Source organism: Dipteris shenzhenensis, chromosome 14, assembly GCF_047967505.1.
Source record: "Dipteris shenzhenensis isolate YYH24624 ecotype China chromosome 14, Dip_SZ_1.0, whole genome shotgun sequence".
Lineage (NCBI taxonomy): Eukaryota > Viridiplantae > Streptophyta > Polypodiopsida > Gleicheniales > Dipteridaceae > Dipteris > Dipteris shenzhenensis.
The window spans coordinates 6,229,995-6,374,173 of NC_141609.1; the positions used below are offsets into that span (position 1 = coordinate 6,229,995).

At 41.9% G+C, this 144,179-nt stretch overlaps 1 protein-coding gene across 1 annotated transcript; it reads right to left on the bottom strand.

Annotated features, from left to right (window-relative positions):
- Nucleotides 1-33,904: 33,904 nt before the first annotated feature.
- Nucleotides 33,905-96,651, bottom strand: LOC147894120 (GTP-binding protein-like protein). Its single transcript, XM_087384557.1, has 11 exons — nucleotides 96,519-96,651; nucleotides 84,456-84,509; nucleotides 83,598-83,771; nucleotides 82,479-82,550; nucleotides 56,029-56,088; nucleotides 46,626-46,735; nucleotides 46,235-46,534; nucleotides 35,097-35,288; nucleotides 34,889-34,940; nucleotides 34,675-34,765; nucleotides 33,905-34,439 (listed from the first exon to the last, which is right to left on the bottom strand). Exons 1-10 carry the CDS (start codon nucleotides 96,558-96,560, stop codon nucleotides 34,715-34,717), a joined length of 1,107 nt encoding a protein of 368 aa, XP_087240683.1. The 5' UTR covers nucleotides 96,561-96,651; the 3' UTR covers nucleotides 33,905-34,439; nucleotides 34,675-34,714.
- Between the last annotated feature and the right edge of the window lie 47,528 nt (nucleotides 96,652-144,179).

Consider the following 144,179-nt stretch of genomic DNA (forward strand, 5'->3'; position numbering starts at 1 on the left):
TTTATTGCTTTTTCCACATTTTAGAAGAGAGATAAAAGAGAAAATAGCAAATTTCTTATAGGGCCCCAAAATCAGCTCCCTTTTTTCCTAATGTGAAGTGTGTAGAGGGGGGTGACGGTGCAGAGGGTCCACAGCCTATGCCACAAAGTGCATCGCAGGATGATCTCACCTTTCCAAGCATCATAGTGCGTGATGTTGTGTCTGAGTATTGACAGGGGATGAGTGAGAATGAGCACCTACTTGTTGCTAAAGTCAATCGGTTGAATGCAATGCTCCAACAAGTCGAATAGAGGCAAGACCTCAAAAATGCCTACAAGGAGCAATGCCGCATCTCCACTGTGTATTCTCAGCAAGTGTGAGATGCACAACCTGCATTCCAACACATTGAAGGCATATTCATAACTTGGATCCTAATTTTATGGGCCTGGCTTCTAGAAAACCCTCCACCCTTCCATCGCGTATCACCTTTGTGAATGATGGGCCTTTATGTCCAATATACCAAGATCAATTTGATATGACAATCGGATACTATGCACTCTCATGTCACCATGGGTTTCATCTGGTATGCCTGGCAAATACGTTAAAGGTCAGGAGTGCATGCCCAACTTGTAATGCTCCAGAATGCTCCTCAGGCCAAGAAATTGTACGATGTTCTTGGCATCAGAGCAACATTTTCTATGGATCCTTAGTTGCGAAGATTATAGGTCCCATATGGGTTCAATTACATATTGTAATTACATACATCAATTTTGATAAAGGATTTTGGAGATGATGCGATGAAGTATACAAGTTAGCATGTAATATTTTGTATTTGACAATGATTATTGTTTTTACATTCAATTTTTTAAAATAGAACTTTTAGAGGTGTATTTTAATTGTTGCAATATACCTAACTAAATGTTGCATGCTTTTAATGCTTGGGTTTTTACAAATAGATTTTCTTCAGATGTACATGCATTGGAGAAGCATGTTGATCATCCTTCTTTCCATCCTGGCTACGCTCGTATTGATGGTGCTCATGTGCAGATAATTTCTCATTCTTTTGAACAATTTCCGATGATGCAATTGTTCATGTGGACCTCTGAATCGACACAAACTCCTAGAAGTGTCAAAAGGGATGTCTTTTTAAGTCTTTATATTTTTAGAAAATGGGGATTACTTGTAATTTTTTGGCCACCTCAAATGTAACTATAAATTTTGCAAACTGAGTAGATGTATAATGTTCTCCTATCATTTGTGGCATAAAATGTATACTTTGCTAAAAAATCTACAAGTGCGCTCGTGTACACTTTGAACTTATATAATATGATGACAAGCCGTTGTCATGTTTGGTGAAATGAAAATTGTCATCTTTGGTGAAATGTAAATTGTGGTGTTTGGTGAAATGTAGATTGTCATGTTTGGTGAAATGTAAATTGTCATAGATTAGCCATTCTTGAAATTATAAATCTTTCACGAACACTTTGATGGGGTTTATCCTCCCTACGGATTGCAAACCAAATTGACTTCATGGCTTCCACTTGTCTTCCACTGCATCAAATACCCTCTTCCAAAATGCCGGATTATTAACCAATGCCTTTGGGTCGATGAATTCATTATGAGAGTTGTTTGAGCGTGCCTCAACTATCCACTCTATGGCTTTTACCTTGAATAGTAGCTCGATTACAAGGGCTTGCCACTTTAACAACCACTCCATTATCATATAGTTTATGCCAAAATGTGTTTCACCTAGCTTCAGAAGCTCTAGTCGGTGATTCGCAGTGTGATGATTCCTAAATGTACCTGGTGATCACTCATGATTAAGAAAGTATAGCACAACCTTTCAAGCCTCATCCACATCAACTTTGAAGAAGTTTGTCTCAAGTGTTTTGTAACAATCCTCCAAGACTAGCTCCAAACACTAGCATGAGCATGGTGATGCCCAAATATGTCAATATCTACAATTTATAATTTTCCCAGCCTTTTGACAATTCTTAGTATTATCAGTAATTAGTTGAATAATATTGTCAGGACTTCCCCTTCCACAAAAATTCCCTTGATTGCTGTTGGATTGACTACCTTGGGCATGCTGCTTCTTATGACAATCTCTTTCATAGTGTCCAAACTTATGATAGTAATTGCACTGCATGTTTGACATGTTGGTGGATGCATTCCCTTGTCCTTAGAATCTTCCTTTGTTGGAATGATTTCCTCTTGCATTTTGATGCTAATGTTGCTGAGGATGATGCTGATGCTGACTTTGATGATGACTTTGTTGTTGATGATGACCACTTTGCTGAAATGGTCTTACCTTTGCCTCTGCCTCTACTTCTATCTAAAGCTAAATGCTTGATCATTGGAATGATCTTTGCATGTGTGAATGGCTTGCATCCTGAGTTCTTCACCAAGTTGTTGGAGTTACAAGAAGGATTGAGCAAGTGAAGCAAAAGAGAGAGAGTTTATTCAAGAGAGACAGGCCCAATATATAGGCTCCAGTTACATCCAACAATGACATCACATGTGAGCTCAGTAGAGCATCTGGATCCAAAAATCTCTCAATCAGTTCCATGATTCTCTCAATCACACACCACACATCTAGATTCACTCAATCACACCTACTGACACCTATCCAAGCACACCATGTGTTCACATACTCATAACCTTAGACCTTAGGACTCTAGATCCCATTACATCAATTTGCCCTTCATTCCCCCCCACAAATTGATGACATCAACCCTAGCAGTAGTCCATGGGAAACTTCAAGGTTTGCCCACCTCTAGTGGCAACACACATGATCCACAATCTGGTACTCACTCTAGTTGCATCAGCAGTAGTCTCATTTGGGCATCCTCATCCCAACATGATCTCACTTTGACTTTGGTTTGTTGGTTTACAATTGGGAGATAGATAATGACTATGCATGGGAATACCCTTATATCCAACAAGGTAACACATAAGACTAATAATCATTTGAGGGGGACATCCCAAGGCAGAGAACCCTTATTGACCACACACACAAAAACATTCTAAGTGCAAGATGTGGGGAAATACCCCCCTTTGATGGCATCTCTTGTCCTCTTCCTTCTCTCTTCCAAGCTACCATAGTGTGAGGTTCATTATCATTGGAGAGGTTCTTGGTGTAGCCAATCTTGTAACTCCTTTGCTCTTTATCCTTCTCTACACTCTTTAATGTATCTTGTTAACAAGATAGTATGACTTGAAATCCACTTCAAAGTATCATAACCTCAACTAGTCAACAAGATAGTATGACTTGAAATCCACTTCAAAGTATCATAACCTCAATATAAAAGATGAAAAATGCATTCAATTGAACTTCAAAGAGCATTCTCACAACTGAAAAAGCAATCTCTGAATCTTTGATCTGTACTTTAACTCCTCAAGCATCACCTTAGCATTTAGTGTAGCATCAACCTTCAAAAATAGTCTAGAAATGCTTGCAGAAAACAAAGGAACCTTGGAGGGTTGCTACCTCACTACACAAATCATCAAGTAGAGGGCATTTTTTGCAATCAAAGGTACTTGAAAGTAGAAGACTCAATGCAAGTCTCAGACCAAATGAAGCTTCACACCTTCAGGGGCAGCAACATCTTTCCACCTCCAAAAACATGTCTTCTTCAAAACCCGACTAGGTTTTCCTCATTTTCTCCTCATTCCCTTGACCATTTGCTCTCAGAGTTCACCAGCAAGTATTGCATAGGGTTGCCTAAGTGCATCTCATACTGTTTTTAAAATGGTGGCGCTAGCAAGCTATATCATCAGAAATGGCACGGGATAGGGCGAGTGTAAGCACAATGGTTGCCTACATTGGGAGAACAAGTTCTTGGAAATTCTACTCAAAAGAGGAGAAAATGGAGAAGACGAGAGTGTGAGGAAGAAGATGATGACATGGCACTTAAGGAGGTCTCAAGGAGAGTGAACCAAGGCTCTGATACCACATGTTGGAGTTGCAAGAAGGATTAAGCAAGTGAAGCAAAAGAGAGAGAGTTTATATGAGAGAGATAGGCCCAATATATAGGCTCTAGTTATATCCAGTAGTGACATCACATGTGAGCTCAGTAGAGCATCTAGATCCACAAATCTCTCAATCAGTTCCATGATTCTCTCAATCACACACCATACACCTAGATTCACTCAATCACACATACTAACACCTATCCAGGCACACCATGTGTTCACACACTCATAACCTTAGACCTTGGGACTCCAGATCCCATTACATCAATTTATCCTTCACAAGTAACACTAATTATAGCTCTTCAAGTGCTTGAATATGCTGTTGAATGGCAATACTTCGGACTAGATTCTCATATCCCTCTCCTAATCCATTCAAGATAACTAGAACCATTTTTGCAAGTTACAATGGTGCTTGTCAGATGTCGGGTAGTGTAGGAGGGCATGAAAGGTTACTTAACAACGGTCCACTACTGGCTTCTTGCCTGCACTGCCTAGTCCACCATAGGGTGTATCTTGATGTTCTACATTGTATTGTATTGGATCATACTTTGTCTCCACATGAGGATGATGATGCCACGATGGCTGCTGGTGGACATGTACTATGATATCACTGACTATGTTTACACAATTTTTTTAGCATGGGTTAGTATGCTCGCTTAGTAGCTCCACCCTTTTGCTCACTTTATCAGGTTTTTCTTCAGTCTCATAGACATATTGGTCTTTAGCAGACTTTAATAGACTTTCTTTCTTTCTTTCTTTCTTTCTTTCTTTCTCTCTCCTACTACTGCGAGTTGATTGTTGTAATCCTTGATCTTGAGTACGTAAGCATGACCGCATTCATTGCTATTGCGAAAACTCTGGTTGATCTGGTTTCTGGGTGTTGGACTCATAAAGAGCTGCAAACATATTCCATGCTTCTTTTGATGTCTTGACTGTATTGAGATGTCCTAGCATGGCATCTTGCACATTCTACTTACTCAAATTATATGCATATTTGTCTTTCTTGTGCCATTCTACTTGCAGGTGTGGACACTGGTGGTGCAACTATAGATCTTTGCTATGGCAACAAGTGGAGTGGAGCTACTACTAGCTGGATCATCCAATGGTCTAGGTGTAGACCCATCGACATACTCTCGTTTGTCTTGCAGTACAAGAATGGTCTCCATTTGGTATTTCCATGTGCTGCAGTTGGATTTGTCTAGCTTAGCAAATGCCTCCAAATTGAGGTTGCTAGTGGTAGACATGGTGCAAGAAAATGTACTCAAAGTGCTATGAAAATCATTGTCTGAATCAACTGCAATCTGAGTTATTGGTGAAGATAGGATTGTAATATATAATCCAATATGTTACAAGGGTTATAGAAAATGATGCCAAGAATAGTCAAGAATCTTTACAAGGCTTAAGTGATGTGCACAATGCTAAAAATTATCCAAATGGGCTTTACAATGGTGGCATGTGTGTGTAAAATTAAATCATGTGCTATCTGCCCTATGATCAATCACTCAATGCCCTCTGATCAATCATTCAATGCCTCTAAACACTCTGAAGTCTTCTCACTGAACTATAAAACGTCGGGTTTCAAGAAATCTGATGATGTGATACCATATGTGAGCAAACGGACTGACTTTGAATAGGAACTATTTAGGAATTTTTGGGCATGGCTTCAATTGGCAGCTTTGGAGCTCTCTTAGCTCTATTGATGATCTAATGTACTTTGAACTAGATCTAGACCAACTGTCAAGCAATGAAAAAGCAGCGAATAATTCATTTTCTTTATTCTTTTTAGGTGATGGGTCAAATGTGTCGATGTAGAGGCTGATGTGCGTGCAAGAAGTAGATTTGTTGTCAAGGCTCAAAAGTGTGTGATACTTGCACCAAAATGTGTGCATGATGTGACAATCATGTAGAGCGCAAAAAAATGAGCATTTTTCTTTTTTGAAGCACCCTCAAATTCTTCCTGGATCAAGAGATACGTCGATCTAGCTGGAGGGGCGAAAGGGTTGCAAATGATGATGTGGTAGTGATGTGGCCACTGTGTTCACATACAAAGTGTGTGCCTGCCAAGGGGTATCCGGTGGATCCCTATGATGATGTGGTAGCTAGGTGCACATGAAGTGCCTTCAAGGGGTATCTGTGCCTAACAGGGGGTTGCCAAGTGCCAGTGGCGAGTTGGCACTATTGAGGTGGCAAATGAGGTTGTGAGTCCACATGGCACTTTGACTGGTCAATGCTGAGTGTACTTGCTGATGTGGTAGGTGATATGGCATGGATGATGTGGTAGTTGGCTAATGTGGCAAGGATGATGTAGCCTAGATGACATGTCTATTGATGTGGTAGTGACTAGAATGCTGATGTGGGATCCAGTGATGTGGCTATTGACGTGATAGCAAGGCGGTCCTACTAACGTGTTGGATAAGGCATCCTATTCATGTGGCACCTAGGCATTGCTACTATTGCTTATGTGTCATTGGGATGAAATTTTCCATGTGGTAGATAAGTTCTGCCACTTGGAGATAAGGTTAGCCCTTCATACAGCCACATGTCAAAACCAAGGTTGTGCCATTTGTCAAATGTCTATTATGCCATGTGTCAAGACCTCCATGGAGATAAGAATTGACAAAATCTTGAAGATTTTGGTGACGAAAACTCGTGGGAGTTGGGTTGTTGCGTGTAAATGTAGATGCTCAATTGTGTGTCTGTTGATGGTAATCTTCAGTGCGTTGAGACATCTATAGATGTAGATGTGGCAATTTGTGGGCTGTGGCCTTCATTGTGGCATTCTGTTTGTAGGTCAAGTATGCTATGGAGCCTATAGGGTGATATGCAATCATTTGGCACTGCATATAAAACACTTATTTCATTAATTTTGGACTTGTCAATGTACAAATTCATTTTTATAGATACTTTTGGCCTAGTTTATGGATAAAATTTAAGGAAAAACTCACTCTTCAAAACACTGATAAAAACATAAAAACAATCAATTTTTAAGAGTGTTTGGAAGGAAATAAAATCAAATTTATAAAAACATGACACAGATAAGCTACACCAAAAGATAAGAAATAGTAGCAAATAAAACTAAAATTATGAAAATAATGTAACTTCTTACATAGACGGGTGCACGGTCCCGATTCATTTTTGTACTTAAATTTCTATTGAAAAAATCTACTTTATGAAAATATCCTTCCAAAACTAGAAGATGACACTACCCTTTTGAAATAAAGAGTTTATTTACTTGCATTATTTTGTACTAATAATGCAAAAACTAAGAAATATAATTCTTACATTACTCTATATTGCAAAAATCCGAGTATACATTTTTATTTTTAGGAATCCTCATTTAAAAGTTTAACTTTTCCTTAACTTATTAATAAATTTAATAAATAAAAATCATTTAAATCCATGGATAAACTCGTGTGTGTGTGTGTACGTACGTATATATATATATATATATATATAGATAAATAGATATATAGAGAGAGAGAGAGAGGTCCATGCATGAGATTAATTTACCATGAGAGTTCTCAAAAATCTCCAAGACTTAATAATGGTGTTAATAAACACCTTTTAGAGTTTTGGAACTCTAAAATCTACAAGAGTTAATGACGATGCAAATAAACACCTTTCAGAGTTTCAAAAAGCAAAAATGGTATAATCTCAAAGAACTTTATAATGGTGCCAATAAACACCTTGCAATAGTTACAAAGATTTTTTAAGCACGCACCATCAAATGACGTATCTTGAGATGGAGGGGGAAAGAGAGAGAGAGAGAGAGAGGGGGGGGGGAGGGGAAGGAGAGGGAGAGGAGAGGGAAGGGATGCACTGTCGTCGCGGTGGTAGTAAGAAATTCAAAAAAAGGTAGGGAGAGAGAGAGAGAGGGGGGGGGCAGGGGGGGAAGAGGAAGAGAGAGAGAGAAGGGGAGATGGAAGGAGAGAGAGAGAGAGAGAGAGAGAGAGAGAGAGAGAGAGGAGGGGGGAGGGAAGGGGAGGAGAGAGGAGAGAGGAGAGAGGAGAGAGGAGAGGGAAGGGAATGGAGGAGAGTCTCTTGCGTTGCCACGGCAATAATAATTTTAACACAAAAAAGGAGGAAGGGGGATGGGAGAGGGAAAGGGAGGGGAGAAGGGAGAGGGAGAGGAAGGGGAGAAATAAATTTTTAGAAAAAAAATTAATTAGATAAGAGGGGAGAGGTGGGTAACGAGGAGGAGGGGAAGAGATCACACTGCCATGGCAGCACAAAAGAAAAAGGTTGTTTTTTTTTGGGTCGCTATCACGGCAATGCAATCCCTTGGGCACACTATGCGATTGATTGACCAAGGTCAAGAGGATACTTGAAAGGGTGGGGAAGAAAGGGAGGGAGAGAGAGAGAGGAGGAGGAGGAGAGAGAGAGAGAGAGAGGGAGAGGGAGAGGGAGAGGGGGAGAAGGGAGGAGAAAGGAGAGGGAGAGGGAGAGGGGGAGGGGGGGGAAAGGGGAAGGGGAGTGCAACATGAGGGAGAGGGAGAGGGGAAAGGAAGTGCAACGCAAGGGAGAGGGAGAGGGAGAGGGGAAGGGGAAGGAGGGGAACATGATGAGAGGGAGGGTGATTGAAAATTAGTTACGAGAGAGGTTAGAGTCAATACACTTCCCTCAGGGAATTCAAACCTCCCGCTCCTTCTCTCCCCCCCATCTCTCTCTCTCTCTCTCTCTCTCTCTCTCTCTCTCTCTCTCCTTCCCCCCCCCTTCCCCTTCTCCTCCCTTTTCCTTTTCTCCTCTTTTCCCTCTCCCTCTCCCCCCTTTCCCACCCCTTTCCCCTCCCACTTTCCCCCATTCCCCATTTCCCCCCTGCCCCCATTCCCTCTTCCTCTCCCCCCCATTCCCCCTTCCTCCCCTTTCCCCCTTTCCCTCCCCCCCATTCTCCATTCCCCCTTCCTCTCCCTCCATTCCCCCTTTTCCCCCTTTTTCCTCCCACCTTTTCTCCTTTTCCCCCCTCCTCCCCCTTTTCACCCCCCCTACCCCTTTACCCCCCCACCCCCCACTTTCCTTCCCCCCTTTCCCTTCCCTCCCTGCCCTCTCCTCACTTTCCCTGCCAATCCGACCGTACTTCCTTCTGTTCCCCTCTCCTCCATCTTCCAAGGTAAATTTTTTAGGGAAAATATTTACCCAAAGGCAAATCTAGGAGCTTCTCCAAACTAGTTTAGTTAATATTTCCAGGTTGAAATTTGATAAATTCGCCCAAAAATTAACATAACTTCCTCATATGAGACCCAAATTTAGCCCTCCAAGTACTCAAATCGAACGGCATAAGCCATCTAGAGTCATCTATATGGTTAGAATTTTCAAATTCTAGATTATAGAAAACGTGTGTAAAGTATCGTGCCCATCAAAGTATGAGTACATTCGAATGACACACCTCCAGATTCTCATAACACTTGGTGAAAAATGGTGTTTGTGGCGAGTTTGACCATCCACAAAGCATATACCATGGGCACGATAATTTACATGCACCTCAACATAGGTTGGATTCACATGTATAAATTGTCATGCCCATCAATTATGAGCGTATTCTTATGACACACCTCAGATAGTTTCTTTTGGCGGTTGTGCATATTACTTTGGTAAAAAAATGGGGTTTGTGGAAACATTGACCATCCAAAGCATATCCGATGAGCATGATAATTTTTACATGCATCAACATATGTAGGATTGATGCCTACACATAGTAGCATGTCCATCAAGTATGTGCACGCTTGAATAACACACCTCAAATTGTGTTTTTGGGCGACAGTTGTGCATGACAGTGAAAAATAGCAAGTTTGACCATCCAAAGCATATCTGATGGGAATGATACTTAGCAGAGGACTCAAAAAAGGTGAAATTTACATGAGTGCAAGGTATCGTGCCCTTCCGGTATGTGCGCACTTGAATAACACACCTCAATGCCATTTTTTGGCGGTTGTGCATCATACTTGATGTAAAACTAGGTTTGTGCCGGCTTTAACCATCCAAAGCATATCCGATGGGCATGGTACTTTTCATGTACCTCAACATAGGTTGTATTGATGTGTGTGAAAATTATTGTGTCCATCAGGTATGAGTGCATTCGAATACACACCTCAGATACTATTCTTTAGCAATTGTGCATAACACTTGATGAAAAATGGGGTTTGTGGTGCGTTTGACCATCCAAAGCATATCCGATGGACATGATATTTTTCTTGTGCCTCTAATTAGATTATATTAACATGTGTTCAAAGCATTGTGCCCATCAGGTATGAGATCATTCGAATAATACACCTCAATTACTATTTTTTGGTGGTTGTGCATGACACTTGGTGAAAAACAGAGTTTGTGGCACGTTTGACCATACAAAGCAAATCTGATGGGCATGATATTTTGCATGAAAATCAACATATATTGTATCAACGTGTGTGCAAATTATCATCCCCATTGGGTTTGAGTGCATTCGAATGACACACCAGAGATACATTTTATGGCGGTTGTGCATCACTTGGTGAAAAATGGGGTTTCTGGGGTGACTTCGACCATCCAGAGCATATCTAATGGGCATGATACTTTTCACATAGATCAACATAGGTTTGATTGACACACGTGAAAATATCATGCCCATATTAGGTGTGTGCACGTTTGAATAACACACCCAGAGCGTGTTTTTTGGCATTTGTGATGAGTTTGACCATCCAAAGCATATCCAATGATGATATTTGGCATAGTACTCAACAAAGACTAAATTGACATGATTGCAAGGTATTGTGCCCATCCAGTATGTGCGCATTTAAATAACACGCCTCAAATACTATTTTTTGACTGTTGTGCATAATACTTAATGAAAAATTGGGTTTGTGCCGACTTTGACTATCCAAAGCATATCCGATGGGCACAATATTTTGCACGCATCTCAAATAGGTTTTATTGACATGTTTGCAAAGTATCGTGCCCATCGGGTATGAGTGCATTTGAATAACACACCTCATATACTATTCTTTGGCAGTTGTGCATAACACTTGGTGAAAAATGGAGTTTGTGGCACATTTTACTATCCAAAGCATATCTAATGGACACGATATTTTTCATGCATCTCTAATTAGGTTATATTAACATGTGTGCAAAGTATCATTCCCATCGGGTATGAGAGCATTCCCATAATACACCTCAGATACTATTTTTTGGTGCTTATGCATAACACTTGGTGAAAAATGGAGTTCTGGCACGTTTGACCATTGAAAGCATATCCGATGGGAATCATATTTTTCAGGTGCCTCAAAATACATTATATTAATGTGTACGCAAAGTATAGCACCCATTGGATATGAGGGCATTCGAATGACACAGTTCAAATACTATTTTTTCACTATTGTGCATAACACTTGGTGAAAAACGGGGTTTGTGGCAACTTTGACCATCCAGAGCATATCTGATGCACACAATACTTTGCATACAGATCAAAATAGGTTGTATTGATGCATGTGCAAAGTATCATGCCCATTGGGTATGTGCACATTTGAATAACAGACCTCAGAGCATGTGTTTTTGGCAATTGTGTATAACACTTGGTGAAAAACAAGGTTTGTGGTGAGTTTGACCATCCAAAGCATATATGATAGTCACAATACATTGCAAAATCCTTAACATCTACTAGATTGACTTGTATCAATAGTATTGTACCGATTGGATATGTGCGTGTTCGAATAACACACCTCAAATACTACTTTTTGGCGGTTGTGCATAATACTTGATGGAAAACGGGATTTGTGGCGACTTTGACTATCCAAAGCATATACGATGGGCATGATAATTTGTACATAGATCAAAATAGGTTTTAGTGACAAACTTGCAAAGTATCATGCCCATCGGGTATGTGCGCATTCAAATAACATACCTCTAAGCGTGTTTTTTGGCAGTTTACTACCATGACACTTAGTAAAAAATGGAGTTTGTGGTGTGTTTGATCATCCAAAGCATATTCGATGGGCACGATACTTTGTAAAGAACTTAAAATAATTTGGATTGACACGAATACAAAGTATCATGTCCATCTAGTATGTGCGCGTTCGAATAACACACCTTGAACTCTATTTTTTTGCAATTGTGCATAACACTTGATCCTAGTGCTTAAAAAACTTTCCAATGCCCTAGAATACAAACAAGGAACCTCACAAAATGATGAACGCTCAAGATGACATAAATCAAAAGTCGATAAGGTAGAATGAGCATCCTTTTGTCTCCAAACGGAAAGGAGATGGAGTACATACAAGCTGAGTTAACAAATGATGAAGATGGCTTAGAAGGAGGACAGAAGCAAGGACCTTGTGCCTTAGCAAAGCAAGGGCTTACACTCTCCCTACAGAAGATAGAGCACAACTGGCTTTGATACAATGTTGGAGAATCGAGGGGAGAGAGACTAAATGGCACAAGAGATGAGTAACTATAAACTATGTTGTATTCCAAAGAAAAAAAAATATAAACATGTTTCCCTCAGGACTAGGGTTTGTCCCTATGCCCTACGCCCTACGATTAGGATTAGGACTAGGGTTTGTTTCCCTTAGGATTAGGATTAGGTTAAGGGTTTGCCCCTATGACCTATCTCTATGGTGCAATTTACACCATTCTCAACACAATGGAAGCACTATCTTTGAGTTTTGAATAATATCTAAAAAGATGGCCTTAATCGATACCAGTAAAGGATGTCAAAGTCATACATATGCTACGGTGTGGGAGCTCTTGAGTGCCACACATTAGCATGCCCACATTACAAAGGATCGAGAGACATAATCAAGCAGGATTCCAAGTTGACCATGAATAAAAATATCCATTTGACATTGGAGGGATTGCTTATTATTGCTATAAGAGGCCAAGGATATACATGGCAATATGTGGATGTTGATGGTCTTTTCCCCTCACCCTTTATGAGCACGTGTACTTGGTTCTTGGAAAAGAAAGTGCTAAGCCTTATGAAGGTGCCCTCTCTTGCACTCTCTAGTGTGCTTGGTACACTCAATTTGAAGGATGAAGTCAATGAACTAACTAGGGGGTTTTATGCTGTGTGGATGAAATCGTATGAAGATGGGTGGAAGAATAGGACTTAAAGGGCGAATAAACAACATTTTTTTGTTCATAATCTAGAACACTATGGTGTATTGCATCAAATAAGGAACCTTGGTCTATTACGTATAGCTATAGTTGAAGAAGGTGGCTCATGCAACAACAGTGTAGGTACTCGGCTCCCCCATGACATAGGACTCTCCCTTTCATTGTGCAACATGACTTCAAGTTTACAACTTGAAGCAAAAACCAAGCACATAACATAGTGTTCCCAAGAAGAAGTCACCTTCCACCATTAGAACTCCCTCTAAATCACCTATAACTCCCTATTTGACTCATTGAGTTGGTGAGATAGCCTCCTACATTCCTTCCAATATCCACTAGCATCATCGATTCTTATTGGACTTCTTGCTATATTCTTGATGTGCCATCTTGTCGATTGGAGCATGTGCGTGGTCCTTGGAGACATGACCTCAGTGCTTGGTTCTAGGTAACCATTGACCCAGGGTCAACATCTCATCTTGACATGTTCTCATCCATATCCAATTGGATGATCATGGGCAAGATGGAACTAGTCGTGATGTTCAAAGCTTTTTGGCTAGATTTGCCGAGGTTGCCGTCTAGACATGGATGCATAGGAGGGTTGATTAGCAGATCGTTTTGGCATTAAGAAGTGGGTCGTAGAAGAGGCATATAACTTACCAAGGGACTAGGCTAAGTTTCGAGGAGGGGTCAGTGGGTCTGTAGTGGCTTGAGTGGATAGAAGACATTGATGCCTACTCGTACCTCATGTGGTAGATCTGCCACTCTTCCTCCCACTATTCAATCACTTAGACTATGTCTGGATCCACAATTTCCAAGTTCACAAACTTGTATTTATACCACTTATGCTACACTTGTGGTTTCATCCATTGGGTTATGGGACTTTTTATAGACTTCTAACAAATTGAGCCACATTTGGGTGGCTTCTTTCAATGATATTTCCATGAGTCGTTTGACCAGTTGAAGCAGCTCTACAAAGTATTCTAGTAGTGTTTGAGCAGTCAGGTGCGATAGTCCATGGACTTGGATCATCAGTGCTTGTCGCTCTGCTTTGTGAGTTGCTCATTGCCGCTCTTCTTTGGTGCTAACCGTCAAATCAAACTCATCTGTAGCACGATCATGAAATGAAACCTTTGCAAGAAGATAGTCAAGAGATATGACTTGTGTTGGGGGCTAATACTTGGGAGCTTGGGAAGTAGATGGAGCATTTGGATTAGCTCCTAGAGCTATCACCATGTGTGATAAGTGACTCTTAAGTCCTATTGGCCTGAAATGGCATGCAAAACATTCTTTGGGAGGAAGATTGCCATGGGCAGGTTTGCAACTAGTATGGACGAGTTTAGCAAAGGGGAAATGTGGCTTTGGAACCTGTTGGAGAAGTCTCAGTGCTTGGCACGCCCCCAATTGGTGGTTCCTTGGTCTCCAATATTAACAAAGCACGGATAGTGGACTTGTAATGTGAACCAGGTGCCAGATTGGTTAGTGATTAGGGTCTTCACTTTCTCAACAAGATTGCGTGAATGGTAACCTTTTACTTTCTTCACAAAAAGTCTTATCTTTATTATCCACAGACCAATGATTGGAAAAATCCACCAATAAGACATTTTATCTTGTGATTACTACATTGGTAAATGAGCATCGCATTGATTAAGATGGGGGATTCACAAGGCGCAACTTATGATATCACCTGAGTGTACAATAGGGGGGTTTTTCTAGATGAGGCTTACGCTTATACATTAGGAGTAGAGGCCCTTTATACTTTTTCCCAATCTTAAATTTAAGCTAGGGGGCCTACATGCCAGTTCCAGGGGGGGCATTTTTACCCTAAACATAAGAGGAACAAGAAATAACATACACATGCACATTGGGCTAGTTACAATCAATTACATACCAAGCGTATGCATGAACTAAGCCCAAACTATCACAAGTTTTAGGCCATGGTGGGGAAAAGAATAATTTGCAAATATTTGATGGTGGTCTAATATATATCGATGAGATGCTATTAGATTTGAGGCAAGGGGGGCCATTGTAGACTTTTGGCAGTATCCTTATAAGCTTAAATAGGGGTGTTTCATCATCCTACATGGACAATATATAGGGGGTTTTCTTGAAGCTCATGCACATAGGTGAAATCCACAGGTGATTCCCCCAGGGATTGGGATGGGAAGTTGCTTGACATACCGCATGTTGAGAAACCATCTCAACATCATGTGTTCAATATTGTGCATAGCATTAACACATAGATTGCTATAAAGGAAAGGGTTAGATGCCCTAACCCTAACCCTAAAGGGATTTGTATATATTCTACATTTTCAACTAAATCTAGTGTACAGTTAGTCAACTGTGGTGTGCTCTCTGGCTGTGCCCTCTCTCCTCATCTCCACTCTTCTCCTCTCCTCTCTCCATATTTGTTCATGGTATCAAAGCATGGTTCTTCCTTCCATTGAGGCACCATCCTTCTTGTGTGAGATTGATTGAGAGATCAAGAGTTGTTGAGTGTTCTCTTCCATGAGAGGCTTTCCATTCATTTTTACTGATAGAGAAAATCTTTGTCCAGTTTTCTGTTCATACATTCTTCTTGAGTATTTGTGAGAGATAACATTCTTCAAGCTTGAAAGATTCATGAGAGGATTCTTTCATTGAAAGAGACAGGGAGAGACTTTGATTATGTGTGAGAGTACTTCTTGAAGTTGACTAGTTTGACTATTCTTGGTTGGACATGCTCTTCATGAGAACCTTCCTGGTGTAGAAGTAGACTATCACCAAGGGCTGCACTTGCATTATCTCTCCAAGCCTCATCTAGCTCGCCTCCAAGAAGGCTCATCAAGGTGGTCTCCAACCGCCTCCAAGAAGGCTCATCAACAGGGACTCCCGCACTTAAGGCATATAAACTTTCGTGGGCGACCTTCTTTAGCACCTAAGACATCTATGATTCTATGGGATTTCAATCTCACATTCAAAGCGAATCAACTCATGCCACACACTCAAGAACAGTGTCACGGGAGTCCCTTCTACAATGACTCACAAGTAGAGGCAACCCTAGCTCACGATAGAAGAGCAACAACATTGTGATATGACTAGCGAGCTACAGCCTACTTTTGAGCATAGCTTCACAAACGGCTACTCTCCAAGCTCTTAAACACTTATTTCATTAATTTTGGACCCATATGTCTACATTTGGACTAATCCTAAAACTCCTTCCCAAATGAAAAGTTTACTTTATGAAAATGTTGTTTGAGAATCAAAAGTTTACTTTTTGGCACTGTCATTTTCACATAATAAATTTCAGAATCTCTCTCTATAATGTTGCACTTAATAACAATTTAATAAAAAATAATAGTTTAACTACATTAAATTAATAAAATCAATTGAAATATATGAAAAAATTATATGTATGCATGCATGCATGTATGTATGTATGCAGGTATGTATGTATGTATGCATGCATGCATGTATGTATGTATGTATGTATGTATGGCCCATGCATGACATTAATTTACCCCATAAGAGTCCTCTAAAATCTTCAAGATATCATAATGATGTTAACAAACACCTTTTGAGAGTTTAAAACCTCTAAAATCAGGTAGATATGGAGTCACACACGATGCTACACATGCATGCATGGAACGTACATGTCCTTGGTTCATCGATGAAAGGCCATTGATACATATGGAACATACATGTCCTTGGTTCATCGATGAAAGCCCATTGATACATATGGTGGGACTAGCACACTGCACTGTCCACATGGGCATGGGCATGCTTGTAAGGCTTTTATATTTATATTTATATAGTTAAGGTCCATGCATGAGAATATTTAACCATTTGAGTCTTCTAAAATCTCCAAGACTTAATAACGGTGTTAATAAACACCTTTTAGAGTTTTGGAACTCTAAAATCGCCAAGACTTAATAATGGTGTCAATAAACACCTTTCAAAGTTTCAGAAAGCAACATCAGTATAATCTCAAAGAACTTTATAAACACCTTGCAATAGTCACAATGGTTTTTTAAGATGTGTTTGCAGCACTGAGTGAAGCATACATCTTCAAATGATGCATCTTGATGGAGGGCAAAAGAGAGGGAAAGAAGGAAAAGGGAAGGGAAGGGGGAGAGACATGGAATGGAGAGGGAAAGAGAGGAAAAGAGAGGGGGAAGCCTCAGGAAAGGGTAGAGCGAGGGAAGGAGAGAAGGAGAGAGAGAGAGAGAGAGAGAGAGAGAGGGGGGGGGGGGGGAGGGGAAGAGAGAGGAGAGGAAAGGAAAAGGGGAGGAGAGGTCCCTTGTGCTACCACGGCAGCAAAAGGAAAGGAGAGAGGAGAAATTATTTTTTTAAAATAAATTTAATTAGATAAGAGGAGGGAAGGGGGGCAGTTGCACTGCCATGGCAGCCTTTTTTTTTTTTGGTCGCCGTGGCCCCTTGCGCTACTGTGGTAGCAAAATGAGGGTGGGGAGGCATGGGAGAAGAGTAGAAAAGGGTGGGGAAGCAAGGGAGGGAGGGAGGAGAGGAGAAGGGGAAGAGAGAGGGAGAGAAGGGAGGAGAATGGAAAGAGAGAGGGAGAGAAGGGAGGAGAAAGGAGAGGAAGAGGGAGAGGGGGAATGGAGCGCGACGAGAAGGAGAGGGAGAGGGAGAGGGAGGGCAACGTGAGGGAGAGGGAGAGAGAAAAGGAGGGGACCACGATGGGGGCGGCGAGAGTAGAAGGAAGGATGTGATTGAAAATGAGTTATGGGAGAGGTGAGAGTCAATATAATGCCCTCACAGAATTCAAAATTCCCGCTCTGCCCTCTCCCCCCCCACTTCTCTCTCTCTCTCTCTCTCTCTGTCTCTCTGTCTCTGTCTCTCTGTCTCTCTCTATCTCTCTCTCTTTCTCTCTCTGTCTCCTTTTCCTTCCCCTCCTCCTTTTTCCCTTCCTCCCACCTCCCCTTCTCCCCCTCCCCCCCCCTTTCTCCCCCCCCTTCCCCCCCCCTCTCCCCCCTTTTCCCCTCTCCCCCCCCTTTCCCCTCCCCTCACCCCCCCTTTTTCCCTTTTTACCTCACCCCCCCCTTCCCCCCCTCCCCCCCGCCCGCCCCCTCTCCCCCCTCTCCCCCCTTTCCCCTTCCCCGCCCCCCCCCCCTTCTCCCCTTCCCCCCCCCCCCTCCCCCTTTCCTCTCCTCCATTCCATTAATTTTCTTATTTTCCTACCCTTCCCAAGATAATTTTTTAAGGGCGAATATTTTCCCAAAGACGAATTTAGGAGCTTCTCCAAACTAGTGTTGCTAATATTTAAATCTTGAAATTTGATAAATTCGCCCAAAATTAACATAACTTTCTCATATGAGGTCCAAATTTAGCCCTCCAAGTACTCAAATCAATCGGCATAAGCCATCTAAAGTCATCGATAGGGTTAGAATTTTCCAATTCTAGCTTATTAAAAACCTTTTAATGAAGTTTAATTATACTTAAAGTAATTGAAACCTTAAAAATGGTAGTAGGGCTAATATTTGTAACTCTACCCCATAGCCTAAATCCTAAACCCTGATCCCTATAGCCTAAACCCAAATTCCTATACTGTAGATACTATTTTCTATAACTTAAACCCTAAAACCTAAACCCTAAATCATATAACCTAAATCCTTAGCCCTATACCCTATACCCTATATCCTAAACCTTAAGCCAAAAAATAGTATTTGAGGTGTATTATTTGATCGTGCACATAACCGATGGACACGATCCTTTGCACATGCATCAATCAAATCTATGTTAAAGCACGTGCAAAGTATCATGTCCATCGGATGTGCTTTCGATGGTCAAAGTCCCCACAAATCCTGTTTTCACCAAGTGTTATGCATAACTGTCAAAAAATTTGAGGTGTGTCATTCAAACGTGCACATAACCGATGGGCATGATACTCTCTACACACGTGAATCCAACCTATCTTAATGAACGTACAAATTATTGTACCCATTGTATATGATTTGGATGGTCAAAGTTGCCAAAACCCCATCATTTTTCATCAAGTGTTATACACAACCTTAAAAAAATAGTATTCGAGGTGTGTTATTCGTACGCACACATACTTGATGGGCATGATAATCTTCACTTATGTCAATACAACTTATGTTGAGGCTTGTACAAAGTATCCTGCCCATCGCGAATATGCTTTGGATGGGTAAACTTGCCACAAATCCCATTTTTAACTGTGTTATGCACAACTGCCAAAAAACATGCTCTGAGGTGTGTTATTCGAAGATGAACATACCTGATGGACATGACACTTTGCACATGTATAAATCTAACCTACTTTGATCTTTCTGCAAAGTATCATGCCCATCAAATATGCTCTGGGTGGTCAAAGTCACCACAAACCCCGTTTTTCACCAAGTGTTATGCACAACTATAAAAAAATAGTATCTAGGGTGTGCCATTCGAATGCGCTCATACCCAATGGTCACGGTACTTTTCACACATGTCAATACAACTTATGTTGAGGTATGTGCAAAATATCATGCCCATCTAATATGCTTTGGATGGTCAAACGTGCCACAAACTTCTTTTTTCACGGTGTTATGCACAACCGCCAATAAATAGTACTTGAGGTGCATTATTCGAATGACATCATACCCCAAAGGGTATGATACTTTGCACAAATGTGAATAAAAACTATTTTGAGGTGTGTGCAAAATATCTTGCCCATTGGATATTCATTGGATGGTCCACATAACACAAACCCTATTTTTCACCAAGTGTTATGCACAACTGCCAAAGAATAGTATTTGAGGTGTGTTATTCAAATGCGCTCATACCTAATGGGCATGATACTTAGCATGTGAATCAATACAATCTGTTTTGAGTTGTGTGCAGAGTATCATGCCCATTGGTGGATAGTGAAAGTCATCACAAACCGCCGTTTTCACATGGGTGGCATATGTGCGTGCAAGATGTGCAACGATCCTGAATCCAAGGAAGATCACTCTACCAAGTGTCACACTGAGGTGCTGAAGTGCCAAATGCCAAGAGAAATGAACTGGTGTCAGTGATACCGATGATAGATCTAATGGGACTGACACCGATGCAAACTAATCGAGTAATGCGGCAATGGCTTACTTGGCTTGGTGGAGTTAGATCTCCTCTATGGCGGTGCTACACTACACATCGAAGCATCAAATGTAGCAAATGAATTTTATCTTAATTCATTTTATGTGTTGGGTGTGCTCCAGTGGATAAGAGGTTGTTCCAATGAGGATTTAATGATGCTGACCTATAGAAATCTCAGATGTGAAATCTGAGGTGACAAAGTGCGTAGAGTGTAAGTTAGCGAGCAATTTTGCTTTTTGGAGCGTTGCAAAATTCTCTCTGGATCAAAAGATACAGCCTTGAAGGATAGGCCAAACTTGATCACAAGAAGGGGTGATGTGGCCTGTGATGAGGAGGCAATGAGAGTCACCTGCTTCTTACAAAGAGTGTTCCTGTGTGGCACTATGTGCTGAGGTGGCACATGGGTGACTGTGCAGATGATGTGGTAGGTGATTGGGCACTACCAGCTGACATGGCAGATGATGCAAAGGTGGCAGATAAGGTGCCAACTGGCAACCTCTGGAAGTAACCCACCTTGCCACATGTCAAGATACTGAACAAGGTCAACCTAACCAACCATGGTCTAACCCATACCATTGATCCATGGTTGAGTTAGTTTCACCTAGGTTAACTTGATAAGAGTGAACTAACCCAAGTAACGACTAATCCAGGGTTAACCGTACTCGATTAGTTTGACCCAACTTGCCATGTGTCACGCACAGGAGAGAGAGCATAAGATAAGTCAGAATCTGTGAGATTCTGACGAAATCTTCGAAAGATTTTGTCTATAGTCCATCTGCGTCGATGACAGTCCGGAGTCGATTGAGGCGATGGTGTCGTTGCATGCATCGACACCGCGCAGGAGTTTCGTGGACAACGCCCGTAGGAGGGTCGTGGAGCCCGTGCTTGTTGGCTGTAGAGGCGCTTGAAGTGCTCTGTTGCAAAGAGGAATCGAGCGCTTGAAGCGCTCTGTTGCAAAGAGAAATCGATCGAGGCGGGAGCTGAGTCGTTGGCTATGGCGACTCGTTGTTGTTGTAGAAGCTCACTGGAGCCTGTGTGCAGTCCAGCTAGCGCAGCGGAGGAGCCTTAGAGGTTGATGACGGTAAAGGCCAATTGGTTACTGTCGTTGTAGTCCATCCCACATTGTAGAGGAGCTCATAGGCAGGTGTCGCATGCGTGTTGTAGAGGCCACTAGACACTCGGTTGGAGGTCGTTGGCGTGTAGAAGGGCCGTTGAAGACTTGAATCATAGTAGCTCGTTGGTTGTCACAGCCCGTCGGCTGGCCGTCGAAGCCGTGGAGGCTCTGGTCACCTTTGGAGCGCTGGCCTTTGAGGTCGTAGGTTCACGTTAAAGGTTGGGAGCTCATTAGGTAGTGCCATGGAGACGGAGTTGGCTGGAGCATTGGAGGTGAGCTGCTCTAGGGAGCCACCTGGAAGCTGGAGGAGCTGTAGAAGGAGACTCCGTCGTCTCGGGTTCTACTTGCCATGCGTTGCACGTGAGGCTTGTTTTTGCTAGTCCATTGTAGGACGTTGCTTTAAATTGTAGGGTTCATTGGAGCTAGAGGCTGAGCGTTCGGCCGATGCTTAGTGCCTCTGCTACTTCAGAGGTCGTAGATGGAGGCGCTTGGTGATAGCAATGGAGGCGACCTGCAGCATGGAGCGTTCGGTGATGTAGAGCATGGCATGTCATTTGGAGCTAAGTTCCAAGAGAGGAAGCGTTGCTATTTGGAGGCTCATTGGCGGGTGCTCAAGAACTATAGGCACGTAGCTCATCACTGAGTCGTCTGGCCGTGTAGAGGCTTGGTGCTGTTTGGTCGTGAGCCGTATGCTGCCGGACCACCTTTGGAGATGCTCGGAGTAGCTGGTTGTAGTTGCTACTGTAGAAGGAGCTGTTGGCCGAATGGCTTGCTAGAAGCCTTGTGCTACCCGAGCTCAGCACCACCCTTGTAGGCTATGCTTGCTTGAGCTGCTCGTTGGAGAGAGGCTGCACCAAGGCGTTGTAGAAGTAGTGGATGCCAGTTGAGAAGTACTTGCATGGAGCCGTTTGAAGCTATGAAGGACGCCTTGGAGCTTCAACTGCATGGAGCGTGGAGTAGCCTATTTGAGGCTAACCGAAACTGTAACAGCAGGACAGAGAGAGAGCATTGAACCGAAACTGTAACAACAGGAGAGAAAGAGAGCATTGAACCTTACTTTCTCAAGACACTCATAAAATGAACAATCTCAAAGAACAGAGTCTATGAGAAACTCCATAAGGAACCTCGATACTAAAATCAACATATCTCAATGTCCATAGCTCGGAATGGAGAGCTTCCTAAACCAAGTCGGAGATGGAGAAGACAATAAGCTTGAGAAATCATGAAGATGCCTCAATGAGAGGGCTTGTGCCTTGATAGAGCAAGGGCTTGCCTACCTTGACGGAACAAGGGCTTTCACTCTCTCTGACGGAAATCCCTCTCAATGGAAGATGCCTCGCAGAAGGAGGGCTTGACACTCATGAAGGGATTGGAATCACCTTGTGCTCTGATACCATGATAGGGGAGGTGAGAGAGCGAGAGAGAGGAGTGCAGATGATCATCATGCCATATCATTATGCCACATCAACATGCCATGTGACCAATGCCACCTAAGCACATAGTACCACACAGTACAATTATATGAGCAACATGTGAATACACACTACCAAATTATCAGGCACTGCCACATCAACCTTTTTTTTATCACTCCTTGGATAAAGTTTGAAAAAAAAATTGCTTATAACTTTTGATCCTGTAGTGTGTAAAAAGTAAAAATGATAAGGAAATCATGATGAGCACATAAAATCTTCATTTCAACTTTTCCAAGTCTTCAAATAGTTCAATTCTCGTTATCGAAACCACCTCCTGATCTATTGCAACCACCCAACTCAACACATGAATGAACATAGTAAAAATCATTTGCTGCATTTTTACGCATTAACTTGTAGTCTAGCTATAGACTAGCATAGTTGTAGAATAGATTAAACTCCACCAATACAAGTGAGGCATTGCCTAAATCACCCAATTATTTCCTATCGATGTCAACTCATTGGGTTCTATCATTGATCTTCAAAATTACAAATTTATGCCACTAGCAGAGAGATCTTCCTTGTAGTCAGGACACTTGCACATTTGGACACATGCCACCCATGTACATTTATTGACTAGGTTTGCCATAAGTTCCTACATACCTACATTAGCCTCTTGTACAACCTCTTGGGTATTCCCATTACATGACTATCATGATTTTATCACAAGCATGATCTTTGGCACACACTTGTTCTTTCACCATGACTTGGTTCACATAGTTCTTGAGTATATTGAGGATGGTGTAAATTGCACCATCTAATAGGGCATTAGGAACAACCCCTAGGGTACTCATGTATGCATTCATGTTCATGTTCTCACCAGTATACAGGTAAGCCTCTTGCATAGAGCACTAGACCGCCTCCAACATGGAGATCTTCACATCACACAGTTGATGATATGCCAGTCATGACTCCGAATAAGATCCGCGAGTGGAAAGAGAACCTACATCAATTATTCATTGCCACAAGGTATAAACTAATTTATGATGCAGTCTCAAGCCTCTAGGTCTTCTTATTGGATAAGCCTATAACAAATGCTACATCCTGTGCCAATGGATGTCTAGCCATGCACACAACGAACCACCTTCAACTCATGAATAATTGAGCATACAAGTTTGCCAAGTTGCCATACCTTATCAATTTTTAAGCCTTCGGCCCTAGCATTTATGCAACCCCGAGATCACTCTGTCTCCATTGAGTATGCAATCCTTAACGACTTGCATCCTATGACAAAAATTACTCTATTGGAGCATACCTCAAACATTGCTATCAATTATTTCGGTTGGGGTAATACCTTGGTATGTCACAACATAATCATTGCATAATCATTATTGCACCAATCAACTTATATATGAATGTGTTAAGGTTAATTATTTCGATTCGGGTAAAACCTTGGTATGTCACAACATAATGCATTGCATATTCATAATTGCACCAATCAACTTATATCTGAATGTATCTTTGACAGAGAGCTTTACAATCCACAAAGACTTTTGACATGGTGAATCTTAGCATGCTCAATGTTTACTCATATGCACAATCATCTTTTGATCGACCAGTCTTTGATCCAAGCAGAATTCATTTTATGCATATTTCCTTCCTCTTCCCTTGATCTTGTTTTCTGATTTTGTTCCCAAAGGAAAAAGATGAGTTACAACCTAAGAGGAGGAAATGTACATTATGTATAGGAACTACGTAGGATGACCTACAACGTTAGAGGAAAAAATGTATGTTATGTACAAGATTCACTAAGATGTGTTCATTGTAAATACTTCCATGCAAAGTCACTATGCTCGCATATGCTCATACTATGATCTTTTCAGTTTTCTTTTTTAATTTTTAGTTGCTATCATATGAACCAAACAAAATCTGAAAAAGATATGCACATGCATCCTCTACTTACATAGTGCAATTTCAGAGGGGCTATCGAGGATGGTGTAAATTGCATCATACTATTTATTACATAGGATCCAACCATAACCCTAAGGGATTCATGGATATATTCATGTTTATGTTCAATATAACATTGTACATAGTGCACAATGTATAGTTACTTAGCTTATGCATTGCACTCTCTCCCCACATGCTACAACTCCCCACCCCCCGAGTCCCCCCTTTCTCGACCCCCGTTGAACCCATGCTTGACTCTTCCCAATTTACTTGCTAGTTACACCTGTCCCAAATCTGCCCCACCTTCATCAATGCCATGGTGGGCCCCTATGGGAACATCTCTACGCTACTCCTACTCAAGTTTTTGCTCTTATGTACCTTCTTCTACTCCTTTGCTCTAGTCCAATAGCTACTCTGCATTTTTTAGTTTGCACCTATAGCAACCTACAACATCTCCTACATTGGCTCTGCTACCCCGCCTCCCTCCAAGTAGCACCCTATGCGTCCACCTCTCTCTCTCTCTCTCTCTCTCTCTCTCTCTCTCTCTCTCTTTGTGGTCCACGGTTCCTTTCGAAGTTCACAACTCGTTTCAATTCAGCTCGATCAATCACATTCTTCTCAGTGCAGTTTAAACCAATATTCTCAATCACGTTCTTCTCATTTTAAACCAATATTGCCCCCCTCTTTCAATTCAGCTCAGTTCACATAACTCTAGGTTGGGCTAAACCTGTGGCCCAACCTAGAGGGTCCAACATTGGAGTAGTCAAATCTATGAAGGCCAACTCAAGCCTCCCAAGCTGTAGTCATTTGCTTTCTCAAGAAAGCCTTCATACTCAACCATTGCAGTGTTATCAACACACACACCTACTCCCTATGCGAAGACTTCTTTGAGACAGGGAATCTTCCAAACTCATAGGAGCAAATTTTTTATTTGTGGCAAAAAATCATAGAGCCTAAGATTTAGCTTGCATCCCTTGAGAGGAAAGTGCACGATATGGAGACTAATGGAAAGCAAAAAATCATTGCAATGGTGTGCATACACAAATGTAATGTGTCCCCACAAGCACCGATAGTTGTCTTCACAATTAAGGGTATGATCACCAAACATGTGAGCTCAATCAAGCAAGAAATGGCTCCTACTGCCAGTAACAAAGTCAATAGAGTGTAGAAGTAAGAGAGCAGGAAACTAGAGCACGCAATAGGATGATCTCACGCATTGGGAGATTGAAACATAGCTTGCCTTCATGATGATGAGCAGAAAGACATAGAAGACATAATCGTATGTCTGAAGAAGGAAATCATAGGTCAACCGTTCCTTTCGCAGATTCACAACTTGTTTCCTTTCAGTTCAGTAAATCATGTCCTTCTCAGTTTAGTCTAAACCATGATTGCTCCCCTCTTTCAATTCAATTTAGTTCACATAGCTCTAGGTTGGGCTGAACCCGTGACCCAACCAAGAGGTTAGGTCCAACATTGGAGTAGTCAAATCTATGGAGGCCAACTCAAGCCTCCCAAGCTAAAGTCATTTGCTTCCTCAAAAGCAAGCCTTTATACTTAACCATTGCAGCATTATTAACACACACACACACACACTCCCTATGCGAAGACTTCTTTGAGACAAGGAATTGTCCAAACCCACAGGAGAAAATTTATTATTTGCAGCAAAAAATCAGAGAGCCTAATCTTTAGCTTCTAGTCCTTGGAAGAAAAGTGCAGGATATGGAAACTAATGGAAAGAGGGAAATCATTGTAGTGGTGGTCATACGCAAATGTAATGCATCCCCACCAGCACTGATCTCCACAATTAACGATATGATCACCAATCACGTGAGCTCAATCAAGCAAGAAATGTGGCTGCTAACGCCAGTAACAAAGTCAATAGAGTGTAGAAGTAAAAGAGCAGGAAACCAGAGCACGCAATAGAATGATCTTACACATTGGGGATTGAAAGACGTCTACCTTCATGATGATGAGCAGAAAGACATAGATGGCATAATCATATGCCTTGAAGAGGGACGAAAATGACATGCAATATCAGTCAAAATGGCACACAATCACATGTCTACTTCAGATGGAAGATAGCAAGAGTTAAGATCCTCCATAAGCTGAAAGGTACAAAGATTTTGGATATCTGAGCAACTCACTCCGATCCAACTCAAACAAAGAAACAGTGAGCCTACCAAAGTAAAGGAAGCATGCAAAGCAAGCAAATGGACAGTTTGTTAGACGGGCAAGCCTTGATTATGGACTTCAAATCCAAACCCAAAGATCCATTCTTAAACTAATGCTATAAAGGCCACCTTATGATAGTACTGGAATGTAGCTATGCCCTATTAAAACCCAGGAGGAGATAGGCTTGTACAGTCCCTCGATAAGAGAGAGAGAGAGAGAGAGAGAGAGAGATTTTTACGACTTTAGAAGGCCTCGCAGGCCTATGAAACAAAGTACAATCAAAGAGTAACTCATACAAGGCACTGCCTGAGGCAAAGGGCTCACTACGGCCCTTGTACAGTGCTACACTATAAGCTCCGAACTGAAAACTCAAAACTAGTACTAGTACTGCAAATACATAATCAGTTGCCATGATGGCTCTTTGGTGCAATGCGAAGATATATTGTATTTATATGTGTTGAGTTGTCTCTTGCAGATGCAGTACTCTTGGTTTTTGTGATCTTTGTATCCGGTGAGCCATATCAAGGAAAAGGTTGTAACCCGGACATACAATGCTCCTTGTAAACCTGAATAGCTCAATTCTGGTCATATCAGCTGAACAATGAAGTTTCTCAGTCAAATACCTCCCTGTAGGCATGCTGATCTGTAAATGGATCATATAATATTCCCAAGAAATCAAGCAACCGGGTGGCAGAGCTATGCTGTCCAATATAACAGATCTAATCATAAAATCCAGTGAGACATGCTGATCTAAGAAAGGATAGTGAATGCTGGCTGCAACATGTCTATATATGCCATATAGCAAGAGAAAATCAGATCTGCTTATAAAGATGCAATTTTGACCATAGAATTCAGCTAAGCAATTGAGGGTACTGCTCCACAATTGTAGATGGCTGCCAAGAAGACTCCTCATCAGGTAGACCTCTCCATTTGATAAGATATTCCATGTAGGACTTGTTCCTCAATACATGATCTCTAAATCCAAGGATCTTCTCAGGTATATACTCAATCTGGCCCTCTTCATCCATAGGAGGTAGCTCTTCCATAACTTTCTCCTTAGGCCCCAAATCCTTCTTGAGAAGTGATACATGGAATACTTTGTGTATTCTAGAGGATGATGGAAGCTCCAACTCATAAGCCACTTTCCCAACTTTCCTCAAAACCTTGTAAGGTCCATAATACCTATGAGCAAGTTTAACATTGGTATTACCTTTCAAAGAAGCATGCGTGCACTTATGTAATCTGAGAAGCACATAATCCCCTTCTTCAAAATGAAGATCTCTCCTATGCTCATCAGCATAATCCTTCATCCTTGCTTGCGCCCTTACCATATTATCGTTACATTGCTGTAATAGAGCAGTCATGTGAGCCAAATCATCCTTGGCTTGTTGGCTGGCCAATGCTTGATCAATAATGGTTGATGGAACATGAGCTTTACAGCCAAACATGGCTTCAAAAGGGCTCATACCAATTGAAGTGTGCTTCGTGGTATTATAACAAAACTCAGCTAGATGCAACCATTGGTCCCATGATGCTTGGGTCTCAAAGCAAAAATGCCTTAGATACTCTTCCAAAGAGCGGTTAACCCTCTCTGTTTGTCCATCAGTTTGAGGGTGATCTACTGTACTTGGGGTAAGAAGTGTACCCATAGAACTGAAAAGCTCTTGCCAAAAATGCCCCATGATCTTAGCATCACGATCACTCACCATTTCCTGAGGGAGTCCATGTAATTTAAACACATTCTCCATGAATTGCTTAGCCACCTTGGAAGCTGTAAATTGTGTCTTAGTAGGAATGAAGTGGGCAGCTTTAGTAAGTCTATCAATAACCACAAAGATGCTGTTCCAACCCTTAGAGGTCACTGGTAGACCTGTAATAAAGTCCATGCTAATATGTGTCCATTTACCTTGAGGTATAGGCAGAGGTTATAGTAGACCAGCTAGTCTCAAATTCAACTCCCAGTTTTGTTGACAAGACTTACAGCTTTGTACATAAGCAAGAACATTCCAAAGCCCCTTCCTGTAAAAACTCTGTTTTACCTTATCATATGTCTTGTTGGGGCCTATATGCCCAGCCATAGGAGGTGAGTGAAATTCCTGCAAGATTAGTAGCTTATAGGAGGAATTTTCAGTTAGAAATATTCTATCATTATACCACAAGAGCCCATTGTGCAGCTTGAAATTGGGATATTACTGACAGTCAGGATCTTGCAAGTCTTGGAACATAGCAGTTACTTGAGGATCATTGAGATACTCTTCTTGAATGCCATGGATCCAATCTTTATAAACCTCAGTAATAGATGATAAAGTAGAAGCCCATATCCTGGGAAGAGAATCTGCCACAATATTTTCTTTGCCCATCTTGTAATCTATGTCAAAGTCATAGTTTTGTACAATGGATAGCCATCTCCTTTGCTTGGGTGATAGAGAAGACTGAGATAGAAAATATCTGAGAGTCTTATGATCAATCTTGACCTTGAAATGGCTACCATAAATGTAGTGGTGCCACTTTTTGATTGCATGAAGTGTTGCCAACATCTCTTGGTCATAAATGTGGAAACTTAACTCCTTGTCATCCAATTTCCGACTTTCAAAGGCAATAACTCCATGACTTTGCTTTAGGATAGCTCCAATGCCCCTTCCACTAGCATCAGCCTCAATTATAAAAGGTTGAAAGAAGTCAGGACATACCAAGATAGGCGCTGAAGTTAATGCCTTCTTTAATGCTTCAAAGCTCTTATTGGTATCAATTTAGGAGATTGGTGACCCATCAAAATGATGTGCTTACCTTCATGCATAGACTTCATATACAGCCTGTTAAGTCCATAGAGAATTCTCCCAAGGTTCTCAACCATTCACAACCAAGGACAATGTCAATAGATCCCATTTCCGAGACAAATAGATCTCCATGAAAAGTATAGTCTTGAGAAAGTTGCACTTGAGCAACCCGACAATATTGCTTATTGTGGGAATGCTGACCATTAGGCACCTCAACTTTGATCCCCTGATCTAACGTGGATGGGCATAACCTCACTGTTTGAAGTGTCTTTGCATTAATGAAGTTATGAGTACTCCCACTATCAACCAAAATGTGGACTGGTCTGTTATTGATTGTTCCTTTTAACCTAAGGGTTTGAGAGCCCTTGCAGCCCATAAAAGCATCAGGAGATACGCTGTACACAACTGATTGTGTATCCCAATACACTTCATCATCATCAACAGCATCATTTCCAATAGAATTTCTGATCTCATCCTCATAACCTTCAACAACTTCAATGTTCCATTGTCTAGATCTATTTGAGCACCTTGGCAAACTGTCATCCATAAGCATGGTGTCAAACATGGATAACCCACCTAGATCAATGGAAAGGTAGTCCCATGTTTGGAACTATGATCCTCATCATCATCAAGGCCTTCATTCACACAATCCTGATATTCATGAAATTCAACTTCTGCTGCAGAAGTATTAGGAGATAAATCCTCATCAATCTCTAGAATCAAGCTCAACTTTGCTCCTGTTTTTGCTTTGCACACATTCCTATGTTCAGGGGTCCACTTCTCACCACAAAGATAGCACAAATTCTTCTTCTTCCTGTCATCAATAATTGCTTGAGATAACTGCTTAACCAACTTTTTTCTTTTATCACCCAGATCATCCTTTGGAGTGGGTTTAAAGTATGGTTATACATCTGTAGCCTTGTAAGCCTTAGGTTGTCCCAAGCATTAAAAGTTAACCCTTCTTGTTGTAGATGCCTCTACCAAGAGTGGACGTAATCTTCCAGATGAAGAACAGCAAATCTGATTTTACCGTGATCACCCTTTGGATATAGAAGGAAGTAGTCATCCATCTTGCTGAGCCATTCCTTCAATTCCTCAGAAGAGGTAGAATCACCTTTGAACTTAGGAAGTATAATCTTGTCTTTCGTATCTTTGTCTTGATGAACAAGTCCTTTTGGTTTAATAGATTTGACTGTTTGTATATATTACTGGAATGTCATTGCTGCCCTAAGGTCTGCTCGTAGCAACTTATATTCATGGAATTTTTTACACAACTCTTCAACTACTGAACTGTTATTATTAGGAGTCTTACCATGTGCTGAATCCTTATCCATATGAGCTGTAACTCCACTAGAGTGATAGGTCCTTCGGCCAGAAGCCATAAAACCAACCGATTTAGTTACATGTATAGGATCATCATCATCATTATCTAAACCTGAGTCTCCATCAATTTGGGGATCCACAGGTCTCTTCCCAACATAAATTTGGCTTCTCTTGAACTGATCAAACCTTTTATTAAAAGTGGCAGACATGTTATGCATCCTTTGGTCAATCCTTTCATTATTGGTCTTAATCTCATTAGTTAACTCCTTGAATATCTATAGCATTGGGTCCATACAACTCTTTATGATCTGCTCTTGGTTAAGGGATGCTTGTACTCCAGGAGTTGCTGCTAAATCCCTTTAAACATTGCCAACACGAGGATCATTGGGCTCAGAAAGTACAACCTGATCATCAATTGGTTCCTTTTCTGAATGGAATCAAAGATACCCATTGGCTGCTTACTAGCTTGGCCAGTAGACCTCTTTACAGGCATCTTTTATGACTTGAATCTAGAGTAAATGCACTGTCTTAAGCCTTGATCAAGAACTAGTACCAAAAGCCCCAAATGCTAGTCTTGCCCTAATTTCACAGGTCAACTTTCAAAGAGAGAACTTGAAATTTCCCACTTGATTACGCGATCCTTATGCCAAGACTAACCAAAGAGCCAATCAAGAGTAGAAATTCCTAACATTACACCTGGATGGCGAGAAATTGCTAGACTTTTGAAAAATGACAATCATGCGCTAGCTGTTACAATTGATTTTTAAAATTCTTAGTAAAAAACCAGATCACTATCACACTTTGTCAGTTGCATTCATGAAGCTAGGCGACCATCTCCACTAAAGCTGACCCGAAATGGAGCTATACATCTGAAGTTCGCAGCAGTTCCTCCATGCTAGCCAGTCAAAATAGCTCATAACTCCTCCAAATAGTCTCGAATCACCACCAGACTTAGGGAGCAGCCTTATGAGATTAGTGCGAACAGATCAAGCCAAGAACGCCTTAGTTTGGTGTAGGAAAACAACACATTGTCGCTTTCTTCAGTCTCTTGTGCCAAAGAGAAAATTCACTTCAATGTTGACTAAATACTCCACCATTTTAGGATTCTTACACATAGAAATTATCAGGGAAGCAAGGGCTTTCCACTAATGCAAGAAGCCCCAAATTCTGAGCACTTTGAAAATCAAGGTTTCTCAAAGCCTACCATGTGGCAACTCACAACAGAGAGCACTTCTGGCACTGAATTTCTGCACACAGGTAGGCCCTAGGCTCAAGAGTAGATGCTCCAAATTTCAAAGTGATTGGACAAAGAATTTCCGACAAATTTCCACGAAAAGTGCTCTGATACCAATGCAACAGGACTGCTCCTAACTAACAGTAAACACTACTAAGTTTAGTAGAATTTGCAGGAAAGTTAAAGTAGTGTAGTACCTTATGTTTAGGAAAAGGGTAGGAGAGGAAGGGCATGGGCTGAATCTTCAACAGAGACTTGTGAGGGGCTACACAAGGACAAGAGGAAGTCAATCCTTTTTAGAATTTAGCTAAGTATAGAACTCTTGCTGTATATTCTATTTCAGTAATGAAGTACAAGTCAAGAATGAATATGCCAAGTACAACTAGAGCCCTTATATAGGTATGACCCAGGGAAGTACAAAGCAGTATTGCTTGTGGGATTACCTCCTAGGATGCCACGTGGCAACTTATGGTATCCCCTAAAGAAAGGGAAAAAACACTTACAAGCCAATAAAGGCCTTTCCACTAACTTTAGCCTAGGTTTAGCCTAAGTAAAAAGTAACCCTCTGTTGCAACTTTGTTGATGTATCATATGCTTCTTTCTCTCCTCCATCAACACATTGCATTCCTGTTAACTTTTTGTGGCTGCCAATTGAGCCTTGATCCACATTGCACAAGCTACATTTTTTAAGTCTATATTCCAAATCTTGCCAAATGTAGATTTGGATGGGCCCTCATAACTACACTATTTTAGTGAAGTGTTGACCTCACGCAAGATGTCTATTTGATTGTATACTTCAAGATTCACTAGTTGTGTCTCTCTAGAACTATCCAACATGGTTCTCCTCTTGTGAGGCATATGCTCTAAGTTATTATCCACAAATTGCTGAATGAGAGCCCTACCTATACCTTGCTCCTCCTCACAATCCCTGAATTTCCATCCACATATCGTTGCACACCATTCTCAAATCTCTCTCTCTCTCTCTCCATTAGCCTCTACTCAGCCTCGCCAAACCTCTCTATTGGTCTCCGCTCAGCCTCGCCAAACCTCTTCGTTGGTCTCCGCTCACCGTCGCGAAACCTCTTCATTAGCCTCCACTCATTCTTTTGCTCAGCCTCGCCAAACCTCTCCATTACCCTCACAATCTCGCCATCATCTTCACTCAACCTCGCCAAACCTCTTTGTATTGCTAATTCATTCCTACATAAGTATGGTGAGGAACATTTCCATAGTACTATGTAATATTGTGGCAACTCCATAGGCACACAAGAGACAACCTAGCAATTAAAAACATCTCAGTCACTGTAAAGAGCAAATCACAAGTAATTCATGTAGTGACAAAATGTAAAGTAGCCTACGAAAGAGCAATAAAAGTTGTGTTGCCAGGCAGCACATCGCACTTTATGAGTCAAGTAGCCATAGTTACCACCATTAGCTTGCACTAAAACCAAGTAGCATGGAACACACCTAAAGCCACACATGAATCAACGAGGACCACCTTGGCATGTTTACAAATATGAAAACATACAAACACGACAATGTACTTACACAGACACAGAGTGTATATGTGTACACACAAGTGTGCCTTCAAACATAGAGCTGCCCCCTCCCAACCCCTGACAACACACGATGCACACACAAACGTCTATTTATTCAAGTACTAGTACTTGATGAAAGGCTAGCATAGAGAAGCCAAATTTTGGTTTAAACTAAAAGAGCACATAAAACTTTTATGACTAGTGAACGCTGTTTCCAATGAATGTTTGCTAACTAAAAGAACATATTGCAATTACAATCTTCTTCAGTAGTAAGAATATGCATGTAACTCGTGCAATGCTTTAGGCATGGGTGGATTAGGGAGCTGCTATGTCTTCCATTGTTACTCCAGAGGGAAAGGTAACAGGACTAACAAAGCTTCAACAATCTGCATGCGCAATACATTTGATCTTGCAGTTCAACATCAAAACTCAAACATTCAGCATGATTATGAATGTACAATAAATATCATCTGGCTGACAGTTAAATTGCGTCATTACTCATTCACACCTCATGCGAATTGCATTTTCAGTCTCTTCATAATAGCAAACGTATACAACACCAGCAATAATTTAGAACCCAGTAGGCTGACCAAATAAGATACCACACCCACTGACATAAGCGGGTTTTCTAAAGCTTAGATGAGTTGAAACAATAGACATCTGCCCAGCACTTCTTTCACAATATTGACAAAATATGTTGTCATTATTACCAAGAAACGCACAGTTTACCTCATATGTACAGCACTACAAACGTATGCTCCTTATGTTACTAAAAGCACAGTAAGATCATGTTCCAACAGCATCGATAATCTCCACACTGACCTGCAAGCAGAGAGGAGCAGCACTTATCCACAGTGTAGAAAACGTGTCTTTACAAAGCAAGACAACCCTTCATAACACTTGGGTGCTATTAAAGTAATATAAGCTACAAAAAGCTGAAGCTATCGAAAGCACTTCATCAGATCACTCTTAACCTTTTCTTATGGAAAGTTTTATGGGAGCCAGAACAATGTCACAGTATAGCCTCTTTCTATCAAGAAAATCACGAAGCCATTACCTATTGTTCAAAATCAGTAGGGCAGACGAACATTGATGCCTCAGACTTTTTTTATTATCTGTACAACATCCTCGTCTTCTAATTCATGCTCCTGTGTATGCAACAAATGAAATCCTATTGGAACATATCCAAAATATTTTTTATATTTGAGTTCTACTGAAGATCGTATAATTTAAAGAAAATGTAACGTAAGAACTTAATGGTGCTAACATACCTTCCCAACCCTCTGTGGTTTATGTTTAGCACTTGATCCCCAAACAAGGGCACTATCCAAACAAACGGTCCATCAATTTAGAAAAATAATGTTATTTGTGTCATACCAAGCAAGATCAGCAACCTTACAACCTCCAAAAAAAAGAACTATGCAAATAAACTGACAGTGAAATAGATGAAACCAAGTCAAAAGCTTAATGACAGCTTACTATTTGAACTGTTTTAGCATGTCTTTATGAATCCTCATGCAAAAATCTTCAACCGTGCGCTTCTTTGCAGACAGAATTACGGGGTCTTCATAGTCAGGGCTCATCGCCTTGGGCTTAGTGTAGATGCGAACAAGATCTAGATACTCCCACACCTTTTCTAGAAGCCCGTCAAGATTCCATTCTAAATGAGCACTGCACCATGGTAGAAGATTTGTAAAACGAAAGCTGAACAGGCTATACAAGCAACTCATATGATATATACTTCTTTTCATTTAGACCTCTACTGCATTCCATTAAATATCACACAACTCTCAATCAATCTGCATCGCAACATAAGCAAAAAGCATTCTTTTCTTCAATTCACCTGAACAAGGAGGAGGTTTACCATAGTTCCATAACATTAAATAATACAAATAAGCTGGTATTGAAACGAGTAATTTTGTTTTCCTGTTTTCAAGAAGCATGCTATGCATGGAAAGAGAGATCCTTTGTTCTGTAAGGTTAATTTTTGCATGGGGTGAGGTGCAAGGTCCACGGGGTGCATCTTAATTGGCTTGGAAAAGTCCTATGGAGAACAAGAGCATCATATCATCCATAACTTAGACAGAAGTAGAGCCAAAGTGCCCACATTCTAATAAATCTCTTTCAATGCAAGACCCAGGAAGAATACGAGTAGAATCTCACTTGTAACCTAATAGTTCTATGGATTCCATCATAACTGGATAGCATAACTTCAATGTGTGATTCAATGAATAGAGTCATAGGCTCAACTTCCATTATCTACATTGTAGCGCACCATACAGCATCCTGCAGTGAGGACGAGCATCATATTATCAATAAACAAGAGGAGAGTCTCTCCAAGTGACACATGCAGCATATTCTGGTAGATTTCCATCAATGGAACACTGTGAATGAATGTAAGAGCAATCTAGATCAAGCCCTAACATGTCAAAGGATTCTTAAAAAAGTAAAATCATGATTACTTGCCATAGTACAATCATAGCTTCAACTTGCATCCCATGTGGTGGTATGGCAATGTGCACAATCACACTGCTATTTCCTGGAGGTACCATGTGTTTCACATATGAAGTGGCTGGCGGCACCAGTGTTGCAAATACTTCCCTTTGGTTACAAAGCTTCCAATGATTCCCCCATTAACAACCATGGCTGTCACAGTCCCGTTATGTAAGTACACATATGTGGCCTAAGTATCAGAATTAGATTAAAGGTTAATATATGCCAAATTATAGTATATTTTATTTGTGTAATGCTATTGAACATCTGTACATTCATGCCAAGAGCCAAGTTCAGATGTCTCTAGAATCACCTCATAAAGAATGAGCAGCTACTTAACACAGAATTAAGACAACATCAGCTTTTTCACTATGGGAGAGCTCTCATGATATCAAGGAAGTGAATGTTCAAATAGTAAATCAAACAAGTCAAATTGATTTTGGACTGGTTCTGAAGAGGCCTCGGTCCTCATGGGGTAACTGGCTTGATATAAGTGGTGGTGCCATTGCATACAATTGCAAGAATCTCCTCATCAAAAGAGTACAACTGTAAATTAGATGCATGGAATGGGAAAGGAGAAAGAACCTATAAAAGAGTACACCTATAAATTAGATGGCATGCACTTCATCTCCTCATCAGAGCATCTCCTTCCACAGGTTGCAACCTCTTTCAACCACTAGCATGGGGCAAGGGGGCTGACCCCCAGTTCTTACATGTTGGAGCATGCTACATCCCTGTTGTTGCAAGTCTAGGGCTGGGGTCTAAAACTAACACCTAAAAGCTACAATATAATATATTTTTCTTGCAGGACATTTGATCCACGTAGGAAAACAGGTCCACATGCTTTGGTGGCTATCTGAACTCAAGAGTACCTTGAGACACTCAGACTTGGAAGCTTTTACAAAGCAACCATTTAGTCACCAAGATTGAAACTTTAACATTTAGTCACCAAGATTGAAACTTTGGATTAAGTCCAACAAGACAGCCCTAGAGAGTTTCTTTGAAGAATTCAATGGCTTCCACATGATAATGTGCTTTGATGATATGCACCACTTGTCACCTCCACAATATACCTGTACCCCTAATCAACCTTTTAGCCAAGACTTGTCGTAAACACATGGCACTATGTGCAACGCTTGAGGGGTTTGATGTCCTCAAACTCTCCTGCATGACTACATTCCTTTAGTTAGAAAAACTGATCCATCCTGCAGAGAACATTCTTTCTCTCCTCTCCTATAGAAAGAGAGATCATGGCAGTCTACAAAAGAAAGCTGCCTCACTCATATATCCTTTCGCATCTGCTCCTGGAGCTTCCTCTTCTCCTCCATGAGCTCCAACATGCTCCATCTTGCTCCCCACAATCCTAGAGCTGCTCATGTGCTTGCTTAGCATTGGCTGCCTGCACTGCTCTTTTCTGGCTGACTGAACTGTGAGATCCACTGTAGCCTTGCTCCTCCCATTGCTCAGTTCTGTGCAGCCTCTCACCTGCCAGACGTAGCTCCATCATGCCTCTCCTACTTCTAAATCTGATCAGCTTCCTGTACAGTAGAGAATAGCTTTTCTACACTAATTTTGGATCAGTTATACCAGCCTTCATGCTCAGCCTTGATCAGCAATATGCTCAGTTTAGCAGTGCTTAGACGCCAGGTTGCTTATGACAGGTTATGGCTTATGACAGGTTCCTTATCATTACGGCTTATGACAGTCTTAAACTACGTGAACATGGACAGCTTCATTATGTAGTCCTTATGCTCCATTTCAAAGCCACGTCACGGCTTGTGACAGTGCATGGTTGCAGTCCAATTCTATTTTGAACTCTACATTCAGCGTGTGCATGCAGGAATCGGTCTTTTTTTCTGAGTTGAATTCTCTGATTTACTCTATAAGAATGATATTGTAGGTATATGGGTTTAGCGTTACCATTTTGGGAAATTTAATGGGCAGGCATCTTCTCAGGATTGGAGAGTCCTTGGGGAGCAACACACTGAGAGAGCACCTCTTTGAATTGTGTTGTACAATAAAGAGTCTACTGCTGTACAGAAGGAGTTTTACTTATCGATTTGTCCCGAGAAAAGTAAATATAAGGATTCTTCAGATGGACAAAGTTTCAATCAGTGGGGACGATAAGAAAAAGAAAGGGTTCTATTGTGATAAGCCTGGACATTTTGCAAAAGACTACAAGAACGTGCTGGTGGATCAAAAGAAGGAAAAGGAAGGTGAGCCCAGAGATGAGTCAAAGTCAGATGAGACTCATCTTTTGGTGAATCGATTGTGATGAGCAAGCAGTCACATATGGACAGGGAAATCTGATTGCAAACAGTGACTACATCAACCACATATGTTCCAACAAGATTGCCTACACATGGTTTAAATTATGATAATAAGGAACAGTAGGAGTTGCAAAGTCAATGTAATTCGTATCAAAATCTTCAGGATCAGGTACATCATTCAGGATTGAGGCATGGTAGGCTTGGGACCTGGGTACACTGGCTTCCGCAATGTCTCTGAGTTACAGGAGATTGATCAAGTGGATGGAATTTTGCCAATAGAGGGAGCTTCTGCTATGTACCTGGCTTGCATTGATGACAGGCAATGACAGAATCTGTTCCTGACAGAGGTTAAGAGACCATGCTCCCAAAGGTACTGAGATCACCAATGAAAATCAGATAGAACACTGACCCCGTGTCACCTCTTCCCCACTGCTGGAGTCTAACTCATCTGGGGCATTGGCTAGCTATGTGAGATGTTCTCAGGTTCTTGGAGAATGGAATGTAAAAGCCTTTAGGATAGACAAAAGGGGAGGCCTAAATGAGAGGCACTCAACGCCTGCTGCAAGAAGATTGTAATGAGATACTCAAGGAAGGCACTGTCAGTGATGACAGTTCAAAGGCCACCCGATGGTTCTCAGGAGCATGAAACTGAAGATTCATATGTTGACCCAGTTACACTGGGGCGCCACATGGATGGCTCTTAGGAGCATGAGACTGAAGATTCATGAAGACTTAGTATCGAACGTGGGGGAGCCACTGGTAGGAGAGGATGCTATGGTGACTCTGGCATCATGTGCCATTTGTCACGTGATGACTTATGCCATGTGTGATGTGCCTTCCATAAGCCAATGTGTCGAGTACCAGGTAACACTTAAGTCATATCTCATGTTCTAGGTGTCATTTTCATGGTGTATCGTTTCAGTCTTCTTTATCTGTCCAAAAAATTTTAACTGTACAAACAACCTTTAAGTTGTCAATCCTTCGGACTTCTTTGATTTCATTTTGATTCATCCATTAGTTTACGATAACTAAATCTACCTGTGATAACAGCCTAGGATTTAATCTAGATCACAAGTTCATCAGTCTTCTCTCATATCCATGGGCCTATAGATTCTCCCATCAAGTCTTGCATCACCTTATCTCTTTTATGTCACAGGCCACCTCCTGGGCACTTCAGACATTCTCTATATGTCGATGTTGATTGTCCCTGATTCAGGCACTTGAGTGGAGTGTGGTCTTTTTTCCTCTTAGAGGTACTACTGAGCTTGTGGGGCACTAATGCCTGTAACCCCTCCCCCCGGTGACTTCACTGCTTTAATTGATGAAGAAAGAGGATGGTACTATGCACCTATGCAGATTACTGGAAACTAAATATAATCACATAAATAATATGTTCGACATCATGGACTAAGGTTTCGCCATTCTTATCTGTCCAAAAATTAAAAGCTAACAACCTTTAATTGATCAATTTATCAGTTCTCTGATTTGATTTCTAATTCTTCCATTGATTTCTGATAACTAAATCTAGCCCATGCTCATCTCGTATTAAATCTATCATCTATTTAGTATTAAATCTACCATCTATTCATTAAGTGTTGGATCCAAGGAAGCTAGAGACAACAACAGGTACAAACAGTATGTAGATTGCAGGACTAAATGAAGTGAAACTACAAGGGGATTGTAGGTTTGGTACCAATGAATTCCCCTTGCAGCACAAATTTCTCATCTTCTCTGATCAGGTGCCATGCTTGTTTTTCTATCTCAACTCTATCAAATGGAAGTGTGTCATAACAAAACTACACCTCGTGAGGATGTGATGTGCTTAGCCAAGAATTATGATGACACCATCATTTCTCCTGCCAAAAGAGTGCACCAAGACTGTCATCCGAAGGAAATTTTAATGGCCACCCAAAGGAACAACAATAACACTGCCAATAGGCCTCGCACCACTTCAACTTCCAGAACCAAGTTTCCAAGAAAACAGTAGCAGAAGGATCCCGTGGACTCATCTACAGACAAGGAGTAGATCCTTTGCTTCAAGTGTCACAAGGCAGGGCACATTGCAAGGAATTGTACCTTCATCGTCAAGAATGATCGAGGAAGGGCAAGGCTGTGCATATGACAGAGGTTACTATGCCAGGCATGTTAGCATTGACCTTTATACCATTGATTCATCTCGCGATAGTTACATTCATAACTGTTTCATTGTGCCTCACATCGGATCCTGCCAAACTGTCACGATCTTGGATGCAGGGATGCACATGTGTGTAGATGATGCATAAGTTGAGGCAGATTGGCCGTCCAAATGGGGTGGAAGGAGTGCCCACATGAGTGTATTTTTGCTAGCCTCTCCTACATGCTCATCCCCATACTCACACACCATGAATGACACGAGAGGGTGCAACCCTCATGCCTCTTGGGATCACATCCCTTGGGCATACCCCATTATTCTACCCTTGGCCTATGACTCTTTATGCTTACCATTGATTAATGCAATACCCATGCACAATGCTACCCTTTCCTAACCATCCTAGGACCTAATGCATACGTGCATATTTTATTATATTAAATTGGCCAATTTACAATGTTACAATCATAGGGTAATCGCCAAATTCCCTAGAATGATCTACTAGGATCTAATACAAATAATCATATCATGACATAGACTGCTAAAGATGCCTGGGATATTTTGAAAAATATGTATCAGGCTCAAAATGAGGCGAAAGTCTTATATTTGCACAAAGAGCTTGATAGCGTGCACATAGATGAGGGTGCGAGCACAACTCCATTCCAGACTCACAGCTTGTTACCATTACTTCAAACTCCTTGCCAGAGTCTTATCTTTCTTTTCATTGTCACACCCAGATGTATTTGATTATGTATGATCAGACTTAGGACTCAGCACGGGTGATGATGCTCGTTTAGTAGCTCCACCCTTACTATGATTTGTATCAGGTTTTCTTTCAGTCTCATAGACCCATCAGTCTTCCAAAGACTCTGAGAAATTTTCTTTCTTTCTTTCTTTCTTTCTCAAACTCTCAATGCGAGGGAATCAGAATCGCTGGGCTACAACAGTGAAAGCAAGGGCTACAAGCTTTACAATCATGTCACAAAGAAGTTCTTTACCAATAGGGATTTTACTTTGGCAGAAAATGCAAATCTGCCCCTTGATGTTTTTGACAGAAATCAGGGTTCATCTAATGTTGTGGCCCATTTCATTTCAAGTTGCATATGAAATGCCTAAAGAAGAATTTGCACCAGGGTCCTTCAGTGGATGATGCCTTGGTTGAACCTAAGGCTGGTCCGGTCACTGAGCAACATATTGAGGATGCGGTGGCATAAGAAAGTATAGTAGGGCAGGCAGGAATCAAGGAGAGTTCCTTATTGGCTGCTCCGTAATCTCAAGAAGAGCAAGCTTTCTGCACCTCTTCCAGGCCACACACGAGAGATGCTGAGGATGCTCATTGTTGTGACTCAGCTTGTGTCAGCAAGATACTTGAGATGGATGAACCAAATTGCTTTGATGATGCATGTGTAATGTGAATCAGATGTAGGCTTTGTAAGCGGAGTTAGAATCCATGGAAAAAAACCACACTTGTGAGTTGTTGGACTTCCCTACATGCAAGAAAGCAATTGGAGTGTACAAGCTGAAATGCAAATCAGATGCTTCCATAGACAGGTACAAGACCCATCTTGTTGCAAAGGCTATGCATAGAAGAAAAGCATAGATTTGATGAGACCTTTGCCCCACTTCTCGTATGACCACTGTCAAGTGTGTGGTTGCATTAGCTACATTTTATGGATGGCATATCCATTAGCTAGACATTAACACTGCATTCTAAAATGGGGACCTTCAGGAAGAGATCTTTGTTTCTCAGCCCATTGGTTTCATGATCCCTGGCCAGCAAACTCATAATTGACTCTCTCTTTTGGCAAGGCGGAAGCCCACGCATTTATATACTTCTCCATCTGTCCAATGATGATTCCCATTTTTAGGAGTTTATTTTGTTCTTGACTCAGCAAACTCAAAGCATGGCTTGAAGCAGGCTCCTAGAGCTTGGTATGCCAAAACTGATGAATTTGTACCAGGCAAAGAATGCAAAATAGTCCACATGAGAGTACTCTCTATATCAAGAAAAAAGGGGGCATTTGCTTATTATTGTCTATAAGTCAATGACATTTTGCTCACCAATTTAGAAGAAGGGGGAAGGATTTGCTTTTTATTGTCCTTTATGTCGATGACATGCTGCTCACTGGTCCAAATGGTGCAAAAGTTGCAGGTTTCAAGGCTGAACTGTAGAGGACATTTGAAATGTCAAATTTGGGGCTGCTTCATTATTATCTGCGCATCATGATAGAAACATAGGTTTATTGCCGGCCAAATATAATGGGAAACTATTGGAAAGAGTCGGATTTCAGAATTGCAAGCCCATTTCCACTCCTATGGAGCCTGGGCTTAAGTTGTCCATCCATGATGCTAGTGAACTGTTTGATGTCATTGTTTACAGCCACACTGTGGGATGCCCTATTTACTTGTCACACGCGGCCCAACATTCAGTATGCAGTGTCCCAACTGAGCAGATTTATGCACAGCCCTAAGACTTCTCATTGGCAAGTTGTGAAGTGTGTGTTCAGATACCTGCAAGGACTCGGTCTCTTGGTTTGCTATTTCCCAGGGGGGGGAGTTGCATTCACATGCTACGGCTATTTCAAACGTTTGAAATTTTTTAAACATTTTTTTTACATTTGAAATTTTTCAAATTTTTGAGAACATAAGTCTACAGTATCTGGTCAGACCAGTCTGCTAACTGGACCAGTATTTTGGAGGGCTTCCAAGCCCTATAAAAGGGCCCCTAGCCCATGGGCTATTCTATTCTCGGCTGTTCACCAGGACGGCAGAGAGGCTGAGAATCATCCAGAAGCTGTGCAATATAGTCTACAGATCACCTACAGGGTGAAGAGCAGTACCTGCACTAAGGGTCTTCAGGTTCTCACGTTAGCTGCAGTTCCAAAGAAGCAAAAAGATATGATGTTCGTGGAACACTCATTCACAGGCCTTCAAGAAGAGCAGTAGCAAGGAGTGTCCACAGGGCACCACTACACAGCCCACCTCTAGAGGAGTGTTTTAAGGGTGCCAAGAGGAGGTAGGTGAATAGTCTAGAGTAACAAGGGTCTATATCTGGGCAGCACCTGTTGCTAGATACTGGCATATTGTGTACACATTTTTCTATATGGTTGTGGTCCATTTTTGGGATAATACATATTCTACTCTCTCTTCAGCATTGTTCAATTATTGTCTACATCTCTCTCTTCCTCTACACTAGTACACATGAAGGAAAGAAGTTGGATTTGAATTTAGCATCTAGAAAATAGCATCTGTTTTCTAGCATGCATCAAATCACATTTTCACACCAGAGGAACTTCCACTAGGATAGCAAACAAAATTCACAGATGCAAATCTTCACACATGCGAGGTGAATCTCCCAAATTCTAGCGACAGAGTGGTTCTGCACAACATTCATTTGCACAACAAGCTATGTTCCTGATGGAGGAAGCTTCTTGCATATTTTATTGTAACAAGCATACATAATAAGTATTGTTGATTAGTATCTCCGTTTTGCATCTTGATATAAAATTCTTACAAGAAGGCGCTTCTTGACATGACCTCCCAGATTTCTAGAATCTTGAACCTTCAAAACAAGCACAGACAAGCGACCACAAAAACAACATGAATGGTTCTAGGCTAGCTCACCAACCAACCATGTCGTCCGCAAGGAAAAGACTCCGGAACTAGGACGTCCCATGGGCTGAGCTGTTGGCACATCTCCCAACCAGCCTGACGTCCCATACCACCAAGAGGTGCCCAAGAGCTTGGGTCTCCGGCTACGCTAAAAAGTAGGTGCGGTCTCAAATTTCCTCCACTCGGCCTTCAATAAGTCACATCCCCAGAAGGGTGCTGCATACATGGCCGTCGGTCGCACTAGTGTGTCAAAGAGCCAGCTCTTCGTTGGTGGGTCCTGAAAGTGTGCCTGGGAGCACAGTCTCTCTAATCGGGCCAAAGCACCCCATCCTTGTGTGAGTCATGCCTAGGCTAAATGTGTTATTGTGAAAAGGGGTCCTGTGAAGACTGCTCCCAAATATGTGTAGGACTGAGTGCATGCGAGTACCATAGATTTACATGCACATGCATGCATGCATGCCCATTTGCTTGTGTGCACTAATGCCCATATGCAGTGATAATACATCGTTTTATGAAATGCGTCAAGGTTTTCAGACACATCAAAATGAAATGCTTCAAAATTTCCTGGAATTGGTTGCATTGAAACATTCAATTATATAACTTTTCTGTAAAAGATAAGAAGTGTTTATATAATGTAAACAACAAAATACTTGCTGTTTCAAAGTTTCATTTACGTCCAAACTGTTTTGACATTTTGGGGGGGTGAAACACATCCCCTGGTGAGGCTGCAGATATGCATGCATTTATGCATGCCTACACAATAAAGAGTATGCATGTCCCATGTGTGTAACTAGCTCGTCACAATAGGTGAAGCTAAGGCGACGAGTCATTGCATGTGAGGTGTTGAAGACCATAACCTTGGTCTTCCCAAGGTTGACTATCAAGTCTCTCTCTTTGCAAAACACCTCTAGTGCCTCCAAATGTCTCTGCATCCCTTCCGCTGGGGATGATATGAGGACTATGTCATCAACATATAGCAATATCTGTATCATGAGATCACCCAAGAGTGAACCCTCACCTCCTAGGCAATCTATGAAAGATGTGATCTCATCGATGTAGAGTCCAAAGAGGGTCGGTGAGAGTGGAGAGCCTTGCTTCACTCCAACCATGATCTCGACCCAGTTTGATAGACCGCTCGGGGGATGTATTCTGCCTGTGGTGGCTGACTCAGATAAACTCCCCATACCCCAAATCAGCGTCTTTGGAATCTGCATCTCCTGTAGTCTCTTGACCATGTGGGAACATGGGACCGTGTCAAAAGCTTTTCGAAAGTTTACAAAGCATGTGTAGACTTTCTAGTGTCTGAAATCTTGCCTCCTCAATGCCAGCTCTCAAAGTGAATATGTGGTCTAAGGTAGAATGCTGCCTATGGAATCCTGCCTGTCCTAGTGCTCGCTGCCCTCGATCCTCTGTATGACTTGCATGTGTGTGTGGGCGTACATGTGTGCAGCACACGCTGGGCCTTTTTACTACACTTCCATCAGTACAAAAGACTGCTTCCCTTGTGAACAGAGGTTATCACAATTTCTGCTCAACAAATCCCTTCTATGTGATCATCTAAAAAAGACACTATAATGAGTACAAAGAGTGCGATGAACTCCATCACATGTACGTTGGAACAGCACACACTGTTCTTAATGAGGCAAGATAAGAAAACATGTGACCTTGGAGAATCGTATACCTACGTTTCCTAGTGTTCAACTTAGATGTTTAAGTAGCTACCAAATTCGCAAATTCCTCCTTTTAAAATCATAGGAGACACTATCAAATAATCTCTCCCTTGCAAGATATTGCACCATTATTTCATCATCAAATTTATTTCCAAAACCAAATAGAAGGCATGCAATACAATTGTTTTAAAACTAGAATAGAGTGCTCATCACATTATCAAAGAACTCGTTTATATTGCATTCTAAAATAGAGTGCTGATCACATTTTCAAAGAACTCATTATATTGCTACAAGTATATTGATATTCACATTTGAAGTGGATGAAGTCTAGAGAAATAGAAACCCAATAAAAAAGGGACTCATTAAAATCAATGAATCATTCATATGAATTATTGGCAAAGTGGCAAAGGAGGAATAAGAAAAAAGTATGTTTTTCTTCCATACCTCACTGGGCAATAGTGGGGAAGTTTATCCAAAATTTCCAACTCTTCAAGTGTTATTTGATCAACCTTGTTGACTGCATAGATGCAAGGCATATAGATCCGATTGCCTTCAATGACATCAATCAGATCATCCGCAGTTGCATCGTATCTTAGAGACACATCAGCATTATGAATTCTATACTCTCCACAAATGGCCTTAACTGTGTCTAAATCAAGATGTGTTGGTGTGATAGTGGAGGTAAAATTGATGCCACCTTTGTCCTTTCTTCTGAATGTTAGATTGGGTGGTGTCGCATTCAGCCTGAAAAAGCGGTTTCGGTCTTATTGAATCGGTTTGTATAAGTCGATATGCAAAAAAACAAGGCACACTAGATGCAATCCAACTCCCATACCTGATTCCAAATCCTTCTAGTTCTTTCTCTATCAAGCGCTTGTGTGTGATGGGCTTTATAGCATCCAGCACAATCAATATGCAATTGCACGTCCTTGCTGTACTGATAACCTGCTCAACAGTAAATTAACATAGAACAAAAAAGATAATATTAGTAACAGCTTCTTTTGATTTGAAAAGCTTTGTGTTGGACTTCAATAAAAGTTCGAAGATCAAGGGCAAGGGCAATTCACACAAGCGTGCTGAAATTGCATGTCTCTTCTCCCTCCTATGTTTGGCTCAAAAGACAATGTTTTAATCATACAAAAATTGCAGCCAGTAACACAAGTTTGCAGATGGGACAATCGAAATACATAGAAAGAAAAGGTCATATACTAGCAGAGACACACAGTTGGAGAGCACTTCGTGCACATTTCACACGACAAAGAACATCAGTGTTATGTAAGAAAACCTACATCCAAAGTCATATTAAATCCTAGTGTTTAATGGACCCATAAGACTCCTGTCTAAGAAAATACATCGCGCTATTGCTGCGAGGGAGTGAGAACCCAAACGTAAAGGGCAATGATGGGAGGCCCTTGGTTGTCTACCAACAAATCAGCTATCCATCTGAATGACTGGGCCTGTGTATGTTGTCTGTGGGACCAACTCCACCGATCAGCTAACAATAGACAAGATGAGCTCATGTGACAGTGGCTTTGGATCTAGTGAGAGCTGGCACCTTTGATGAAGAGAATCAACCGTTGCGCTTGGGTGGACAGACTGTCCAGGTACATCCCTCCTCTAAACACTAGTTACCGAAGTCTCAATCCTAGTGACCAAAGTAACCGAGTGTTTGACAACCGAAAATAACGAAACTGATCACAGCCAATGAGGGCATTAACCCAAGATTCCCCGTCATAATGCAACTTGTTTGTAATGACATACAGACTCAAAGAGACTAAATACCAAGACTATTTAATTCTTTGTGTCATCATATGCATCAGCAATATTGGCATCATATGCATCATCAATCCCCTCTTAAAAATTAAGGTGTCCTAGATAGCGAGGAGGTATTTGCAAAGAAGAACTGCTCCTTTGCTAGTATGAAAATATCTGCTAGATTGTCCTGTGTAGAACAACAGATCATCTGAACATGTACATCCTCTACTTTCTCTGTACTGAAGTGATGATTGATATGAGTGTATTTGGTTCTAGCATAATCCACACAGTTCTTGGCGGCCAAATCAATACAAGATTATCATCGCAACCAATGGCAACTAAATCTTGCTTGATTATGCCAAGATCACCAAGCAGTTTTGAAGACAAATTGCTTCACACACTACTGCAGTAGCTTGTTAGAAAAGATGAAGTGGTGGAGGTTGCTTGCTATAGCAAACACTCACCGCAGAGTGGAAGATAGAAGAAACAAGATAGTGCCTAAGAATCACACACTTCCAACTTCAAATCCAACTTCTTTCGGTGATGTGTACTGGTGGAGAGAGAGAGAGAGAGAGAGTACAAAAAATAATATATTCTTAAAGAGTCCAAGGATGCCCAAGGAAGGCATGGTTAGTGAACGAAGCCCCCCCCCCCCCCCCCTTCTCGGGGCCTGATCTTGTCCTGCTCGAACTCCACATTGTTTTAGTTACCTCCAACAATCCATGTCTCTGACATCTGTTGACAGCATGCGAGTGCATAAGCATTGAGGATCCCTACTCGGGTATCCCCCATCCACACTACACGTCCCACAATGAGCTCACCCAAGTCAAACACCTCCGAAGATAGGGTCCACCGCACGAAGTTGCAAACCCCCCAACTTCAACCCATTACCAAGGACTAGATGTCATGTCCCCTTCCTAGAAGAAGGTGCCTCCGCCTGCAGATATTTGTGGGCAAAAACATGTGCTCCTAAAGCATAAGAATATCCACTGGCCACCTAACAAGCTATGCAGTTCCTATCGTGAGATCAAGTGTTGCAGCTGGTGATGTGTCCAATCGTGGAAATAGTGCACATTCCGACTGACTAGTGTCCAACGCATGGAAAGGATGGGGATGCGGCAAACAAGGCACTGTGCTGTAGGCATCCTTGGCTCCAAACACACCTTGAGAGCCTAGAACATCAGGAGAGAGGTTGAGACTCTGAGGCTATCTACACATTGGTTCATAAGGCCAATGCGTTTGAGCTTCTCACTCCTCTAAAACCAAGTCACTGGCTTGGTTGACCGAGGGAGGTCACGCGTTCCAGATTGATGACGTCTCTCCAGCTTACCGAATACAGGGTCAGAGCATTCAGAGGATAGAGCTCCATGATGCGGTCAGCCCGGATCCTCATCCCCCTCCGGAGGATAGCGTGTGGGAGGTAGTAGCCAATATCACGACATGGAACATTTGGGTTGCTCGTTGTAGTCTAGTGATGGGCGAGCATCCGGTTCCACCCTCGGCTACCTTGGTCGCCATATGGCAAGATGTCATCTACACCCTGCGCTCCACCTAGGAGCGTGGGACCCCGCGCTCTAGGGCGACTGTGGCGAGGCGCGCACGTTTTGGCGAGGCGCGCACGTTTTTGCAAGGCTTGGCCTGCAAGAGTTTTCTACATTTTTACTCGACCAGGGATTCACTGGTTGTGTAGTTCCCCCACCTAGCTGTTAACCCCTAGATTCCCTAGGCATTGAGGGCTGGGTTTCTTTGGAACAAGCTAGTTTTTCTTCTTTCAACCTTGACCTGGTTTTTCCCATACTCAACACCTTCGGGGCTGCTGTTTTGTATGAAGTTTTTCAAGCATTAATAGAAAGTTCCTTTCTTTGCCAAAAAAAAAAACCAAGTCACTGCCAATGCGCACCCACAAACACATCTATTACTAGCAAAAGTAGATTTCCCGACCTTTCCTTCCCAAACACACCTCCAAAATCTCCACCATCTGGACCTTAACATAAGGTCAAGAAGAGTTGTTGTCCATTGCGCCTCTCCTATGGCCATAAAGTTGAAGCACCACAAAGGAGGGGAGGAGCAACCCACTGCTCCAATAGTATCCCTTCAAGGGCTGCAAAAAAAGGACCACGATCTCCAAGTTGAGAGGGTAATCCTCATGCAGTTCTAGGGCCCCAAGCACCCAAGCAGCAATACTCTCAAAGAAGTGGCCCAAACAAGGCTTGCATCCTGAAACCTAAAAGAGGGGAGCCGGGTCCGCGGAGGACGCCTGTTGGCTCGGGCTTGGAGAGGGAGAGCTCAATGAGGCCCAAGCAAGGGGGTTTTGGAAGGGGGGACGCAGGGATAGGTAACAAGGCTTGGAGGACAGACAGGTGACAAGGGTGATAATAGTGGATGGAGAGAGGACCGAGGTTGGGACGAGACCGAACTTTGTCTCAAGGGGGTGGGACAAAGATTGCAAGGAGGTAAAGGGGTAGGCAGAGGATGAAGGTGAAGGCGAGGGGATGGCTTGGAGGACGGGCGGATGACAAGGGTGATAACAACGGATGAGGAGAGGACCGAGGTTGGCACGAGGGCGGAGACGCTAACCGAACTTTGCCCCAAGGAGGGATAGCCGAATGGGACGAAGATTGCAAGGAGGTAAAGGGGCAAGCAGAGGATGAAGGTGGAGAAGAGGGGTAGAGGTGGCGGAGACAAAGGGGATTTAAGGGTCAGGGGAGGCAGAGGCAAAGGGGGGATCACTGCCGCTAGCTTAAAAGATGTCTTAACCTATACCAAAGGAACCAACCCTACATCCCATAGCACTATCTCTAAAGGAAGGTCAAAGAACTTCTCCCTCTCCGAGGAAACTGGGCACTCGGGGTGTGGTAGCTCTGATTCCTCTACCCAAGGGGAGGCCTCTAGATGAGGTCCCATTCGCTCCTGCTACCTCCGCAGCGAGCCCATCTTCTACGGTTCTTTGCTACTCACTCGCCAATTTTTTCACTCTTGTCCATACCCCCTTTGATAGGGCAACCATTTTTATCACTAGGTCGAGTAAGGTGTTCCATTCTACTTCCTCCTGTAAATGAGGATTGTTAGTTGAAACATACAAAGCCTTGGTGGTGTGCCACATCGCGAAACACAAGCTGGATGTCAGAAATTGTGCAAATTTAGGTAAATTGCTTTCAGGTCACACATTTTGGTCACCTGCTTTGGGCACTAGGGGTGGGGCTTGCATTTAAATTTCAGACTCTATTCTTCCCCAAGTGGTTGGACATGGTCTTATCACTCCCCTCCAGAGCTTAGTGGGTCATTCTTTTGATTGGGACACATAAGATTAATTTTCTCAACATTTATGCCCCTAACAATCGAGGAGACCACGTCCTTCTTTGAAAATAACTCTCTTGGGCCTCCATTGCAGAATTAGTAGGTTATTGGAGGTGACTTCAACATGGTGAAGTTGCCCTCAAACAAGGAGGAGCGTAGAAAGAAAGGAAGACAAAATGATGTTTTAACATCCGCGGGAGGCCTCGCGGGCCTATGGGACAAAGTGCGAAGTATACCAAAAGGAAAAACTCATACAAGTCTCAATGGGCTGGGACAAAGGGTGCTCTAAGACCCTTTTGCTGAGTACTATGCAGAAATAAAGAGCTCAATAGCTCGAGCAAAATCAAGTACAAAGCATATGCTATCTGAAATAGGCTGAGAGCTAGGACTCAGAAACCGAAAACCCGGCACTATGGTGGCTCATCTATGAGCGGTGAAAACGCCTCAGATCTGCATCTGTCAGGCTGTCTCACGCTGTGGTGGAGGAGGGGAGCGTGGTCTTCTCAATCTCTAAACCCGCTGAGCTATGTGTTCAAAGTGACCCCTCGTCTCGAGTAGTCTCCTCTACGGAAAGCTGTGATAGGCCGGACCTCAATAGAATGTACTCTAGTCGCTCTCCGTATCGGGGGTGGCCTCTACGTCCCTCTCTCGATAATCTAGACTGCCCGCACATCAGCTAGCTCCTCCTCCTCCACCCCGCTATGTCCTAGAGCTGACTCAAATGCATAAAAAAGTGTGACACACCACTGTGTCTGGTCAGCCTCTGTATCCTATGGTCTCGTCGCCTCCTGCTGCTCTCTAATATGTCGTAGTAGAGTCTCCTTGTGTTGGCGCATCTCAAGCAGACAGAGCCCAATGCAGACCTAGTCATGGAAGTTGATCAATCATGATATGGGGCCGAAGCCGCTCCTATCCTGGTAGAGCCAGTGGTATCGTCCCCTAATCTCATATTAGGCTGGGCAGGCACAAAGAAGATGCTCCTCTGTCTCAATTACTCCCTGTGTGCATAGCATGCAGATCCGCTGTGTTCTGAGTATATGTGCTGCTCTCCCTGTCTCAATCCTGCGCTGATGGGTTGAAACCTGCATCAATCCAATGGCGATCCTCAATGCATGCGAGACTCCTCTGTCCTCGAGATACTCGGATCTGATGATTAATCCCTCCTCCGATACTCTCAAGAAGTGGTCGCGGTAGAATTGGGTCGTGGTGGGGAGCTCCTGATCTCCCCCCCAAGTCCGAGATGTGTGGGGCTAGAGGAGATCTAGCCATATGATACGGTTAATCTCATCTTGTAGGATCGACTCAAGGGTTGCATCCATGTTGTACTCAAAGGGGGGAAGCCTGTCCATCTGAATCCCGTGCCTGGCAAAACATGTGGATATATGTGCATACCATGTCTCTGCTCTGCCCTCTTTGGAGGCATTCATCCTTTGGAGAGAGCAGCCTGGGATGCCTTCCTATTTCAATTCAATGGCAGAAATGTTTGGTTGGATGATGCCTTTCATACTCAATCACAATTCTTGTGGTCGAACAAGAAACCTCAGACGTCCAGTCATGCATGCATTAACGGATTTTATTTTGATGATTGGGCTTTGCATAGAGGCGGTTCAGTATGCAATTCTTCCAGTGTTTCTACCTCAGACCACTTTCCAGTGGTTTTGATGATTTCCGAGCCTCGTAGAAGCAAGTATCACGGTTCCCAATGCCTTCTATGCAAAGGAGGACCTCACTAAGGCAATGTTGCAAATCTAGGTGTCTCGTATGCAGGGTGGAGTGCCGTCCCCTTCACATGTGGCAGCAGCCCTTCTGATATTAGCAACTTCTATCATTCGGTCGCAGGTTCTAGCAGGCAAGAGATTCTCAGACAGGAGTTTGGTCTTCACCAACAGTTGGCATCCATACGGAGGGAAGAGCAGAAATAGCCCACACATGCTTAGATCCAAGAGCACCTTGCTGCAGCTCTTCAGTAGACATTGTTAGATCAAAGAGTGGAGTATGCCTTTCATGCACGAGAGTCCTTTTGGATTCAAATGGGTGGTAGAGTCAATGAGCATTTCTTCTCTACTCATATCCAAGACATAGTAGAGAGAGTGTCACACAGCTTATGGACTCAGACGGGGTATTATAGATAGATCCCGATGCCGCCTTGCATATAGCTACTGATTTTAATGCCCCTCTCCTTGTTGTAGATCCAGATACACCAGTCGGAGATGATGCCAGGTTTAACATTTGGAAACATATTGCATTATTGATGAAACCAGATATTAGGGTCTCGCTAGATGCCCCTTTCACCAAATGGAATTCAAGACTATTCACTTCTTGCTGTTCATAAGGGCAAGTGCCGAGTTAGGCTGGGGTTTTACCATCCTTTTTTATTGGCCATTGGGATGAGATTAGGGATCACATTACCTCAGCCCTACAAGGCATTTGGAACTCTGATGAGATACCTGACTCACTCATAGAGGGTCTCATCCATCACATTCCAAAGGGGTCACAATGGAGGCCTATCACTTTCTTGGACACCTTATATAAAATTCTCGCAAAAGCAATTAGTCTACGGTTGCAAACCTTTCTTCCGGATCTCATCATGACACGCAGACAAGCTTTGTGCATGGCAATAGCATCTTTGATAATATCTTCTCTTTTTGCCAGGCTTTGGATTTGCCTATGCATAGCGCCCAGAAACTAGCCATTCTACTCTTGAATTTTGAGAAAGCTTATGACATGGTAGATTGGGATTTTCTCGAGGGCACCCTCATTGTTTTGGATTCTCAGATGCATGGATTAGAGGAGTCCCCTCTTTGTACAGATCAGCCCACAGCTAGGTGTTTATCAGAGGAATCATGGGAGAGAGATTTCATATTTTCTAGATCAGTCCTTCATGAATGCCCTCTAGCCCCTTTCCTTTTTCTATGTTCTCCACTTGGAGGATTATGCCCACACTTGGTGGAGACACCGCCAGCAAGAGGACACTCCTATCCACATTTGGGAGGGTTTCAAAGAGTTTCAAACCTTTTGTGGCTGAGGCTATGAGCATTTTTCTCAAATCTCAAGCTGATATTTTTGGGCTGAAACTTCCCCTGAGACATAATGAGGAACTCCTAGATTGTGAGTTGGCAAATGACACTGCTATTTCTTTGGATGCCGCTCCTCAGACTCTCATTTCTTTCAGGCTAGCCTTGGATTTGTTATGTATTGCAGCTGGTGCACACATTAATTAGAACAAATCCAATGGCTTTTGGATTAGTAGATGAGAACACTCCACATTGGGGGGCTGATTTTGGATTCACTTGGATTTAGAGGGGTGTTACGATCAAATATTTAGGATGCCAGGTCGGTATGGGTGTCTCTTCACAGCATTGCTCCATTGTTTGAGAGCATCAGGAGGAAACTCCTTTTTTGGAGTTCATCCAAACTGAACCTGGTCTCCTGGAGGATTGGTTAAACAGGTTTTAATGGCCACAGCTTGATATGTTTGCTCTTGTTGGTGCAGCTCTAGGGATAGCATTACTCAGCTCAAGAGGCCTATAAGGAACGTTTTGTGGAATGGGCTGGATGGCACCGCACAATCTATAGAAAGGGTGGCTTGGGAGACCTTTGTTCTTCCCACAAAGGAAGGGAGTCCAATATCATAGATCCAGACTTGCAGTGCAGGGCCTTACTTTGCAAGTTACCCCTTCTTCAGGTGAAGATTGGGTAGACAGCACCACGTGGATGTTTACTTCAGCCCACCTTACATCTCCTTCCTCTCCTCGTATGGCTGCTCTCTTGAAAGCTTCAAAATTACTCTTCGGAGAGTTTCCCCAACTTCTCTAGAAGAGATTGATAGGCAGCCTATCATGTGGAATGATAGCATACTTGACAAGCATGGCAAACCACTTGGCCGGTCCCATTATATGCAATAGTCCAAATGGAAGAGAGGCCATGCCTCCTCTGTAGGATCCTAAAAAGCTTTCAAAAAGCTTCCGGAGGATCGTCAACAACAAATGGTAAGCCCTCAAAGTAAGTGCAAGGAGGATTCAGCAGATAGATGCAGCCTTACCCGAGGAGGGTCGGATACAAGTGACAGTCCGGTTGTTTGTTAAACATGGATGGGGGCTTTCTCGAGGACAGGCACTCCACTTCAGGTCATAGCCGTTTTGAGAAGCACATGAGGCTGCCTTGGTCTTTGATGTTCAGTCAGATGACAGGCTGTCTAGATCTGCAGACAACATTCTCTTGGGCATTCCGTTTCAGCTTGCCCAGATCATAGTGAATGTGGAGCAAGGATTCAAAGTGACACCTAGATCCGAGCCCACGTCTTACTCTCTTGGGTTCTTGGAGGATTTGGCTATAAAGAGGGATCCCCATCAAGTTTTTGCAATGGAGTCCTGAAGAATGGGAATGGATTAATGCAGGGCACCCAAAGAAGAGTCTCCCCTTCTTTTGTTATACTGTCAGTAATGCAAGAAGTTTCAAAACAATTCTAGAGGCTGGAGGCCCTCCAGAGCCCCTCCTTGGGAGAACTTTCACATTTTCCCATCAAGTCGGCAAGACTCTTCTTGGGCTATCTCGACGACACTTAGTTAAGTATTGCTCTATGGATGACCTTCCCTTCTCCCCTTCGGACCTGTGCATGCTTCTGTGGATACCTCTTGGGAGATACTAGCGAGTATGGCAGCATGGCATATTTGGAGAGCCAGATGCACAGAGGCATTGGATGGATCTCAGGTCCATCCCTCTCACACCATGGCCACTATCTGGGCTGATATCATACATACTTTGATAGCTAGTTGGGCGACCATGCAACATTCCTCCCGGGCAGCCTTTGCCAGGAGGGATTATTTTCTAAGGGGATGGAGGGGCTCTCCCTTCTTCTCAAAGTCTATAGCAAGACTGAGGTGGCAGTTTCAGCCTCTTTCTTGGTTTCTTTCCAGCTTGTACTGAGATTTTCTGCTGACGTGGTTTTTTTGTTCATGCCATGCATGATGTATTTCTGCTCTGAAGTACCTCTTGCAGGGTTTTTTCAAACCTAATAGAAGTCTTTTGCTAGGGAGAAAAAAAGACAATGTGCCTCAAACCAAGGCACTTCAAAAGTACTGCTCAACATAGACTTATCTACTTTGTGTTATACGAATCATTCTACCCAAATTTGAAAATTTTTCTTTTAACAAAATCAATGTTGACCTAAGATACAAAGCTCTTACCTGTCGACCTCGGCCTTTGCCATCCTTCGCACCTTCAATGATACCTGGAAGATCAAGCAACTGCAACCATGATCACAACACAAATACAATTAAATATCCATCAAAACAACTAGCCTCAACAAACTACAAAAAAAGGCATCTAAAGAAAAAAACCCGCATTACTTTCACAAGGAAGAGAAATAACAAATAATACACAGCACTCTCAACAATGGGAAGTGATTTGCAGAGAAAGAAAGAGAGTTTATTAAAAGTCTCTGAAAGACTTAAGGATCTATGAGACTGAAAAACCAAGATAAAATGAGCTGAATGGGCGGAGCCTCTAAGCAAGCAACATAAATATAGAAACACGAATACATAAAATGTCTAAGCCCATGGAGAGGATGAAAGCTGCACTGTAATGGACCTCTGGATGATGTCAGAGGGATCAAGTCTATGGGGGATCAAGTGCTACTATCACACCAGCCTCTAGCTTGGGGAACGTGGAGGGAAGGTCCCTGAGCCTGATGCGTACATCGACCGGTTGGCAAGTCTGCCGTGTCTTCCTTGACCAATTGGCGAGTCTGCCATGTCTCTCTATGCCTTGGCTACGCCATCTCCCTCCAGCCTTCTCGTCCATGCTATTTGGCTTTAAAAGCTCCAGGATCACACTCTGAGTGGAATCTGGCTGAGCACCCTGATCTCGTACATTTGTCTTGAGTAGATGGTCTTTTGTTGAACAGCCTCATGAATGAAAGTTGCATATATCTCTGATTCGGGTAAGACGGAAGGCTAGAGAGGGGTCTGAAGCCATCCTAAAGAGACAATGATACGACTTTGGATCTAGTAGTACACAGGCCATCTGAAAGCAAAGAGCTCCTCCAATTCAATCTCCCGCTGATCACAAACTGCAGATGCGAACCTCTCTAAATATGCCCTTAGCCCACCCACTCCCGATCGATATTCTCAAAGAATGGGGCATGTGTTAGAACTCAACGAACAAAGGGCAAGCACAAGGGAATACTGATAGAATAGCCCAGGGAGCTCACACAGTGTGTGGTGAGTGGAATCACAATGATCCATCCAGATATAGAAACCACCAAAAGAATATATTTCTGTCCAAAGATATGGACACAATACAAGAGATAGATCCAGAGTCCCAACAGGATGTGGTCCTCTGATCTTACCACAAGGTACTTCTACTATCTAGAGTCCCACCAGGATGTGGTCCTCTGATCTTACTAGAAGGTACTTCTACTATTTGCCGGATATATATCTAGATCACTAAGCCCGCGTGCTCCACCTCGAGCGTATGTAGACTCTCCGTCCAAAGACCTCAGCACCTTGCTGCCCTAGAAGACACCCTAGGCTCCAGCCCTAGATGAGCTTAGTCTGCAGCAACTCTTGGACTACTCTGCCTCCTGGGCATAGGCCTGAGGGTACGTGTACTGCTACTCCTGCTGCTCCCAACCCCTGCTGGCTGTTGGACAATGAAATGGGGCCTATGGCCCCTCCTTTTATAGCGCAAGGTAGCCCTTGAACCAACCGACCCAGCAAGGGGATAAACCGACCCCCTGCTGGCCAACTTTGTTCCTGCATATAAGTGGGGGCCCAAGCCCCTTGTTGTGTGTGCCAACTGATTGGCTGGCCCCCTCCAATCCGCCCCATATTGGGGTTGTATGCTGGGCCATGTGGCCGACCAGCTTGTGGGGCTCTAAATAGGTGAGCAGGTTGGGGGGTTTGCCCGCCTATTTGCTGGCCTCTGCTCCCCCACCCTGACACGTGGCATTGTGCCACCCTTGTGCCTCAGATAGAGGCCTATTCCAAGCGCTTCCATGTAGGTGCCTTTGTCCTAGGGGAGGAGAAAGCGAGAGAAGCGGCTGAAGAGGCTTCTGCTTCAGAAATCAACATCTCTGGTGCTGAACTGTGCCCTTTCGAGAAGGAGGATGACTTAAGTTCACTCAGGTGTGTACATAGTTTTGGTCTACAGATGGTTGAGTTTGCTTTTCGATTCTGCTTCAGAAATCAACATCTCTGGTGCTGAACCACACAGCAAAATCGAAAAGCAAACTCAACCATCTGTAGACCAAAACTATGTACACACCTGAGTGAACTTAAGTCATCCTCCTTCTCGAAAGGGCACAGTTCTCCAGTAGTGGAAGTCGATTCCCTAGAGGCTCTGAATCAGGGTCGTCGTTCAGCAACGTCCCTACCTTCAAGCTCCCACACTTGTTCGCCTCCTACTTGGGCTCCGATACCATGTTAGAAATCAACCAACAGAGGGTACACACAACGGAAGACTGATAGAATAGCCCAGGAGCTCACACAATGTGTGTGGTGAGTGGAATCACAAAATTCTTAACTTTATGTGCTTCAAATAGATATGCAGACTAGTAAATAGACAATGATCCAGCCACATATAGGAACCACCAAAACAATTTATTTCCATCCAAAGCTATGGACACAATACAAAAGATAGATCCAGAGTCACACCAGGATGTGGACCTCTGATCTTACCACAAGGTACTTCTACTATCTGCCGGATATCTCTAGATCACTGAGCCCACGTGCTCCACCTCGAGCATATGTAGACTCTCCATCCAAAGACCTCAGCACCCTGCTGACCTAGAAGACAGCCTAGGCTCCAGCCCTAGATGAGCTCAGTCTGCAGCAACTCTTGGACTCCTCTGCCTCCTGGATGTAGGCCTGAGGGTGTGTGTACTGCTGCTCCTGCTGCTCCCAACCTTGCTGGCTGCTAGATCATGAAATGGGGCCTATGGCCCCTCCTTTTATAGCGCAAGGCAGCCCTTGAAACAACCGACCCAGCAGGGGGATGAACCGACCCCCTACTGGCCAACTTTGTTTCTCCATATAAGCCCCCTTGTTGTGTGTGCCAACTGACTGGCTGGCCCTCTCCACTCCCCCCCATATTTGGGGCTGTGTGCTGCACCATGTGGCCAACCAGACTGGCCGACCAGTTCCTTCCCCCCCACCAGCCTGTGGGGCTATAAATAGTGAGCAGGTTGGGGGGTTTTCCAGCCTATTGCTGGCCTCTGCTGCCCCGCCCTGACATGTGGCATTGTTCCACCCTTATGCCTCATATAGAGGCCTATTGCAGGCCCTTTATCAGGCCCAAAGGCACTTCCATGTAGGTGCCTTTGTCCTCTGCAAGTCCTGCCCTTGTTGCTGACATCAGATCCTCTTGTCCTAGGTCTCCCTCCCCCTCATTGGGGGCTTACACATGGGGAGGTGACCGTTCCAACAGCAGGTGGATCCGAGTATAGCTTGGCAGGCCGATGAAGCCCTCCTCTGATGTCTGTACACAACATGGAGAGGTGACCTTTCCAACAGCAGGTGGATACAAGTATAGCTTGGCAGGCCGATGAAGCCCTCCTCTGTACACAAGGTCTCGGTAGAAGCTAAGCTTCATAGGAAGCTCGCTAGGGGTTGACCAAGTTCTGAATCTGTGTGGCAGTAAGAGATCCTACCAAATAACCTGTTCAGACGTAAATGAGCACGAAGGAGGGGCCTCAAGGCTATACTGAAAGGGGAGTCATATACCCATATGGAGTCCCGCTGCCCCATACTCTCAAAACCACGCTGATTTTTTGGGAAATTTTAAGATAAAATCCCCCGCCCGCGTGTACATGTGTACCAACACCTTCGAGCGTGCTAAGCTGCGCCAGCCACACCCCTATATAAGGGGCTCACCTCCCCCTACGTGAGGGCTGATCAAGAGCCCTGTAGGGCTGACTCCGCAGGCCTAGGTGGTCAACCAGCAGCTCGGCCCACCTCAGCCCTATGGGAAGCCCAACAAGCCACCATACTGGCCCTCCCTCGTGGTCTACAAGGTGCACAACAAGGGATGCTCCAGGGACTGCCTATGCAGCAGATGAGCAGGTCGACCAGGCTGATCAATCCCTGGCCCTTGCACAACACCACAAAAGTGACCCAGACATGGCGAAGGCCATCACAAGATCCTAGCCTCTCGAGGACATGGGCACACCCACAAGCAAAAGCCCTCTCTCTGTACTCTAAGCTACCCTCTCTCTAGGCGGACACATTCACAAGCAAGGCCTTCACTCACTAAGGTGAGACCAGGAGATGTTGGAATATTTTTTTTTTCTTTTTTTAAATTCCTGCCATTCCTCACTTCCCTAATTTGAAATTTGAAAAAAAATCCCACCATCCCTCTCTTTCCTATTTTGAAATCTATGGTGGGGCAGAGGAGAGAGAGGAGGGGAGTGAAGGAGAAATTTCAAAAAAATTCCCGCCATCCCTCTCCTTGACATTTCAAAAAATTCCCCGCCATCACTCTCCTTGACTCCCCTCCCCTCTCTCCTTTGTCCCCCCTTCCCTCCTCTCTCTCAACTCCCTCTTCTCTCCTCTCTCTCATGTCGCCCCTTCCCTCTCCCCTTCCCTCCTCTCTTCCCTTCTCCCCCCTCCTCTCTCTCACGTCGCCCCTCCCCTCTCCCCTCCCGTCCTATCCTCCCTTTTTCTCTCTCATGTCACTCGCCTCTCCTCTCTCAGCTCTCTCTCTCTCTCATTCTCTCATGTCACTCACCTCTCCACTCCTCTCTCCCATCTCCCACCTCTCCCCTCCTCTACTCACTTCGCTCTTCCCCTCTCCCAGCCCCTCCTCTCCTCCCCTCCTCTCTCTCATGTCGAACCTCCAACACATTTATACGTAATACCCTTTCCAGAGAGTAGTTCACATTGGACGGATTACTTGTGGAGGTCATCGCATCCTACACATCTTGGCAGATTGGAACCGAGTGAAAAGGCTCCAGGTCCTCTCGATGATGTGCAGTAAGCCATCGGTCCCACATCAAATTGTTGTGGTTGAGTTTGGGGCATCTCCACTATAGCTTGACGTAGTATTCCAGGTGATCACATACCTCTACCGAGTTAGAGATTATGGCTCCTCCACCTCAGGCGGATGGAGGCTACCATGCCTAGCCTTATGATCCCTCATATAGGGCTGTGTGCCAGCCCTAGGACTGTGTGTCAGCCCATGGGCTGGAGGGTCGGCCACTGTGCAGGCTGGTCGGCCAACATGCTGCACCCGACTAGAAAAGGGCTGGGGGCTATTTATAGGGCCCCCCTCAGCCCTCATTTGTCATCTCATTGTGGAGGTTGTTGAGAAGTCTTGTCCAGCTCTTGAGCAGCCTATTGTGTAGAGGTTTTCTCCTAGCAGTAGAGGGGCTTTTGCCAGAGATCCCTTGCAGTTCTCTCTTGTTCTTTCTCACCCTCTCAGTGTAGTGTGTGCGAGGTTTTGCTCTCGAGTATCATCGATTGGTTCGCAGGAAGAAAAACGAGTTTATCCGCCGAAACGAGGAGGAATTTCTGGACAATTTGTTTAGTAATAACTCCAACTCTTTTGGCGGACATTTCTAGAGGACCTCTCACCGATACTAGAGTTTGGCAAGACTACGCACACACATTATATGAGATTCTGTATCAGCCCGCTCCTGACCTGCTCCTGACCTATCACACATACCTCGCCCTACTTCCTGTACACTCTTCACTAAGGGGGGTGTTAAGGATGCAATGATGAAGCTTCATAACAGCCGAGCGAAAGATCATGAGGATCTACGCGCTAAATTCATTGCATATGGGATTAACATCCTCGCCCCGATCCTAGCAAAGCTATTTAATGACCTACAGTCTTTCTGTGAGTCACATGATTTGAAGGTCAATCTTGGTAAAACCAAGGTCATGATCTTCAATACATCTTGGGTCACGATGCATTGGGACAAATTTACTTTTCGCACATCACCGGTAGAGATTGTTTCATCATATACCTACCTAGAGGTTATCTTTTCTGGAACCATTTACACCATGAGACCGGCGATGCAAGCTCGCTTGAGAAAAGGGTATGCCTCGTTAGCTAGATTGGAGAGGCAGTGCTTCCGTTTGCATTTTCAAGACCCTCGGACCAAATGTCTTACTGTTTGACTCCTTGGTTCTACCAGCAAGGATGTATGACAGCCCTTGTTGGGGGCCAAACTTGTCAGATACGGAGTGGGCCAGTGTGGAACGACTACAGGTTCTTATGCTATCACAGATGATTCGCAGTTAGCTACCAATCCCTCACTAGATCATTCAGGCTGAATTTGGATCTCCACCATTGCAACTTGATGCATAGTTACCACGAAACGGGAACGTTCCGGGAACGTCGGATGCTAGAACGAGAGCAAGAACGGGAACGGGAGCGGATCGGGAACGTCGGGGAACGCCACGTCATATGACATAAAATGACAAAACATTTAAAATATCCAAGATTAAACTTTAAAGTCTTAAACATTAAAAATTTAAAGACTCCAGAGTCCAGACTCCAAATTGAAACTGAAAAGAAAGTACATTGCATGAGGATATATAATAGCTGAAAATACAAAAAGCTGGCTGCTGAGTACAAGGGGGCAGCCAAGGTAGGGAGAGTGTGGGGCAGCCAAGGGGGCAGCCAAGAGGACTCAGGCAGCAGGGACAGCAAAGGAGGAAGGCAACAGGCTCAGCAAACGAGCCAAAAAACAGTCGCAGCAGCTTATCTAACTGCCGCCGCCGCCGTCGCGCAGGAGCACACAGGCCGAAATGCCCGAAACGAGCGTTCCGCCCTACGTTCCGGCACGTTCTGGCATGTTCCGGAACGTTCCGCCTGATAGACACGTTCCGCTCTCGTTTCGCCTGTTCCGAGCACGCCTGCAGCTCCGAACCGGCGTTCTGGCGTTCCAGGAAGGCGGAACGCCGTTCCACGGTAACTATGGCTTGATGCAGCTTTTCAGGTCATTACCCACTTGTATCGAGTCAGTGCATACGGAGATCGCGGTTCTGGATGCAGTAGACTACAGTGGTTAGCAATGTCCTCCTCCATGGTGCTATCAACAGGACAGGTGACCAGAGATGATGGTATGCGCACACACTGAGGTGGTTTGAGTAACTAGGGTTACATATGGATAGACTTCCTCCTTTCCACTACAGCATTGATACGCCATTCTTCCCACTCCAGTATCATGAGGTCAACTAGATCATACGTGAGCATCTACAAATACACACATTCCAGACCTAGTTGGCACCGACTGAGCTCCCAATGAAGCTTAGCTTCTGCAGAGATCATTGCCTACATCTCTCGGATGAGGGGTTTATTGACCCACCACGGTATGCAAGGGTTCACTGACCCCATTCATTGAGGATCTCCATTGGGCAGTTTTGGGTCTCTTCACACTCCGCATTGAGTGTGGCCGAGCAAAGGGTATATCCAAGGAGAGGCGCATATGTACTTTGTGTAGCCTACAAGAGGTTGAGTCGGAGGAAAAGTTCATCTTCAGATGCCCTCTTTACTAAATGATCAGGGGAGGCTTGTGTTGTCCGCTAGGATGCAAGGTTACTACATGAGTGAGAGAATGAAAGCTAGGAGTAATAGATTATAAAGAGAGCTGAGAGATTACTGAAATATAGAGCTGAGAAGTGAGCTGTGCAAACTGTAAAAGCTCACTGAAAAGAGCTGCTGAAACAGTACCTCAAACGTTACTCCGTTTGCTGATCCGAATCCCTGACTGATGCACTGCATAAACACCTTCCAAGAGGGCTGAACTGAGGCCAAGAGCTGAGGCTGGTCAGAGGCCAACTTCTGGAAGTGTCAGGCTGCTCAAGAGGGGCTGGAGGGGAGCTGTAGGAGTGCTGAAGGTAGACGGGGCTGAGTGAGGAATGAAGGCAAGGGCCTCCCCATTAAATGGGGGGCTGGGGCTGAGCCAACCAACCCCAAACTGGCCGACTTTCAGTCGGCTGGTTGGGGCTGGCTTTGCAGGCCCTTTGCCCCATAAAAGCCCACTTAGGGTAGGGTGCAGGGCAGCCTATAAAGGCAGACCTTCCCCAGCCCATTCCTCTTCACATGCTCCAGCCTTGAGGGGGCCCAGAAGGGCTCCTATCCAAGGCTAGACCTAGACCTATCACTAATCCTAACATGGAAACACTAACCTACTGTTCTCCAATGGAACCAGTGAACAATAACTGATCTTCTGACTTGACCTAAGGCTGAGAGACTGACTTACATAGATTGTGCCTGACTGTCCTTGGGGAACTATAACGCACTTGTCGATGTAGCCAGTGTGTCACATTGTACCCAAGTGCAGGGGTGCATGTGACATTCACTCCTTAACTTGCATTGCTTCCAAGTAGTCCGCCAAAATCTGTGGGAACTCCTGGAAAAATTCTTCATCCAACCACATTGCTTCATGGGTACCTCGATCACAAAACTTGGTGTAAAACTCCCAGATCCTGCGTCCTAATGCATGCTTAAATTTATGAAGAAGGATCCGCTCTGGCTGCAAAACTTCGACTTCATCAAGAACTTCAATTTTCTACTCGTCGGAAATCCCGGTAAGAGGAGGTTCAAAGTACGGCTTCAACCAAGCTACATGGAACACATTGTGCATAGTCCAACTATCCGGAAGGCGTAACTACATTGAGACATCATTGATCTTTTGAATGATAGGGAATGGTCCCAAGCTCTTGAAAGACAGCTTAGACGTGCTTCAATCTTTGCTTGAAAATTTGTAAATACACCCATTGATCCTCTTTGTACTAGACATCTCGTCTAGATTTGTTAGCTTGGTACGTGTACAATGCTTGAGCTTTGGCGATGCGGGTTTTCACGGACTCCATAATCTCTGTCATCGATTCGGTGGTTTTGTTGGCTTCAAGAGATGGAGACACCATCCGAGTGAGGATTGATGCATCATAAGGTGTGCGACCAATGCTTGAAGAAGAGGTATCATTCAAAATGCCATGCACAAGGGGAAGAAACTGCTCCCACTTTCCCTGAGCATCATGACAATATTATTTTAAAATACCAAACGCCATACCATTATACTTTTCCATCTCTCCATTCGATTGCGGATGGAAAGCGCTGGACATATGCAGCTTAGTACCAAAATTATCAAACGAGGCTCGCCAAAAATTAGACGTGAATTTGGGGTCCCTGTCAGATGTAATGGTCCTTGGCAACCCTCCAATGGGATACCAATACTTTATGAACAAACGAGCTACATCTTCAGCGCTGGCCGTCTGTTTGCAAGGAATAAGCATACGATATTTACTAAAGCGACAAACAATAGTAAGACATTGAGTGTTACCCGTACCCGCAGATGCTGGAAGTGGTCCCACGAAATCCATACCTATGTCCTAGAAAGGACAGTTAGGCATTGGCAATGGCATAAGTAAGCCTACCGCTTTTTTCTGGGAAGCCTTGCCCTTTTGGCATATCTAACAATTCTGAACATAGCCGCATACGTCCTTCCACATCTTTGGCCAATAGAAATAGCACTCTAACTTCTCAAAGTACCATTGATACCTCGATGACCACCGGTGACGACATCATGGGCATCATGAAGAAGTAATTGCCGTTTGTCTTTCAGTACACATAATCTTTTCTTATAGAAAAGCCAACCATCTTCTACTGAGGTAATGGCCTAGGGCTAGAGTCGTGGCTAACTAGAACTGTGTGCCAAACTCTGCTGAATCCGCGTACTGTGCCTTCAAACTATCCTGGGATTTTAAGCACAGTGGCCTCCTCAATGGTTTGGATTGAGCCTTTGCGACTAAGAGCGTCGGCAACCGGGTTGTTTTTGCCAGGGACGTACGAGATCATTCTCCCAAACTGCTAAAATATCTGAGTCCACCGTTGTTGCCGATCACTCCATTGTGAACTAGGCATTGTCTGAAGTGTAGGCCATCTCATGGGCTATCCATAGATGCCACTTATACCTTGGTATGTGCCTTGTAGGCCTACTTATAGTCAGTCAGGACTATTGGTACAGATGATTTATGTACCATCTAGGTCAGTTAGGACACTTAGTCCAATTAGGACAGTTAGCCCTATGGTTTTGTTATGTTGGCTCTCCCTTGAGCCTCCTCAACAGCTCGTTTTTTGGCTTCTTGCACTCATTTCTGAGCTTCCATTGCTTCCTATACCCAACAGTGGTATTAGAGCAAGTTAGGGATCCACCCTCTAGCCATTTCCAGTCACCCGGAGCCCTTCTGGAGCCATTGGGAGCTGTTTGGCCGCCTGTTTCTTGCTGGTTTGCTGGTCTTCTAGACACCTGTGAGCAACTGTGGCTTCTCCAAGCATTTCTGTCGTGGGAAGCTTGCATTTTGGAGTGCCTCCTACAAAGGAAGACCTATTTTGGAGCATTTTGGAGCATTTCAGACCTGCAGCACCAGCCCGGAGCTCTTCTACAACTGTACGGCCTCACACATGTGGTTCCGTACGGACTGTACGGACTACCTGCATCAGCATTTACTGCATTTCGGAGTTTGTACTGACCATTTACTGTCTGTACGGACCAGATTCGCCCACATGTGTAGCTGTACGGAGCATTTGCATACTGTACGGACCTGTTTCGCAGACTGTACAGACTTGTACGGCTAATTTAGGGACTGTACGGATCATTTAATGCTGTTGCCTGTTGTACGGATCTGCCTCGGGGTGCGTGCCAGCCAATTTGAAGCTTTTCCAGCACTTTGAAGCTGTTTCGTGAAGCTTGCAAGTGTTCTCTTGCTGCCTCGAGCTGCGTGCAGGCTGTTGAAGCCATTTGGAGCGTATTGAAGTGATCTAGAGTCTACTCTTTGAGCCCATTCTTCTTCTTTTGGCATCCTTTTGCCTCGGGCTGTGAGTTCCCCTCCATTGGATCTCTTTCTCTCCATTTCTAAGTGCTCTCCTCCTTGCGGGAGCACTTTCTTTTTCTGTAATTCTCATTTCCAGCCCTCATTTGTGTAGGCCATCTTCTCCTAGTTCTAGTGATTCCCTATAGGCCCTAGTATGTGCCTTGTAGACATTGGTATAGGCACTTAGTTTATTGTGTGCCTTTTATGTCACATAGGACACTTAGTCCTATGTGACACCTAGGACACTTTGTACCTTGTACTCCTTTTTTCACAATCCAAGTTTGACGTGACAGCTAAGACTTGTGCGATGCTTTGCTACCTGCACTCTCTCTCTCTCAATCGATCCTACAGTGGTATCAAAGCCCGGATCTGCTTCCTGTCCCCATACAGTCCGTACAACTGCTCCGTACATTCCCGTACCAGCTGCCTGTACATCTGTCGTACCTACTCAACATCGTACCTGCGATCCGTACACTCATCGTACATTTGTTGTACATGCGATGTCGTACAACGTATCTGCGTCGTACGTCCGTACCTGCATACAGTACTGTGCTCCCTTGCACTGCACCTTCCGTACGTCCGTACCTACATACAGTACTACGTCGTACAGTTTTCGTACAGCGTACTAGCACTGTACCTGTTCAGTACACCGTACTTACCTCGTAACTGCATCCGTACTTTCGTATATTGGATTCAGTTATCTGCTTCATACTACATTCAGTACATCGTTCGTACAGGCATCGTACAACCTCCGTACAGGCATCGTACAACCTCCGTACAGGCATAGTACCTGTTACCGTACTGGCATCCGTACAATTGTGTTTACTCCAGGATTTGGTACAGCATTTGGCACATGTTAAATTTCTTGCAGTCTTTTACTGTTTTTGACAGTTTTTTACTGTCAAACCCTAATTTCCAACCGAAAAATTTAGGGCTTTTGACATCTGGACCTTCAACCTGTCAATACAATACTTTTGACAAGGTTGACAACTAAAATCCTTCCAAAAATTGAAGTTTTCAGTATATTTCAGGTTCAGGACTGTCACATTGTGCCATGTCATCACTCAAGTCAACAATAATTTGGGGCTTTTGTGTTGGGAGCTCAATTTCAACTGGTGTTTGGGACAATAACTCATATTTTTACAGTTTCAAGCCTTGAGGCTATACATTGGGTCAGATTCGCATACATTGGGTCACATTTGCAAAAATTTCAGCAAAATTTGGGGCTTTTCTGCATTTGTCCTCTTTTTGGCCTATTTGCCCTGAATAAATTTGGGGCTTTTGCCAGATTTGCTGTTTTTGCAATGAACATTACCTGCCATAGTCACATTTGTGTCAAATCTGCATTTGCCCTTTGATTTGCAGATATTTGCTGTCATTTTTGGACAGCCAGCTTTTTGCAGTGATAGCCTTGAGGCTTTTGGGTTTTCAGGTCTCTTTCAGGGTATCACATTTGCTATAGCTGGGAACAATCAAGATCTATTTGGCGTTCTTCGTGAAGATGATAAGTGGGATGGCACCAACTATCCGATGTGGTCTTATCTCATGAAACATATTCTTGTTGCAAAGCATTTGTGGAATATTGTTTCTGGGGTTGATCTGAGGCCAGCCAATGCTACAGTGGTTGCCTCTACTGCTGGTCCCTCTGCAGGGGGTACTACTCCCGATGCCTCATCTTCTAGCACTCCTGCTACTACTCTTCCAACTCAGGAACAGACAAGATGGGATGCAAGAGATGCAAATGCACATTCATGTATTGCTTTATCATGCAAGAGAATCATTATTCCACACATCCAGTCTTACAGGACAGCAAAGGATGCTTGGGATAAATTGGCTTCTCTCTATTAGATTCGCAATGAGGCAGTGTTGCATATTTGAGGAGGCAATTACAGAAAGTCAGCATGAATGAAGGTGACTCTATGGATGCATACCTGACAAAGGTCAAGGACCTCATGGAACAACTTGCCAACATTGATGAGGTGGTGCCAAATTCACAGCTTGTCAGTACCACATTGAATGGACTGCCAGATACATATCAAGGGTTTGCTACAACCCTTCGATTAGTGGCCATGGGTAATCCATACCACTATTCTTTTGATCAGCTAGTTACTTTGCTTTTGCAGGAAGAGCAAAGTAGAGCTAATAGACAAGCCATTATTCCTGATCATGCATTTGCTTCACAGCAGACAGGAAGAGGCAAGGCTTCCAAGCCTATGGGCAAGCCAAAATCTGCGCATAGCAGCTGCAATTCCTCCCATGCATCTAAAAATACAGCATATAAGTCAAAGAAGAAAAGATGCAACTATTGTCGCAAGCCTAGACATGACATTTCAGAATGCAGGAAGCGCATTGCTTCGGAGAAAAAGAAAGCAAGATTGACAGTTAACGCCTCTCATGCTATTGAATCCCATGAGCCAAAAGATGCTTCACATGCACATGCTCTTCAGGATGATTGGGCATGGGCTGTCCATTGCTCATTTGATCCCTCCAAAGCTGATGCATTCTTTACTGCTAATGATGCTCAGCCCTGGTACTTTGATAGTGGTGCTTCCAAGCATGTCACATCTTGCAGACAGTTGTTTCATTCTTTAGCTAATGCACCTCGAGGGGGGACTGTCACATGTGCTAATAATGCTTCATATGCTGTAAAAGGAATTGGAGATGTGCAGCTCACATCCATTTCAAGCCATCCTGTCACTCTGACAAATGTTCTTTTTGTGCCTAGAATTGAAGTCAACTTGATTTCAATTTCAGCAATTGCCACTTCAGGTTTCAGAGTGATTTTTGATGGCTACAGATGCCTAGTTTATGATCTTCGTGATGACAATGCCATAGTTCTCATTGGCACTCTGCAAAAGGAGCTTTATCATCTTGATCATCACTCAGCTGCACTTTCTATTGAAGCATTTGCAATTTCAGATTCACAGCTTGCTGAAACTCATCTTTGGCATGAGAGAATGGGTCATCTCAATTATAGAGCTCTTGCAAAGCTACATTCACAACAGATGGCAAACGATGTACCTCAAACTCACACAGTTTCCAAACATGTGTGTAAGGGTTGTCTTTTGGATAAGATGCATCGGTTTCCTTTTCAAAAGAATTGTCCAACACTCTCACAAAGAAAATTCTCAGCTGAGATGGTATATGAACATATGCAAGAGACCCAAAAACTCTCATGTGTGAAAGTGAAGGCTTCCTGCCTTTCCATGCTTCATAAGGTGTAACAGTCTTCAATGCCCGTGTAGGTGATCTATTCAGCACATAGTTGGGACACATCACTGCATCAAGCCAAAATTTATTGGGCAAAGACTTGGCCTTAAGCATGCATCTGGCCATCTCCATTGTGGACCTGTTTTTCCTTTCAGAAACAAGATTTTGCTGAGGAGTGTAAGGAGTAGTGCATGAGTGAATAATGCCCTGTGAAGATAGAAATGCATCAAACTCCTTAGACATATACTCTCCCCCCCTATCTGTGTTGAGGGTGACAAGCTTGCATCCTGATTCATTCTCAACCATATTCACCCACCTCTGAAAGCATAAGAAGACTTCAGATTTGGCTTTTAAAGGATATACCCAGCAATATCTTGTGAAATCGTCTATAAGAGTCATGAAATATATGTACCCTCCAATGGCATTTGTCCTCATTGGGACATAGACATCACTGTGCACTAGCTGTACATAAGCTTGATGATAAGGCAATCAAATGCATATTTATTGGTTACAGCCAGGAGAGCAGAGGGTATCGGTTATATCAACCAAATACTGGGAAGATTATTGTCAGTAGAGATGTAATCTTTGCTGAACATTCAGCTTCTCCTCTTGTGGACTGCAAAGCTAAGCCAGATGTTGACATGTTTGATGCCTTTGAATCTTGGTTACCTCTGCCATCCTCAGAAGAGGACTTTGACCAGCGACATGAGCCTCCTGCAGGCCCTCCACCAAGCAATAATCAGCCACAACCCCATGCTGATTTGCAGGTTTCTCTTCCAGCACAAAATGATCCTACTATTCTTGACGCAATCATTGAAGAAAGAGCTGTCAATAGACAGCAAAGGCAAGTTCCCAGATGGCTTCTTGATACATTGAGGGACAGCAAACAAGATCAGCGTTTTGCTGCCCGAACAAGATCAGGGAATAGACAAATGGATGGTCACTTTCTTGAATTTGCACTCCTTGCTACAGCTTGCAATGAAGAGCCCTTGTGCCATAAAGATGCTTTTGACAGCAAAGAGTGGATGGATGCAATGAGAACTGAGTTACAATCCATTGCCAAAAATGACAAATGGGAATTAGTAGATCTCCCTCCCGCCAAGCATGCCATTGGTACCCGGTGGGTCTACAAATTAAAAAGGAAATCTGATGGCAGCATAGATCGATACAAAGCCCGTCTTGTTGCAAAAGGGTATGCCCAACAACAAGGCATTGACTTTGAGGAGACATTTGCTCCCACATCCAGGATTACTACCATTAGATGTGTCATTGCCAATGCAGCCCATCATCATTGGCAAGTGCACCAACCTGACATCAAGACTGCTTTTCTTCATGGGGATCTGCAAGAAGAAGTATATGTCACACAACCTCCTGGCTTTGAGGTTGTTAATTCTGAAAATAAGGTATGCCGGCTTAGAAAAGCCCTTTATAGTTTGAAGCAGGCACCCAGGGCATGGTATGCCAAAATTCATGCACACTTACTATCCCTTAATTTTTAGAATAGCCCCCCACAGAACCCACTCTTTATGTCCGTGGGAGTGGATCTGATTTTTTAGTGCTGATTTTATATGTGGATGATATGCTCATCACGAGCCCAAATACTCAGCAAATTGCAGCTTTCAAGGCTGACTTGCAGCAGATTTTTGACATGTCAGACATGGGATATTATTTGGGCATTCAGTTTGCTCATGTTGAGGGGGGTATCATGATGTCTCAGTCCAAGTATATTGGACAGCTCCTTTATCGTTTTCAGTTCGAGGATTGCAAGCCAATCTCTACTCTAGTGGACCCTAGCTTCAAATTCTCAGCTCATGATGGGAGCCCACCATGTGATATCACTCTTTATCAGCAAGCTGTTGGATGCCTTATTTATTTATGTCACACCAGACCTGACTTATAGTATGCAGTATCTCAGCTCAGCAGATTCATGCACATGCCCAGTTTACAGCATTGGCAAGCAGTGAAGAGAGTCTTCAGATATCTCAAAGGCACTCACGATTTAGCCCTCTTCTATGGTGATTAGGGTTCACTTACCATGCATGCTTACATGGATAGTGACTGGGCACGATGTTTCGACACCAGAGTGTCACACACCAGCAATTGTTTTTTGCTTGGCAATTCATGTACTTCTTGGCTTAGCAAGAAGCAACCAACAGTTGCCACATCTAGCTGTGAAGCTGAGTACAGGGCAGCTTTCACCGCTACAGTAGAGTGTATATGGCTTCAACAATTACTTGCAGATCTTGGTATTTGCCAGACATCCTCCACTATGGTCTACACTGACAGCCAGAGTGCTTTGGCCATTGCACGTAACCCAGTGTTTCATGCGCGTACCAAGCATATTGAAGTTCACTATCATTATGTTCGGGAGCGGTTGTTAGTCGGAGACATAGAGTTGTCCTATCTTCCCACAGAGGACAACATAGGATCAAAAAATACCAGGTATTCTGAGATGTTTCCAGAATACTTCAGCCCATACCATGGAGAGGGGTTTGTCGGCCATCTTCTCCTAGTTCTAGTGATGCCCTATAGGCCTTGGTATGTGCCTTGTAGACATTGGTATAGGCACTTAGTTTATTGTGTGCCTTTTATGCCACATAGGACACTTAGTCCTATGTGACACCTAGGACACTTAGTCCTATAGTCCTATGTGACACCTAGGACACTTAGTCCTAGGTCTAGGTACTTATACCTTGTACTCCTTTTTTCACAATCCAAGTTTGACGTGACAACTAAGACTTGTGCAACACTTTGCTACCTGCACTCTCTCTCTCTCAATCGATCCTACAATTTGCTCGCATTCAGAGCCTTTCACTGCTGTCCTTTCGAGCTACATCATTGGGTAAGCCGATGTTGCATTGGTTATTTCCAATCTCTGCTTCATTTGCATTTTGGAAAGGCCTCGTGTTGCCTTTGGGGATTTTTCTTGCAACATAGGTACACCTTGGGACAGCAGAGTCTCTTGCAGGCATAAGCTTTGAAGCTTGGTCAGATTTTTGTTACTTGATTCTGAGAGGTTGCCTTTCTCTCATTTGCTTTGCCAATTGGTGCATGTCTTGCATTTCAGCACCATGTGTGGCAGCAAAGATGATTTGTCTGGGATGCTTTGGGCTGATGACAAGCTTGATGGCACCAATTATCCCATGTGGGCATACATGATGGGACATGTTTTGGTTGCCAAGAATCTCTGGCATATTGTTTCAAGTTCTGAGGCTAGGCCTACATGCACTATTACTTCTGGTGCTACACCTACAGCCTCTACTTCTTCATGTGATGGGTCTTCAGGTGATGGTTCTAATGCTACTGCTAGGACACCTGCACCTCCTACTACAGGTACTTTGCCTCCTTCACAGAAGCAAATTCAGTGGGATGGTCGTGATGCCAAAGCACATGCCTTGATTGCCCTTTCAGTGAAATGGGTTATTATCCCTCATATCTGGTCTTGCAAGACCGCTAAGCAAGCATGGGATTAGCTTGCATCTTTGTATCAGGTGTGGAATGACGTGAGGGTTGCCTATCTCCGCAAGCAGTTGAAAGATTTGAAACTTGATGAGGGTGGTAACATGGATGCCTATCTCACTAATGTGAAGGATTTGAAAGAGCAGTTGGCCAACATTGATGAGATTATGCCTGATTCTCAGCTTGTTTCTAATATCCTTGATGGGTTGCCTGATTCATATCAAGGCTTTGCTACTACATTGAGATTGGTTGCAGGGGGTGATGCCAATCATTTCTCATTTGACCAACTAGTTGCTCTTCTTCTTCAAGAGGGGAAAGTCGTGTGAATCGCAATGCTTCTATGGCTAGTGATCAAGCATTTGCTACCCATCACAAACCCAAAGGTAAAGGCAAGGTTTCAGCTAGAAAACCCTCTCATTCCCATGCTGATCATTCACATGGTGCCTCTTCTTTAGGGGATAACAAAAGAAGAAGAGATGTAATTATTCCAGGAAACCTGGGCATGATGTTTTTTAATGCAGGAAGTGCATAGCATCTGGAAAGAAGAAGAAAGAGTATGGTCTTACAGTATCTGGTTCTTCTAGTGAAGAATATCGACATGAGTCCGCTAATTTTGCACAAGACCAACATTGGGCTTTCTTGGTTACATGTCAGTATAATCTTGATGTTCATGATGCTTGTATGGCAGTTTCAAATGTTCGTGATGCTTGGTTCTTTGATAGTGGTGCTAGCAAGCACATCACTTCTTGCAGAAAGTTATTCAACTCATTGGAGCTTACATCTCAAGGAGGTAGTGTCACATGTGCCAATAATGCATCATATACCGTGAAAGGTATTGGGCAAGTTGCTCTTACTTCTGTCTCTGGTGGTATTGTTACTCTAGAGCATGTGCTTTAGGTTCCAAGCATTCGTAAGAACCTCATTTCTATTTCAGCCATTGCTACATGTGTCTTTCAGGTTCTTTTTCATGGTGTTGAGTGTGCAATGTATGATGCTTTTATAGACTTGATGCTTATGACAGATGTTTGGATGATGATTCTACACTTGCCGATGCACATGCCTTTGCTCTTAATTCCATCATGGCACATACTCATTTGTGGCGTGAGAGGTTTGGACACCTCAATTTTGGAGCCCTGGTTAAGTTATATAAGGAGGATATGGTTTTGGATCTTCCCAAAATGCATATGCCTGCCAAAGATGTTTGTGAACCATGCTTGCTTGGTAAGATGCACCGTGCTGCGTTTCCCAAGGATGGGAGAGTTGGTGCTTCACGCAAGCTTTGGTGATGTTTGTGGACCCATGAGCATTGCAGCTCTTGGGGGGTTCTACCATTTTGTCAATTTTATTGATGATTTTACTAGGTACACTTGGATTTTTGCATTGAAATCCAAATCTGAAGTTTCTTCATGCTTCGAGCACTTTATTGCCTTGGCTGAGAATGAGAGTGGGCTGCACATTGCTCACCTTAATATAGACCCGGGGGGTGAATACATGTCGAAGAAATTTGCTTTTCTTTTCTTCCCATGGCATCAACCATCGATGCACAGTGCCTTATACTCCTCAACAGAATCCCGTGGCTGAGCAAAAGAATAGATTAGTGATGGAAATGGCCAGATGCATGTTGAATGGCAAACATTTGCCTCTAATAAGTTGTGGTTGGATGCGGTCAAGTGCATTTTTCTTGGGTATAGTTCAGAGAGCAAGGGCTAGAAGCTATATCAACCCCGCACGGGTAAGTGTTTTGTCAGTCGGGATGTTGTGTTTGATGAATCTTCCACTATGCCTCTGGCATATATCAAGAAGATGATGATGCCCAACATAGCTCAATTATAGAAGAGTTGATTAATCTTTATTTTGGGTTTTTTTTTAAATACAAATTTATTTGAGCTATAGCTTTGTGAAAGCAAAGAAGATTTTCTAATTATGGATTAACATTCATGCCAAGCAAGAGGGTAATACATGAATGATTGCTTATGAAGTTTTGTCAAGATGTAGATCTTGCATGTGTCTAGCTATCAAGGAAAGCTTTTATTGGCTAGATTAAACCTTGATAATTGAAGTTAGTATCTCTCAATGATATTTTATACAGATCTTATTTTGACTATGATTTCCCTAAGGAAAGGATAAGGGAAGAAACCTTGGTGAAATTATCTCCAAAGAGATAAAGATATAATTACTTGATATATAATTTGATGGGTACTAGAACTCTACTGAAGTATGCAAGTTAGTACTATCCAAGAAATTGAAATTTTCAAGTAATAAGTAGGAATGATTATCCTAAGAAGACGAATGATAGGGAAAAGAAATTTCCAAGACATCCTCTCTTCAAAGATGCAAACATGCTTGAAATTGAATTCAATGTGAAATAAAGTTTTCAATTGATTGTGAAGCATGTGATAATGCAAGTTTTATACTCGAGTTTTTAGACTTCATTTAAGAACATTATGAATATTGAAATTGATGAATGAATGTTTTAAAGATGGTATACCTTTAATGTTTATCAAGTAGTATCCATTGTTGGAAAGCCTTAGTTGAAGGCAAATATGGCTTATATCCATCATTAGATGGCCAAATCTTTTCTCATTCTCCCTTTGAGGAAAAAAAAAAAGGTATTGAAAAGGGTAATCCTTGATTGTATCATAATGATCAGTAAAGATCCACACAATGAGATTCAAGCACCTTCCAAAGAAAGAAGCACAATGGTTCCTAAGTAATACATTCAGATTTCCTTGATCTCCTACACTCGTATAAAAACACAACTACGGTCAGTTGCATCTCAAGCAAGAGGGAATGTTACGAGAAACTATTTCTCAATTCTTGTCTTGAAAATTAAGCAAAGTATTTTGCGAATAGAATAGAATCGCACCAAACGTGGCGGGAATTCTATCGGTCTTCTTATGTGGTTTAATTGAGGGACGCCTGGCTAAACGAGTGCCACTTAATTAAGTATTGTGGGTGATGCCATTATGAAATACTTGAATTATTTAGTAGATGCATGTGATGACCATTTCTTAGCACGTTGGTACTATGACAGGTAGTCGTGAGTATTTTGGTGTATGCCATTGGGATGCTAAGTATTGAAGGTATTAGTATTTAATGTGCGATGCAATTATTTACTAATATGCTTTGGTTTCATGAGTTCAGGTGATGCTACGGAAGATGGCAATATTTAAGCTTGAAGGAACATTGACAAGTGTTGGCAAATATTGGCGAATATTTGAAGTATAAGGCGGTGTGCCTCACCTTGGTATATTTGGTCACAAGTATTAATGACCTTGGTGCAATTGTGGATTGCAAATGATAAAGGGCTCAAATACCTTTACATTTTTTTGGCTTATGATCTTGGAAGAGTGGTAACAAATCATTGTGGATTAATGATTATGCAAAGCTCATCTTGTTGAACGTCGGGGGTGCATTCTTCAGACCAAATGGCATGACAACGAACTCGTAATGAGCTCGCTCTATCCAAAAAGCCGTCTTTGGGATGTCGGCCGGACTTGGTAGTAGCCACTCTTGAGATCGATTTTTGAGAAAAAATTTGCACCATTGAGTCTTTCCAAGATATACTCAATGCGGGACATAGGGAACTTGTTACTGACTATAAGCTTGTTGAATGCTCTGTAGTCCACACATAATCGTGCGGACTTATCCTTCTTTGCCGCAAATTGAATGGGTGCAATGAATGGCGAAGATGACAATCTAATAAACCCTGTGTGCAATAACTGAGACAGTTGTTGCTCTAACTCCTCCTCCATAGACTTGGAAAGTGGGTAAGGAAATTTACTTGGAGCATGGTTGTAAGACCAATTAAGACATGACACGTTAGACACGCTTCAGACACGAGTGTCTAAAGTGTCTTAAGATAAGACACATAAGACACACCATTGTGGTTATAATAATAAATATTTAATTAATATATGTATACATATACAAATGTACAACTTGCTAGCATAGCTAGCTGCTAGATTCTAGAGGTACAATAAGCTACACTTAAACAATGCAAGAAGTAACAATGCACTTGTACAATGTAGTTAAGATTCAAGACTCGTCACTCAAGACTTAAAAGTTAAAGTTAAGACTCACGACTCAAGAGCTCGCAAGTTTTGAGTACTTCAAGGTTTAAACTGACAATTGAATCTTGTCACATGTGGCATGAATGAAATCTGCATCTCGATACATATAATTGAAAGGAAACTTTCGACTCTCAAGACTCAAATCTTTGAAGATTGATCCTAATCTGAATCTATGAGGGCAATGCCACTGCTAGATCCAAAGTCACCAACATCAATGATAGCATGGCTAAGTCAAACTCAATGTTTGTTGTTACTCCCCAACCACCTTTAAAAAAACCACACAAGAGTATCTAAAGGTGTCTTAAGGTAAGACACGTGTCTTAAGTGTCTTATCATAAGACACGAGTGTCTTAACAACCATGACTTGGAGGTGTGGAGTCCAGAAGCAGATCGATGCGATGGTCTTCCGGTCTGTTGGGAGGTAGCTGGGGTGGTAGATCATCCCGAAGCATGATGTCTTGGAACTCTTGAAGTAGATCCACCATGCTTGCCCCATCGGAGGAGCGGCTTGAACTGCAGTGATTTGGCACTTAACACAAACAAGTGCACACATGGCACCCTTGCGGACGGCACCACCTGCTTGAATATGAGATATTAACGGAATCCTTGGTATGCTCCGATCACCGCGTATCACAACGCGCTCAAGTAAACCTTCCACAACAGTGAAAGTGTCCTGCCGCCAATCAGACGTCGGTACATGCTCACCGAACCACTGAATCCCAAGGATCATGTCGCACCCCATCAAAGGTGTCAAAATAAAATCCCGCATAAGAATGGCCTTTTGAACTAAAAACGCAAAATGGATGGCCTTATGCGTGATGTGTCAAGCTCGTGAGGCATCCAAGTGCACCCCACTGTCTTGGCAAGCTAAGGGGAGATGGCATCTTCTGAACTCCCCATATCAAATAGGACAATCAACTGATGCCCATTAGCTGTGCCATACGCTCGAATAAGCACCTTCTTTTGGTCTGAGAGATCGCCCTCCTTACCTTGAAAGACCACTGTGGGGATAATGTTCAATGTAGGGAAGACAGCATTTGTAGCTAAGACTGGTGGCAGGGCTAGAAGAGCCAATACATTTGCGACGGAAGAAGTAGGTACTTTTGCAGCCTTTTCGACGAGCCACTTAGGACAATCCTTATTGCCGTGCCCAATGATGTGTTGGCAATGCAAGAAGCGATGTTCTTGGTAATACCGCTTCTGTTCGTGTAGATAGCCTTCCCATAATGCCCGCTTTAGCCTTTTCGTCTAGAGTCATCTTTGACTTGGACTCCTTTTGACTTGAAGCCTGGCCGTCTTTCTTTTGGCGCTGGTTGTCCTTCTTCTGATCCTTACCCACAGTGATGTTTGACTGCTGCGGGGCTTTGCGGTCCTTCTGGACCTGCTTAGGCTTTCCCCCGTTCAGCATCATCTCTTGATTCTGAGCGAGAGTCAACCCTTGCTCGTAATCGGGCAGGTCGAAGTTCCGGATGGTAAAAGGAATGTTAGTGTCCAATCCTCGAATGAATTGCTTTATCTTGTCGCTAACTGTTGCGCCAGAGCGATGACCTTGTTATTGTACATCGATAAGATGAGGGGCTGCTAGGTAGACTTTGTATTGCTCATCTTGAATCCACGCTAACGGAAAATTAGCTACGAACTGATGAATGAATTGAAGAATATCTGAATGGTCACACTTACCATCATACTTAACAAAATTTGGAGTGGACCAGGTGAGTGGTGTTACCTTTGTCAATGACAAAGCTGTGGCGGTGACTGCTGCTGCACTCAAACTTGCCTGCATAGTGGCTAACATCTGTTTGTGTTGGAGAAGCATTGCCTCTCGGTCTAGCTTTTGTTGCCTCTCTGCCTGGGCCAGCTCTGCGCGTCACAATGCCTCCTCATTCCTGCCTTCCTCGCGCATTACTAAGAGCAGTTTTTCAAACCCTGTGGTTCCTCTTTCTTCCAGTGGCTTTTCTGCTTCTTTTTCCTCCAGACGTCGTTTTGTTTGGTCCAACTGTCTTCTACTTTCTTCTAGCTTGGATGAATGTTTCAAGTTGCTGTAGGAGGACCCGATTCTACTCCAGAAAGTTCGCCATCACTTCTTGAGCACTTGGCGAAAGCGTATCTTTTTAGTAGTCTTTCTCCTCTTCATAGTCTTCAATGATGACTTCTTTTCCCGACCCTTCCATGGCGCTTGGTTGTGTGTCCTTTCCAGATCTCAACACAACCATACACTCGCGGTAGTCAAGCTGGATACAGACCAAAGCTCTGATACCAATGTAGCAATGCAACAGTAATCTGATCGTGTAATCACAGCAAGACTTTCTTTAAACCTTTGGCAAGGAATTAGCGTTATGCATCATAGAGAGAGAAAGGAGATAAGGATAGAGAGAGAAGGGAGTCGACAACTATGCTGAAGGTAGGAGGGGCTGAGTGAGGAATGAAGGCAAGGGCCTCCCCCTTAAATAGGAGGCTGGGGCTGAGCCAACCAGCCCCAAACTGGTCGCCTTTCAGTTGGCTGGTTTGGGCTGGCTTTGCAGGCCCTTTGCCCCATAAAAGGCCATCTACAGTGGGGTGCAGGGCAGCCTATAAAGGCAGCCCTTCCCCAGCCCATTCCTCTTCACATGCTCCAGCCTTGAGGGGGCCCAGAAGGGCTCCTATCCTAGCCTGAACCTATAGCTTGTGCCTGACTGTCCCTGGACAGGACAAGGGCTCACAAAGGGGTCACAGCATACGACAAAATCTCCTATTAGGGAACTATAACGCACTTGTTGATGTAGCCAGTGTGTCACATTGTACCTAAGGGCAAGGGTGCCTGTGACTGAGAGAGACTATGATTAGAGGAGGGGAAGTAGATTCATGGGAGTCTGTCAAGGACAATCCGCAACTGATTGACATTGCAAATACTAGTGAGTCATCTTGGTCAACTTGGGGGTTAATTGATTATGAATCCGGGCTGGTAATTTCCAAGGAATTGGCTCCCAGGAAAGGTATATACCTTTGTAAGACTAGAATAAGTCCAATCATACAAAATTAGAAATTTTGTTGTTCTAAAGATCAAAAATCTACAAAGGAAAAAAAAAAAAAAAAAAAAGAGAGAGAAAATGAAAGAGAAGAAAAAAGAGGTAAACAAAAACTTTTATGAAAAGCAAAAGGAAGACATACTAAGCAAGCAAAGCAACACTTATGTCGTCATCAGTGCCCAAGCATAAGCAGCTATACTGGCTCCCAGGAAAGGTATTTGATTGATAAACCAGCAATTTACTGATGATACTAATCGGACACCAAAGAAACACAACTCTAGACGGCTTCGATACTCTTGCAAAGCTTTTGGTTATTAATCATACCAAGACAGGGTGATGTTCTCTTCTCACCGATGACCAACCTCTTTTGGTTGCCCATGGATGCAAAAAGATGGAAAGAAAGAAAGACAGTTTATTATAGTCGTTGGAAGACCAAAGGGTCTATGAGATTGAACAATAAAAGTACAACAAAAACAGTGGAGCCACTAAAGCGGACATCCACAACCAAGACTAATACAAGTAGAGAAACCCTCAGAACAAAAGAAACAAGTAGACCGAAACCAAAAGAAGAACATGTAGAGAGATACATCACAATGTCTCTGCAAGCAGAAGCGGGTATACACAGCATTCATATCAGTTCACAAAAGAGGTATGGAAGATAACTACTCAGGAACCATTGGGAGCAGTCAGTGGAGAATAGAGAAAATAATCCGGTAGACGATGACTTGATTTACCTCTTGATAGGTGAGAAAGATAGATTAAGCCTCAAATATGTACTGAAACAGAGGCAATCTGTCCATATGGGGGCCCACACCTGCACACTATCTACATATTAGAGCATACCAACTCCTTTGGTCTCCCTTTGCCGGTAGCATCATAGACAAGGTCAAGGCCAACCAAGGTAGCTTGCTCTGCCTTGATGGGGTGGTGCTGAAGTTCTTGAATCTATCGAAGTACGCGGCCACATAAAAGGCTGCGTCAAGATGTAAGGGGATGTCTCCAAACTCTACTAGAAAGGTCTGATGTGCATCCGATTGTTTGATGTAGAGAAAAAAGCAACGTCCAGACTTTTGGGTATTCCAATTGGGGTTGAAGTGAAATCCACGTGGGCTTGGTTCCTAGATAGCTTCAAAAAAAAGCTTGAAAGGTGGAAAGGTTTCCAAGCCAATCTAGTTGGAAGGAAAATGGTTCTCAATCATTGTATACACCCTATAACCATTTTCTATTTGACTTGCTGCTCTCTCTATGAAAAACGACCTAATCAGCTCATCAAACTCTCTGGTGAGACACTTCAATAGAAAGATTTATCTTGTCACTTCATCAGATCCAAGGAAAGGGGGCTAGGAGTGGTTGATGTCAAAATGAATCACAAAAACTAGCTGCATCCTGGATCATAAAGGCTACCATTCACAAAGAGGAGAAGTGAGCTCAACTCCTTGTAAGAAATATAGATCAAGTCAAACCTGTGTGAGCCACCAAATGGAAGCACTTTTCTCGACTCTTAGCCCTGTGCCTTTCTAAATCTTGCTTCTCAAAGGGAAGGTCACTTGGAAGATTTGTTTGGACCATTTGAGAGTTACTTTTGGATGATAGGTGAGAATAAGTTCCTCCACCGAGAGTATTTGGATCTTTGTACATCAAATCTTTAAAGTTTAGAAGGTCAAAAATTTAAGTAATCTATGACACTCGTAACCTAATTAAGTTTACGAAGAATCATTGGACAAGTCTCAACAGAAATCTGGCATTGCATAAACTGAAATTCATAAACAAAACACCATAGTTTGTGTCCATAGGAATACCGAATTTATCATATTAACACAAATATCGATTTAGATTCTAGAGCACCTAGAACACCCCATAATAAACAATCACTGTGCTGTCTATGTGGTGCAGCCGCATATAGATACAAAGACTCCATGCAAAGATGCTGACTTACAGTACCTCGTACTACATCAGCAGATGCACAAAAGGAAGGAGAAATCAACTACATAATATATTAAATTTGTCCCTAAAAAACACTCTGCTTTCGTGTGGCCATTAAAGATCAACTCCACAAATAGGAAACCTGGATTTTGGCCCCTCGGTAGTTGATGACTCCTGGAATACAGGTCAAAGTTGTGAATTCGTATGATGCGACCTGCATATGAGATGTTGGTTATCCTGAGTCGCTCAACATACATTTAACGAGAAAATAAGTACATCAAATAAGCATGTAATACATCTTCCTTTTCAGAGTGTCACTCCCTAGGCTACATCTTTTGTGAGATGTTAGCTCAAGAGCAAAGAAATCAGATTGTGACACTGCCTTGAAATTTTCTGCAAGCTCAAATAACATATTAACTATGTCACTTTAACTCTAGTTTCACAGCAGCTGTGGCACAATCACATTTTTGCAATTTAAGATCCTACAAATCCAGCATATATTTTGGCCTGTCTTGAAAACTTAGTTTAGTTGTTATCTCAGCTCTTTTCCATGCCCAGGAATGTTTATAATGCAGCCCGCTACTTCCCTGTTTGGAGAGCAATTGTGCTAGTACCTCTTCATTTATCACAATGTGTAGGTGATAGAATGCAGCATCACGTTTACTTGTGCTTCATGAGCTATTTATTTACCTCATGCGGTTCATGAAAGCTTTAGTCACTGGAAATTTTAAGATGGCAACAAGTTAGACAGTAACGTAACTAAAACTGTTTCAATGCCTGCTTCCCGCCTAACATGGTGCTGCATGCATTTTCCCCATTTCATGCCCTTGTGTTTTCATAACTGTGGCATCAGTTCACCATATAATGCATTCCTTTTCAAATTAGGGCAAAAAACAAAAATCTGTCATTAGATGATTGTGATTCTTGCAAAATATTTCTTGCAATTACGGGACCTAATTCACCTTTTATTTTGAGCAGGCTACCATTCTTTTTAAAATTAAGGCAAGAAACGATAATTGTTATTTAAACAAGATCGTGATTCACTTGAAGAATATAGCTTACACTCTTAGACTTGGTAGATTATGCGGGAAGTAATGGCTCCAGTTGCCATAGGGAAAAAGTGATTCCCATCAGTATTTTATGGTTCCCCTTGCCAAGAGACTGATAAAAAATGCCCCTTAACGTCCTTGTAAAACGAGAAGGAATCTCTCAATCAAGTGAAGACAAAGGAAATGAAGCTTGTTTCAATCAATCTGCATACCTCTGAAAATGTGCCTGTAAGCTTGTTAAGAAGAGTGGATTTTCCAACAGAGGGAAAACCAACTAAACCAACCCTGGAATCCCCACTCTTTGTCACATCAAAACCCTCTCCTGTTCCACCACCACCTTTTGAGGGAGGTGCCAATATTTCCCTGCGTAATTTGGCAAGTTTTGCCTGAGGACAGCCACATTACACAGATTGTGAGTGTGAGAGATAACGACTTAACTTACAAGTTATACAAAAAGCCTTGAGCAGTAGCATTCATCACTCAAACAACTCGATGTGCCAAGATAAATCAGGACAGAAACTGTATTTTTCATCCTAATTAAAAACATCAATGTATTTCTTATTGGTAACAAACACCTTCTATCAAATAGTGCTCTTTTTCAGCACCATTGATTTTAAGAACGACATAAAAGCATAAATACTAATGAAAATGTTGAACCACCCAGACTAAGTTCCCATTTCCTTTTATGAGAGAGATTTTGTTGATGAAAAACCTTAAATGAAAGAAATTCTTTTCAGCATTCCAGTTAGCCCCCCCTAGTGCTAGGACTTATACTAGCTAGAATTTTGAGTAATATTGGAAGCAGACATCTTCAAAAAATGTAAAAGGCACAAGTGCTCTTTCAAATAAAGCACGGCTATCTCTTAACTAGTTCTGAAGCAAAACAACAAAAGAACCAGAGTGATGAATGCCTGACTAGACCCTTTTTGTCACCTCAGAGACATCACTTCGTTAATTAGCTTGCACACTGAAGAAATATCATACCAAGAAATTTAAAATGACTACCAGAGTTTTGGTCATAATCAAAATATCAAGAACGAAATGATGTAACAAAAGATTCTGCTTTGAACCTTTAATAGACCCAAATGATGAGCCGTCGCTTTGTTTTTTTGAGTCCTTGCCATCTGCAAAGGTAAACAGACACAGTCATTACTAAACATTACATTGACAAACCAGCTAACCTACAAAACCTCCAAGGTCTAGCCTGCGATGCCAAAATCACTCGATCGATTAATCTGCATTCCTCTAAGATCAAAGAAGTGCAATCAATAATCCCAAATTTCAAGAATTTTTTGTTAGCAATACCAGTGATAGTTAACTGGAAAAAACAGAGTGCTAATGAAACAGATCAAACACAACTCTGACAAAAGTGCGGCCATAACACACAGCTAAAAGTGAAACAGAAGTATCAATACTCCAGAACCAGCATATAAAAGAAATGAGGGGAGCAAGAACATTATGTCGAGCCACAAAACACAAGATGACCATCAGTCTAATGGCAGGGATAGGGAACTCAAAATATATATCATCGTGTCAAGTCAGGTAGTCCAGGTGTCATTTGCCTTCAGGCTGACTTTCAAGAAATCGGACTTAGAACTTTGAGCCAGGCAATCTTGAGCTGGATGGCCCAGTTGACAACACCGCAGGAGCTGTCCAAGAAGCCCTGAAACCTCCATCCTCTGTCGAAGCTTGCCCACGTCGAGGGTCTCGAGGTAGATCTCCTCCAGAAGGGATTGGACTCTCAACAACCAATCTGAGTCTTGGAACTACTCTTAATCCTTCAGTTTGAGGTGTGGAAGGGCTCGGGTGGTGATTCGAGTGAGCACTAGGCCTGATGGGCCTTGAGCTCTTAGCCAATGCAAAAGAGGACCAGCCTGTGCTGCTCACAACGTTCTTAAAGCCCCCTCCAGCCAACTGCAGGAACAAGGTTCACCCCCAAGGTCCTCTTAGGCTCATTCGGCAACTGTCCCGAGGTAGATCTACTGCAGAAGGGATTGGACTCTCAACAACCAATTTGAGTCTTGGAACTACTCTTAGTCCTTCCGTGCGAGGTGTGGAAGGGCTCGGGTAGTGATTCGAGTGAGCACTAGGCCTGACGGGCCTTGAGCTCTCAGCAAATGCAAAGAAGGACCAGCCCGTGCTGCTCACGACGTTCCTAAAACCCCCTCCAGCCGACTACAGGAACAAGGTTCACCCCCAAGCTCCTCTTAGGCTCGTTCGGCAGCTGTCCCCAGCAACAGCAAGAGCAGCAGCAGATTGTCTTACAAGACGCTCAGGTGTTGGACACGTGCTTCCCAGAGCAGTTTGAGTTTGGGCTGTCTTTTCGGCTGCCCGTGTTCCTCCTTACGTGTCCTTTGTACGAGGCTTCTAGCTCAGCTTTGGAGCCTCGCTTAGGACTGTGCGTTTCTACTCAACCTCCCTTTTTCTGTGCTTTTTTGGGCAGCCCCATAGGACTTGTGCAATCCCTTGCCTAAGCTCTTGGCCGTCTCTTTTTACTTCTTCCCCTTTCTGTTTTCTCTCAGTGCTGGGTTTCTTGTTTGACCTTAAAGATCAAAAGTTTGGTGACTTACTCTAGCAAGAAGGGCTCTAATGGCAGCACCTTCACTCCCCAAGCCATCAAGGTTTTGCTATCTCCTCAGGACAAACATCAGGTGACGTTAGCAGTTCAATCTCTCAAAGTGGTGGGCAGAATTGTGGGGCTCACACCTTCAAAGAGACAAATAGGGATTGGTTGCATGCAAGTCTAACATTAGAATGGGAGCATATTCAGGAGGTCACCATCTACAGCAGAGGGGTTTTCCTTTTCCAGTTGAGATTACCTGACACCATCCTGCCCCTTGTGAAGCAAAGCCCTGTCATGACAAGAGCAATGATTATTTAGTTAATTAATAGTCATTAGAATCTTATTGTTGTTAGGCGCCAATTTGATGGTGCGGTTATATGTTCGTATTTATGATCGATCAAGATGTGTAAATAGTACCGCAAAACTATGAAACATTGGCCAATGATTAGTAATAAAGATGTGCACACCCGTGTCTAGGTCCTAGGGGCAATAGGAAAGGGAAGGGTGCATTAGAGTGCATTGAATGGTAGGTGCATTGGCCAATGATTAGTAATAAAGATGTGCACACACGTGTCTAGGTCCTAGGGGCAATAGGAAAGGGAAGGGTGCATTAGAGTGCATTGAATGGTAGGTGCATGAGGTCATAGGATAAGGGTAGGTGTAAATAGAAAGATGGAACTTGAGTGATCTCAAGGGACATTAATGAAAGGGTATCACCTTCATTGTGAAACTCACGTACCACTCTCTCTATCACATTGCATTCATCCGCCTTCTCTCTCCCACCTTGCATGTAGGTCGAAATAGAAACAAGTACTCTCACACGGGCTCTCTTCCCGATTGGAGGGCCAATTGGCATTCAAATTCTACATGCATTGCATAAATTTGCATTCTTGAAAAGTCTGGTTCTTCACATTTGGTATCAGAGCAGTGATAGTCCACGATCGGGACAAGAGGAGAGCAAGGGAGTAGCGCGGGGGCGGGTACAGGTCACTGTGCACAAAGGCAAATAGCGGGCGACACGCGGAAACAAGAAGCAACAATCTGGGAGTGCAAAATTGCGAAATTGAGCGGTGTAACTTTCTTTGGTACGCGTTTGCTGCGAACAGTGTTTTCTATACACACATGCACCCTTAAAATATTTAAACCGTGAGGAAAAGAGACGCCCCCGTTCTCCCAAACGGAAAGCCGGATCACGACAAGATTTTAGGGGGGTGATCCACCCAGCAAGTTCCCCCTATAACGGTATCTAGAGCTCCAATCCACTCAAAATAAGTAGCCCAAACGGAGTGTACCATTTTACAGCAGAAATGCAAGAAGAAAAGCATAAAAGAGAGGGAAGAAGAGGTCATTTGAAGAGGTTTTTGGACACAAGTGAAGCGGAAGTCGGATAAGTACCACCACCTCTACGACACTTGACTTTTGCTGTAAAATAAACCCTTTTTTTGAAATTACAGCAAATCATTTTCTCTCTTGTATTACTAAAAGGAAAGAATGGAGAGGGAAGGGAGATATAACAATGAACTTATTCCTTTTCCTTCATTACCCGAAGGAGAGAGAGAAAGAACACCTTCACCCCCTCCTGAAGAGGATGGATTAGGTGAGAGTTACACACATCTTGAGTATGATAACCCACAAATACATTTACAGCAGTCTCTCCTTCAAGAACCTCTTGATAGGGAGTTCTCCTTTCGTAATGAAAGAAGAAATGAGACCAGCCAATAACAAGGTGATGAGTTTACGCCTGAAACCCAGCACACATGGATTATAATCCAAGTGCAAGAGGAAGAGAGGAGACTCCTGTTGATAAGCTGATTTTCCAGCTTAGCAATATGATTGAGCAGTCCCTTATGACAAGATTAGGGACTAAGAGGACTTTAAACTTTGGGAATGAAGAGTTGAGTACCCTTTCTAAGAGATCCAAATTCCAACTGCCAGAGAGAATCGAGTTCCCCAAATATGATGAGGCAAGGGAGGCTGACAAAATCCTCAATTGAATTCGCCATTTTGAGCTATACTTTGCCCATCAAGACAAGACTGAGCAAGAGAATCTTGCTCTTGCCACATTGCATTTGCAAAAGGATGCTCTAATGTGTGGTCTTTGTCACAAACAGGAAAAGAGCCTATTCATGAATGGGCTAAGTTTGTGGAGCAATTGAAAGCCACTTTCATGCCACCGAGGCATGAAGAGAACCTAACCTTTCATTGGGAGACGTTTAGGCAGTTCGCCAATGAGAGTAATGCAGATTTTACAGCCAGGTTTTAGAAACTCTCTCTAGAGTTACCCGAAAAGAGTGAGGAAGATAGGAGAAAGAAGTATTTAGCAGCCTTAAGCCCAAAAGTAAGATACAAGGTTGAAATATTTAACCCGACCACGCTTAAGGACCTCACTAAGCTGGCTAGCCGAGAGGAAATTGAATCCTCATAAACCCTTCAATAAGGAGGGTGGGTCAACATCTAAGACCAACAACATACCCACTTTTAGGAAACCAAACCGATTTCAGAATAATAAAGGGAAGGGTAAAGCTCTTGTAAGGAATGTGAACAGCCAATCACAACCTGGATGGGTGCCATTTCCTTCTATGACGAACGAAGAGAAGAAGAAGTTGATTAACGAAGGAAAATGTTTCAGGTGCATAAATGTCCCGTTCTCTTGGCTAAAATTGCCAAGACGAATTCAATAAAAGGGAAAGCCAAGGCATCCAAGCAGGAGGGTGAGGCTTCTACCTTGTCACCCTCGAAATCTACCATGACTATTGAGCCAATAGTGAATGCTGTCCATTCAGCCAATACCTTTGGGCCTCAATATCTTTTTAAGGTGTATGGATTCGGGAACGGACAGAGATGTAGCATGCAACGGTAATCTGATCGTGTAATTCACAGCAAGACCTTCTATAAACCTTTAGCGAGGAATTAGCATTGTTTACCATAGAGAGAGAGAGGAGATGAGGGTAGAGAGAGAGTAGAGTCGACAACCGAATGGGTCCCTGTACCCATTGAGGGGCCCCTCCCCCAACCAGGGGAGAATTTGCTTTATACTTGGAGAACTGAGAAATACAAAGAACACTCTTCATGAGAGCACAGAAACGCACTTCTGAAGAGCTCACTGTGCACACGTATAGCAGACCCAAAGACCTAAGAGGCAACGCCGACCAATACAGAGACCTTAATGCTGTCCACACTGACAATGTAGGACGCTTCTACAAGGCAAGGGAGAGGCTTGTGCTGTCCACCGGAATGCAGGGTTACTACATGAGTGAGAGAGTGAAAGCTAGGAGTGATAGATCCTATAAGAGAGCTGAGAGATGACTGAAATAAAGAGCTGAGAATGAGCTGTGTAAAACTGAACTGAAAAGAGCTGCTGAAACAAACCCCAAACCTTACTCCGTTTGCTATCCCGACTCCCCGTCTGGTGCGCTGCATGAACACCTTCCCAAAGGGCTGAACTCATGCCAAAGGCTGAGGCTGGTCAAAGGGCCACTTGGGGTGAGTGTCAGGCTGTTGAGAGGGGGCTGAGGAGGAGCTGTAGGAGATTGAAGTGCTGGGAGAACTGAATGAGGAAAGAGGGCCTGGAGGCCCCCTATTTATAGGGCTTTTGGGGCTGGTTGGCTGGTCCCTTGGCCCCATAAAGGCAACAATTAATGGCAGCCCTAGGCCCCATAAAGGCAGCACTAGGCCCCATAAAGGCAGCCCTAGGCCCCCTAAATGGGAGCCTAGGAAGGGGTGCAAGGTAGCCTATAAAGGCAGCCCTTCCCCTGCCTCTCTCTTCACTTGTTCCAGCCCTGAGGGGGCCAGAAGGGCTCCTATCCTAGGCTGGACCTAAACCTATCCCTAAACCTAAGACGGAAACACTATCCTACGGTTCTCCAAAGGGTACTAATGAACAAGGACTGATATTCTGACTTGACCTAAGGCTGAGAGACTGACTTACGTGGCTTGTGCCTGACAGTCCCTGGACAAGGGCACAAAAGGGTCACAGCATACGACAAAATCTCCTATTAGGAAACTATTATGCACTTGTCGATGTAGCCAATGTGTCACTTTGCACCCAAGTGCAGGGGTGCATGTGACGAGAATAGTGGTTCTCCTAGATGATGGATGTAATTATGACTTAGTAAGTAATAGATTGGTAAAATTACTCCATCTTAAACTAGAACCTATAAAAGACATGTCACACTCGAGAGCTTTTAGGGGACATAATGAAGAAGACACATCCATAGTATGGAATATCTCTTTTCGTATACAAAAATATAGAGATCGAAGGGATTTTCTAGTAGCTCTTTTACAAGACGTTGACATGATTCTAGGTAAACCATGGCGGTATAATTTTAACCCTGCTATTCATCCTCATACTCATCATTGTTGCTTTGTACATAAGGATGAAAACATAAGGATCATAGGGGATCGAGACGTGTATACAATTCCATTGATTGCTCCTACCCAAGCAAGAAGATTGGTAAAAAGAGGGGTAAATTATAATCTTGAGTATATATGGGATTCACAAGATCTTCATATCTCAAAAGAAGATGAGGAGAGAAATGAGTTCCTTAGAGCTTATGAAGATTGATTTTCAAGAGATAACTCATTTGAATTGCCTATGGAGAGAGAAGATCATCATGCCATAGACTTAGAGTCAGGAGCTTCTCCTTCATGAGAGCCCCATACAGGATGAACAAGATAGAAATAGAGGAGGTCGAAAAACAAATTGAAGACCTATTGCAAAAAGGTTTGATTCGACCAAGCAGTTCTCCATTTGGAGCACCTGTATTATTGGTCAAGAAGAAGGATGGATCATATCATATGTGTATAGATTACCATGCTATGAATAAACTTACGATTAAGAACCGGTATCCGATTCCAAGAGTGGATGATTTATTCGATATGCTTAAAGGTGCTAAAGTTTTTAGCAAATTGGATTTGAAATCTTGTTATCATCAACTTCGGATGAAAGCTGGAGATGAACATAAGACTGCTTTTCGCACTCTCACTAGACATTACGAGTTTTTGGTCATGCCTTTTGGCCTAACTAATGCTCCAGCCACTTTTAGTAGGCTGATGAGAAGGTTTTGCGACCCTACTTGGAAAAATTTGTCATAGTCTTCTTTGACGACATTTTAGCTTTCAGCCCGACTGAGGAAGAGCATAAGGATCACCTTGCTAAGGTGATGGAGCTCCTAAGGAAGGATCAATTGTTCCTAAATACCAAGAAGAGTGAGTTTTTCAAGATAGAAATAGAGTATTTGGGACACATTGTGTCTGCTAAGGGAATTCAGGTTGACCCTAAAAAGGTCAAGGCCATAATTGAATGGCCAAGAATTTTGCACGTCTTGCTTCTCCACTAACAGATTTGTTGAAGAAGCATTCCTTGTATGAGTGGGGAGAAGTTCACCAAGTAGCTTTTGAGGAGCTTAAGAGAACATTGGTCACTGCACCAGTATTAACACTTCCGGATATGGATAAAGACTTCTTTGTTGTATGTATGGATGCGAGTGGTACCTCGATTGGGGCAATGTTGATGCAAGGAGGGCATCCCATTGCTTATGAGAGTAGAAAGCTTCAAGGGGCTGAATTGAAATATATCACATATGAGAAGGACTTACTAGCAGTCATTTATGCTTTAAAGTTATGGATGCATTATCTATATGATTCTGGTTTCAAGATTAAGACTGATCATCAAAGTATCAAGCACTTGTTTTCTCAACCCATTGTTTCTTCAAGGCAAATCAAATGGGCTGAATATATTCAATCCTTTGGGCAACCAAATATTGAATATCAGCCAGGAAAGGAGAATTTAGTAGCCGATGCTTTGAATAGATGGCCCCACGTTATTCACATTTCTGTGATTAAGGAGAAATCATTAGGAGCGATGGTTGAAGCTTGACATATGTCACATTGTTGAACGAAGGCTGAAACTTCTTTGTGAAGTTTAGGCCAATGGAAGTACCTCTCAATGTTATCAATGGTCCCTTTAATGCCTCTATATTCAGAATATGGACTCGCATGTAACTCACTCATGACTAGATACCGAAATGTTTTGGTACACATATGGCACGTCCCAACAATAAGTATCCATTCACGATGGAATAAGCCTCTAAACCTCCGATCTCGTTACGCCGAATCTTCCCATAAATTCAGCGAAGTCCTCATCTAAAGGATCATTAAATCTGACACAAGTAAGACTGCTGGTCTTTTGCAGCCTTTGCCTATTCCCTCTGAAAGGTGGGAACACTTTACAATGGATTTTTTGTCAGGTTTCCCCAAGGTTGGTCAGTTTGAGTAGATTTTCACTGTTATAGATAGGCTGAGTAAACAAGCTTATTTTATTCCCTGTAAAAAGGACTTGTCTACTCCTGAAACAGCAAGGTTATTCATTAGGGAAATATTTAGGTTTCATGGGTTAAAAATCTATTGTATCCGATAATGATGGCCGTTTCGTTAGCAACTTTTGGACTGCCCTATTAAAGAATCTCGGAACCAAACTGAAATTTACTTCAGCGTTCCATCCTCAAGGAGATGGACAAAGTGAGAATGCCAATCAAACCATAATTACTTTACTTCGAGCTTATGTCCATGACCAACCTAGAAGGTGACCAAAATTCTTACCCATGTTAGAGTTTACTTATAATAACACTGTACATACTTCCACCAAGAAAGCCCCATTTGAAATTATGTATGGGCAATGTTTACCCACTCCAATAACACACTTGGGGGAGCGAATTTTTGCTGCTGACCAATTTGCTGAAGATATGTCACAGGTTATTGAGCAGGTAAAAGAACATATTAAGAAGGCCCAAGTTCAACAATCCCAAGGCAGCCAATAAGAAAAGAAAAGAAGTTTATTACAAGGAGGATGATTGGGTTTTACTAAAGATTGATAAAAGAAGAATCAAGTCAATGAGAGGAAGTACAAAACATGTCAAGTTAGCACCGAAGTTTTATGGTCCATTTCAGATTTCAGCAGCTTTATATCCAAAAGAAGAATCCAGAGCGTATGAGCTGAAATTACCAACCCACTAGTGTATGAAGAATATCTTTCATGTGAGCAATTTGAAGAAATACCATGGCAATACTTCTGCGTTTTTGGATACTCAACATCAAGAAGAACCTGAACTTAATTGGGACTGAAGTTCTTACTCCGGAACAGATTGTGTACCATAAAGAGAAGAGTACTCGTGGAAAGAAGAGATATATGTATTTACTAAAGTTTATAGTGATGCACAATGGATGGAAGAAGAGTTCTTTACAGATTTTCCACAGATACTCACAGATTATAAAGAGGCGATGCAATTGCAGAAGTAACAAGAGAGAGTGCACGTAAGAGGAAGAGACAAGCAATAATCCAGAAGAGGACTTCTGCTCATTCAAGCAGGAGGGAGTGTCATGGCAAGAGAAATGATTCTTAAGTTAATTAATAGTCATTAGAACCTTACTATTACTAGGCGCCAATTTGATGGTGCGGTTATATGTTTGCATTTATGATCAATCAAGCAGTATAAATAGTACCGCAAAACTATTTAACATTGGCCAATGATTAGTAATAAAGATGTGCACACACGTGTCTAGGTCCTAGGGGCAATAGGAAAGGGAGGGTGCATTAAAGTGCATTGAATGGTAGGTGCATGGGTCATAGGTTAAGGGTAGATGTGAATGGGAGATAGAACTTGAGTAATCTCAAGGGACATTAATGAAAGGGTATCACACTTCATTGTGAATCTCGCGTAGCATTCTCTCTACCACATTGCATTCATCCGCCTTCTCTCTCCCACCTAGCATGTAGGTCGAAATAGAAACAAGTACTCTCACGAGGGCGCTCTTCCCCATTGGAGGGCTAATTGGCATTCAAATTCTGCATACATCGCACACATTTGCATTCTTCAAAAGTCAAGTTCTTCACAAGCCCCATATACCTCAGCTCATGCAAATCTTGGTTGAGCAAGAAACCACCCATTGTGGCCACATCTTCATGTGAGCCTGAGTACAGTGCACCCTTCACAACCACAGTTGAGTGTGTATAGCTTGAGAGATTGACAGCAAATCTCCATGTGGTTGTGCAGCCACCCACACCGATTCTCACGAATGTCAAAGTGCTATTGCATTAGCATGGAATCCTGTGTTTCATGCTCACTTGAAACACATTGAGGTACATTATCATTATGTTAGAAGGCGATTGCCTGCAAGAGAGATCACGAGAGCGCTCTTCCCCATTGGAGGGCCAATTGGCATTCAAATTCTGCATGCATCACACACATTTGCATTCGTGAAAAGTCTGGTTCTTCACAAGCCCCATATACCTTGGCTCATGCAAATCTTGGTTGAGCAAAAAACAACCCATTGTGGCCACCTCTTCATGTGAGCCTGAGTACAGTGCACCCTTCACAACTTCAGTTGAGTGTGTATAGCTCAAGAGATTGACAGCAAATCTCCATGTGGTTTTGCAGCCACCCACTCCTATTCTCAGGGATGTCAAAGTGCTATTGCATAAGCATGGAATCCTGTGTTTCATGCTCACTTGAAACACATTGAGGTACACTACCATTATGTTATAAGGCGATTGCCTGCAGGAGAAATCAGCTTGATCTATTATCTTACACACACCAAAACTTTTCACCAAGGCACTACCCAGAGAAAGTTTGAAGCTTTTTGCAAGCCTTAGGATTAATTCCATTTGGTGATTGATCAATTTCTATGTAAATGTTCACACTACCACCATAAGGGAAATTCGTGTTAGATTATAAGTAGTGTGGTGTGAACTTAGGACACTGTTTCCTACAATTAGGAGGTTTTCCTCCCTAGGGTTAGTATCAAGATAGCTTCCTTGTAGAGGATATATTCGTCATTTTGGTCATTCGAAAACTCTGGATTCTCAATAATCTCCATGTTTTGGTGTTCTCCATTCCAAAGCCATGCAATCCTCGCTCCACAATCGCTTCGCATTAACACTTGTGAGGACACACATTGTTTGTGTGTATTTGCCTCATCTTCAAGAGCCAGCTTCGTGTATTTTCACATCCATATTTCATTGCTTGGTTAATCCTTTCTATGTGCAAAGGGTAATTTTTAAATTGCCATGTGTAGTATCATGGTCCCGTATAGCTGGCCAGTCAGTACCTTAACAACAATACTCCAAGGGGAATGCACCTAAATTGGAATATTTTAAGCCAGCTTTTGTGGAAAATTCAAAGTCTCTCTTCGAGGCTACGATCACATAAAAACGTGAACTTTAAGGCTCAGTAGGTGAATACGGGGCAATTGAATCATAGATCAGGATCATGAAAGGCATACTACGCGTACTTTTTATCCACCTGACCCTCATCATCAAGAGCTACCCTCGTGTAATTACATCGTCCCCTTGATATCCTCTCACAATGAGAGATGGCTTATGATAGCTAGGAGATCCTCTCAAACAGAGCACTAGCTGCTTGGGAGGTTGAGGGAAAGAATCATTATCATTCCTAGTTGATTTCGAATAGATCTAATGTCTTAGGCCTTAGGTACTAGCTAGGTATTGGCCTCTGATGACTCCCAAACCTTTGATATGAGTTCTATACATAACAGCGTCTATGGGTATGGGGGGGTGTGTGAGTGCATGTGGAAGGTGTGAACATGTAGGGTGGTGCAAAGAGCATTGAGAAGACTACATGTAGAAGAGGAGTCTCTCCTGTAAAGAGAGAGAGAGTACTTAAAAGCCTCCACGCTCCAAAGTAAGATGATAGTAATTGAAAAGTACAATCACTCCCGAGTGGGAGGAAATACCTGTACAATACAACTTAAAATGGAAGACTTGCAAGCTCTTCGATGAGCCATCCCGTTCACTTCTATCTGCAAGGGGTGAAGGGAGTCTCCACACCAACTACATGACCGATAGGGCACCGTGGATAACAATTGTAGCATTTTGACCACTCAATCAATTGGTAGGTCTCCATGCAGCACTACTACGAGAAACAATGGCAAAAACTGGCTGGACCGACCCACCAGGTCTTCAATGCACTTGAAAAAAGGTCATGTCACTTGCAAATTTTAGTAAGCAGAGGATACTCAGGAATAGAGAAGGTGTACACTGAATCATTTGAAAAAGCAACCAAGACCTTCTCTCGGCACTCTCATTTGCGTCTCCTTACTTCTAGCCTTATTGCCTTCTACCAGTTCGATGGCAGTTCACGACAGTGGAAGAGGAAATTCGGGCCGTGGGTCTCTTCAATACCTAGAAATAAGCATGTAGTGCCGTGCCGTTTCAGCAAGTTGGTCTAGCCTAGATGGTGACTTCTATACTAGCTCTAGAAGACCCTCAACGTGTTAAGTCTCGGCCGGAATTGACAATTGATTTCAGTAATGCCTTGGAATAACAGGTTGCGTATGTGTAAGTTATGATCAGCGCTATGTTAGACGTCTAAAGACCGGATCTGTCTAGAAGGTTAAAGCTCACCAAGGGTGGAACTAGAACTGAAGTCACAATGGGTCTCCGGATATAGAATGTAACGTATAAAAATTCTGCAAGAACCGTCTGCCTTCAACACTGAAAACCAAAGATGAAACAGAACAGCACAGGCCATAAGCTAAAAGAGACGATTTTTACCTCATCTTCGATATCTTTGATCTTCTGCATGATAGTCGCCATGTTGATCAGCACGTAGAGTGAACACTTCGTGGCCAAAGAAACCTACATTGGACACTTTATATGTCCAATGGGCATGGGGCCCACACATCATGATTGCCCGGTCCATCCTAGGGCCGAGATGCATTCAATGCACCATGGGCAGGCAATGGGCAGCTCTACCCTAAATCATTCCCTCCAACATTTAACATTTTTCTCAACAAATTACAAAACTTGGAGTTCACATTTTTTAAGGTTTTTCTCGAGAATTTGTAGGTTTTTAGCTGAAATATAATTACCTTAGCTAAAATTTTGCGGATTTTGCAAAATTGAGAAAATGTTTTTTATACGGATGAAACTGAAATGTTGTAGGCTCATTTTATATAGTTTATTAGTTTACCGATTCCCTCCAAAGAAAAAGCATTGTTGATTATAAAAGCTCTTTGTATTTAGTAATTTCTCAATCTTTGGCCATCTTTGGCTAAAAGATGAGACTCTCTAATTACTAGCTCATATGTCTTCTCAACTCCCAAATGTCCCGCTTATAGATTACTATGGCATGGTGAAGTGATCTTATATTTAAGATCATTCCTGCTAGGTACTCTGACTATGCCAGTTCTAAGTCGTCAAGTATGATAGCCTTGTACCAAAGGCTCTGGGCATATGAGTTCTTTCATTTTGGTCATTAGAGCACTTTGTAAAGTGAATGATATGTGATGACACATCTATAATTATTTTTTCCTTCCCTCGTCAATATCAAATTTCCATGCGAAATGATTGCGTGAGTTTTGCCCACCTAACCATGCAAGAAAATTATTTTAACGATTGATGCTAAGCCTAATGAAGGAACACACTATGTGTGTGTAGTACTTATAAATCTTTTGCTGAACAAAGATTCCTTGTGTTGATGGGTTGAGCAACGATTCGAATTATTGTGATAGGTTGATGAATTATGGAAAGGAGTTGTGAAAAATGTAGTAGAAGGGGCTTAAGGAAGTTCGTCCAAATAAAGTTACAATTGTAGGAAACATTAAGAATGGAACCAATCTTTATCAAAGGTTGAAATTGTAATTCTATAACATCATACCCCATTTGATAGCCCACACTTTCTCTATGAGCTCCTTTTCATTTACAATGATTTAGCTTTCCTAGGGTTCATTAAATTTGATTAGAGATCTCCAAAAAAATAGTAGGTAGGCCTTTGAGGGAAATGTAAATCCCTCAAGACTTCATCCAGCTAGGAGTGTTGGCCCAAGAGGAAGGATCAATATGTAGGGAACACTATTTTAATTTCATTTTATTTGGTCATTATACATTTTTGGTATAGCCATTTGGATTATGAATGCATCAATAACACTTTCCATATTGACGATTGATGTATTATGGCCAAACATGTTATTGTATTAAGGAGCATAGAGAACATCCAAAATAATATTCAAAATTTTGAAGGAAGCTACCCTCTGTGTTTATAAAAGAAAACTAAATTAATACCAAGAAGGTTGGAAATGGATCCATAAGGTGATGTAATATTAGAGAAGCCAATTCTAAAGGATGTTATTGCCTTTTACATAGCGTTATGCAAAGCACGTAAATGTTCATTTTGAGATAGCAACACTTGCAATAGAGTTGACATTTGAAAAAGTACACTTTAAATATAAAATTAGAAAGAAAGATTTAACATAGTAAAGACAACAATAATCATTGCTTTGATGTTAAAAAGAATCAATTCTACCTAGTAATTGATGTAAGTGGCATGCAATAGGAGTGGTATAAAATCAAGCGGGCCTTTGAAGGCAAGAAGCTTTCTCTATCTCAAACAAATTGGCCCAATACGATTACCCATGCTTTGAGAGTGCTTTGAAAACATGGAGGCATTATTTGCATGGTTCAAAGTTTTAGAGGGATGCCCTTTTTTAGCCTTTGCCTACAAAGTCTTTAAAGAAAATAACATTGTATCTTGACGATCTTTAAGACCAAGCATCAACTGCTTCTCATTTGTTAGCCTTTGCCTACATAGCCTTCAAAGAAAAAAAACATTGTAACTTGATGATCCTTAAGACCAAACCACAAGCTACTTCTCCTCCTCAGTCAATATTAAATCACTACTACATTCATTTCCTAACTTTGTTAGTGGCTGGCTGATCAAACTCACAGTTATAAACACTTGTGGTTACGACATTTTGCCAACTCAATGTCTACTTGCCAATTTATTGATGCCTTGATCATAAATATCCACAAAATAAGAGATAAAATATCCACAAAATAAGAGAGAAATTTTCAACCAACCACAACAACAATTCTTGTGCAGCTAATAAAAAACCCCCAACTCATAGCTTTGATAGGAACCAAATGAAAGAAACTTGGAGAAGGTTGTCCTAACAACTATGTAAATCATTTCTTTCAAATGATTTTATCTCTCGATAGACCTACAAAGGTCTTATCCACCTATTAAAATCCCATTGCAACAATAGACAAAACCAACTCAATTGATGCAAGCCCACATAAAAGAAACCCAAACGTACGTAAAATCGTGTCACCTCCCAACTAAATGTGACTATTCAAATTCTTTTTATGGTCTTTAGTCACCCCATAGACCCTAAGTGAAACCCCTCTTTTTACATTTAGTATCTTGCCAACATGGGTCCCACACTTATGACAAGTACTATGCCTAGTCACACTGTATCCCTCATCAAGGACCTTTAACCATGGGTTTGTTAAGAGTCGTGGTGCCATAAGCATAGAATAGAGGCAAGGCATGAATAAAGGTATTGAACAAGAGCATGTTGCCACATGGCAAGGAGACTTGATCCCACATCTGAGCAAGCCATACAAGTATGTACTCCATCCTATAAAAGGAGGTCACTTCCATGCAATATTATATGCAAGCTCTCAAGTCTCCCATGAGTACAAGTCTGAATCTTGTGACCTAATTGAACTTGAGTCCAGAATTTCATCATATGTGCAATTAGGATTCATCCACCTTACATAAGTTTAGGCATGCCATAGATCCTGCGGTACTCATGTTTTGATACCCTTGCAATGTCTAGATGCCTCCTATGTGAGCTTCAAGGTGCAAGACATTGTGAGTGTGAGAGAGAATTTGTGAAGGTTTTCTTGAGTGTATGAAGAAATATTTGGCATTCTTTGTGATAAAGTTCTTCTTGAGAGCTTCATAGTATCCAACCCAGCTATTATTCCCTCCTTCCTCGTGTGGTGAGAATGATCTTCTTTCCAGATCTCTTCAAAATTCAATGCTTGGGACGCTCACTAGCTACTCATGGTAGTCTCTATGACTAAAGTTACGAGGCTTATCAAAAAATTAAATAGGTCGAACGACTCCAAAAGCACCTATCATACTTCAAAGCTACGAGCACAAGTTCTTTATTATTATTATTTTTTAAAAAGATCTTCAGCCTAGCAACACATATGGTACATTGAAGTCTTGAAGTGCCTCAAATAGAGCCATCGAGGGATGACTAAGCCTAGACATTCAGACTAGCAACTACAAGCCAAGTCCATACGAAGGACAGTGACAAAAGGGAAGCAAACATGCAAGACACAAGCACTGACCAATGCAAGATACCAAAAGCAATAGACTACCAACACGACATGGAAAGGCAAATGACAAATAGGAAGAAGCCAAGGCAAAGAGTAGATAAGAAGAATCTAAGGCAACAAAGACCTTCATAGCACTTAGATTACAAGCACGATGGATGGCCCTACAACATGTGACTAACAAATAGTCCAAGAAAAGAGGCACCACACCATAGACAGATAACAAAAATGCAAGTGACAAGTAGGTATCAAATGACTACAACAAACAAAAGCTACAAACAAGCATGAGAGGAAATGGGTAAGACTCATGACTCGGCACCTAACACAATGAGAGGCAATGGCCAATAGAGAAAGTAGCACAGTAGTCAAACTCAAGTAAAACTATAGAATAAGCAAAGCTACAAACATGTCAATGTCGAGCAACACCAATAGAAGCTGCTTACATAGAGAGGTGATGATGACCTCACCACTTTAGCATATGCAAACCTCCATAGAGAGGTGATGATGACCTCACCACATAGAGAGGTGATGATGACCTCACCACTTTAGCATATGCAAGCCTCCGCAATGACATTACAACAAGACCCAATATAAGGTCCATGTGGACGTGACACACATGGTAGACTGTAGTGCCATGTCAATAGGCACATTGAAGTGTCACATGGCACTCTTGCCATATAAGCACACACAGTGCCATCTAAGCACACTTGCATTTTGCATGTGCATACATTAGCATCTATGCTCCACTAGCATACCCGTAGGCACACACATAGCTTGTGCTTGCCATGTCATCATTTTGACCCTTCTTCTTGATCAAAATTTGGCAAGCCATAACTTCTAATCTTGGAGGAATTTGCATGTGCTCCAAAGAGGAAAAATGACCCATTTTTCAAGATCTATGTGCTCCAAAAGGGGAAATTGATCACTCTAAAACTATGTGGTTATCACATTTGCACCATTGTATGTAATTAGACACTACCATAATTGAAAGGATTCAATTAGTCAAACCTTTGAAAGAAATGGCATTAAGCACCTCAACTATCAAGAAGTTCATTGGGGGAGGATTCCATACTTAGCCTATAGAAATGGCATACCTCTTAATGCAAAAAAATCTATGGAAGACTCTTAAGGAAGAAATACATAATGCATTGAGTGAAATTTGGAAAGAGAAAGATGAGCAAGCATTATCAATCATTAGGCTATAGTTGGGTAAAAACCTAATCCATCATATAGACTCCAAGGAACATGTTAGATATTCATAGGATGAGTTGAACAATGTGTTTGGAGATAAAGCAAAGAATTAAGAATTTCATCCCAAAACTGAGATCCGTGCGCTTCAAATGAGCTTCAATGAATCCTTGGCACAATTTGTGAACAAGATAAAAAGTATCAAACCCAACTAGAGGACATATATGCAAAGGGAGGAGAAAAGGATGCAATTTCAATTCTTTTAAAGAGTCTTGATGAAGAACACAACCCTTTGACAACAACTTTGAAGAATCTTCATAATACAATATTTGAGGTATGATGTCATTTCTACTTGAAAAAGAAATGGAGATGAAGGCAACTACAACAACAAGTAGCAAAAACTATAAAGAATAAGCACTCTTCAAAAAAGTAACTAAGAACTGTTACCATTGTATGACAATGGTCGCTATCAAAGGGAATGCAAACTAAAGAATGAGCCAAAGTGTGACCAAGAAGAACTAAGCTAGGACACAAGGGAGAAGATTGCAGATTTAAGAACAAAAAATGAAACTACACAAATACTTCATCAGACAAAGAGGAGCACAACATGACTAAATGTTATAAAAGCCACGACAAACTTCACCACCTTAGTCCATGGTTTTAAAAGGTCATCACATGAGCACACCTAGTTTTCTTTTCATCAAACCTGACCATGTGAGAGCAGCTATTCATGCGCACAAGCGAGGTATTGACATGTTGTAATACCACACTCTACCACCTTAAGGGGAGGCACTAAATTTTTCCTTTGTAAGTCACATCTTATGCAATATCCGATACATCATGGCACCAAGGAGAAGTGTTAAGAGTTGTGTTGCCATAAGCATAGAGACTAGAGACAAGTTATGAGTAAAGGTATGAAGCAAGAGCATGTTGCCACAAGGCAAGGAGGCTTTATCCCACATGTGAGCAAGCAATGCAAGTATGTACTCCACTCCTATAAAAGGAAGGTCACTTTCATGTAATGTTATACGCAAGTTCTTAGGCCTCTTTACGATTGCAAGCCTCAACCTTAACCTAATTAAGCTTGAGTCTACAATTATTTATCCTAGCTCTTTATCATTTGTGCATTGATCAACGACTTCAAAGCTAAATTAAGAGACCCTCCGTCTATAACTGATGTAGGATCCTAAAATACTCATGTTTTGACAAGGTTTAACCTTGTAGCTCAAATTCAAAAGACCATTGCATATAATTACGTTTATTTCTATTTTTGAAATTACTTTAAATGACTTCATGTTCTGTCTATAGATTATCAGCAACGATAGACATGTCAATGGTCAGAGTACTTTCATATTGGAATGCAACACTATCGATCTATATTTATTATTTGCACATTGGTTTACTTATTTAATATTTGGGATTGGGAGGATTGGATTTCATTGTGTTAGGAGCCATAGATTAGAACTTGAATTAGCTTTTCAACAGGCTTATGCACTAATAATGTTGTCTTTCCTATGTTTGTTACATGATGTTATTGTGAGATCATACAAAAAATGTAGAATTAAAATTATTAACATTGTTAGGTTGAACTAATTATCTTGTATCAATAACATCAAATATTTGAGTCATCAATCATATTCAATATCTCTACTATTGATTATGAGTAACAAAGTTTTTGAGTTATCGAATATATTTAATGGCTCTACTATGAGGGTGAAATTGTAGAAGTTGTGTCATAATTGATGACTATGTCTCATGCACTTGTGCTCATCCCACGCTATATCTTGGAAAGGGTATAGCAAAACACTACATGCTTGAATCTATTATAGTGATGGCTTCATTTTCATTTTCCAAAGTAGGCATTACGAGTTTTATAATGTATGCTACCATGTTTTTTAATTGGATGTTTGTGCAAGTTTAAGGCGGTACATTTTTTGCTTAAGTTCATTGATGCAAGAGGGATTTTGTAAATTAATGATGTGTGTTTTGATATAATTTTCCTTTGATGTTTTTAGGAAATCTCAAAAGGTTGGGAAGGGTAGAAACTTTGAGAATGCTAAGTTGTTGACATTGAAAGCTACTAATAAGTTGAGGATGCCATTTGCGAATGACTTTTTTTGTGTGAAATATATACGAAAATTTAGTTTGAAGTAGAGGACATTTTTGTAAATATATTAGCATTGATTTTTCATAAGACGAGCATAACACTATGGGCTCTACTGATTTAAGTTTAACTTTCTCATATTCTCAAAATCACAATTAATTTTGATTCTCATATTGTCAAAATCACATATTCTTAAAATCACAATCAATTTTGATTTAGTGATAAAATTGTCCATGGAAAAGGTGTTAAAGTAAGAGAAGGTTTTCATGGATACTTCTCCATGTTGGGTTATTGAGAAAGCATAAATTTATTTTTTATAAATATTTAAAGAGCTTGGGCATACTTCAATATTGATAGTGCTACTTAGCACTTGTATAATTGATGATTTGCATTATACATAATACATTGTTGGAAACTATATATTAGCAATGAAAATTATGTGAACAGTGTATTAACATAGTCCTGATGAGCATCCTTTGCTTCATCGTTAGATGTGATTTTGAGCACTATTAGTAATGCTAAGTAATTTTTTGGACATTACAAATTAGCACTACTAACATTTCTAGTTACTAGTTTCCAAAACCCATTCTGAGTAGTGCTAATCACCACTCTTGTTAGATGATAATGCTACATGATAGTGCTAGTTATCAAGGCTTTAGGGTTTAGGGTTTAGATGAGCATTCTTTATTTTGTTATTGTAGGTGATTTAGAGAAATTTTAGTTTGTAGGTGATTTAGAGAAATTTTAGTAATGCTAACTAATACCATGGATAGTGCTAATCAGCACTGCTAACTTTTCCATTTACTACGTTGCATACTCCATTATGATGAGTAGTGTTAATTAGCACTCCTATTAGTGCTTGCTTATTAACACTATTGATAGTCCAAAGTAATAGTATTAATAGTGGTAGTTAGCACTTGTATCGTCGGTAATTAGCATTATATAAACTAGATTGTTGGAAATTGTATAATTAGCACTAAAGATAGTCTGAACTATATATTGACATAGCCCTGATGAGAATTCTTGGCTATATTGTTAAACATGATTTTCATAATTATTAATAATGATAATTAGTCCTTCGGACAATACTAATTAGCAATACTAACAGCTAGCTATGCCATTTACTACTTTGCAGGCTCCATTATGAGTGATTCTAGTTAGCACTCCTATTAGTGCTTGCATGTCAACATTGTTGAAAGTGATAAATAATAGTATTCATAGTGATAGCTAGCACTGTATCATTAAGGAGTAGCATTATATAGAATAAATTGTTGATAACTGTATATTACCATTGAAGACTGTGAAAATAATATATTAAGATATCCTGATGAGCATTTATTGCTACATCGTCTGATGTGATTTTGAGCATTGTCATGATGCTAAGTAATCATATTGACATTACTACTTAACACTACTAACATTTCCACTTACTAATCATATTGAATGAGCATTCTTTGCTACATTGTCTAATGTGATTTTGAGCATTTTCATAATGCTAAGTAATCTTCTTGACACTGCTAACTAGCACTACTAACATTTTCACTTACTATTTTTCAATGCCCTTATGAGTACTCCTATTAGATGACAATGCTACATTGCAGTGCTAGTCAACAAGGCTTTATGTTATAATGCTACATATTGCAGTGCTAGTTGACAAGGCTTTATGTAATGACCATTCTTTGCTATATTATTGGACGTGATTTTGAGCAATGTTGGTAATGCTAACTAAACTTCTTTTTATTATCTTGCATTCAATATTCTTGTTCTTTCTTGCAAAGTTGTCTTGTGATTGCCACCCTAGCTCCACTCCCCCATGCTCTCATTCCCCTTTCCCTCTCTCTTCTCACCACTTGTGGAATAACTTGCACATGATTCGGTAGACGCTTGGGTGACACAAGCGAATGGTTTGTGCATATGGAGCTCCCACAAGGAGTTGTTTGAGAGTAGAGGCTTTGATACCATTCCCCCAAGATCCCCACCACGACATGGGAGTCACTACTAGAGACTTCACATTTTTGGTGCATTGCTGAGACGTTTGAGGTATGCTTCTGCATTGCACAAGCTTTCTATCATTATCCACCCATTGCACAATGCTTCTAGCTTATCTAGAGGTGTTATTAGTGGAATATAAGATGGTTTTGAAGGTGAAATGTGTGATTTTGGAGTAGGAAAAGTAGAAACTGCCACTTCCATCCATAGAGCATTTTTTACACATTTGAGCTTATTTTTTTTGTGTTTTTTGTTGCACATTATAGGAGTAGCTAGTAGGATGATTTCTAAGGTGTGTATGGAGTCACATTTCACTTGTAAACACTAAAAAAAATGGTTGAATTAGTTCAAGTTGACACAGGAGTGTGTTCTCAACCCACCTTCAAAAAACCTCATTTGGATGCTTTTAAGTGGTTGTTTTTTATGGTTTTTTGATTTGAGTAGGTAGAATAGGTAATATAGCACTCATTTTTGCTCACAAACCTTGAACCAAAACTCTTAAATCTTTAGTGGGCACCAAAAATCAGTCGATGACTTTGCTAGACTAGGAGTCACTGCTATAAAGTTAACACAGCAAATAAAGTTAACACAGCAACGTAGTTAATCGTCGCATAATGATTGACACGTGGACTACCAGTTAGCCACCCATCCCCACCCACCTCACCTAAGCCTACATGGAAGTTAATTAACTCACAATTTTTGCTTTAAAGGTTGACCCCCACTTTAAGGCTAATGTAGCGACTTGTGACCCGTTGCTTTATCACCCATTGTTATAATTAGTCACTGGTATAATTAGTCGTCGCTTTATTTACCCGTTGCATTATTAATCCGTTACTATAATCAATCTTGTTGCTTTACTAGTTGCTGCTTTATACACTCGTTGTTGCCTCATTCAGTCATTGTTGCTATATATTGCTAACACAGTGACTGCTGCTGCTTTATTACTAACATAGCGAGATGACTGACAACAGAGTGACTCACCGAGTCACTGCTTTAAGGCTAAAAAAGCAACCACTGCTTTAAGAGTCATAAGGGTACAGAGATAGATTCTGACTAGGCAGCTAGGTAGAGTAGGCAACACATGCACCTAAGGTTGAGAGGGTGATAGGTATTGAACCCGAACCAGAGGATAGCACTTCCAACATCCATCTAGTGCTGCACTACCAGTTCCATCCAGGATCTTGACCTTGAGTTTGTATTCAGTACACAGTCCCATGCTCATGGAGTCCTCAAGTTTAGAGGATGCTATGAGCTTCGACAATGAAATGGGGGAAAACTTGAACCCAAATCTTGGAGGATTACAAAAAAGTGAGTGAGCCAAAAAAACAAATCAAAACAAAAGAATTGTAGATTGACAAATCCTTATTTTAGCAACTGTCTAAGTTCTTCAAAAGTCCATGAGAGAGTTGGACATGTGTCATTGCCAAGGCATCATTAGTAAAGACGCATCCTATCTTCGCTCACTTTTACTCATTCAATTTTTTATAATCCTCCATAATCAAGTTCTCTCTCCACCAACATAAGTGAGATCACCTTACATCCCACCAATCCAACAAAATCTAAAGAGTAAGTACATCCCTTTCTTTAAAATGAATTAAATTCCAAAACAAATTAATCTTTGCTTATAGAAATCAATGGTAGAAGCCAAAATAGACAACATATTGACATGGTCCCTATTAGGTGAACTTTTCTCTAGATCCGATGCAAGAAATCAACTAATTCACTACTACACATGGATCCTATTGTGACGTTTACATACCGACATTTAGCACCCGCTTAGCGTTAATCGTCGGTATGAAAAGCGGGTTTCCTAAATCATCACTATATAGCGACTGTTTCTAAAAGTCGCCATATAGCGACTTTTATAAAAGTTGCTATATAGCGACTTTTAAGTGTCGCTATATAGCGACACTGATATACAAATTTATAGCGACATTTTTACAGAGAGGTTTTTTTTTTTTTAATAGACCTTAAAAGTTAGTTTTTTCCAATGACAAATTTTTTAAAATTTTCATACATGTTTGAGCTTATAGAGAATAAAAAAATGAGAGCATGTACATCAAGCCTTTGAAGCTCATATATTCATGTCCAAGTTTGAGATGAGAAAAATCAAATAAGAGCATTTACATCAACTGTTTCATCTTGAGCCAAGTCTAAGGTGCCAAACAAGTCTATCTCCACTCTATACCAAGTTGATCTCCTATATCATCATCGTACTCTAGCATCGTACGTTCACCTAAAAGTATTTAATCATCTTCTTCAATAAAGCTTAAGTGTGGTAATTCTTGATGATTGTTGTCTTCTTCCTCAATATCGTGATCTCCATCCTCCTCTCGTGCGATGTCATTATGCGCATCTTCCTCTTGGCTCATATGGTGATCTACATCTTCTTCGCTAGATTCATCGATTGGATCCGGCATTGGTAGTGGCATCTCCATATCCACATCTCGATCTTCAAAAATTTGCTTACTTCATGGTGCAACTTGGATCATGTACCACCATCTTGGATCAAAACGATCCGGATGAAAAACCACCTATATTGAAGATGGGTGCCAAATGTCGTCAATTATATATATGAAATTATTCTCAAGTACATGTATCAATGGACTTTAAAAATGAAAGCTTCAACTAATTAAATCATTAGTATGCACCTGCTCACAGTGCTTGGGAAGAACAAAAGTATCACTTTCATCGGTCCAATGTTTGGTGGAGTCTATTGCAAAGAGACCGCTACTATCTTTTCTCACTATCGCATGGGGACCGTTGTAAGTAGTTCTAAACCATTTTACATCAAGAATGAAAATAGTAAATCGTCTGAAATCAATTTCATAGATGTCGCATATGGTTCCACAATAATCCAACTGTGAGGAGAGAAGATTGGTATCTGAAGCACTTGCTCGGCTATCTTGTGTGAAGTTAGCCATGACTCCACAATCATACGTGACTCTCTTTGAATCGATGCGTTCCACGCGAAAATGTCGTCCATATGACCATAATGCATTGTACTTTTTGTACTATAAAAGAGCATCATTAAAACAATGAAGATGCATATATTTTATAGCATATATTGCCACAAATAATTACTTAATTATGTCAAGAGGTAAGAAACTTACATGCACCATACATTCAGATGATAACTCTCGCTCGCGCTCGTTTATTGTCTCTCCATCACGTTCGGCTTTACGTAGAGCCAGTTGTAGCCAATCAAGTGACATGTGAGTAGGGAGAAGAGCCAGATCCCGTGGATATGGTTGTGATCGCCTGTACATTATTCTGAATCTCGTCCTTGTATTTATTCTTTCTGCTTTGGCCACTTCATATCTCTCAATCCACTTCTGCATCTCAGGGCTATTGAGGATACAAGACTTGTTGAATTTCTCCATTTTCTCTTCGCTCATCTTTCTTTCAATCCCTTTTCCTTGGGGAACCTCGCCAACGATGCGATCATCATCCTTGTTGTGCCAAGCTTGCGGCATATCAGGATCCGTGGATGCAAGAAACTCTGTCATATATACTAATGACTCTTGCACAAGCCATCCCTTTGCCATGCTTCCTTCCGGTCTTGCTCTTTGTCTTACAAACCCCTTTAAAGTTTTCATAAACCGCTCAAGAAAAAACATCCATCGACTATGAACGGTACCTGCTATAGCCACCTCATCAACTATGTGCACAAGCAAGTGGACTTGAGTTTTCATAATGCTTGAGGGAAAGTGCTTCTCAAGCAAGCGTACGGCTTCGATGGATCCCACCCTAGCCTTCTCGATGCTCAATATAGAGATCTCTTTTTGAGATATCCACCTATTTCACATGTCCATGCATATGTAAGATATTTGAGATATATCCACCTTTTTCACATGTCCATGAAGAAAATACATAATACGATTTGATAGTAAGCATACCTCACAATACCACAGATCTTGAATATAGCATTTCTAACATCTTCTCGTAAGCACCCTTTTATTGTAATTGGGAGGATGAACTATCAAAGCAACAATGAAGTCATGTCAACAATATAACATAATAATAATTACGCTAACGCATCACGATTATCAGTACACTAATTCTACTTAAAATACCTATAAGACCTTGTGCCAATCATGGGACTTGAGTCCACTAAGCTTATTGTCCTTTGAAAATGCTCCTTTCAAGCAACGCATGTACCCTGTTGGTGTTTGAAAAGAGGCAATGTCTACCTTGACCGCTGCCTCCTCCCTCGTAGAGAGGATCCACGTTGCTTTCGGGAGGACAACTTTTCCTGAAGCATGCACTTGGGGCCATAAACGAGACATCCTATTCATAGCACGCAAGTCTTCTTGCACTCCTCTTGAGTCCTTGGAACCAACCAAGTGTGCCCAAATAGTAGCCCCACATTCTTGAAGATATGCATGGGATCCAAGAGATGATTGATTTGTAACTGACCCCAATAAGGAAGCTCGTGAAAGATCGATAGCCTCATCATACTAGGAGGAGGTTCCTCTCCATTCGCCCTCCAAGCTTGAATCCAGTCACTTGCCTTCAAATATGATGGTGGTGGATTAAGCTGTGTCCATGTTTTTTGCCTTGTACTTTCCTGGCACAAGTAGTGCAAGCATGAGGTGTCCCTTTTTTATTGTTAGCCATGGTGGGATATTATAATTCACCACGACTATGGGCCATGTTGACCAAGATGTCGAGCGTAACCCGAAAGGATTCACGCCGTCCATGGCTAGCCCAAGATGTAAGTTGCATGGCTCCCTCGCAAAGTCCGGCCACTGATTATCTATGTGCTTCCAAGCTGCACAATCTACGGAAATCCTCAATGTGTGATAAGTGGACCGATGAGATGCATGCCATGTCATCAACTCCGCTATGGATTTGCATCGAAACATGTGTTGTATTCTTGCAATGATGGGAAAGTGTCTCAAGACCTTTACCGGTATCCGCTCACCCTGCAAGTCATCTCTATATCATTGTTCCCCACACTTTGGACAACTAGCCAAATCTCCATGCTCACGACGAAAGAGAATACAATCATTATGGCAAGCATGGATGGTATCATAATCCATACCCACCATTGTTAGCATCTTTTTCCCTCTTGATGTGGGCATGGTATTTGGTGCAGGCAACATCTTCTGGAGCAACCTATGACAAAGACACTATCCAAATGATGATTCTCAAAACAAACAATATCCAAATAATGAGTCAAATTAATGCAAGAGCTAACCTCATTAAGGCCGAGACACTTGTATCCGACCACCCATACTGTACTTGTAGATTCAAGATTGAGAGACAAGCACATAGTTTAGACATCCTAGCACCCTCGTACAATTGTGTTGATTGCAACTCTCGCATTTTGACCTCAGACTTTGACATCACGTGTACGTGGGATGTAGTGCCCCTAAAAATGAAATCCATCATGTCGACCATACCCTCGTCGTCATTCGGGAGACTATAGTCTTGCTGAAAGTGAGAAGGTATATGTGTACCCTCGTCACCCTCCTCATCTTGTTTTAAGATTTCGTGTAAATATAAGATCTTCTATTTCCTAGTATACAATAAGATTGCAAACTTAAATAGCTTTGACTTACCGATGGTCCATCAACATGTGCAACACCAAAGGGGGGTACTGGTTCCGGCTCCTCCCCATACATCTGCAAGTGGCGCATGATAATACGACGTTGATGTCGTACTTCTCGCTTGCAATGAGTGCAATGACAGTATAACCTCTTCGTAAGCCACTTCGTGCTCCCGGGCGTTGGCGCATCATCGGATGAGCTTCCACTCATCCCTTCCATCTACACTTATAAAATCACAACATAAGCATGAAGAAGAGATATTAACAGTTATAAAATAGCATGTTTGAGCTTCTTTTAATGCTACAACAAAAAAGTGACTGTAAGCGTCACTATATAGCGACCTTTTTGCTCTGTTCCGTCGCTATATAGTGATGTTTTTAATTAAAAACATCGCTATATAGCGACGGATTAGCATCGCTATATAGCGACGCTGTGGGTTAAAACCCAAAACTCTAATTGCGCGCGGCGTTTTCTTCATCCTATTCCCTAATCTCTCAAGTAAGCAAGTCAATATCTCCTCCCACCTATTTTCGACGACCTCCCACCTATTTCAAGCAGCCTCCCACTCTATTTTCCACTCCTCACCCTTCTCCTACCTCTTGTACTCCCTCTCTACCCTTTTCCCTCTTTGGTTTCTTGAAAGGAAGTTCTTCAAGAGGTGAGTTTGTTTCAACAATGTAGGTTGTTTGTTTGTTAGCTTTAGCTTTGCGAGTGTTTCTTCTTATATTGCTAATCCTGTAAACTAGTTTTCATGCTTGTTTTGAAAGGATTGAAACAAAAAACGAGATTTCAAGAAAGAAAGAAGACTCACCTCTTTTTTCTGTATTTCTCTTCCTTCTCTTTCTCCTTGACTCCTCAATCTCCTCCTTTCCTTGTCTCCTCAATCTCCTCCCTTCAAGAAGTTGCTTTTGTAATCTCCTTCTTCCACTAACATCTTATTTGAAAAAATGGGTTGTTTTCTCTCTTTTGTAGGGCTAGTCCACTACACCGAGCAGGACATACTATTTTAGGTAAGTGCTTCCTCTTTTTTCCATTTATTATTTTTGTTATTTGCATTGGCCTGCAGCTAGCGCCTTAAGTGCTAGCTGTAGTGATGGGCGTAGGAACCCTCTCTTCCCCTCAAACTCTTTCCTTCTTCCCCCTTCTCTTATTCTCTTTTTTCCCCCTTCTCTTTTTTCCCTCTTCTCTTATTCTCTCTTTCCCCCTTCTCTATTTCCCCCTTCTCTCTTTTCCCTTCTCTCTTTCCTTTCCCTTCTTTCTTCTTACAAATATACTCTTTTTCTCTTCTCTATGGGCTTCCTGTGGGCTCTTCCACATAGCATGAGAGCATGAGCATATGTGGAAATAGAGAATGAGAGAAGCTTCTCTCTATTTCCGCATAAGCTCATGCATAAGCTTATGCTTATGCTTATGCTTCTCTCTTTCCCCCTTCTCTATTTCCCCCTTCTCTCATTCTCTATTTCTGCATAAGCTCATGCTTATGCTCATGCATGAGCATGAGCTTATGATTAAGTTTCCCCCTTCTCTCTTTCTCTATTTCCACATAAGCTCATGCTTATGCATGAGCTTATGCGGAAATAGAGAATGAGAGAAGCATAAGATCATGCTTATGCTTCTCTCATTCTCTATTTCTACATAAGCTCATTCTCTATTTTCGCATAAGCTCATGCTTATGCGTCTCTCTTTCCCCCTTCTCTATTTCCTCCTTCTCTTTTTTCCCTCTTCTATTATTCTCTCTTTCCCCCTTCTCTATTTCCCCCTTCTCTCTTTCCTTTCCCTCTTATTCTCTATTTTCCCCTTCTCTATTTCCCCCTTCTCTCATTCTCTATTTCCGCATAAGCTCATGCTCATAAGCATAAGCATAAGCTCATGCTTATGCTCATGCATGAGCATGAGCTTATGCTTAAGTTTCCCACTTCTCTCATTCTCTATTTTCGCATAAGCTCATGCATGAGCTTATGCGGAAATAGAGAATGAGAGAAGCATAAGCTCTTCTCTCATTCTCTATTTCTGCATAAGCTCATTCTCTATTTCCGCATCAGCTCATGCTTATGCTTCTCTCATTCCCCCTTCTCTATTTCCCCATTCTCTCATTCTCTATTTCCGCATAAGCTCATGTTCATGCATGAGCATAAGCATGAGCTTATGCTCATGCATGAGCATGAGCTTATGCTTAAGTTTCCCCCTTCTCTCATTCTCTATTTCCGCATAAGCTCATGCTTAAGCATAAGCATGAGATTATGCTTAAGTTTCCCCCTTCTCTCATGGAAACTTAAGCATAATCTCATGCTTATGCTTAAGCATGAGCTTATGCGGAAATAGAGAATGAGAGAAGGGGGAACATAAGCATAAGCTCATGCTTATGCTTAAGCATGAGCTTATGCGGAAATAGACAATGAGAGAAGCATAAGCTCATGCTTATGCTTCTCTCATTCTCTATTTCCACATAAGCTCATTTTCTATTCCCGCATAAGCTCATGCTTATGCTTCTCTCATTCCCCCTTCTCTATTTCCCCCTTCTCTCATTCTCTATTTCCTCATAAGCTCATGCTCATGCATGAGCATGAGCTTATGCTTAAGTTTCCCCCTTCTCTCATTCTCTATTTCCGCATAAGCTCATGCATAAGCATAAGCATGAGCATAAGCATGATGCTCATGCTTATGCTATAAGCATAAGCATAAGCTCATAAGCGCATAAGCATAAGCATAAGCATAAGCATAAGCTCATAAGCACATAAGCATAAGCATAAGCTCATGCTTGTGCTTATGCATGAGCTTATGTGGAAATAGAGAATGAGAGAAGCATAAGCTCATGCTTATGCTTCTCTCATTCTCTATTTCCGCATAAGCTCATTCTCTATTTCTGCATAAGCTCATGCGTATGCTTCTCTCTTTCCCCCTTCTCTATTTCCCCCTTCTCTCATTCTCTATTTCCACATAAGCTCATGCTTATGCTTCTCTCTTTCCCTCTTCTCTATTTCCCCCTTTTCTCATTCTCTATTTCCGCATAAGCTCATGCTTATGCTTCTCTCTTTCCCCCTTCTCTATTTCCCCCTTCTCTATTTTCCTATTTCCGCATAAGCTCATGCTTATGCTTCTCTCTCTCCCCCTTCTCTACTTCCCCCTTCTCTCATTCTCATGCTTATGCTTCTCTCTTTCCCCCTTCTCTATTTCTCCCTTCTCTCATTCTCTATTTCCGCATAAGCTTATGCTTCTCTCTTTCCCTCTTCTCTATTTCCCCCTTCTCTCATTCTCTATTTCCCCCTTCTCTCATTCTCTATTTTCGCATAAGCTCATGCTCCCCTTCTCTCATTCTCATGCATGAGCATAAGCATGAGCTTATGCTCATGCATGAGCATGAGCTTATGCTTAAGTTTCCCCCTTCTCTCATTCCCTATTTCCGCATAAGCTCATGAGCTTATGCTTATGCATGAGCTTATGCGAAAATAGAGAATGAGAGAAGCATAAGCTCATGCTTATGCTTCTCTCTTTCCCCCTTCTCTATTTCCCCCTTCTCTCATTCTCTATTTCTGCATAAGCTCATGCTTATGCTTCTCTCTTTCCCTCTTCTCTATTTCCCCCTTCTCTCATTCTCTATTTTTGCATAAGCTTATGCTTATGCATGAGCTTATGCGGAAATAGAGAATGAGAGAAGCATAAGCATGAGCTTATGCTTCTCTCATTCTCTATTTCCACATAAGCTCATTCTCTATTTCCGCATAAGCTCATGCTTATGCACCTCTCTTTCCCCCTTCTCCATTTCCCCCTTCTCTCATTCTCTATTTCCGCATAAGCTTATGCTTATGCATGAGCTTATGCAGAAATAGAGAATGAGAGAAGCATAAGCATCTCATTCTCTATTTCTGCATAAGCTCATGCTTATGCGTCACCCTAAACCCCCTTCTCTATTTCCCCCTTCTCTCATTCTCTATTTCTGCATAAGCTCATGCTTATGCTTCTCTCTTTCCCCCTTCTCTATCCCCCTTCTCTATTTCCCTATTTCCGCATAAGCTCATGCTTATGCTTCTCTCTTTCCCCCTTCTCTATTTCCCTATTTCCGCATAAGCTCATGCTTATGCTTCTCTCTTTCCCCCTTCTCTATTTCCCCCTTCTCTCATTCTCATGCTTATGCTTCTATCTTTCCCCCTTCTCTATTTCCCTTTTCTCTCATTCTCTATTTCCGCATAAGTTTATGCTTATGCATGAGCTTATGTGGAAATAGAGAATGAGAGAAGCATAAGCTCATGCTTATGCTTCTCTCATTCTCTATTTCCCCCTTCTCTCATTCTCTATTCCCTCTTCTCTATTTCCCCCTTCTCTCATTCTCTATTTCCGCATAAGCTCATGCTTATGCTTCTCTCTTTCCCCCTTCTCTATTTCCCCCTTCTTTCATTCTCTATTTTTCGCATAAGCATAAGCATGAACTTATTCTCTCTAACTCTTATTCTCTATTTCGCTCTTCTTCCTCTTCTCTTTCCTTTCCCTCTTCTTTCCTTTCCCTCTTCTTTCCCTCTTTCCTTTCCCTCTTCTTTCCTTTCCCTCTTCTTTCTTCTTGCCTATGCCTATGCCTATGCCTATGCTTATGTTTGTTTTTTTGTTTTTTGTTTTCATGTTTGTGTCTATGTTAGACATGGGATCATGTCACTCATCTGATGAGTACGGACAGCCTCGCAGGAGAAGAGCTCATGATCTTTATGCTCCAGAGGACTTTGATTCCTCTCAGGCGACTACCTTGAGGACTACCCCTGGTCTGACTCCTCTCGGACCTAGCACTACGACTACCCCTGGTCTGACTCCTCTTCCACATAGCACTATGACTACCCCTCGGGGAACTCCTTTACTAGCCGTGCATGGCTTTGTCGGGAGTCCCGATGAGTTTGTAGCATAGATGAGCGATGAGGAGGCAGTGAGATTCTTCTCTCTGCTATCTCAGAGGACCTCAGCAATTCCCTCCCCTACATTGATGGGTGGACGTACTACCCAGCCGTCCCCTCGTGCCCCTTCGACCGTGGGATCATCACCTGCACATGCCTCTTGCAAGGGAAGGAAGAGTAGGACAGGTGGCTCATGTTGTGCTGACTCGGGAGATGTAGACGAGTCAGCACACTCACGCTCCTTTAGGTCTCCACTTGGTCCGGAGACATAGTATCAGTCAGGTCCCTTTCCCTCTCCTACTCCCACTGCTACTCCTCGCTTCGGAAGCGCTCGTGCAGCTTTCACTCCTTCTGACTCTGTTACCGTCAGTCCTCCTTACTCATCAGGGGATCTCTCCTATCAAATCACAGCTGCCGGAGAGATAATAGAAGATAGAAAGGGCAAAGCAGTGATGGCCGCCATGAGGAGGTTGATGAGTCATCACTTCAAGAGCGGTATAAATACCGATTGGCGGTATCAAAATGCCCAAAAGAAGCAGGCGGTGATCGATGAGTTAAAACAAAGATACCCTAATCTGCCAAATGTGGAGTTTAGTGATGATTATATGCGAGAGCGCATGGGTTTGGTCTTGAAGCATCGTAGATCAACCCCAGTTGGGCAGACAAAGCTGATTGGAAGTACTTCAAGAAGCAACATAGGGACCATCCTGAATTGTTCGAGGGTCAGAGGAGGGCTGTGAAGAGATGGCTGGACGTCATAGGTACTTCGCACTTTGGTGCAGGCAGATACTATGCGTTCGAGGCAACCGTGGTAAGTCTACTTCTTCTCATTTAATGTATTGTTCTATTTGTTTTACTACATATTACATGCACTTTAGCTAACTCTAACTCTCGTAAATTGGATCCACAGCAAGCTGCGATGGGTCGTCTTCCTACAGATGCAGAGATGCGACGCGCATTTGGATAGGAACAAAGTCGTGGTTCATTGAGCAAGAGGCAATGGGAGCGACGGTCAATTGGGCTGAGGTGGCTACTCGCACGGTATAAGTTTACTCCTACTTGTAATCTCACTTTTTAATTTAAGTTCCAATCTAATTTTCGATTTATATAGTTCACTCTTAGGGTCAAAGCTCAAGCGTCCCATCATCGGAGGCGAGCGATCAACAGGGCCATGGATCAGACGCAGGTGACAAGGACGAGGGAGAAGACGTAGGTGACGAGGACCAAGGAACAGGCCAACAAGACGAGGATGATTCGGATTCGGATGAGTAGTAGTGGTAGTAGCATTTTGTATATCCGCTCGTTTGAGCAATTTTGTATCGCCCTTTTGAAAGGGTAATTTTGTTACAAACAATGTTGTATATGTCTGACATGTATATGCTTTTGTTACTCATCATTTCACAAGAGCGATTTTGTATCACCCTTTTCGCAAGGGAAATTTTGTTATAAAAAAACTTTGTTTTGTAATTACAAAAAAAAAAGGGATTAGTGGGGCTAAATAGGGCCAAAAGGAAGCCCTGTTTAGCCCCACTAATCCTTTTTTTTAAGTTCTGTTAATCGTCGCTATATAGCGACGTTTGCCAGTGTCGCTATATAGCGACGGTTTATAGCGACGGTCCTTTTTCGACACTTTTAGCGACACTTATAGCGACGTTTGAGCCCGTGAAAAAAACAAATTTTAATGTAAAAAGCATCGGTATTTTCGTCGAAAAATGGCCTATGCCTTGTAGTGATTGTTTATTAAATTCACATTTTGATGCATGAAGTTTTACTAAATGGTGCAAAAGGTCATGATAATCATCTAAATCATGCCTTGCCATTCATTTTGATGTTACACAAAAGGTCATGATAATCATCTAAATCATTCCTTGCCATTCGTTTTGATATGTAACATGACCCCATTTGGATTTGTAAATCAAAAGATATAGGACGTTGAAGTTCTCATCTTTTGGGCCAAAACATTAACGCGCTCCCTATTTTGGCCCAAAAGATGAGAATGTCAATGTCATGTATAATCCAAATGGGATCATGTCACATATCAAAATGAATAGAAAGGCATGATTTAGATGATTATCATGAACTTTTGCACCATTTAGTAAAACTTCATACAACAAAATGTGAATTTAATGGAATTTTTGTGAGTTTTTTGCACGAGATTTAGAGCAAGACCGCTCGTAATAGGACCATGTTAGAACTCTATCTATATATTGGGACAAAAACAATCAAATGTTTTCTATGCAAGTTCTTCTTATGAAAATATATAGAACACTTTTACCAAGGTAGACTTTCAATAATGTGTTATGATCATGTTCGATGTTGAAGTTTTTATTGAATGATACACTTCAACTATATACTACTTGTTGGTAGCTGAGAATAAATAACACAATCACTAATGTAGAATTACAAGCTTATGTTATAATCATCTTTAAAATTATGGTGATACTATAAAGCTTTATTAATGAGATCAGTACATACATATAGTGAGGTTATGTTTTTGTCAAGTGATGCACTTCGATTGTATAGTACGTGTTGTTGATAGCCAAAGATTTCTATTTAAGCTCATCTCATAGAATATAGAACACTATTATTAATGTGCACTTGCAATATTATGTTATAGTCATGTTCAATGTTGAGGAAGCACTATAAATCTTTATTAACAATGAGTACATACATACAATGAGATTATGTGTTGGTAGCCCAACCATTTCTGCTTTGCTCGCTTTTTCTCGTTCATTATTTGGTCGTGCTTGCTCTACATCGCTCGCTTGATCGACTACCTCCACTTCGACTATACAGTACCTGTTGTTGATAGCCAAAGTATTTCTATTTAAGCTCATCTCATAGAATATAGAGCACTATTACCAATGTACACTTGCAATATTATGTTATAATCATGTTCAATGTTGAGGAAGCACTATAAATCTTTATTAATGATGAGTACATAGATATAGTGAGATTATGTGTTGGTAGCCCAACCATTTTTGGTCCTACTCGCTCGACATCGCTCGCTTGATCGACTACCTCCACTTCAACCTGTTGTTGATAGCCAAAGTATTTCTATTTAAGCTCATCTCATAGAATATAGAACACTATTACCAATTTGCACTTGCAATATTATGTTATAATCATGTTCGATGTTGAGGAAGCACTATAAATCTTTATTAATGATTACATACATACATACAATGAGATTATGTGTTGGTAGCCCAACCATTTCTGCTTTGCTCACCTTTTGCTCGCTGAGGGAGGGATTGTTAGGAGTGTTCATCCTCATGGGGTTAGTATGACTGCATAAACACTTGCTAGTTGCTCATGTAATCATCTCACATTAAAAACATGCATGATCCTTCTAGGTTAGTTCACGACCTCTTCTCTCCCATCAGAGTTGGTGGTGGTTACTCTTGGCCTTAGCATGAAGGCAAGCTAGAGCTCAAGGTTACATGTCACCATTTTATTGAAGATTGGTGCTAGCAACAAAGGTGGCAAACAATGGGTTGATGCTCCTGGCGGTCATAGACGAATCTCATGGTATGCTAGAGTGAAGGAGGCATGTATTGCCATCTCATGATAGATCTTCTTGCATCAACTACATGTGTCATAGCTTCATCTTAGGAGCTCATCTATGTGATGTGCATATCCTTTTATGCAGTATATTATCACCTGTGCAGTCTTGGCTTGTGTGGCATATCTTGACCTGGGTAGTGTAGTTGATTGTCTTATTTTGTATTCTCTGCAACAAGCCTAGTTGGGCAGAGTAGATCATATTATAATTTTTAATATAGTATGTTTTGAGTCGCAAATTCTCATCACTATTGCGAGCTTGCATCTCTCATTTCTAACAAAGCCTCTCCATCATTTTGGCAGTATTTGTGAGAGCAGTTGCGTGAAGGTTATTCAAGGGCTACTATGGATTTTTTGTATGTCATAGCCACGTTTTGGCTTTGTCATCAGCCTCAGGTTTTCCCCCATCAGCCTTAAGATTTCTTCCTTGATATTGCCACCATCATCTCACATTGTTGCCCACAAAATTTCCACCTGTTGCTACTGCTATTCACACCTCAAGAATGTTGCCATCTGCCTCAACATCAACATGAGCTGCTACCTATGCTATTCCATCTAGTCCAATGCCTTCTCTTGGTTGTTTTCTACCCCAACTGCAAGATGAGCTACTACTACAACCCATACTATTCTAGCCTTTGCTCCGAGCTCACACTTCAGCCCGTATTGCTGCAACATTTGGAGTAGACATGGAGTATTCCAAAGCGGGAATTGTCATTGAAAAGTTTTCTAGTGAGAACTTTCCAACTTGTCAAACCAGCTAAGGCTTCTGCTTATGAAGGAAGTGTGTGGAAGGTGGCTAGTGGAAAAGACAAGAAACCTGAATCTAATGAAAATAGAATTCTAGCATGGGAAAATCTCAATGACAAAGCTCTTTCTATCATTGGCTTGGGTTTGTCTGATCAACTCATTCATCACTTGGATTTTGATGACACTGCACATGAATTGTGGGACAAGCTAGAGCACTCATTTAGTAGCAAAATCATCAAATCCAAAGTATTTCTCAGACATGAATGCTCATTTGAATCATATGGAATACCTCATCACCTGACTTGCTACTTTGAAGGTCCCTATTGGGGAAGATGATCAGGTGGCTGTCCTCCTTTTCGACATTGAGGATATTCCTCAGTATCATGATATCATACCAGTGCTTTGTGTAGCATGTCATTTGACGAAATGGTTGCAATGCTTCTCAATCATAAACGAAGGCACACAAATGTCCATGAGAAGGCATTATATTCCAAGGGTAAGAAGCCATTCAAACCTTTCAAGTGTATGTATTGCAAGAAGCTTGGCCATACAGAGGATCGTTGTTTTCGGAAGCTTTCCAAACAAAAATTCCAAGGGGCATGCTAACTTGGTTGTAGTAGCTAGCTACCACTAGTGAAGAAGAAGAAGACACTCCGACACCAACTTTTGCTCTCACTGCTCATCTCTGAAATTTATCTTTCTCTCAAGAGGTAGATGAGGATGATGAGTATGTCTTCTAAAATATGTCCATGAGCTTGATGTATATGGGTACTCTTCCCTAGGTAGCCCCCCAAAAATTGAATGCAATAATCTCTTTGAGCCAATAAAGGTTCTCAGCCTTGGATAGTGCTCCTAAAATTATGTTTTTCTATCTATTATGTGTGGCTCCATGTCACCCTATTTTGGAGCTAGGAGGGGAATGTATTGTGGGAGCCATGTATAAGCTAAGATAGAGTCTCTTTATTAGGCTTGGGCATTCCTGCCTATTGGTGTATTCCTAAACCTATGAGCTAGTCATTAACCATGATAAGACATGAGCCTCTGAGTCATGTTGAGTCTCAAGCCATGAGAGTGCTTGGATCAACCTCTAAACATGCACAGACTTTAGCCTCTAAGTTACATGGGGTGCATAGATTAGTAGTCCGTCATTGTCATGTTCTTTTCTTGGTTCCATTCTAGTAGTCCCTCACCTTTCCTTCATGAGGGGGTGTTAGAACATGAAGTCAAGTTGAGTGTGTTTTAGTGTGTCCTACTAGGAGTTCTATTAGAGTCTTATGTGTGAGTGCCATATGTCATATTGGGAGATATCCCATATACCCTTTGGTATTCTAGTGTGTGTTTATCCTATGTATGATTATACTTGTGTGTCACATCAACACGCATCAAGGAGGCTACATCAAGCTTATCAATCTGAGTCCTTTCGTTTTGGTACTTCCATTTCATTTCTATGTCCTTTCATTACGTTTCCATTTGAGTATTATCTTCTCTCTCCCTAGCCTACCCTCTCTCTCTCTCCCTCTCCCTCTCCCTCTCCCTCTCCACCATGTTCCTTTAGATCCATTCTCTCCTAAAATAGTTGAAACTTAATTCCAATATACTTATTGGGTCTTGTCTACTCGTTGCTATGTACTAGACAAAATGCTTCAATATTAGCTATTCGATTTCTCCATTCCTGATCTACCCCTATGTTAGAAAACATGGATCAAGATACTCAAAGGAAAAAAGTGGTGGAAGACTCTCAAAACAAGAAAGCTCTCAATGAAGAAGAGACAACAGTGAAGGAGACAAGAGAGAGCAAGCTTATCTAACTCCTAAGCTTGGATTTCATTCCACAATCACACACTTCACTCATGTATCTTCTTATTCGAGTCCTCATCCCCAATCCACAAATTTGCATCTCATTGGCTTCTCACATGTGTTGGTTGCCCAATAATTTCTGCTTTGCTTGCTTTTTCTTGCTCGCTTATTTGGTCTTGCTCGCTCAACATCGCTTGCTTGATTGACCGCCTCCAAATCTTGGAGCATCCATGGCTCCTAACTCTAGCTCTGTAAGGCCCCAATCACCCCTTCCCCCATATCCTCGCATTTGAGGGAGTTGTTCTCCAATCTCATGGGACGGTTTGGCTTGACTGACCCCAACTGAATCAATCCATTCTCAAGAAAAATAGGGTGGCCGAGGAGTAGCAAGACCCACCACCAACTTCAATACCTAGTAATGCACCAAGCAACCCCATACCCACATCAACAGAAGAACCTTTTGGGGTGCACATACAGTTCTATGAGGGAAAACCATCGTTCACAAGGACTTTTGAGTCCTGGGTACCCAGGGAGGCAGTCGATCAAGCGAGTAGGACCATCATTGCTCATACATTATGGGCTGCATGAGTGAAGGTGAATATAGCTAGAAAGAAGCGTATGAGGCAGAAGAGGGGGATTTGAAAGTGCCAAGAGCAAGGGCTCTAATATCAATGATGAAAATAGAAATGGCGTAGAGGGGGTTGCAGAAAGAAAGAATGTTGTATTTACGTTTTTAAGAGGCCTTGCGTGTCTATGAGACAAAGTATAATCATCATAATAGCTCGTACAAGTCGGCTGATGCAAGGGCTAGCTAGGACCCTTGCTGAGTGCTATACTAAGAAATAAAAAACACAAAATATGAGAGAGAGAAGAAGAAGAAGAATGTATTATCATCCTCCGGGGGCCGAGAACTAGGGGTGAAGCTCTTAGGAAAAAAAACAATGCTAGTGTATTTTGCACCAATTAAAGGGGGGCAAAGATTTGACATAATGACAAGGTAAAAATTTCACTAGGCGTGCCAAAGGAGATCTGATAGCCTCACGCTTATAAAGATTATGACAACCCTTAAATCCCCCCTCATGTTTATCTTTCTATCATAGCATTCATTTAAGGCCCTTGCACAATTCCCATAATAAGAGAACCCAAAACAAACGCTATGGCTTTGCCTTTCATCAACATAGAAGCTATGTCAAGGTCATGGCTCATGAGAAAGACTCACTGAACCGGGAGAATCGGATCTCTGTCATTACTTTCATGACCGCTTGGACCTACAAAATCAAAAACCGTCACCATGAATGGCTCATCGCCACCCTTGACGCCTAGGAAAGCAGCTAGGTGTGCTTGGGGTCGCCTTCATGTTTCCCTAGGTGCTTTCCATATGACCTTAGAGGGCCTTGGAATTGAAGATAAGGTATGTGACGGACGTATCGTCCTGACGTGTAGTTGTGTAATGACCTCCTACCACGACCTCCCCGTCGATGGTCTTACGGCAGGTGTTGCTTATGGCCTGTAAGAAACCATCGGTCCAGTTATTTCCGCAGGGGGAGCATACGACACACGACCCGCAAATGCTTAAAACCGCCGAGCCCAAGATGCCCATGGTGGTGCATTGGCTGCCGAGACAATGTTCTGGCAGCAAGGCGTTTTGCCGAACTTACGGATGGCGTTGATCGCTTCATCCACATCCTGTGCTAAGGGGCTGGCGCAGACGTTTCGCATTGTGGTCTCTCGACGTTGATTAGAAGCACAATGAGCAGAAGCGCGGCCCTGTATGGCATCATACTATCCATGCTCACTAGGAGGACCTCGACGCCCTCAGGAGTCCCGCAGCACCTTGTTTCGCACTGCTATAATGCATACGAGCATAATTAACGTGCAAACCAAGAAAACAAACCCCTCCTCGAGCATTCTAGAGGTGATACATTCTAGAGATGATATAATTATTTTTGCTTCCGAGGCTTCCGGCCTTTACTCGTTTCTTGTTGTTTGTAGGAGACTCGGAGTTCCTTTTAAATCTGTTATGCAACTACTTTTTAAATATACTTTTAATTGAGAGAGCGTTTTAGCACTCCCCTTAAGGCACTCGTAATGGAACGTATCCTTAGCCACAAATCTCTACTAGCTACTAGAAATGGCATAATAAAATTTCCTTCCGAGTTAGAGAGTCCCCTTTCAAATATTTTATGTAACCATTTTAAATATACATAAATTGAGAGTTTGCAACACCCTCTTAAGGGGCTCATAATGGAAACATTTTGAGTTTTGCATACATGAGGGTAACTAACGTGGAAGCCGAGAAGACAAGTAGCTAGCTCTGCCAACAAAAAAGACAAATCGCTACTCGGTCTAATGAAGTATTCTAGAGATGATATACTTATTTGTCCTTGATAGGCTAGCCTTTACTCATTTATTATTGTTTATAAAAGAATGATTTTGCTCGGAGCTAGTGTGTTCCCTTTCAAATCGTATATGTAGCTATTTTAAATATATGTTGAATTTAGAGTTTTTAGCACTCCCCTTAAGGCACTTATGATGGAAAATTTTTGACTTTTGCTACTTGTTCTATGCGCACATGGTTATTTTTATTTGCTTACTAATGGAAATGTTTTGAGTTACACAAAAGATCTTAGAAATAATCATGTGTTGAATCCTCATTTATATCCACACCCTTACATTCCTCATTTATATCCACACCCTAATATTTCTCATTAACATCATGATCACTAAGAGAAGAGTTGATCCATCCTCCTTGTTTCTTTTACAATTAGACTTTCCCATTCCTCTTTGTAGTTCTCAAATGTGACGTGAAATCCTCTAAAAGCTTTGCAAATAATGTGGGAATCAGCAACAAGAAAATCCATACTAAGTGAATTTAAGAGTAATTCTAAGACACACATATATTGCGTTGTTCCCTACATTCTTATAATACTGAGCCTCAACTAGTTGAATGTTGTAGCACAACAATGATGTGCACTGTGGCTATAGTAATTACTCCTTCTTTCATTGTTAATGCTTCACATAGATGCACTCGACCAACCACATGCATAATGACCTTCTATTTCAACTTATTCACTCATGGGTTGGTGATGACTGGAGATTCAGGACCAATGATCACTATCTATGTAGCTATTTGCTAGTAGCTTATGGTGGCACACAAGGATGTTATGGAGCAATAGACTGCTATGCCAAGTTAGCTTGCTCAAACCTTTGAAATTTGTAAATCCTTTCATTATTTTTTCATAAAATATATGACACAACTTAGTGTTGTTATTGAGTTGTAACATAAGTTTCCAATTTTTTTGAAAAAAGCATAAAACTCATGACACAACAAAATAATAATACCATATTGCATCATATCTTCTTTTTTTTAAATGAAAGAAAAAAAGATATGATGCAATCTGATGTTGATATTGAGTTGTGTCATAAGTCTTATGTTTTTAAATGACAAAATTAATAATAGCATCAAGTTGTCACCATTTAAAAAAAGAGAAAAAAACATGAAACTCATGAAACTTAATAAGAGCATTGAGTTGTGTCATACTAAAAAAAAGAGAAAATTTAAGGGAAAAGTTTTTTAAAAATATTTTAATTTTCTTTCTTTTCAAAAAAATTACTCAACTCAATGTTGTTATCGAGTTGAATCATAAGTTTTATGTTTTTAAATTGGGATTAAAAAAAGAGAGAAATATTTACTATTTACATATAACACAACTTGATATCATCATCGAGTTAGGTCATATTTTTGTGATAAACTAATTAGATGATTTGTAAATTTTCAAAGGTTTGAACAAGCTCACCTGTGTAATACTCTACAATGCCATAATGGACTTATGCATCTCCAGAAAGTTGCTAAGAAAAAGTTATATACATAGAGATCTACCAATGTAGAGTCTCTAGTGACTCATCGATCATCACCAAACCGATCAAGTTGGTAGAAGTTTGGTGTGTAAGCGATTGGCCAAGTGCATTTGTGTGAAAGAGTGGCAATGAAGGAAGTGATTGTCACCATGTTGTTATCAAGTTTTGTTATAAGTATTTTTAGCAAAAATATATTTTACATTAATTTTCTTTAAAATAAATTCTATAACATCCAGGATAATGGAATCCTAGGCTATTTTATGGATGTAAATTTTTTCTTTTGCAATCCAAGAAAAACCATAACTTGGCACGTGTTATGAAGACAATAATCATCTTAGATAAGTATGGAAACCTAACTATTTATCTTTAAATCATTCCAAAAGATGCATTACATAAATTTGTGCTCTCTTGGAAAATGAGTTGTTTTTGGAGATAGACCTATGAGAAAAACTTCTCTATCACATCAGCAATGATGAAATCTTAGGGTAATTTTTTCAATGTAAAATATTTCTTACAACGAAAGTAAAGAAAATCATAATTTGTCGCATATGTTTTAAAGATGATAGCCATGTATAGCTATGCATGAAAACTAAACTGTGTGCATTGAGTCTACTTTGCAAAGTTGCATTACATAAATTTGTATTCTTTTATAGAATTAATTATTTTTTGAGATAGAGGGGAGATAGATAGATCTATAAAAAATAAATTATTTTTAAAAAGTAACCAACCATCAAGGAAGAAATGGGGTCTCAAAAGCACCTCAAATTAGTGTTTCCTAATTTCAAGGGATTAGAGAGAGATTTGAGGTGTATTAATGAGAGTGCTCAACGGTGTGGGGCAATGCCATATTTAGGTGGAGGCTGGGGAGGCATACAGAGAGCCCCTATCAGTTCTTCTATTGATGGTCTATTTTGCTCACTACCCTTTGGTTAACTTTATGGGTGCTCAGTGTTCGGTACTCGTGGACCTTTAACCCAACCCATGAATTACTCAAATGAAGATGCTCGCTCTTGTAGTCCTTGGTGAGTGGTGTGTGCAAACGTACTCGAGTGTGATGTAGAGACATCAATGGAAACAACTTGGAAATCGGGGTTGCTACTGAAGGAACACTGTGTGGTGACAAGGGATGTAGAGACATCACTAGAAACAACTCGGAAATCAGGGTTGCTACTGAAGGAAAACCATGTGGTGATAGAGGATTGAGCCTATAAACTTCAATAGAGAATAATATAGATAGAATGGAAGGAAACCACACCGGTATTGTATTAAGAAAGGCTCTATTTACAATGAGGCCACCCCGACTTGAACCTAGCAAGCCACATAGAGGTGATGCAACTCATGAACTACTAACTCTTGCTCTCTGTTACAATGATTTTCTACTAAGTAGACTTACTACAAGAGCATCTTCTATTCCTAACATGTGACGGTTCATTGCACCACTATTGGTAACTGGTCTGCCATCCTTAGCTTTATGATGACTCCTCCTTGAATTCAGAGCCACTCGGAGTCACCCCTTTTCTTCACTATTGTTGTTCACTCACTGCTCAGTGACACTAACCAATGGTGTGATTCCATGTTTGCCAATTGTAGGCACCACCTGCTTGTGCTTGAGTTGGCAAGTTCTCAATTCCTCTTGCGTTGCCTTGATGCAGCAACCAACAAATTTCCTCAATTTTCTATGACCTAGTCCCTTATGGTTTTGAGCTGTCTGGAAATAAGCACTGCTCAAAGGTAGATGCACATGTGTTGAAGCCATGGTAATTTCGTGCTTTATAATGCCTTCATGTTTTAGGCTAGCATGGAGGTACTCAGGGAGCAGTAGAGGAAGGACCAATGCCATCATTTGGAGGAGCATGGGTGAAAGATGGGGTCTAGGAGTGGGAGTGTCAAAAGGATCAATCATCCATGTCAAATCAAAAGGAGGCCAAGGATACAAAGAGTGTATGGAGATGGGAGGCCTCTCAAGATCTATGAGCCAATCCCCATACCATTTCTTGGTGAGTGGGTCCCCCGTGGGTCTTGAAAGGGGTTTGTGATGTTGGCATTGTCAAACCAAGTCACATAACGTTTCACTGGTGTGACTTTCTCTAGCCACTTAAACCGCAGGTCCTTGCCAGTAGTCTTGGATGTTAATGCAAATGGTAGATAGTTGCCTCCATACTGTGGCTACCTAGTAGTTTCTCAACCTCTTTAAGTATGCCGTGTAGTATACTAGAAGGGTTAGCATAGTTGGGCACAAAAGTGCACAGATTTTGTAATAAGACAACTCTTTGCCTTATATATGCTATGCTAGATGGCTACTCGGCCTTGGATGAACAAGTCAAAATTATGACAACCTCTAGGCACGATCATAGATAGAAATTTTGGGGTGACCAGCCCGAGTGTCATATCAGAGAGCTAGACTCTACTGAGTCGATGTCTACCCAAGCCATGTAGTAGTGGAGAGGGAATTGGTGTTGGCAGAGCACTCAACACAAAACTCCAGTTGCTCAAGTGGCAATGAGAATCACATCTTGCCCATTCAAAAGTGGCTTTGCCCACTCGAGTGAAGTTTAGGTGGTCGTTTCAAGAATCGTTAGGGCAAAAACCTATACCGCCTTGTCAAAAAGAGCCACCAAGGTAGTTTTGGTCCCTACATCATTTCCTACCTCAAGACTAGAAAAATGAGCCGGGAGAGACACTAGCATGCCCTTCTCACAAAAGAACTCTAAGTGGATTTGAGTTCCTACTTCAACCTTTGGCTTGAAAAACGTTGGCTGGTAGGATCTACCAATAGTAGAGCTTGAGCTCTGACATCTTTGTCAATTGCTTGGGAGTGACCAGAAGCACTCATACCTTTAGAGCTCATTGCTGACTTTTGAATCATTGCCCAGACTTGAGAGAGAGGCTGTGAGAACTATTGGGGTCCTTTCTTGGATGGCTACTAAATCACCATCATCAGGCTCCTTATGCCTAGGTAGCTACTATCGGATGCTCATCAAGAGCTTGGAGGAGTTGACTAAGAGACTATAATAGTTTACTAAAAACTAATTTTCAATCTAGTTGTTCTCGGTTCATAAACCACCTAGTTTCCCTAAATTCTAATGGAGCTCTATATTTTTTGCCCGAAGTATTGCTCCCTTAGCCTATGCCTCATGAAGAGCCTACTGCTAGGTCTATGCGTGTTGTGCATACTTTAGTGCTTCCTATAGTGGAGCAGCTTTGGCTACCAACATCTCCTATGAATCCTAGAGTTTGGAGTTAGTCACGCATAACTTGACCACCTCACACTGGAGGTCGCCACCATAACTCGATTGCGGTCTGCACTTGCCAAAGAATAGCCATATTCTTCTCAAAGAACTCAACCAACTGGTCCTTGCACTACGCCTAGAGAAAGACATCATGATCTAGTACCTGGGGAGGGAGCCAGTTGTTGGCTAGGTAGTCTAGTGGTTGAGTTGCCGTGACCATATTCTCCCTCAAACAGTGCCATTGTGTCTTTGTGGCATAAGAATCTGTATGATTATCCTTATACTAAAGAGGTTTGAGGGGAAAATATGTTTTGACCAGAGGCAGGGCTAGAGAAGCTGAAGGGGCACGAGTAGAGTGGTTGGGTTGGTCGATGCTATGGTGACCACTCATTCTTTTAACTTTTGTTGCTTAGCCTATGGTCCCACTCCTTATTCCATCTATTTCTTTGGCTCTTTAGACTTTTCCCACTCCTGTTTCTCGGAGCCTTCCTAGTATTCATCGCGCTTACTAGCAACTTTTGAGTTAGACTCGATGTGTTATGACTTAGATTCCTTGAAGTGTAAAGGGGAACCTACACTTTCATCTCCTTCCTTACCCTCTGATTCCTACTCACTTTCCTTTTCATCCATGGCACCTTGCTCCTTTGTGCTAGATGGACCTGCTCCAATGCCCGGTGTGGGGAGAGTGTTGCACTTCTTTTGAGACCAACCTATGATGCATCATGTAGAGATGGGGTCCAAGCTTGCAATGTGCTTGGGCCCATGGCTGAAAGACTATATCTATGACTTGAATTTTTTGGGAAATATAGTCAACCAATTTGCTTCTTTCACATCCTCATAGGTAGCAATTGTCCAAGCAATGTATTGGCGAGGCACATACCTAGCACTTTTCTTCAGTCGAATGAACTCGGAGAGGAATTGGCAAAAAGTGTGGAGGTCTTCATCAAATATCCTTATGATGATGACTAGCTTCTTTCTTCAAAGTAATCATCACACTTGTCATTATCCATACATTATCCACCAATGCACGTAGTGCTTTTAGAATTGCTAACCAAAGGACTTTCCCCAATAATGCTATGGAGAGCCGAGCATGTGTGCCTTGGATGATGATGCTGTAATTTGCTACATTGTAGGAGTCCAAGATTTCTTCTGCAAGGGTTTAGTTCCAAACTTCTATCCACATAATCTTTGCAAATCAAAGTAGGTGATTGGACTTTAGAACCTCCTTTAAGAACCCATTTGAGAAATTTGTAAATGGGTAAGGGGGAGTAATGCGTGAAGTCAAACGATGTCACTTCAAACAGATTGTTTGGCCTACACATTCCTCCATGGTAAGGAATATGGTGTAGACTAAAATGGATGAAAGTGGAAGTGGGAGTAAAGGCAAAGGAAAAATAGAGGGCAACTAAATAGTAGATGAATGTGATTGTAAGTGACAAAGAAGGTGAATGTCCTGAGCAGAGTGTAGATGATGAATAACGGCTGAAGATGGATGTCCAGTCACCTTAGTGGCTGCATGATTTACCAAAACACCCTAATCTTTAGCTTGATTAGCCAAATTAATGGTCGAATTGCCACATGTCTGCATTTGAGCTACCCCATCCACTATAATCAAATAGCTTGCTGGTGCATAAGGTGCAACCAAGTCATTATCATTTGAGTGACCTCTATCTGAGCCTTGTTCTTTTGAGTACCTTGCTGCTTGGTAAAGCTTGAGTTTTCTCCCATAATACAACTCAAAAAATTCTCTTTCGTGTAAATCCTTGAGCTATACTATTCCATTAGGAAACACTTTAGTTAGCCTGTATGGTGCATTCCATCCAAGTTTAAACTTTGTTTTGAGGGGTGCAACTTAGCATTATGTAGTAACACTAACATTCCTTTTTCTAGGTGTTTCGACACAATATGCCTGTCATGACATGCTTTGCTTCTCATTTGAATCACTTGCTATGACCATTCTGCTCAGAGACATAGTTCATCTAGGCAGGCTAGCTGATGCAATTGCCCCTTGATTGCCTCGAGCTCATCTAAGTGATGTTCAATTGCCACTTAGAGACTAGGAACAAAAAATCCTAAGGGTATCACAACCTCTAAACCAAAAGCCATCCGGAATGAAGTTATGTTTGTGGTGACTTTGAATGTAGTTCTATATGCCTATAACGTAGCATGTAGCCTGGCATCCCAATCACTCTTATGAGACTACATGGTTTTGGTCAACATCAACTTGAGAGTTTTGTTTGTAGACTGAGCTTCTCCATTTCCTCAGGCATAATATGTTGTAGAGACAGTGTGAAAAATCTTAAATTTATCCTTCGTCAATTGCATGACCTCATTTAAGAAGTGTGATTCTTGATCAATGGCAAATTGTATTGGGAATCCATCCCTACATTTGATATTTTCAAACACAAATTTGGCCGTGTTCCAAGACAACTTATCTCATAGTGCCTTAGCTTCTTCCCATTTGGTAGCATAATTAGTGGCAAACACAATATACTTATTTTGTGGAAACCTTGAAGGCTTGAACAGACCAACAAAATCCAATCCCCATCTTTGAAATGCTTCCCAAGGAGGAGTAGGTTGCAATGGCATAGACTCCTTAGGCAAAAGTGCATTGGAATACATCCCATTGCATACATTTTGTTTGAGCGTCTTAAATAAGGTTCCCCACCATATCCTACTTGCAACACCTTTTGAGCTATCAATTCACTTTGGAAGTATCCACCAAATGGACCTGAGTGAGCTTTCTACACGACTATAGAACGTTTAGCAAATAGTTTCGACATGTTTTAGGCAATTTGATGATGGTTAGATGCATTCCAAAGGTTGGAACAATCTAAAAGTGGAATTTTTAGTCTAACAAGCCTAAAGGATGCCAAAAAGATAATTTTTATTATATTTTATTCAACAAATGATGATCACACAATTGGCATAACATGGACAAGGAGTCCAATAAAACTCTGACTAGTTGTGATAGCCCGACTATGGCAAAAACTAGTCCGAAGTCAAAATTCAATCATGGAAATCATTCTAATTTAGAATTCAGTATTCTGGTGGTTCAATCAAGGCCAAATTCAGATTATTCCAAGGAAAATGATGGATTTATTTGAGGACTCTACATCAATATGTTGCGGATTTCAGAGCTTTATAGACACACTACTTTGCTTGATCAGAGCAATGTTTCCATTTTGTGCCAGTGGAATGTGAATATGTTGATTCGTGCATGGTTCTCCTTATTTATTTTGTATGAACCAGCATGGATAAAATTATATTTCATGGGTTCCTAGCCCTAGCATGTGGTCATGAAATGGTACTAATGTAATCAGTAGCTAAAGGTTTGAGTGTACACATTTTTGTTCCAAAAAGGTTGACCACCGGGAGTGTTGGCAGGTGTTGAGGGGTATTTAGGCACCATTGGTTAGGCATAAGCCCTAGTAATCACATGAATGTCAACAATCATATGTGTGTGGCAGCTACCAAGAACCATTATGGTCATTTGTAACTCCTTTGGGGATCTTCTTAGTAATGGTGTCTTGATATGTACCAGTCAGACTACTGTGTTTGATTGGATTCAGACTACACATACTTTTTGGGAAAGTTCTATGCTAAGGGGTGCACTATTATCTTTGTCTGGGAATAGAAAGAAAGTAGCTTTGCTAGTTCTAATGTTGAATAGTGTTCTTTGATGAGAAATTGTATTTTGATTGCTTTTTATCTTTCAACTGTACATTCTTTTTCACTATTTTCTATTAATAGTTGGCAAAGCTCAATCTTTGAGTGTTCAAGGATGATTCCACCTTGAACAATACCATACTTTAATGGAGGGACGTTCCATAATTTCTAATGCAATTCTCGTAACGGGTGCAAAAGATGTGGCTCCAATGTGCATGTGAACTGCCAACACTCTAATAGAATGCATCAGGTTGTTGCTTCTGCACCAGCTCTTTCCTACACTCTTTGCCATTGGTTAGTGTCATTGCCAACACTCTAATAGAATGCATCAGGTTGTTGCTTCTGCACCAGCTCTTTCCTACACTCTTTGCCATTGGTTAATGTCACTGCCAACACTCTAATAGAATGCATCAGGTTGTTGAGCTGGTGGATAAAAAAAAATCAATTAGAAAAATATGACGTGACATCAACTTATTATTAAAACTAAAGTACATTAAAAAAAGAGGACATCGCATTTTTAAACGAAGTTTATCAAATAACTCAAAGCCATATGGTGTCAAAAAACACATTACATTATACATTGATGAGAATTTATGACTAAAAAACAAACACTATTTACTAATATGGTCCACTCAGCCCTAACAGGCTTGTTGCAAACAATACAAGATAATCTAAACAAGCTGTATTAGCAATTCTAACATGATCTACTCAGCCCTACTAGCTTGTTGCAAAGAATACAAAATAATATTACAAATCAACCCTATCAGGCTTGTTGTAGAGAATACAAAATAAGATTATTCAAACAAGTCTAGAAGATCTCATCATTGGTATCTCTTATCTTCTCAGCAACCCAATCTTCCACTGACTCCATGTTTGTATCCTCAACATAATTACAATGAAGGAAGAAATTTGAGCAGTCATAGATTGTTTCTTGATAATTTCTTTCTGAGGCCCTTATTGTGCTTTCAGCATCCGCATCAAATTGGTTCCACGAAGAGCTGTGATAACGAAGGTTACTTAAGAAGTCTAATAGATCTTGTCATGCTTTAATAATACTCCATAAAAGTCTTTCGCTCTCTGCTATCTTCAGACTCTCCTCCCTCTCTACATGCCTCTGTGCATCAAATTCCTCTATCTCTCTCTATCCGTGTTAATGGAGAGCCTTGTTGTATTTTGGCCTCTCTTTGTGCTCAAAACAATCCATTCTTTGAGACTATTAATTCTAGACTCCATGCCTCCGATGATGCCAAGGACATCCATGGGTGGGGAGAGAATAAAGAAAGAGAGATAGACTAGGATGGAAGAAAGAAGAGAGTGTTTGTGAAAGAACTAGGATGGAAGAATACAAGTTACTGAGAAGGACTAGGATGGAAGAAAGAAGAGAGTGTTTGTGGAAGGACTAGTATGGAAGAATACAAGTTACTGACAAGGACAAGGATGGAATAAAGAAGAGAGTGCTTGTGGAAGGACTAGGATGAAAGAATACAAGTTCACTAACGCAATGCAATTTCAAGGGTGAGGAGTGAAGAAAATAAAAAGAGCAATAATGAGAGAAAGGTGTGTTCGCTATGATAAGGATAAGGTTTGGAATAAAGTGAGTGAAGCATTGGGAATGCTCTACTGCATACTTTTTTCTTCAAATGGCTTATTTTTAAGAAATAAAGAAAATTTCTTAAGGTTGTAACCCAAGGTTGATGCTTGGGGTAGGTATGTTTGGCTAGAGTTGGAAAAAAAATTTACTCTCCTTGCCCCGGAGTGTTATGTTCGTGAAAGTTCATAGTAGTTCATTTTTTACACATACTTGTGTATGTTCACTCATCATTACTTGAGACGCTAGTCTCCGTGGCAGCGGTGCCAAATGTTGGGTCTTTCCCACGGCTTCCATGTGAAGAGCAAGGTAATCTCAGTATGTAGGGTTCCGAGGCTTTTTGTCACCTACATATATATTGGTGTTGTCGTTTGTAGTATAAGTGTAGCTTAGGACCTCGAGTCATATTCTGATGAGAGACACAGGCTTAAGTGTAGTATACAAACATAGTGCATGCATGTGTGAAAGAAATGTGCTTCATCATGGTTGGGGTAATGAAATCGTTTGCCTTCATTGGGGGTTAAAGGGTTTAGGAGGATTTTAAGGGTTTAGAAGGAGTTCCAAGGTTCAGAGAGTGTTTCCAGAGTTTAAAAGAGGTTCAAGGGTTAGAAGGACGATCCAACATTCAGGGTAGAGTACACGGTGGAGAACTCGTCTTCCTCATAGATCATGGAAATTAAGGGTTGAGGAACTAAGGGTTTAGGGGAAGCATAGGAGTGGGAGAGGAAGAAGATGTAAGAGCATGGGGGGAATGGAGAGAGAGAAGAAGGGAGGAGGAGGGAGGAGAATAAGGGAGGAGGAGGAGGAGGAGGAGGGGGGGGAGGAGGAGAAGGGAGGAGGAGGAGGAGAGGAGAGGGAGAGTATGGGTTCCAAGGTTGGAGGAGAAGGGAGGAGGAGTTGCAAGGTTAGGACATGTCTTTGGACATGGAGTGCAAGAAAGCATGGACACTTGAGACAATTGCTTAGAATACCAAAGTAGAACTCAACATAATGCCCCAAAAAATGTGGGCTTCATTCCATTATTGGGTGGGGTATTTATACAAGGAGAGCTTCTCTCTCTGCATGTAGGAATTGTAAGACATTCTCTCTCTACATGTAGAACTTGCATATAGAAGTTGCATGTAGGAGTTGCAAACTGCATGTAGAACTCACATGTCGAACTTGCATGTAGAACATGCATGTAGGAGTTGCATGTAGAGCTCGCATGTAGCATGTAGGAGGTGCATGTAGAACTTGCATGTTAAATGTAGGAATCTTATGTAGAACTTGCATGTAGAACATGCAATTTGGATTTCTAAGAGGGATTATTCCTAGCCTTATGTGCAACTACATATGGTGCAAGTGTTTCTGCTTAATGGTACTGAAAAATAAACATAGGTAGACGTCTATCATGAGGATAGCACCCACATGTGCTATCTATCATCGGCAATGTGGTAGCCCACATTTGGTACTCATAATTTAATGAGGATACATGGAAAAATTAAGGGGCAAAAAGTAAGAGTGATGGTGATGAAAGAGCAACACATAATTTCTTGAACTTGTGTTCAGGTCTGATTTGGCCTGCACTTGTTGGAGACAGTCCGCGACACAATTTCAAATAACACATATTTCATTAATTTTGGACTCATATGTCTACATTTGGAGTAATCCTAAAAATCCTTTCCAAATGGAAAGTTAACTTTATGAAAATGTCATTCGAGAATCAAAACTTTACTTTTTGGCACTATCATTTCCACACAATAGATTTCACAATATCTCTCTACAATGTTGTACTACTAATGCAAAAACTACTATTAAATCCTAATTTTATATCTCTTGTTTTTAAGAATCCTATTCATGTTTAAAAAATTCCTTGAGTTATTAATTTAAATCCATGAAAAAACACTTACAAAATTAAAAATTATTAAATTAATTTAATCCATGCAAATGCACTTAAAATTCAATGCAGAAAACTATAAGATTCAAAAAATTAAAAGGTCTATATAGACAAGATACAAGGAAGGTACTGTAAAAAATAGCAATAGCTATGCTTGTAATTTTACTTTATCATATGTTTACAAGAAATATTGCTCTAGATGAGTATTTGTACAAAGGAGTTTTTCACGACCTTTTCAATAATTTAATTATGCCTTTATAATGAGTTAAGTACAAATGGGCGATCCTAAAATTTGCTTGTTTGAATGTCTGATTCATCGTCACTTGCCGCTTGGGTGCCATCTTCATTCACTCTCATCGGACCACTGTCATCTTCAATTTTTATTGATGCTTGAATGGTGTCTTCATTTGCACTATCTCCTTCTACTTTCTCCCTAATGAGCATCTTTAATAACTCTATAATGTGCAAAATAATTGGTTGCAGTATTTTTTATTTTTTCTTCTACGTCATACCCCATGTGCTTCTTTGTTTTCTTTGTCCTTGATTTCTAGGACACTATGACTGTCTCTATGGAAAGCTCTGAAACTGCTTCATGCACTGCATCACTGGTCTTTCATCCTTTAAGAAAAAGAAAAAGTAGTGTGGAGCACTATGACTTATTAGGGCATAACCACCTTTTTGTATGAAAGGTAGAATAAACCTCTTACACTCATGCATTCTTTTGACCATGGAGCATAATGTACCTTCCTTATGACCACCCACTTATCTCCCACATTTTCTTATCAAGTCATCCATCATCTTCATGTGCTTGTGTTTTAGCTCTCATGAGACTGTGCTAAAAACCTAATCGATATCCTTATGTGTGTGCCCAACCAAGCAACATTGATCCTCTTACAAAGACACCGTGAACTTGGTTTGCTTTCTTAAGCTCCTTACCACAAACTGAGCTCTGATACCATGTGAAGAGAGTGGGAAGAAGTAAGGAGACTCACTTGCAGCTTTCTCACATACACAATGGGGGAATACACACAAAGGTGGAGGCTGAAAACAGTTTTCCTCTTCTTAGATATCAAAGCCAAAAGAACTCTCTCTTAGTACAAAAAGAATAGGTGAACCCTATATGTGGGTCTCAAACCAAACTCAGCTAACCTAGGTGGCATACTAACTGAGCCACTAACTAGAGTACATAAAGATAGCTATCATCCATCTATTATTCATGGGCAGTGTACCAACCACATCTGCAGCTAAAAAGTCGGTGACATAAATGCACAACGATCACCCTGGCATATCACGAGTGGAGCTCGATATCTCAACATCCCTTTGGACAAACCACTAGCTCCCATAGAGACCTTAGGCTACAAAACTTGCCCTCCCTTGCAGCACACGATGAGGATCCAGGTGGCCTACAGACTGTGCATTCATCGAGGAGGCATACGCATTGATCCCCATGGAGCAATGCTTCAACAAAACTAGATCTAAAGTCATTCATAGCTTGTCGGGCCAAGTCAAAGTCTGTGTGTGTTTTGCAGCAACAAACATCCCTATCTTTGAGTATCATGATGTACTAGGGCTTACAATGCTCAAAGCTCCACTGTCAAATTGAAATGTCTGGATTTTGATCCATAAACTTGAGATACAACTCCATCTATTGCCCCGACATGCGGGAATCATAGAACAGTGAGCCCCCTTTTTGCTACTACTAAAAGAAGACAAAACACAATCTAATTAAAGTATATAATGAAGCAAAACAATTTTCAACCACTATACTAGTTTGGATAGTCACAATTTCAATCATCGGGCTGGTTTAGGACACATTTAGGATAGTCAACCACGAGGCTGGTTTAGGACATGTTTAGGATAGTCACGATTTCAACCACTGGGTTAGTTTAGCCTAACAGTCTCAACTGTTAGATATCAATGCTCCACTCTCATGTAACTATGCGGGAACTAGCTAACTCTACTTGTAAGCCCCCCATATGAGGAGAAGGCATTTGAGTAGCTCGGTTATCTGGTAGGTCCTGGTTTGGACACCAGATGGGGGCCATGTGTGGCCTTATGGCTGGATGGCTTTAGATAGAGTTGGCACATTGCCAACTAGGCTACATGCAAGTGCGAGAAGGCATCCCATGACCAACCACACTGAGGGTAGATGGAGCATTTCCCGGGGCAGCCCACTCTCGGGTTACGGGGCTTGTTTGGAGCCCCAGATGATCCCGGATGGCTCTGGGCCAAACGGTGATCGTAGGTTAGTTGCTCTATTCTATGCCACGGTTTTAACGTGTGGTCGGTGGCCTATTTTGAGATCGAGTCGGCCATTTTGGGCTGACTGGGTCAGTCACCCAATCAGGTCTAGCTGACTACGCCTGGTGGCTATATAAGAGCAAGCCCGTGAAGCCCATCATCATCAATGGCTATAGCAACCCTAATTCCTTAACATGCAGCCTCCATCCTCTACTCTTTCCAGCACACCATCGAAGCTTCTCACACAGGAGCGCACGGCTGGGAGGCAGCGCCATCTATTGTATTAGTTTTATAGTAATCAAAATTTTGATTCTCCATACTATCAGCTTTTCTCTCTTGCATATGAGATCCTGTTATCTGTTGAGCACAGACGTTGTATTGTTTTCTTACATGGTATCAGAGCTTGGGCTCTAGCAAGAAGATTTGGTAGTGTGTTTTTGTTTGCGAGCAAATTGTGAGCAATGGCCCAACCTGCAAGACTGCGAATCCCACCATTCGGTGAAAGCGAAAAGTTGGATGGCACTAACTATCCACTCTGGAAGTTCAAGATAAAGACCATCCTAAGCACACACGAGCTTTAGGATACTGCTACTAGGGTGGACGTGAAGCCGGTTGCGAGACTGAATCTAGCCAATGCAGGACAACAGATAGTACCAATTGTGGATCATATTCTCGCATGGACAAGAAGAAATGTAGATGCGCTGTGTTCTATTGTATGTAGTGTAAGTGATTATGTCATGGCATTAATTCAACATGTCACCACAGCGGAGGAGGCATGGACGGTCTTGAAAAATCAATACGAGACCACGAATCAGATGCGGTCAGAATTTGGAGACTCAACTCGCGAACGAGAAACTGTATGAGTCTGAAACGGCAGAGAAGTTCATCACCAGGGTGAAGAATTTGAGCGATTAGATGACTGCGATTGGCATCACCATCACCAGCAAGAATCTAGAATGAAGGTGCATACGGATTCTCCCACCAAAGTACGACGGTCTTGTTATGGCACTGAATACACAGAACAAAAATCCACCCCTCAACTTTGAGGATTTCAATGCGATGCTTCTGGAGGAGGAGATGCATCAAAAGACAAGGACTGGAGAAGATTCGGCTTTCTCGGTTGGATCAAAGAAAGGTAAGGGTAAGGACTCTAGTAACCCATCTTCTTCTGATGATAAAAAGAGAAAGAAGAAGATCAAGTGCTTCTATTGCAACAAGGTAGGGCACAAGCAGAATGAGTGCCGGAAGAAGATTGTAGATGAGAAGAATGGAGTAAAGAAAGAGTCCAGCAACAGCGCATAGGCAGTACCCGTAGAGCTGTTCATAGCAATTGAGGAGATTTGCATGGAGGCAGTTCATGTACCTGTAGATGAACCTTGGATTATTGACACTGGTGCATCGTGCCACATGACTAGTCAGAAGGATTGGTATACCTCTCTACATCCGGTAGGGAATGACATCCTGGTAGCAATCGGCAATGATGCAAAATGTCCAGCAAAAGGAAAAGGTACGATTGCTCTCAACTCAGATGGAGTTGTAAAATAGTTGTTCGATGTTCTTTATGTGCTAGATATCAAGACGAACTTGTTGTCCATTTCTGCGATCACAGATCGGGACCTCAAAGTTCACTTTGATAAGAATGGCACACAGATTTTGGATCTTCAAGGGAAGGTCATTGGTAAAGGTACATGACACAACAACATTTACGATCTCTTAGCTTTCAATGCTCAAGCCGATGTAAGCAACACTAAGCTGTGGCATGAGAGATTGGTCATCTAAACCTTAGTTCTTTAAAGGAGATGCATAAAAGTGGAATGATTGCAGACCTACGAGAAATTATAGATCTGCCTGATATATGTGAAGCTTGCATGATGGGCAAGTAGCATCGGCAACCCTTTCCTAAAGAGGCCAGCAGGGCAAAGGCTCCTCTAGAGCTCATTCACATGGACCTCTGCAGAAAGATCGAGACGGAAGCTTTGGGTGGTTCCTACTACTTCATGACACTGATCGACAACTATAGTAGAAGGATATGGATATACTTGCTGAAGACTAAAGATGAGGCTTTTAGTAAGTTCAAAGAATGGCATGTAATGGTCAAGAAAGCAACGGGGAGGAAGATGAAGAAGTTGAGATCAGACAGAGGTGGTGAGTTCACATCAAGTGAATTCAAAAGTTACTACAAAAGTCACGAGATCAAGAGGCAGAAATCCCTGCCACATACATCACAGCAAAATGGAGTAGTAGAGCGCAAGATGCATGTCATCTGTGAAATGGGCAGGAGTATGATGAAAGGGAAAGATTTGCCAAAGACTTTCTGGGCTAAAGCATGTAACACGATAGTTTACATTTTGAATTGTAGCTACACGAAGGCTGTGAATGAGATGACTCCACTGCAGGCATTTTTTGGTAAGAAACCTTCAGCTGCACAGTTCAGAGTTTTTTGATGTGACTGTTTTATGCATGTCCCTGATGCTAACAGGACCAAATGGGAATCGAAGATCCAGAAGTGTATTTTCTTGGGCTATAATGAAGAGGCGAAGGGTTACCATCTCTATAATCCTATTACCAAAAAGGTAATAGTAAGTCGCAATGTGGTCTTGTCAGAACATCCACATCAATTGGAGGAGGATGCTTCCTTCCCAGACAACCAGGACCAGGATATCCATCCAGTACAACCACCAACATCAGACCGAACTCCCCCAATGGTGCTTGGGAGGATTCAAGATAAAGAACAGGAAGAAGAGCCTGTAGAACCACAATGGCAATGGCCATTCCTGAAGTGGGTAAAGCAACTTTTGGATGGCAGAGAACCTCCAGCCATTGAGGAGGAACCATCTGAATACCGCCGGTCCAAGAGATTAGAGGAGCAACGAAGGGCGCAGGAACACTTGGTCAACTACGCTTTGATGACAGAGGTGATCTGTGCTAAAGAACCCAAGTGTCTGGCACAGGGTGATGATAGGTGGATGGAGGCTATGCAGTCAGAGTATGGCTCCATAATGAAGAACAACACTTGGGACCTTGTGGATCGACCACCAAAACACAAGGTAATCGGCACCAAGTGGGCGTACAAGATCAAGTACAAGTCCGACGGCACGTTGGATAAGTACAAGGCTTAGGTTGTGGCAAAAGGATTCTCACAAGTACATGGTTTTGATTATCAGGATACTTTTGCTCCCACAGCTCGACTAACCACAATTTGCAGTGTTTTGGCTTTAGCAGCACAGGAAAGTTGGCCCGTGTTTCAAATGGATGTAAAATCTGCCTTTTTGAATAGAGATCTCAAGGAGGAAGTATTCATGGAACAACCACCAGGTTTTGTGATCCCCGGTTTAGAAGGTAAAGTCTGTAAACTAAAGAAGGCACTTTACGGGCTGAAACAGGCCCCACAAGCATGGTACCAGCAGATTGATGCCTACTTTCTGCAAAGCGGGTTCAGGATCTGATGCAAATTTGTATATCTATAGAGAAGAAGGCAGGTGTATGATCATGGTCCTTTATGTGGACGACCTTGTCATAGTAGGGAATCATGAAGAAAAGATCTCACAGACAAAGCATTTGCTAGGAAGAGAGTTTGAAATGATAGACCTCGGACTGATGCATTTCTATTTGGGGATTGAAGTTTGGCAAGAGCCAAAATAGATCTTCATTTCACAGCTGAAGTATGCTGGAGAGATACTGAAGGCATTTGGCATGGTTGAGTGTAAGACAGTTGGCACCCCTATGGAGGTTGACATGAAGCTCTCAAATGAGGATTCATCACCACTGGTGGATGAAGCAAAGGACAAAAGGCTTGTGGGTAGTTTGATTTACTTGTGAGAGATGATAAAGGTTTTAATTCTAAAATACAAAAGTTCATGTTGCATTTTTTTGGACTAGTGTACTAAGCAGATTTTCCAATAAGCCCAAGGAGAACCATTAGAGGGCAGGGATGCGGGTGCTGAAATACATCAAAGGCACACTTGATTATGACATCACCTATACCAAGGGCAACACCTTGACTCGATTCTATGACTCGGATTGGGCAGGAGATGTGGACAGCAAGAGATCAGTGATAGGTTACTGTTTCTCACTTGGATCCTCCTTGGATCTGGAGCTGTGTCATGGGTCAGCAAGAAGCAACCTACAATTGCTCTTTCTTCTACCGAGGCTAAGTACAAATCAGCATGTTTTGCCTCTTGTGAGGCACTGTGGTTGAGGAGGATTTTAGGGGACATGGGTGCAGTGTAGAATAAGCCTATGCAATTATCATGTGACAATCACAGTTGCATGGCAATTGCAAAGAACCCTGTGTTCCACGCTCGCACAAAACACATTGAGATTCAATATCACTTTGTACGCGAGCTCATCATGGATGGAGAGGTCAACTTGGTGTACTGTTCAACTACAAAGAATGTTGCGGACATCTTCACGAAGGCTCTTAGAAGAGACTTGCTGGAGAGGCATCTTCATCGACTTGGCATTGGGCTAAAAAAATAAGTTCACTTGCGGGTGGACATTGAGGGCGGCGGGTGTTAGATATCAATGCTCCACTCTTGTGTAACTATGCGGGAACCATCTAACTCTACTTGTAAGCCCCCCATATGAGGAGAAGGCATTTGAGTAGCTCGATTATCTAGTAGGTCCTGGTTTGGACACCAAATGAGGACCATGTGTGGCCTGATGGCTGGACAGCTTTAGATAGAGTTGGCACACTACCAACTAGGCTACATGCAAGTGTGGGAAGGCATCCCATGACTGACTGCACTGAGGGTAGATGGAGCATTTCCCGAGGTAGCCCACTCTCGAGTTGCGGGGCCCGTTTGGAGCCCCAAATGATCTCGGATGAATGGTGACCATAGGTGAGTTGCTTTATTCTATGCCATGGTTCTAACGTGTGGTCGGTGGCCTCAGGACTGACCTCCAATCAGCCGTTTTGGGCTGGCTAGGTTAGTCACCCAATTGGGTCTAATCGACTACGCCTGGTGGCTGTATAAGAGCAAGCTCGTGAAGCCCATCATCATCACTGGCTATAGCAACCCTAATTCCTTAGCATCCCAGCCTCTGTCCTCTACTATTTCCAACATGCCATCGAAGCTTCTCACACAGGAGTGCACGGTTGGGTGGCAGCGCCATCTATTGTATCAGTTTTACAGTAATTAAATTTTTTATTCTCCATACTATCAGCTTTTCTCTCTTGCATACAAGATCTTGTTATCTGTTGAGCACAGACGTTGTATTGTTTTCTTACATCAACTTCACATATTAGACAATAACAAGTATACTTAGGGGGTTCACCTAAAAACTTTGTGTACCACGTGCATTCAAAAGGAGGGGTATTTCAATTGACCTTTTGGAAAAATTTAACAGAAGTACAATAACAAGAGAGGCTTTTTAATTTAATCTGAGAAAAATCAAGTTATTTCACAAGTCAAAAGGGGTGGTTTTATTGGAGGGAAATTTTATTTGAGGGGTTTTTTAAATGCCTCTTGAACGCACGTGATACATAGGGTTTCTAGGTAGTGCACCCCCTAAGCAAGTATATTGCTTTTCATTTCTGAATTTCACAATTTCAATCATAATTTATGTTAGTATAACTACTTGCTCTATTTTTTGTGAGCTGGCATCAAGCTGGTTTAGGACAATCACATTAAGTCCAAGCTATCCCGGTCTAGAAATAGTGGTATATGACCCGAATAGCAGGAAATTAAATTTAACGAATTTAAGTACTAAGAAACACAATAATTTCAACCAACGGGTTGGTCAATAACTAATGTCTATACAACCACACTTGTTTAGGACAATCACATAAGTGGTGATTGAGTTGAAGCA

Excerpts from the sequence above, each read along its gene's own strand:
- LOC147894120 (XM_087384557.1), bottom strand. The coding sequence starts at position 96,560 with ATGGCGACTATCATGCAGAAGATCAAAGATATCGAAGATGAG. Across the intron at positions 84,510-96,518 it reads TCAAAGATATCGAAGATGAG|ATGGCAAGGACTCAAAAAAA; the intron begins GTAAAAATCGTC and ends TTACCTTTGCAG. Across the intron at positions 34,941-35,096 it reads ATGCTAAAACAGTTCAAATA|TGCCCTTGTTTGGGGATCAA; the intron begins GTAAGCTGTCAT and ends TTGTTTGGATAG.